At 48.8% G+C, this 112,357-nt stretch overlaps 1 long non-coding RNA gene across 1 annotated transcript; it reads left to right on the forward strand.

Moving 5' to 3' along the window:
- The first annotated feature begins 10,971 nt into the window (after positions 1–10,971).
- Positions 10,972–62,823, forward strand: LOC123856240 (uncharacterized). The gene is made up of 3 exons (XR_006793658.1): positions 10,972–11,200; positions 49,441–49,596; positions 62,759–62,823. It is a non-coding gene; the product is annotated as an uncharacterized LOC123856240 (long non-coding RNA).
- Positions 62,824–112,357: the final 49,534 nt, after the last annotated feature.

The following is a 112,357-nucleotide window of genomic DNA, read 5'->3' on the forward strand; positions in this document are numbered from 1 at the left end:
GGGAGAACGGAAGCAGGGAGGGCGGTCGTGAAGCTCTGGTGGTGGCCTGGGTGAGACACGGGGGACCTTGAGCTAGGATGGCGTCTCCTCCTTGGAGGAGGTCAGCACGGGTTGGAGCCTTGATATATTTAAAAGGAAAAGTCAACAGGATGGGCTATTGATTGCACTTGGGAGTGAGAAGGAAAGAAGTCAAGGATGACTTCTGGGCAGGAGACCCAACAACTGGATGCGTGAGGTTGCTATTTACGAAGGTGGGAATACTGAGGGGGGCGGGGGAAGCAGGGCATATTGTCACCTGGAGCTGCTAAAACAAAATACCACGGACTGGGTCCCTCAAACAACAGACGTTTATTTCCCACGGTTCTGGAGGCTGGAAGTCCTAGATCAGGGTGCCAGCAGATTTGGCTCCTGTGAGAGCTCTCCTCCTGGCTTTCAGAAGGCCCCCTTCTTGCTGGGTCCACACGTGGCGGACAGAGGGAGCAAGGCCTGGTCTCTCTTCCTCTTCTTACAAGGGCACTAACCCCATCGCGGGGGCCCTACTCTCATAACCTCATCTCAACCCAATCACCTCCCACAGGCCCCAGCTCCCAGCCCCAACACACTGGGGATTAGGGCTTCAACATCCGAATTTTGTGGGGACACAAACATTCAGTCCACAACACAGGGCTAGGAGGACGTCAGGAGTCCTGTGTTAGTAATATCCATTTTGAGGTGTCTGTGTGATACCCAGGTGCACATGGTAAGTTGCTTACATGAGTCTGGAGCTCAGCAGAGAATTGGGATAAAGATGGCAGTTTGTTAGTATATGAGTTTTCTAAGGCTGCTGTAACAAATCACCAGAACTTGATGTCTTAAAACAGCAGAAATTCATCTTCTCACAGTCCTAGAGTCCAGAAGTCCAAAATCAAGGTGCTGGCAGGTGTGGGTCCTTCTGGAGGCTGTGCCTCATGCTTCTCTCCCATCTTCCACTGTTGTCCATCAATCCGTGCTGTTCCTTGGCTCTCGGCTGCTCTGCTCCAGCCCCTGCCTCAGTCATCACAAGGCATTCTTCCTGGGGTGTCTCTGGGTGTCCTCTCTGCCTCCTGTAAGGCCATCGGCCTTACTGCTCTAATTCAGCATGATCTCCTCTTAGTGAATTACACCTGCAGGAACCTCTTAGTGAATTACACCTGCAGGAACCATAGTTCCAGCTAAGGTCCCATTCTGAGGTTCTGAGGGGACATGAATTTGGGATTCTGTTCGACCTAGAACCGTGGGTCATAGGCACAGGCATCATGCTGAAAATGGTGAGGTTGGATGTCACCCAGGGATGCAGGCAGGTAGGGAAGTGGCTGAGGGTGGAGGATGAGCTCTCCGGCTGCTCAGCAGGTCAGGTGGTGACAGGAAGGAGGTGCTCACTGCCATGGGAGGAAAACCCAGATCGTGCAAGTGAAGAAAGGGCTGCCGAGGGCAGGGTTCCACATGTCCATGCCGTCGAGAGATTGGATCAGGTGGACACAGAACCAGCGCTGGTTTGGGCAGAGTGGGGGATCCTAGGGAACCGGACAGGAGTGGGTCAGTGTGGGTCAGGGGCAGGAGCCCGATACCAGTGGGTTCAGGAGAGAATATACATGGGAGGAACCGGGGCAGGAGTGAAAAGGTGCTCTGGGTATGTGCTTCCTGTAAAGAGGCAGAGAGACGGGGCAGTTTGCCGAATTACCGATTCACTGTAAACTAATTTCTGTTAAACATTTGCAAGTGTGACACCAGATCCTGCCATGTGGCGGGGTGTTATCGGACTTCAAGTGTAATTTTTTTCTTAAGATTTTATTTATGTATTTGTCAGAAAGAGAGAGGGAACACAAGCAGGGAGAGTGGGGGAGGGAGAAGCAGGCTTCCCCCTGAGCAGGGAACCCAATGTGGAGCTCGATCCCAGGACCCCGGGATCATGACCTGAGCTGAAGGCAGACGCTTAACCGACTGAGCCACCCAGGCGCCCCAAGGGTAATCTTTTTTTTTTTGATGTTTTGGTTTCGTTTCAGTTGAAACTGATTTTGGTTTTGCTTTAGCTTTTGTTTCCCATGGGGCAAGTTTATCTCAGCTTTGTAGCCTGGTTTGCAAATCCAGCTTGATGGAACGTCAGATTGTGTGTAATTCTCATTTTAGGCACGTACATCTCTTTCTTACACATTTAAAACATGTCAAAATAGTTATGTGGTCGTGGTGGGTAACATAATCTGTCAGTTAAGAGAATTTCAAAAGGCAAAACACAGTCACGAAAAGGGGTTATTGATAGAAATCTGTTCTATCGTTTGTAACATCCCTGACTTTCCAGACCGACAGAATACTCTTCGTTGAAACACCCAGAAATTCTCATTTTAATATATAAAAATCCGCAGAACACACCAAACTTCAGTTTGGCCCCAGCGAAACAGCTGCAGCCAAATGTGAGTCTAAACAAAAGTAAACCGCCCTAAACCGAAACTAAAACCTCAAGCACAATCCTTCGAATGTCCCAGATGTCTCCAGAAGCTCTCTTCCAAGTGGGATTGCTCTAACTGTCAGAAAAAGTTAAAACAAACACATTTTTTTGTTGTGGTGGTGATTAACTAGATGAATCGGGTAAATTTGGCCATTTAGGGGATTAACCAGGCAGCAAAAAATGGCCATTTGGAGAATTTAATTTCAGTGAATCAACTTGGAGCTGGTAATGTCTAAAAATCACAGGTCCCGTGACTGGGTGTGGGTTTTCAAATTATCTTTAAAATGTTCAGATGCATTCTTCTCCATGGGTGACTTATTTCACTGTACGATAAGGAAAGAAATTCCAAGGAGCAGAGACCAGATTTGAATTCATTTGTTTGGAAAAAGACATTGATAAGCACCGAAACAAGGTCCAGGCACCAGATGCTGTCTCAGCACATCTCTCCGCCGAGGCATGTTGCCGTAGGATGAAAGCAAGCTGCCACCCCAACAACCCGCACTCAGGCAAAGGAGTGATGTTTTTGAATACACAGCCTAGTGCCAGTGTTCCGGGGTCCCCCTTTTGTCTCGCAAAAAACAGACTTAAATCCACTATTCGTTTGCACACCCTATCCATGCAACCTTTTTTTTTCTTCCAATTTTTTGCTTGCAATTTTCACATTCTGACAAACTTATCCCTCCTTTCTTTCTTTCTTTTCTTTCTTTCAAAAAAAAAAAAAAACCCCCACAAAACACAGAAACCTGTATTTGTTTTTATTTCTTCAGGGGATATCTTCAGTGGTTCTCAAATACACATTCGTGTGTTCCATTAAAATAAAAAGCATCATCTATTGTTTCTTCTGGTTACAGTCACAGAGGTTAAGAACTTTCTAGATAGAATTTGACTTTATTCTTTGATAGGGAGACGTCTCGTCTTGTTCCCCAGTGTTTCCGATAGATGGACCCAGAAAAGACAGTACACTGAAGTCAGTAGAATTTAATTATTTATCCTTAAAATCTGACAAACAGAAAACCATCTGATAACTGCAGTTGTTTCCCTGTTTAGGACTTCTGATAGTATGCATTCCCTTGAGTTTTTATTTTATTTTATTTTATTTTTTCTCTTAATTTTTTTCAAGATTTTATTTATTTATTTGAGAGAAAGAGAGAGCACGAGCCAGGGGGAGAGTCAGGCAGAGAAGCAGGCTCCCTGCCAAGCAAGGAGCCTTACCTGGGACTCGATCCCGGGACCCTGGGATCATGACCTGAGCCAAAGGCAGATGCTTAACTGACTCAGCCACCCAGGCGGCCCTGCCCTTGAGTTTCTAGCTTTCATGACCATTCAAATATGTTGGGACCCAAGTATTAGGAATAGAGACAGGACTTTCAAGGGTCTTCACCCCTGTGCCGTGGGGCTCCCTGCAAACTGCACAAACAAATTCCAAATGAAGCATGCGGGAAAACACCAGAAGAAATCAGCTCCGTGTTTTTATTCACAACCATTTGGCTCTGTGCGTCAATACGTTTATTCAAAACTTTTTTTTTTTTCCCGGTTTTAGTTCAGAATCAGTGTGTGCTTGTTGTAACAGAACGACCAGACAGAGATCTCTGCAGCCCAGCCTCCTCCATACCGGGCCTGCTGTGAAATTATGGAAAATGCTGTGGGTGCACTTCCCCTTCCCGGAGAATCTCACAGCAGCCTCATTTCTGATCAGCTTTTTTTCCCCATAATTCCTTGTTTTTATCACTTACACCTAATTTTGTAGCGACTAAAACTCCTAAGAATTTTGGGGGGTGTATAAGTAATCACTATCAGCCCAGCATACACGTTTTCCATTTTAAATGTTTCCTTCCAGTTTTAACTTGTCTGTGTACCCAGTTGCAGTCAGTGCTCACTTCACTGAATGATTTTTGTGAACCAGGCGCTGTGCTGAGTGCTAACAGACCTTCTATTTATCAATCCGAGGAGAGGGAGGGCTACAGGTAGATCTCCTTCTCCTTTCCTAGGTGAGGACGGTGAAGTTCGGGGCCATGACTTGACGTACCTTGCACCCCGCAGTGTGGGGACTCAAACCCTGGTTTGCATATACAAACATAAAATTCGGATGTTTTGCCAGGTTGTTGCAGTTTGTTTCAATTTTTGTTTTGCTTAATGATACCTTGTATTCTGGGCCCCTGGCTGGCTCAGCCTGTGGAGCATGAGGCAATCAATCTCAAGGTCAGGTCGTAATTCGAGCCCCGCGTTGGGCATAGTAGAGATGACTTAAAAAAACTAACGAACAAAAGCCCTCATAAGCATGTTTCCAGTTTTTACTAATTAATTTCTTCATTGAAAAATGTTGATGACAGGACTACCGTGTGCAAGGTATGGGGGGTGGCCATAAGGGGGACCAGAACATGTCCCCCCAAAATATATGTCTCAGGCACATGGATTCTTTTGAGCTAAAGGCCATTGAGAACTGGCAGATTCAGGAAAAGCTCTAAAATCAGGGCACGAGTTTACTGTCTCCCTCTTACTAGCTCTTCTCAAGAGAGAAGGCATTGACCAAAACCAGCACAACAGACCTCACTAAGCCACCCCTATTTGCCATACCTCTGCTGGTCGCCTTTCCATAACTTGCTTCCCCAGCCCAGAAGCTATAAGCCCTTGTCCTTTGTTAATTTATTATTAAAGATTTTACTTTTCTATTTGAGAGAGAGAAGCAGCAGAGGGGAGAGGCAGAGGGAGGGGGAGAAGCAGGCTTCCCTCTGAGCAGGGAGCCTTACTCAGGGCTCGATCCCAGGATGCTAGATCATGACCTGACCTGAAGACAGACGCTTAGCCGACTGAGCCACCCAGGTGCCTGTCCTTTAATATTTATTTATTTTTATTTTTTTTTTTTTTAAAGATTTTATTTATTTATTTGAGACAGAATGAGAGAGAGAGAGAGAGCCCATGAGAGGGGGGAGGGTCAGAAGGAGAAGCAGGCTCCCCACCGAGCAGGGAGCCCGATGTGGGACTCGATCCCGGGACTCCAGGATCATGACCTGAGCCGAAGGCAGTCGCTTAACCGACTGAGCCACCCAGGCGCCCCTGTCCTTTAATATTTAAACCCAAGTTCTAATCAGCCTTCTGGGCTCCTCATCCATCACTGGATGCTTCCATGTGAACGTACGTGCGAGGCGCATGGTTCATAAACTTTCTTTTTCTCTTGTGAATCTGTCTTTGGTCCATGTCATTCGCAAGGCCCCAGGTGGACAACCTAAGATGGGTAGAGAAAGAGATTTCTTTCCTTGCCTTTACTACAGGTGCCCCTGAGCCCTTGAAATGTGGTTTATCAGACTCAAAATGGGCTCAACTATAAGTAGGAAGTGCACCCTAGATTTCAGACTGAGAATGACAAAAATAATGTAAAATATATCAGCGATACCTTTTATATGGAGGACGTACTGAAATGAGACTACTTTGGAGACATTGGGTTCTATAAAATACAGTATTAAAATTAATCTGACCTGTTTCTTTGAATTTTTTAAACTTTATTTATTTGAGAGAGAGCAAGGGAGGGAAAGAGAGAGAGCGCACAGAGTGAGAGGGAGAAGCAGACTCCGCACTGAGCAGAGAGCCTGATGCAGGGCTCAATTCCAGGCTCCTGGGATCAGGACCTGAGCCAAAAGCAGATGCTTAACCGACTGAGCCACCCAGACACCCCTCTTTGAATTCTTTTAAATATAGCTGCTGGGAAACTGAAAATCAGATATGCAGTTGGCATTGTGTTTCCTTTGGACGGCACTGCTCTGGCCTCTGACTCCTGCCGTATTTTTCTCCTCTGCCCTGGGCGGGTTTGCTGTGCTGACGTGCGGAGTGTTGGGCCCATCACTGCACACCGGGGACAGGTCACCACGCACTCGCTGGGAGAAATCGTTTGCCAGGCTGTACCACTGAGCACCATGTGTGAGAACACCAGCTTCACAGCCTTCCTGCTTTCATAAGGCTTCTTACCTTTTTCTGGTTTGCGCTGGCTCAATGTAATTCCAGCGAGAGAGAGAGGTGAGTTCGTGGAAAACGGTGCGGTGGTGGTTAGTGTATCTGCAGGGCTGTGTGACCATCTCCACCGGTGGTGTGAGAACATGTTTATCACCCCAGGGAGAAACTCCATATCCAGCTATGACCTCCCATCGTTCCTTCTCTCCAACCCTGAGCAATCACCCGTCTACTTTCTGTGTCTGTAGACTTGTCAATTCTGGACCTTTCCTACACACGGAAGCATACCACCTCCCATCGTTCCTTCTCTCCAGCCCTGAGCAATCACCCGTCTACTTTCTGTGTCTATAGATCTGCCGATTCTGGACCTTTCCTACAAACGGAAGCATACCACCTCCCATCGTTCCTTCTCTCCAACCCTGAGCAATCACCCGTCTACTTTCTGTGTCTATAGATTTGCCGATTCTGGACCTTTCCTACAAACGGAAGCATACCACCTCCCATCGTTCCTTTTCTCCAACCCTGAGCAATCACCCGTCTACTTTCTGTGTCTATAGACTTGTCGATTCTGGACCTTTCCTACACACGGAAGCATACCACCTCCCATCGTTCCTTCTCTCCAACCCTGAGCAATCACCCATCTACTTTCTGTGTCTATAGACTTGTCGATTCTGGACCTTTCCTACACACGGAAGCATACCACCTCCCATTGTTCCTTCTCTCCAACCCTGAGCAATCACCCGTCTACTTTCTGTGTCTATAGACTTGTCGATTCTGGACCTTTCCTACAAACGGAAGCATACCACGTGTGGTCTGTGTTGACTGGCTTCCCTCACTTAGCATGATGGTGTTGAGGGCTACCCATGTCGTGGTTTATATCAGTCATGCACTCCTCTGTATGGCTGAGTGGTATTCTGCTGTGTGGATAGACCCCATTTGTTCATCCGCTCCTCCTTGATGGGCGTTGGGTGGTTTCCACCTTTTGGTTACTGTGAACAGTGCTGCCGTGAGCACACATGTACAGATTTTTGTTTGAACACCTGTTTTCAATTATTTTAGATTTTAACATTTAGAGAAAGAGAAGTGAAGGGCGCACGTGCACATGGGGCTTGTCTGTGAGAGCTAGGATCCGAAAATCAAGCCCATGGGGTTCGGGCGGGCGATATCGTGCACACACCCACTGATTCACGTAGCGCTTGCCAGCTGAGCACCCACTGTACCGTGCACGGAGGTGACAGGGAACCAGACAGAAAAGGGCCGCAGCCCCAGGAGCATACCCTCCAGGGGGGAAGGCTAAAGAGAACCCTGCAGTGAGGCATGAGCAGTGTGACTTCAGATGATGGTGGGGTCTGTGCAGGGCCTGACACAGCGGACGAGGGAGGCCCAGGGGTTCGGTTGTCCTCTGGGCGGGAGCTGGCCTCTGGGGGGAGGCTCGGATGCTTAGAAGGAGACTGGAGTGTGTGTGTGCCCATGAGCGTGTGTCTCTGTGTGTCCACGTGTGTGTCTGTGCCAGGGGAGAGCACTTCACCTGGCGTGTCCTGCAGGGCCTTGTCCACCTCAGGAAAGAGGATGTTCTTGGCCCTACAGCAATGGGCCCCTCAGAAGCCTGGTGCTGCCTGTGGGTGGGGTGCCAGGCGGGGCAGCAGGGGGGCTCAGAGGCCCTGGGGCTGCTGTCATCTTCAGGAGGAAAGAGGTGGGTCTGGGCGGTTGAACCAGGTGAACAGGGTGTAGAGGTGTGGAGGTGTGGCGGGGGCAGTGGGGTCCCGGTAATCAGCTGGGGCCTGGGTGGCTGAAGAGGCCAAGCTGGGAGGAGAGAGAGTTCTGGAAACAAGCCCCACGAGGCACGGCCTTCCGGCTCCACGACCCACCTCCACCCTCCCCAGGGCCTCTCCTCACCCATGCATACATCCTGCCTCAGTGAGGCAGGAGACCCTTTCCTGACTGCCTCTCGCTACACATGTTTATGTTTACGTCTGTTTCTTCTACTAAGATGGAAGTTTCCAGAATATGGGAAACGTGCCCTTTTTGGCTCCCGCCGTATTCCTATGTCTCACAGGGTTCTTGGTGCACAGAGTTTCTCAATAATGAGCCATATGTGGCCAGCGAGCCCTCAAAATGTGGCCAATGCAGCATGTCGAAATAGTATTAGTTTGGATATGCTGGTTTAAATGAAATACATCGTTACAATTATTCTTACCTGTTTCTTTTTACGTCTTTTATTTTTTTATCTTTTTAAAGATTTTATTTATTTATTTGAGAGAGAGAGAGAGCGAGCGAGCATGGGGAGGGGCAGAGGGAGAGGGAGAGGCAGACTCCCCGCTGAGCAGTGAGCCTGACATGGGGCTCAGGGCTCAATCCCAGGACCCCAGGTATTGTGACCTGAGCCGAAGGCAGAGCCACCCAGGCGCCCTCACAACATTCATTTTTAAGGGAAGACTGTGCCTTTTTCTGGCAGTGAATGCCACCTCATCTTCACCCTCAGTGTTTGCATCAAATACTCCCCCCAACCCCCACCCGCAACTGCAACCCAGTTTTCTTGAGTGCCTGTTGCAGTGGTGGACCTGTGTTCTTGCAGACCAGAAGTGGACTTGCATGTGTTCAGTTCTGCTTTAGCTCCGATAGCTCTTGCTGTGTGTTCTCCGGAAAAGCTGCGCTGACCATCCCTGCCACCTGCTCTATACCGTGAGCCTGGGGCAGTGCCCTGTCCTCCACGTCTTTAACAACCCTGGATATTATTGCTCTCCTCACCGTTCTGTCTGACAGGAGTAACAACCTCTCATTCTGGTTTTGATGTCCAGTTTTTTGGATCCCAAATGAGGTGCTTTTCAACATTCAAGTTTTCTCCTCTCCTCTGCTCTCTCTCTCTCTCTCTCTCTGAGTGCATATCCTTTGCCTGCATTTTTATTTTGAGGATTTTTTTCCCTTTTTTTCACCTCTTGGCACTCTGTGGGCTTAGTGTCTAAGTATATATGTTTTGAATGTATGTTTTGTGATATTTTGACTCATTCTTACTCATGATGAGCTTTTCCCTGCATCTAGTTTTTCAGTGTTTGTGGAGACAGATTTATTAATGTTTTCTTTCATATCCATTGGCTTCTTTGTTAAGTTGAATGGGACACTTCCCATCCCACGATTATAAAAGTATTCACTATGCTGTCTTTTGGTGAAATGAGCAAAGGAGCTCTCTACCTGCTCCGGACGCTTCCTCCCATCCTCAGCTCAGACATATACTCGGTGTCCTTCAGCAAACAGCCCCTAAACACAAGATCTGGACCAAAAACTGAACACAAAGGAGGATTTTGTTGGAGCTGATTATTTCTGAGGGAAAAACTAAACCATCTCTGAAAACTGTTAGGATGTCAGCTTGGCCCCAGTTGCCAAATAAAACCCTAGGGCAGTCACCTACCATGGACTTCCCCCCTGATTAATGACCTCCGAATGCCAGGCTTGAGTCCAAGTTCTGTAGACATTGACATCCAACTCAGGAAGGGAACGGTTTTCCCAAAAACGGCACAACATGGCCAGTATTCTGGGGACATCCATTTCTAAACCATAGCAAGATTGAATACTAGCCATCTGTGTATAGATAATATCCCTGGGTCACATTCGTAGCTCTGGTGTTCTGGGGGGGAAATCTTGTGTCCCCGTTTTGAGATGAGTTGAGTGCTTGTTCCAAATGCCCATTATGGCCTATGGTCCAGTTTTCCCTATGAATGAAGGGTTTAAGTGTTGGCATATCATGGCAGTCTACTTCCAGGCGTGTTTGTTGAACTAAGTACACAAACACTGGAATAATAACTCAAACAGTGAGTACATTTTCACTCTTACTCCTCTGCACCTAACTCTGTAAGTCCCTAAATACGTGTATTCAAGGGAGTGTGTGCTTCTTTCCAATACCTGCCTTGTGTGATGGGGTATGATTGCACAATCATGGCTTCGAGGCAAGTCCCATAAGCCTTCCAACCTCCAGCCAGACTGTCCCTGTCAAGGCCCTTCTGTGTGGAAATTCTGGAGTCCATCTGCTTGTAGATCCCCATAAAGAACTCGGTATATATCTAAAAAGCAATGTCATCTGCTGACCAAATTTCCCTTTGCTAAATCTACCCTGATGCTTGTCAGGAAAATTAACTGAAGACCAGAGATGGTACAGAGGAGACCAGCGAAGAAATGTCTGCAGCACACGGGAGAGAGAGGATGGAGAGGTGGCTGAGACGCAGCAGTCAGGGAGATGGAGAAATGTGTCCATAAATAAAGTTTTATTGGAACACGGCCATGCTCATTCGTTACTATCGCCTGCATTTGCTTGCACGATCCAGTGGCAGAGTTGAAAAGTTGAGTCAGAGTCTACATGGCCCTGCAAAGCCCAAAACATTTACTATCTGGTTCTTTACAGAAAAAAGCCCACTCCAGGTATAGAGCCTAATGGTTCAGGACTTTGTGTGGACCCAGCTTCAAGGAAAATTCCACAGAGCCCCTTCCAACGTAGCTGGTGCCCCCAAATTTCTCTAGAAAGAAAATCTGGGGTCACTGTGGTGGTTTGTAGGCTGTCATGAGGAGGGTGGAATTTTTTCTAAGACCAACAGGGATTTCGTGAAAAGGCATCAGCAGGAGGTGGCTTGACCATGTTTTTGCGGTGATCTGAAGAAGAGATCAGTAGGGCAGGCGGATGGAACACCTGTTTCTGAGGCAGAATCAACAAGACTTGGGAATCGATGGACTGGCGGGCTCTGGAGACGGAGAGTTCGCATTGACGTTCATGTTTTATCCAGGACAGACAAAGGACAGTTTTCAGGCATGGTGAGTGAGATAAAACATTTTGTGTTATTCAGACTAATTGTAACTGTTTCTTTGTGTCCTGGAAAATTTCCTGTTTACTAGAAAGTTTTCGATTATATACATGAGTTGGACTATATTTTCTATTGGGTAGCACTGGTTTAAAGAGAATCATGACCCAACTTTCTGATTGACTAGGTTTTTTGTAAATGATGTGACCGTATTTGAAATGTGATGAATTCGAAGTGGGTTTTTTTTTTTTAATAAATATATGGAGGTGAAATTCAGATATTGTAAAATTAACTATTTTAAAGAATGATTCAGTGGCATTTAGTGTTACCAGGTTGGGCGACCATCACCTCCACGTAGTTGCAAAGTCTTTTTTCATCACCCCAAAAGGACCCCCCCCCCGGAACCAACTAAGCAGTCCCTCCCTCCCCAGTACCCCTTCCTGGCATTTGAGTGTGTGAGGAGCTTAGAAGCTGGTTGGAGATGGGGAGAAAAAGGAGAGACGTCAGGAGGCAGATATGAGTGTGGCAGGGAGTGTGGGGAGAGGGGCTATCTCAGGATTTAACGGGGAGAGAATATCCAGAGACCCGAGGGCTACATGGGAAGGTCTTTCTTATCCGATGGGAAATAATGGGGTGAACATGGTCAACCCTGATAAGGCGTTAATCAGGTTGATCAGCCGTGCAGACCAGTGGTTCTAAAGCTGGACAAGTGCCAGATGCACCTGGAGGGTTCATTAAAGTCACAATTCCCTGGGTGCTGCCCCTACTGCTGCATGGAGGGGCCACATTATGCACCACTGTATGCAGGTGCTGGCCGGCCAGGGCCGCTCAGCCTCCCCACATACTCCTTCCTCTCCATCCCCACGGGAATTAGATTCTCCAAATCATACTTTTGTCACGGGCTGTGTGTGTGTATGTGTGTGTGTGTAAGATTTTCAATCACAAGAAGCTGCTCTGAAATTAAGAGCCACAGTTTGGGGGTGGGGGAGGCGTCAGTCCTGCCAAAATCCTCCCCATCCCCCCCCACCAGGCAATTTTATTATCAGCAACACCGCTTTGTTCATGCTGGTACCTGCTGGCTTACCCGTTGCCATGGAAACTGCAGCCCCGCATAGGAGGGGAGGGAACAGTGGAACTGACTGGAATTTTCCAGGCTGTAGAGGTAAATAGGTACGGATTAGGGAAAAAAAAAAAACTCCCAGCATGTAGTTGTCATGTCTCTGTATGCTTCTTGAAAGAGAGATCAGCAAGTCTAATGATACTCGCAGAGCAGTCTTCACTGAGGGGCAGGAATCCAGGCAGTGGGCATTTGATTCCAGCGGACCCCCCACTCATTTAGCTGCTCTCACTAATTGAATTATGGAAGGTGGAAGCCAAAACAGCACCTAAGAGCTGTAAACAAGCAAAGAAAAAAGATCGTTTCAGACAACTGCCGAGCAGAGCGCATCTCTCGTCTCTCGGGGAGATGTGATTGGCAGCTTGGAGGTGTTGAATGCCTGGCATCCTTTTGTGTCTTCCTTCCATTATGCAGCGGTCGTGTTCTTGAGACGTGTTCGTGTTGAAACTCGGGGCTCTGATTAGTCTCTTACATGGCTACAGTGTGCTATGATGTGCATACTCTCTCTTTCATGTGTTCATTCTCTCTCTTTGGGGAAGAGTTGGATTCCGCACTCCCACCGCAGGTGTTTGCTCTTACAAAGCAACATTCGGGAAGTTGGCCCACAACAAGTATTTGTCAGATAATCACCGTTGCTCTGTCCACTCTGGCATTTGTCTCCTTGCTCACAGATGGAGAGTTTCTCCAGGGTATTTGTCCGGGAATGAAATTAGCAGCTGCTACGAAATGCATCGTTTCAAACTATCTATATTCCTCTGTCGCTTTCTGGATGGGTAGTTTGTTTTCTGCGTCTCCCGCTAAGAGGAAGCCCCACGAGGGCAGAGACGTGTTCTGTCCTTGGTCTCCAAAGCCTTCGGAGTGTCTAGCAGATAGAAAATGCTCAGTACAGTTTGTAGGTGATCATATATAAATACTGAGTGAGTGGATTATTTTTGCAGAAAAGTGGGTTTGTGGCCCATATGTGAGTTTTTATCCTTTTTCTTGTAACATGCTCTCAGGACATTAAAGATTCTTTTAAAAATAGCCTTTGTTTTTAAAGAATTGGCTCCGGACATCCTTGGGGATATGTTTCATGAACTTGTTTTTCATTTCTTGCGTTCGTAGACAATGTTATCCTATCCTAACCCCCATGTAGGTGAGTGGCTGGTGTGTGGGTTCAAATGGGCAGGAGTAGATTCCCAGATGTGAAATTATTGGATCAAAGGACACGTGCGTTTTAAACTTCTGCAATCATTGCCAGAATGTTTGCCAGAAAGGATGAACCACTGTGTTCTCCCACAGCCGGCTGTGAAGATGTCCAGTTTTTCACCCTCTTGTCAACCTTGGGTGGTATCAGGTCTTCCATCTTCGTCTGCCTGCTGGGGGTAATGACATTTCATTTCGGTTTCAAAGTCTGGGTTTTGGAACACAAGGCAGGTGTTATTTAACATTGGACTGGGAGTAGATCCAGGTTCTGTGGGGCCTGAAGCCTTACAATTTGGGGGACCCTCTTTGAGGAAAAGAATACAAAATGATAAATATGAAAACTTGGTACAGATGTGAAAATTTATTTAGAATCTGTACAGAAATCACAACAAATCCCTCACATCACCACCGCAAGTTGCTCAAATACTATAATGTATCACAAAATAAAACACATGACATAAAATGTTTTATTAATTAGCTGATTGATACATCTCTGTGATACTTCTTCTCCTATGTGGGTTTTATTTTATTTTATTTTAACTGCACACTCATCTGTTACTTCCTCTTATTTTGTTAACAGAATTCTTCTTAGAAAAATGTAGCCTTTGGTCTAGGATGGTCATACAAAAAGACTTTTATGAGGTACCTAAAGTAGTCAGATTCAGAGACAGAGTAGCATGGTCATGACCCTGGGGTGGAGGCCGAGGGGAAATGGGGAGTTAGTGTTTAAAGGGGACAGAGTTTTAGTTTTGCAAGATGAGAAAGTTCTGGAGGGGGGTTGCAACAATGTGCATGTAATTACGACTGACATGTACACTAACAAATGGTTAGGATGGTAAATTTTATATTATGTATATCGTACCAGTTAATTTTTTTTTTAAATGAGATGAACCTAAAGAGAGAACGTGTCACTGTTGCAAAACGCAGAGATGGGGGTCAATGACCTCAGGACCCGAGAGGTGGCTCTTTCACTGCCGAGATTAAGGGAATGAGTGGCATATGGTACATTCCTGCAGATTTATCAGTGTTTGTGAAGAGAGTTGTTCAAATTTCACAACAGCTGCATTGTCATATGCTGACCAAGAATGTTGTTCATGGTGCATTACAGTCATTTAGAATTTGTTTCACTTTGTTGAATAACATCTCAGATAGATGGTTTTCAAGACCCAGAAAAGTACCCCCCTCCGGCCCCCCAAAATCTCTCATGGATTTTTATATTATGACAAACCAAGTAAATCCCCATCTCATCAGTCCCTGTCACATTCCTGCAGAATCCTAAAGCTGGAGTTACATTTGGCGTCTGGCTTAGAGTGCTTGATTTGCCACTTCCTTTTGTGAGCGGTTCCCCCATTATTTTAATGTGTTCTTTATATACGGTTTTGTTTAAATAAGGCACATTAGTTTTCTCACTTTGACTTTTTTCCCCCTAAGTGCGCATGATGAGTATAGTAATAACACCCATGAAATTTTTGTTAGCTGGAGAATAAATATTCCTTCTTGTCGGGTCTAGTGCATCTTTATTTGAATAATGAATCATCTGAGTAAACACAGCCTGCTGCACTCGATGCAAAATCTCCATCATCTGTATATATTTACCCAGTTTGAAAACCTATTTGATGCAAGTGATGCTATCCCAGTTGAAAACCGTTTACAAACAAAACAGTGATAGGAAAACTTCAGTGCTCAAAAGGACGAGGCTGGATCTTGTGACGGACTGTGTATTGTCATTGTTCAGTGGACTCTGCAAATACCACCGAGCTCACACTTTGGGGGAGAAACACACAAACACCAGTTTTTCAACAGTGTTGAATATTGCTCATCACCACAGAGCACAGGGAAAGCTCGTGGTCCTTACTAAACACAGCAGATGAAACAAAGCTAGTGCGCACCTCCTTACAGGTTTCTTTTTTTTTTTTTTGGTGACCTGAAAGTTGTGTTTTTTTATTTGCTATTGTTTCCATGTTTCTTTCTGCTTTTAATTTCCTCTTTGGAAGAGGTCTGGTTCTTATAACAAGAAAAAAATGCCTTGTGCAGTTGTTTTCATGATCTGCATCTCTTTGGCTGTCATGATTCTTTTCCTTATCATTTGATTCTGTCTAACAGCGTTTCTAGTTACTTTCATATTTTGAGGCCTCTGCCAGCCTTCTTTCTTTCGGACTGAAATTTGGCGTCCACCAGCATACTTCCTTTTTTGGCACCTTTGAAATCCGATGTGACTGAGAAAGAAACCTAGACAAGTTTGATCTGGAATTCAGTCATACACAAGATCAGGCGCCACACTTTTTAAAATTGCCGTTTCGTTGCATTGGGACGTGCGGGACGACTGTGCAGATAACTGTTTCGCTGTCGCAACCAATGAGTTGACAGGTTGATGAATGTGGGCGGGAATCGTGTCCTTGAGGCGTCTGCTTCCTTGGGTAACTTCTCTGTACCGCAGGGAATGTTATGTGACGCTTTGGCCGGAGCCACGGCCTCCCTGAGGATCAGACGCCTCAGACATACATCTACGCGGCTTCACGACCAGCCTTACGCGCTGTTTGTCTATTCCAAGTACGACGGGGATCCTGCTAAAACTTTTCCAGGATGTCCTAATGTAAACACTGCCCTGATGAGTTAATTGCTTATGGCGAAGAATGTGTCTTGACCAGGCATTAATGATAAGAGGTCCTCCACTTACAGATTTTATACTTCTCGTGGTTAGAAAAATTTCCCAGACCTTTGTGCATCAGTGTATGGTTAGCGTGGTATGGAATTTCTGGAGTGATTCTTATCCCAGCATAGCTTCTAAAAACTTCATAGTTATTGATAGATGTGTATATATTATTATACATGACACTGTGTAACTATATTATAGTTACATAGATATAACCTTATCTATATCCGTATATATACATATATCCATACATATATAACCTTATAATAACTAATAACACAGAAATAGAGTTGCCAGATAAAATTTGAATTTCAAATAAACAGTGAACACCTTCTCATTATAGATACATACTGTACTATATGTCTTAAATATTCCATGGGACATATTTGTACTAAAAGTTATTTATTGTTTATCTGAAATCCAAATTTAACTGGGTATCCTGTATTTCTACTTGCTAAATCTTGCAACCCTATACATGCATATATTCCACAAAATCTACCCCCCCACTCAACTCGCCTTTAGCTAGGTCCTGAAAATGCTCATCACCACTTCAGTATGGTCAAATGTAAGGTTTTGTTGTTGTTGTAAGGAAGGAGATACCAAAGTAGAAACAGATGGTGATTTCAACCAATTGCATTTAAAATATCTCACTTTTGGGGCGCCTGGGTGGCTCAGATGGTTAAGCATCTGCCTTCGGCTCAGGCCATGATCTCCAGGTCCAGGGATCAAGCCCCACATTGGGCTCCCTGCTCAGCGGGGAGCCTGCTTCTCCCTCTCCCTCTGCCTCTCCCCCTGCTTGTGTTCTGTCTCTCTCTCTCTCTCAAATGGATAAATCTTAAAATAAAATATCTCACTTTTGCAAACTTTACAGAAACACCTTGCTAGACTGTTGAAAGAGGCAAGCAGGGAAGCTTGAAGTTTAGCCTTCCCTGGAAATCTACAACTGTGAACATTTTGAGTCCCCCCCACTTTTTTTTCTATTTTGGTTTTTGTGGTGAGTTGAATAATGACCCCCCCAAATTCACATCCACCCAGAGCCTCAGAATGTGACCTTATCTGGAAGCAGGGTCTTTGCAGGTATCATTAACTAAGTATCTTGAGATGAAATGATCCTGGATTTAGGGAAGACTGGTGCCCTCAGAAGAGAAAGATTTAGACACACGGAGACACAGAGGAGATGATGTGAAGATGGGGCAGAGATTGGAGTGGTGCATCTGTCAGAAAGGCAGCCAGGAGCCCCCCGAAGCCAGAGTGACTGGAAGCCTCTCCCTGAGGGCCTTCAGAGGGAGCCCCGTCCTGCTGACACCTTGGTCTTGGACTCCTGACCTCCAGACAATGAGAGAATCAACCTCTGTTATTGTAAGCAACCCAGTCTTGTTAACTTGCTACAGCAACCCTAGAAAGCTAAGTCTGTGAGAGGAAGTGACATCACTAGTGATTAGTGATGGGGATTGGACTGTCATATGTGTTGGAAGAAGTTTGACCCAGTCACTTAAGTCGTTCCCGTGGTGGGTGTGTCAGGGTGCTGGGACCGTGTAACAAAGCACCGCATGCTGGGGGCTGAAACAACGGGAATTTATTTCCCTTGGTTCTGGGGGCTGGAAGTCTGAGGTCAGGATGTCTGCAGGGTTGGTGCCTCCTACGGACGGCGAGGGAAGGGTCTGTTCAGGCCTCTCCCCTCGACTTGTAGATGACCACCCTCCCCCTGCACGGTTCATGGTCTTCGTTCTATACCTGTGTGTGTGCAGACTTTCCTCTTCTTGCAAGGACACCAGACATGATGGATTAGGATCCACCCTAAGGACCTCAGTTTAACTTAATTACCTCTGTAAAGGCCCTGTCTCCACATACGGTCACAGTTTGAGGTACTGGTGGTTTGCATTTTGACATGAATTTGTTGGGGGGGTGGAATTGTAGGGAGGACACAATATAACCCATAACAGTAGGATTTTCAATTTTATGTTGTCAGATTGAATACAGGTTTTTCTTATGTCTGTTGGCTTTTCCACTGGGTTTGGTGAGGTCTCCTCCATCCCATGATTTTTTTTTTAAGATTTTATTTATTTATTTGACAGAGAGCGAGAGAGCACAAGCAGCAGCCAGAGAGGGAGAAGCAAGCTCCCCGCCAAGCAGGGAGAACAGGGAGAGCAGGGAGCTTGATGCGGGCTCGATCCCAAGACCCTGGGATCATGACCTGAGCCAAAGGCAGACGCTTAACTGACTGAGCCACCCAGGCGCCCCCTCCTCCATCCCATGATCATAAAACCATTTACCCATGTTTTCTTGTGCTGTGTTCCCCAAACATTGCCTTGTTCCACCCTGCAGAGCTCCGAGCGCCAGGAGCTAAAGGAGGGGATTGGGGGGAGGGCATGCAGCCCTGAAGGGAAACGAGGCTCAGATGGGAAAGGAAGCCACCATCCTGAGAAGAAGCCATTCGAAATTCCACCCTTGGCCCAGGTACCAATCAAACCACCCACCCTGGAATCTCCCCCCGATTCATGAGCCATCCAAGTCAGGACGGGACTGGTGTTGTCTGATACAACTCAACCTCTATTCTGAAGATGTCCGTTTCTAAACCTCATCAGATTTAACACCAGGCATCCCAGAGCAGGTTGGATGTCTGGACCCTCTTGGCAATGAGTTCCCTGTGATGGTGGTTTGAGCTGGTCGTGGGGCCTGGCCTGCCACAACTCTTTGGGTGTGCACATTTTAAATCCTCACGTCTCATGGTAACCTCCTCACGATATGCCTGTTGGGCCAAGCCTAGTAATACTTTAAGATCAACGGTGAGAATTCTACTTTCATTATGCTTCTTAAATGTGTAAGTATACACACACATATATTCCGATTTCTCTGGTTCGGGTTTTGCCCTTGGCCAGGTAAGGATTTCCTCGCCACTCTGCGGTGGATCTGCAGGTGGGAGATGGAGAATCCTGGAGGGCAGGTGGCCAGGGCTGGATCATTTCATTCCCAGAGGCAGCAGTGGCTGGTCGAGGCTCAGTGGTGGTGACGGCTGTACCCTCACCAGAATAACTTTGTGGTTGCTTGTGATTTTCATCGGGCTACAGGACCTCCCTACTGCCCCATTTTAAAATGTAGGTCTTACTATTCCTGTATGGGAAAGCAAATGCATCCTTCCCATTTCCCCAGGTGCAAAAGGCCAGTGAGAGAGAATAACATTTATTGAGCACTTACTGTGCGCTAGTCATTTTGCAAGCCCTAAGTGGCTCACCCAAGCCTCAAAATCATCCTGATGAGTGGGCGGCTCTAATAAGCAAGGTGTGATGTGAGTGTCACCAACCCAGAGCCAGTAGTTGTGCAATTAATGTGAATCATATTGGCAATCTTAATAATTTTACCTCTTGAGAGACTCCAGAGTCGGGACTGTGACCTGCAGGGCCCTGCAGCCCCTGCCTTGCATCCTCTCCATCCTCAGCTCTGGCCTTTCTCTCTAGCTGACTTCCTGCTGACTTTCCTTTCTTCCCTTGACACATGCTCCTGCCTCAGGGCCTTTGCACCTGCTGTGTGCTCTCATGGCTTCCTCCTTTTGTCCATATCTCCCCTTGGTTCTGACACCCTGCGGATATTCCCTGATTTCCTCATGTCACTTTCTCTCCCTTGACCCCCAGTTTAGTTTTCATCTTAGGGACTCATCATCCCAACATCGTTTTATATGTTTGTTTACAGCCCACCTTCTCTGCCAGAATGTCCGTTCCAAGAGATCAAAGACTTCTCTTGGTGGCTTTAGCAGAGAGACTCTGTGGAAACTCATGTAGCAAATAAGGAAGAAAATGGAACAGTGTCTCTGCAGGGCAGAGGCTCTGCCTGTTTGGGATGTTTTTGTAATTCCTGCCCCTAGCACTGAGTCTGGCAAATAAGAGGGGCTCAATCCCTTCTTATCACAAGAGTAAATGAATGAATGCATGAAATGTGGAATAGATTATCCATATCACTGGAGCTTCGGGGAGACTTAGGATTTCTTTTTGTTGTTGTTATTTTAAAGTTTTTATATAAACGCCGGTTAGTTAACACACAGTGTAATCTCAGTTTCTGGTGTACAATGTAGTGATTCAACACGTCCATACATCACCCGGTGCTCATCACGAGGGAGACTTGTGGTTTCTAACAGGGTATGCTGAGACCCCAGAGAAGCCAATTTTGTTTTCTTTTGTACAGACCCTGTCTGACGATGCAATTTTTCATGCACAAATGCTGTGCAAGAGGCATCGATGGGGGCTTGTCTGATGGGCCTTGTCCTAGTCCGCCCCATCCCCCAGCCAAGCTGTTTTGTTTTAGTTGCTTTGCTCTGTTCATCCTGGAGCATTGATGCCTCACTGCGGGGCCTGGCTCTGGCTGTTGCCATGGAAACCATAGCGTGGGCAGGGGGGCCAGGCTGTGGGGATGGAGAAAGAGCCGCAGAGTCTGGAATTTTCCAAGCTCTAAAGGTGAATCCGTGTGGCTTCACCTGACCTGTCCAACACGTTAGCCACTGGCTGGTCCCGATCGAGATGTGCTATCACCGCAAAATACACGCTGGATTCCCGGGAGTTAGTATTAAAAAAAATTTTTTTACATACCTCATTAAAATTTTCTGTATTGATTAATTTCGTCTATTTTATTCTTTCTGCTTTTTAAAAATGAAAGTAGTAAAAAATAAAATAAAAGTGCTTACTAGAAACTGTAGTTACGTATGTGGCCCGAATATTTCTATTTCTATTGGATAATGCTCTTCTGGGGTACATGTAAGTGAATAAATGAATGAATGAATGATCTCTGGTCAGAACTGGGATTATTACTCACATGCCATTTCATGTCCTACTTTCCTTCTCCACATATTTCTTAAATCGTTAATTAAATATCCTAGCTGAAGGGTGTGTAGACATCATCTCCAGTAGTGAATTAAATTGGGAATTAAGTACAAGTCATCAGCCCCGGCATTAAAATACCATTTCTCTTTTTTTTTTTTTTTTTTAAGATTTTATTTATTTATTTGACAGAGACACAGGGAGAGAGGGAACACAAGCAGGGGGAGTGGGAGAGGGAGAAGCAGACTTTCCATGGAGCAGGGAGCCCGATGTGGGGCTCAGTCCCAGGACCCTGGGATCATGACCTGAGCCTAAGGCAGACACTTTTTTTTTTTTTTTTAAGATTTTATTTATTTATTTGACAGAGAGAGACACAGAGAGAGAGGGAACACGAGCAGGGGGAGTGGGAGAGGGAGAAGCAGGCTTTCCGCTGAGCAGGGAGCCCAACGTGGGGCTTGATCCCAGGACCCTGGGATCATGACCTGAGCCGAAGGCAGACGCTTAGCAACTGAGCCACCCAGGCACCCCCCGTTTCTCTTTTTTAAAAGCCACCTTTTCCTGACCGTAAAATGCTGCATCACTGCTGCAGGTGAGGCCTTTGTGTGTCTCTTCTACGTACGGGTTTCTCATATCCTGCTCTCGTTCACAATGTCACGGTGGCCCCCATGGAGACAGGCCGCCCTTCCTGACTCCCACCCCGAGCAGATTCCCAGGAACCGCGTCGCCGTGGCGAAGGGCATCCATGCTCGCCTGCTACCCTGATGGCTCTTTCTGAAATAGTTCCAGGACACTGTGCCTCCCAGATTGCCTCTGCCCTCACCCGAGGGGCCCCTTCCCTCCCACTCTTGCCAACTCCTGGGGTCATCGGTCTGTTCGTCTTTGTCAAGGCGATGACACTTCATTTTGCCCTGGGTGTCCGGGTTTCGCTCTGCTTTTTTAAATTGCGGTAGAATACACATAAAAGGTACCATCTTAACCATTTAGAAGCACACGGTTCAGGGACATGAAGCACATTCACGCTGTGCGACCATCAGCACCATCCATCTCCAGAACTCTTTTCCTCTGGCCAAACTAAAATACCCATGAAACATTAAGTCCCCACGCCCCCTCCCCAGCCCCTGGCGACAACCTACTTTCTTCTGTCTCTGTGTGATTTGGGCTCCTCTAGGTACCTCGCGTAAATGGAGTCACGTGGTCTTTGTCTTTTCGCGACCAGTTCATTTCACATAGCGTAATGTCTCCAAGTGTGTATATGACACTTTTGGCTGATCCCCGCATCTGTCAACGGACAGACACTTGGTCTGCTTCTCCCTTCGGCTGCTGCTGTGAATGCAAACTGACTTCCACAACAAAGTTGGAGCCCTTTTCGTGTTTCTCAAAACCTTTGCATTTTCTCTGTCGTGACCTGCCTGTCGCAGCCCCTTCTCTACTTCTGTAATTTGACGTTCAGCTTTTCCATGTGGACCCATTGGCACTTTTGGGGTATTATCAGTAGAATTCCTTCGATTTTATGTGATGCAGTGATTCCACCCAGTTGATTACTGTGACAGGGGTTTTCATGTTCTTACATTTTTAGTGTTTATGTAATAAGGTTTAATTAATACTCTTTCGTTCTGTGTTTGGACCCTCTTAATAAGGCATCCCCCATCCCACGATTGCAAAAATGTTCTCCTGTATTGCACTGGGCTCAGAAAAGAACTCTCTCTCTGTGCAGACACTGGCCTCCTCCCCGTGCCCAGAAACTCTGGTCCTCATTAAGGCCCCAGACCTCAGTGTTACAGGAGGGATTGGGGCCAGATCTGAAATCAGTTAAGAGACACATGTCTAATTGGAAACTTGTGGTCCTGGAAAAGAAGTAGTTTGGATGTTGCTTCCTGGCCCAATCACCAGATTATATTTTAGTTCAAGGACTCACCGTGGTTCATTAGCTCAGTGCTCGGCTGGAAACCAAACAATACATACATTTCCTCCCTAGCAGGAAGCGGTTGGATTTCTTGGAAACAACTCAGTGTTGACCTCTGTTTCGAAGACATGAGTTTCCAAATCATGAAAATATTTAACACTAGCTATCCTTTTCCCAGACTCCATCCTTCTGTGTTCTTCTTTCTTAGCTTCTCTGTCACCCAGGCCTCATCATCTTCTGATGGACCGAGTGCCTGGCCCCAGACTGGTGCTCGTGTGTGCACATTGCAGATTTTTATACACAATAGCCATCTGGTTCCAGATATGCCTGGTTAAACCGCATTACACAGAGCACTGAAGTCATGGCCGCGTCAGTGAGACAGATTTCACTCCGATTCCTCTGTGTACTCACACACACACACACACACACACACACACATGCACATCTGTTCAAAGAAATCATTTGCATTTTCCTAAAGACAGCTTGTGAGAGTCAAAGCATCATGCAAATGGGTCTTAGCAGCAGGGCCTAGAGGCAGCCCCTCCCCAAGCGCTGCCTTAGTAGAAATCCTGGAGTACCTACAGCCTGCCCGCCACGCCACGGGAGGGAACTGGGCCTTTGCGCACAGAACAAAGGGAATCCACTGAAGTGATTTAAGCAGGGGAGAGATGCATACTTTCCTTTGGGGCCTGTTAGGACTTGGGGCAGGGAAGAGGCAGGAAATATTTATATTTATTATTAATAAATATTAATATTTATGTAGACATGGATATACATCCATATATATATAACCAATAGTTGGTTCTTAGGGCTCCAGACTTCAATGCTCGACTTTTCTTCCCTAACCAGACAGTCCAGTGAAAAGCACTCGTTATATTTTGCTGCATTTTCCAGTCTTTTTTTTTCCATATCCACCTCCATATAAAAGTTTTACATGAAATTGGCATGATTCTTTGCAGTCTAACATCTTTTTTATGTAATGCATGAGCATTTCCACATGTCATGAGATATGCTTTAAAATGTGACTTTATTTTGAGAGAGAAAAAGAGTTTGACTATTCGTCTCCTCCCTTTATATTGTATTATTTTATTTTATTGGTGTAAGGACACTTAACATGAGATCTACCCTCTTAATGCATTTGTAAGTGCACAGCACAGTATTACAGACTACAGGCTTTTTTCTTCTTGCTTGACTGAAATGGACTATTTGCTTCTGATTAGAAAAATGCTCTGTGCTCATCCTGGTGGGGATATTTTATCGACCCGACTGCAATTTGTTATTTTAGAAACAAGGCTGCCCTAATCTCCTAACTCATTTGGGCCAGTTTCCATTGAGGATAAATTCCTAGATATGGAATTGAGGGGTGGGTCAAGGAAATGAACTTTTGTACAAATTGACAAATGGCTCACCACCTCCCAACACGTGAGGACTAGGATTCAATCTTTTTGCTGGAGAAGGGTCTTGAAGGCGAAGAGTGGGAGCGTCGAAGCCAAGGTGGAGGCCGGTCCAGATGGCAGTGGCCTAGACCATGGTAGATGCTGACTGTGAGCAGTGACCTGTGGGAGGGGACAGAGCTTTAAGTGGGACTAGACCAAGGGACAGCTGGGAGGGCTCCTGTTCCTGAGTCCCTTGGAGGGCTCACTGGAGGGACCCCGGGTCCCGATGAGCCCTCAGGCCAGAATCCCACCCTAGGATGTCCCCTGATACATGAGCTAAACATCTGGCCAGTGTCCAAATGCGTCCAATTAAACAATTAGGTAAGAGAACCCCTGACTTTGAATCAGCCCAACACCGATGCAGGTCTGGGGGTTCCCATTTCTAAACCATACAAATAATCCTATTTTAAACTTTTTTATTAGAAAAATTTTGAGTCCTGACGGGGCACCTGGGTGGCTCAGTGGTTAAGCGTCTGCCTTCGGCTCAGGTCATGGTCCCAGGATCCTGGGATCGAGCCCCGCATCGGGCTCCCTGCTCAGCGGGAAGCCTGCTTCTCTCTCTCCCACTCCCCCTGCTTGTGTTTCCTCTCTTGCTGTCTCTCTCTCTGTCAAATAAATAAATAAAAAATCTTTAAAAAAAAAAAAAGAAAGAAAAATTTTGAGTCCTGGGGCACCTGGGTAGCTCAGTTGGTTCAATGTCTGCCTTCGGCTCAGGTCCTGATCTCAGGGTCCTGGGATCAAGTCCCGCATTGGGCTCCCTGCTCAGTGGGGAGTCTGCTTCTCCTTCGCCCTCTGTGATCTCTCTCGTTCTCATTCTCTCTCAAAGAAATAAAAATCTTAAAAAAAAAAGGAAAAACTTTTGAGTCCTATAGCAGCAGGAAGAGTACAATGAACACCTACCTATCTGCTCAACACCTTGCTTCAACATCTTCAGCCCTATGTAATGAGCATGTAATGAAGCCACAGATGTGTCTGTCTCGAAGCTCAGCATTTTACGCCCAGGCGTTGCCGCCTCTCCTCCTGATGACATCAGCTGCGTCTTCAGAGACTAAGAACATCCTCCCGTGTCACCCCAACACCATTTCCTCACCTATGAAACAGAGTCATGCCCTTTGTGAATGAATGAATGAATGAATTACTTTTAATGTTACTCTGCATCATTAAGAGATGACCTATCTGGTTGCTGGCTTTTACTTAAAGTTTTTATTTTGAGATAATTATCGATTCACATGCGGTTCTAAGATCCACCTACTCTTCACCCACATTCCCCCGGTGGTGACATCGTGCAAAACTGTATCACAACCAGGATATACTGACATGGACACCGCCCACCCATCTCGTTCAGATCTCCTCACTCTTACGTGTGTGTGCACACGGGCACACGTGCGTATGTCTTAGGCTCTTTGAAGTTTATCGCACGTGTAGGCTCGCACATCTCCTGCCTCCTGTGAGATCTAGGTCACAGTTACCTTTTTTTGGCCTGTGGACACCCAGCTGCTCCAGCACCATCTCTTGAAAAAGCGACGCTTCCGGGCGCCTGGGTAGCTCAGCTGGTTGAGCAACTGCCTTCGGCTCAGGTCATGATCCTGGAGTCCTGGGATCGAGTCCCATATCGGGCTCCTTGCTCAGCAGGGGGTCTGCTTCTCCCCTCTGACCCTCCCCCCTCTCATGTGCTCTCTCTCATTCTCTCTCTCTCAAATAAATAAATAAAATCTTTAAAAAAAAAAAAAAGAATTAAAAAAAAAAACAAAAAACACACGCTCTTAGAAGAATCAATTGGGCTTATTTATGTGGGGGATGTTTGTTGTGGTTTTTTTTTCTTTTTTTTTTTTTTCAAAGTAGGCTCTACGCCCAACATGAGGCTCTCTACCTCATGACCCTGAGATCAGGAGCCACATGCTCTTTAGACTCAGCCAGCCAGGTGCCCGGTCTTTTTTAAGGATGGTTTTTTATGCATATTTCTAGAGTATATACTTGAGTGGCTGTCCCAGGTCTGGCTTACAGTAAAAACTTAATACCTATTTTCCTTTCGATTTTTTTTCCTCTTATCTGTTACTTGAAAGTTGTGGTTGTCAAGAATGTTTCTTAGGCCAGCAACCTTGGTATCACTTGGGAACTTGTCAGAAATGCATGTTCTCTGGCCCCATCCCAGACCTACTGATTCAGAAATTCTGGGAGTGGGGCCCATCACTTTCAGCTCAAACAAGCCCCCTGTGGGTTCTGATATCCGTCAAGTTTGAGAACCTCTGGTCTGGATGAGAGCCTTTCTCTACTGGGATTCCTCATGTGAACCATATAACTAGGAAAGTGGTATTGCTCACACTCACTATTTCTCAATCTCAAGGATTCTACAACTTGGAAACCATTCTAGGTGCAGAGAACAAAGGCCCATTGATTATAATCCAGGGGACACCTTAGGACAGAGAGTCAGAGAGCAGAAGAAAGCAAAGGAGAATCATCCATGGTGTAGGCGGAGATGCGTTCTGGAGAGAAGACTCGCTTTGCTGTCGACAAAGAGATAAATTTTGAAATTTGTGGAGTCGGAGGTCCAAACACACATCTGGTATGGAACATGGATAGGATTCGGGAGGGAGATCTGGGCTGGGGATAGAGATGTGGGGTCTCCAGGGGGGAGCGGAGCCAAGGCGGGGATGGCATTGCTCAGCCAAAATGAAGGGAGGGCCAAGCAGTTGTCGAAGTTTTGAGGAACTCAACAAGAAGGGCTTTCCCACCCGCTAGGAAGGGGACTATTATTAACCCGAGGTCACTACCCAGCAGAACACAGCAGTGCTCCCCAAACTTTACTGTGTCCATGAAGCATCTGGAAATTGCGCCAAAATGCAGATTCTGACTCAGTAGGTGTATTCGCCTACTCCGACTGCCATGACGAAATACCACAGACTGGGGGCTTAAACAACGGTTCCAGTTGTTTTAAATTTCTCCCAGTTCCAGAGGCTGGAGGTCCAAGCTGGTCTGTGGAGCGCAACTCAGTGGTAAGCGTAAGACCAATCATTCCCGAAGTGTTATAAGTGGACCAGCTAAGCGTCACCTGGGAACCCGTTAGAAATGCAGATTCCTGGGTGCCACCCAGGTGTATGGCATCCGAAAGACCAGACGATCCTGATGCCCCCTCCAGCCTTGTGTCTCCCACTCTCCCCACTCATCCTGCCTTCGTCATGATTTTCTCCAGGCAGAGGGCGTTTGCCGTCAACGAGAAGCTGAAAATGAGGATGTAGAGACCCCGGTTTGGAGGACATTGATTCTGAAGAGGGGAGTTGGGCATGAACCCCTGTTGGGGGCACAGTGGGCTTCAGCCCACCCTGAAGTCCCCGCCTTCTCCCCACCAGAGCACTTGATGGTCAGGAGCTCTGCTCTGCTCTCCCCCTTCCCCTGCCGGTGAGCGGGAGCGGGAGAGGTGGCTCAGGCTGTTGTCATGGAAACCTCAGCTCAGGGGCCCAGTTTGGGGGGCTGGTGCTGAGGAAAGAGCTTTCGAGACTGGAATTTTCCATGCCCTGCGAAGGCTAATACGTGTGGGTTCAAAACCACATCCTGGCACACAGTGGTCTTTCTGAAGGAATGGATAGGTACACCCCCACCCCCACCACACATCTACGTGTCAGAGAAAGTTCTCATTGTAGGGCGCACACGGGTTAAGCATCACATTCTAGGAAATGTGCTCATTCGGTCTCCTTATTTTTCGGGGACATTAGCGGAGGAGGAAGGAATGTGAAGGAAGGGAGAGCACGTGCTTGCAGTGAAGGAGATTAAAACGCAGCAGGTATCGCCCCAGCAGAGTGGTGGGCGTGAGGTCAAGGCCTCACCGAGCCATTTGCTGCCGTTGTGAAGACCCCGTTCCTGAGGCGTATGTATCCCTGCTGACTCGGGAACATTTGTGTGTGTGCACGCACATCCGTATTCATGCTCCCCTTGATGGGCCTTAGAGCTGTTCCCCGTGCCGATCTTTAAATTCTCTGTGCTATCACTGTGAATGTCTCCCTCGGTGCCTGGCACGTTGTTGGGGATTAATAACCATTTATCGAATAGAAGAAGGTTGCAGGGACCATTCTTGTTCCGTCGTCTTGCCCACGTGGTGGAGAATTTCTCCTGGTCATCTTCCTGAGGGTGTTACCGGAGGAACGAGTTTATTTCATTTGATGGCTGCACGTGACATCACGAGTGGTTAGTACGTTTTGGGGCGCACATTGTATACACTCGTCGCCAACTGCTTGCTCTGGCGGACAAAGATGTGATAACCACTCTGTGGGTTCCTGGATATCTGTGAGTGTTCACGGACAGCAGGTTTCCCACAAACGGACTTGCTAGGCCCAAAGCACACACGCACTTTAAACTTTGGTGCCGATCACCAAACCCACACTCAGCCGCCTGCACTTGAGAATGTCCATTCCCGACAACCTTCCGAACTTCATGTACAGTTTTTTTTAAGTGGGCCCCATGCCCAACGTGGCGCTTAAACCCATGACCCTGAGGTCAAGAGTCACACACTCCACCGACTAAGCCAGCCAAATGCCCCAACCTGCCTCACTTTAGAATGATTTTTTTTTTCGACTTCGCCTCACTCTAAAGTGACAGCTACTTTTTGGTTTGGATGTCTGTTTTGATATTAAAGGTGTGGTGGAATAAGTCTTTTTTATGTTTATCGCACACACAGACATCTTCTTGTCAATAGTCAATTCGCATCCTCTGCCCGCTTTTCTATTTCGATATGCAGCATTTCCCCTGACTTGACTCTTTGTACATTGACTTGACTGTCATTTCTGTTTCTGCAGATTTGACCTGGGGCAGCCACTCTAGTCTTGCTTACCGCGAGGTTTCTCCTGCACAGATGTTTTCAAGGGTTGTGAAGTCAGATTGATACATTTGTTATTTTATGTTCGTTGACTTTTGTGTCATGTTTAGGAAATCCTTCTTCATCTCATAGCTTCAGAAATATTCTCGGGGCACCTGGCTGGCTCAGCCCATAGAGTGTGAGACTCTGATCTTGGGGTTGTGAGTTCGAGCCCCACGTTGGGTGTAGAGATTACTTAATAAAAAAAAAAACAACAAAATTTTTTTTAAATTCTCTTCAGTTTCCTTGTCCTGCCTGTGAAATGGAGGCCCTGCCCCGAACACTGTTTTTCCTGCTCAGACAAAACTCTAGGACCGAACTATCCAGTGGAATAGCCAGCAGTCCCACGTGGCTAGTAAGCCTTTCAAACGTGGTCAGTCTGAATTGAGATGTGCCACACAGTGAGTTTCAAAAACTAGATATAAACAAAAGATGCAAAATATCTCACCCACAATCTTTATATTGATTACACATTGAAAAGGTAATGTTGTCGACATACTAAGTTAAATGGAAAGTATCATTAAAGTTCATCCCATCTATTTCTTTTTATGGCTAACAGAAAATTAAGATCAGGAAGAACAGTGACTAATAGAAACTTAAAATTAGACACGTGGCTCACAGTATAACCCTACAGTGTTGCTGTAGGGTCTTTGAAGACAGCAGGAAGGACGTGGACCCAACCTAAATAAATAGAAAAGAGGTTTAGATGACAAACCTTTCTGACTGGAGACTCTTAGTCCTTGAGAAGGAGTTTGAATGTCAACATTGGGCCCAGTTGCCAGATAAAACCTCAGTTCAACAACCCACCATGGAATTTTTCCCTGATTAATGAGCTAAATGCTGGACTGGAATCCAAGCAATATATATGTTGCCATCCAACTCAGGAAGGGACTGGCTTTCTCGGAAGGAGTACAACCCAGCCAGTGTTCTGAAGACCTCTATTTCCAAACCATAAAAATATTAAATACTAGCCATCTGTTTTGCAGATTGTGTTCCTGATTTCCATCATTCATCAGTTCCCCCCACCCACCCACTCACCCACCACACACTTTCTGGGGTGAATGTCCTGCCCCCTCATTTTCTGGATTCCCATCAGAAGGCTTTATCTGGGGTCCTGGTGTGCAAATAGCGGTGATGTGTGGATATTCCACATTGTGATATATAATGCCAGCCTACTCTCATGGAATAAAATTCCGTAATGCCTTGGGGCGCCTGGGTGGCTCAGTCGTTAAGCGTCTGCCTTCGGCTCAGGTCATGATCCCAGGGTCCTGGGATCGAGCCCTGGGTCGGGCTCCCTGCTCCGCGGGGAGCCTGCTTCTCCCTCTCCCACTCCCCCTGCTTGTGTTCCCTCTCTAGCTGTCTCTCTCTCTCTGTCAAATAAATAAAATCTTAAAAAAAAAAAAAATTCGGTAATGCCTTCAGAGCAAAACTAAATAAGAATTTGCTTTTCAGTTTTTTAATAATAGCTTTATTGAGCTATCATGCACATAATCTACAATTCACCCATTTAAAGTGTATAATTCAATGGTTTTTATTTGCAGGGTTACATGACCATCACCACAGTTCAATTTTAGGACATTTTTATCTCCCCGTGTTCATTAGCAATCACCCTGCATTTAGCTTTAGTGCCCCCTGCCCTAGACAACACACTAAAATCTACTTTCTGTCTCTAGAGATTTTCCTATTCTGAATCCTACAATACATGACTTTTGTGTATAGCTTTTCCCATTTGGCTTAATGTTCTCAAGTTCATCCATGTTGGAACATGAATCAGTACTTCCTTCCTTTTTCTGGCTGGATAATAGTCCATTGTATGGATAAACCACATTTGATTGATCTGTTCATAAGTTGATGAACATTTGGGTTGTTTTCCCTTTGGGGCTATTATGAATAATGCTACTATAAACATTTATGTACAAGTTTGTGTTTGTGGATTTATGTTTTCATTTTTCTTTTTTAATTTTTTTAAAGATTTTATTTATTTATTTGACAGAGAGAGACACAGCGAGAGAGGGAACACAAGCAGGGGGAGTGGGAGAGGGAGAAGCAGGCTTCCAGTCGAGCAGGGAGCCCGATGCAGGGCTCGATCCCAGGACCCTGGGATCACGACCTGAGCTGAAGGCAGATGCTTAACGACTGAGCCACTCAGGCTCCCGTTTTCATTTTTCTTAAGCGTATACTGAGGAATGGAATTGCTGGGTCATATTGTAAGTCCATATTTAAACCTTTTGAGGACTTTCCAGACTGTTTTCCAATGGAGCTGAATTATTTCATATCCCCACCAGCATTTATGAGTGTCCCAACTTCTCTACATTCTTACCAATGACTGTCTGTCTTTTTTATTGTAGCCATCCCAGTGGGTGCAAAGTAGTATATCATTGTAGTTACGAGTTGAATTTTCTCAATGGCTAATGACGTTGACTGTCTTTTCATGTGCTTCTTGGCTATTTGTATATCTTCTCTGCAAAAATACCCATTGAGAACCTCTCACAGGCCCATCCAGTTTTTGGAACAACTGATCTACCCGTGATGGGTTGAATTTTCAGTTTCTGTAGGTGCAATGGAATCAAAGAAAACAGAAAGGATACAAGAGTGATTTGGGTTGGTAACTGGAGAAATTGTGCCCAAACTAATGCAGCTCTGAAAGGCTCTGCTTAAGGATGCGATATGGAAGACTCACTCTCGCCTCAGGGAAGGAGGCAGGAGGAGGGAAAGGGGAGGCAGGGAGATGCCAGGGGACTGGCCATGGCATGCCTAGAAAGAAAGATTTTGTTAATTCTTTTAATGTACTTTTAATAATTTATGTTTAGTGTTATGTGCAAGATAAAACTTGGAAAATTTCCAGAGGATAAGATTTAAAAAAAAAAAAAAGGAAGTTCCAGTAGTTTATTTATGTATATGACCACTTTTGAGACCACCGATCTAAGTTTTAGGAGAGGATGGGAGGATTTGGGAGGCATTTGGGAGTGAGTAGAATGGCTGAGGTCTATCTTCAAGAGCGATTTGATCTGATGTGCTGATGGGCCTCACTTTTCATTGCGAATGAGGCCCGTGCTGAAAGTGGTTGAGATGGAAGTGCCAAACCTTGTGGGATTTGGGATGTACGCACCGCTCCAGAGGGAGGTCTGGGCCTGGGCCTGGGGAGCCAGGGTGGGGATCCTGGAGAAGCAAATTGTTAGCATATCCAGGGGACTGGACGAGATGGCAGTGAGCAGAGAGGACAGCCAGGAGCCAACACAAATTTCCAAAAACTCACCCTGAAGACAGGGGTCTGGCTACAGAGCCTCCCCGTCTGGGTGTGTGGGCTTCCTCGGGAGTCCGGGACCCACCCCGTGTTCTTGCCACAGCTTCTGTTCTTGTCGACGCCCGCCAGCCAGTTTCTTACTCAAGCAAAAGCAGGGGCTCACATACCCTACTGCAGCCCCCTTCTTAAGAACCTCACCTAAGAGCATATTTTAAGGTGTTTAAAAACCAATGGCAAGCAAGCACTGATGGAGAAAACTTGAGCCTCCCCGAGCCTCCCTCTGCCTCTCTGTCCACCTCAAGAGCACTAACCTGCCATCAGCAGAGGCAAGCTCCAGCCGTTGCCATGGCATCCGAGGCTGCAGAGAATGGCACTTTCTAGGCTCTCAGGTCAGCTCTATGTGGGTTCAAGATCCCAGCCAAGCATACAAAAGGCCGTTAATCAATGTCTGTAGAAGGAGGGAACATTTGTCTCCCCTGCTCCCACCACACCCCAGGGTTCTGTGCTGTAAGAATGATCTTCTCAACGTGGAACAAAGGTTGGCAAAGTTGAAATTTTAAAAAAAAACCCTTCAGGTTTATTGAGGTATAATTTATATATACTATGATTTGCCCATTTTTTGTGTACAGTTTGGTACATTTTAGTAATGGTATACAGTCCTGTAACAACCATCACAATCAAGATACAGAACATTTAATTTCTCCAGAAAGGTCCCCGTGCCCTTTGCCTGAGTCCCCTCCGTAGGCCCACCACCAAGCAACCTTTGATTTGCTCTCAGTCACTGTACTTTTGCCTTTCTAAAATTTCATGTAAAGGAAATCATTCGGTATTTTGCCTTGACCTTTTTTTTCACCCAACATAATGTTTTTGAGTTCATCCGTGTTGCTCTGTGTATTGGTGTTTTGTTTAGTAATATTAATTATCCAGTAATTAATATTTCGTTCCTTCTTATTGCTCAGTAGTATTCCTTGATATGCATATGCCTCTTTTCGTGGTGATGGATTGCCCAAATAGGTTGCTTCCAATTTTTGACCATTATGAATAATGATGCTATTAACATCCACCTTTTCTACCAACATTTCGAGATTTTTCTCCACTATTTGCAAACCTAAAATATTGTACTTTTTTTTCATTCTTGTCATTTGGATAGAGAGGAAATAAACTCTTCCTTTTGATTTTGCTATCCAGTTTTTTTTTTAAGTTTACTTATTTTTTTTTTTTAGTAATCTCTACACCCAAGGTGGGGCTCAAACTCACAACCCAGAGATCAAGAGTCGAAGCTCTTCAGGCTGAGCCAGTCAGGCACCCCATTATGTGTAAGTTTTCAGTTGTTAGGGAATCACACATATCAACATTTTCTGTGTTTTGGTTTTAGCATTATGGTTGCTGCTGCCTCTTCTACCCCAAGATTATAAAAATATTCACCCATGCTCTCTTGTCATGAGTGAGAAAAGGAGTCCTTCGACCTGGGGAGGAATTTGGGTCGAACCTGAATAGAAAAGCAGGTCAGAAGGGAATGACATTTCTGACTGGATACCCCTGAGAAGAAGCAGTTAGAGAAAACTTAAGTTCAATGACCTACTGTGGAATTTCTCCCTTGATTCAAACCCTAAATGCCTGGCTGGGATCCAAGCAGTAGAGACGTTGCCATCTGAACTCAGGAAGAGAGCCATTTTCTCAGAAACAGCACAGATCTGGCCAGTGTTTTAGTGATCTCTACTTCCAAACCACAAAAATACTTCATTCTGGTTGTCATTTTGCAGATTTTCTCCCCTGGTCCTGTCAGTAATCATTCTGGGGTGGGTTTTTTGGGGGGAGGTAGGGGAGTGGAAATCCTTTCTCTTAGTTATTTTCTGGTTCGACTGATGTTCAGCTGTGATTCCAGCCTGATTCTAAATATGCTTATGTAACTAAAATCTCTATAATTGGTTCAATTTGAAACCAAATCAATAAGAAGAACTAACTTTTATTGCTTCACCTGTGTATGTCTAAATTAAGTTCACATACATACCTGTCTCTTCATAGGGTTTGTCTTTTGGCATAAAACTGTTGTGCATCCTTTACAGTATAACCATATGCCTGTTTTGCATAATAGTTCATCACTTTATGCAAACACAGCCTCAGAGCAAGTAACTTCTTGCTTCCTTTTATGTCTGCCCTGGGAGTTTGTCTGTTGAAGTCCTAACTCCCAGGACCCCAGGATGTGACCACATTTGGAGACAGGGTCTTTCCAGAGGTAATCAACTTAGAATGAGATCACTAGGGTGGACCCTAATCCAGTATGACTGATGTCCTTACAAGAAGACGAAATGTGGGCACAGATACACACAGAATGAAGACCAGGTGAGGACCAGGGAGAAGACAGCCATCTACAAGCCAAGGAGAGAAGTCGCAGGAGAAACCACTCCTGCCCACACCTGGATCTCAGCCTTCTCCCCTCCAGAACCGTGAGACAATACATTTCTGTTGTGTGAGCCCTCACTGCGGAGCTTTGTTACAATAGTCCTCACAAATCAATATACTTCCCCAACCAGGGCGCCTCCAAACCTCCTTCCCCTATAGAAATTCTGGAGTTTGAACAGCTTTCGCATTGTGGTAAGGAATGGAGTCTTTGGGATGCCTGGGTGGCTCAGTTGGTTAAGCGTCTGCCTTCTGCTCAGGTCATGCTCCTGGGGTCCTGGGATTGAGTCCCGCATTGGGCTCCCTGTTCAGCGGGGAGTCTGCTTCTCCCTCTGCCCCTCCCCCCTGCTTGCTTGCGCTCTCTCCCTCACAATTAAATAAATAAAATCTTTAAAAAAAAAAAAGGAATGGAATCTTTATCTAAAGAGCAATGTGAGGATCCACAGATGTGTTTTAACCCAAGATGTATACACAGGTGCCTTTTCTTTTAAGAAAGTCCATGTTGGGGGCACTCAGGGGGCTCAGTCAGTTAAGCATCTGCCTTCAGCTCGGGTAATGATCCCGGGGCCCTGGGATCGAGCCCGTTGGGCTCCCTGCTCAGCGGGGAGTTTGCTTCTCCCTCTCCCTCTGCCCCTACCCCCTGCTTGCGTGCATTCTCTCTCTCATAAATTAATTAATTTGCTAATTAATTTTAAAAATCTTAAAAAAGAAAGTCCATGTTGGCACCATTGTGGATGAAAAGCCAGGACTGGTGGATGGAGGGGACCATTGAAGGGACAATGCTGGTTTTGTGTCTGCTTGGCCAGGCTCTCATCCCCAGTTACTCAGTCAAACTTGAATCTGGGTGTTGCTGTGAGGTATTTGGTAGATGTGGTCAGCATCTACAATCAGTTGACTTGCAGTAAGGAGACTTTCCTAGAGAATGTGGGTGGGCCTCCTCCGATCAGTTGAAAGGCCTGAAGAGCAAACACTGAGGTTTCCCGAGGAAGAATTCTGCCTCAAGACTGCAGCCTCAGCTCCTGCCTGAGTCTCCAGCCTGCCAGCCAGTCCCACGCATCTCAGACTTGCCAGACCCACAGCCATGTGAGCCAATTCCTTGAAATGAGTCCCTCAAAAAAAAACCAAACATGGTTATAGGTAAGTCTGTCTGTATCTGTATGTACTAAGAAATGTATCTATACATGCAAACATACAGCTGTACCCCCATATACATACACACGTACATACACATATATACATGCAAATACACGTACACACATACGTACACATACGTACATGCAAATTCACGTGTACACACTCACATACGTACATGCAAATACACGTGTACACACTCATACGTACATGCAAATTCGTGTACGCACTCACGTACATGCAAATTCGTGTACGCACTCACGTACATGCAAATACACGTGTACGCACTCATACATACATGCAAATACACGTATACATGCAAATACATGTGTACACACTCATGTACATGCAAATACACGCGTACGCATTCACATACGTACATGCAAATACACGTGTGCACACTCATACGTACATGCAAATACGTGTACACTCACATACATACATGCAAATACATGTCCACACATGCGTACATGCAAATACACGTGTGCACACATACAAATACACGTGTACACACTCACGTACATGCAAATACACATGTACACACATATGTACATGCAAATACGTGTACAATCACATACGTGCGTGCAAATACATGTGTACACACATACGTACATGCAAATACGTGTACTCACTCACGTACATGCAAATACACGTGTATGCACTCATACGTACATGCAAATACATGCGTACACACTCACATATGTACATGCAAATACACGTGTACACACTCATACGTACATGCAAATACATGTGTACACACGTACATGCAAATACGTGTACACTCACGTACATGCAAATACACGTGTACACACATGCAAATACACGTGTACACACATATGTACATGCAAATACGTGTACACACTCGTACATGCAAATACGTGTACACTCACGTGCATGTAAATACATGTGTACACACATACGTACATGCAAATACGTGTACGCACTCACGTACGTGCAAATACACGTGTACGCACATATGTACATGCAAATACATGCGTACACACTCATATGTACATGCAAATACGTGTACACATGTGCATGCACATATACACACGTACATGCAAATACACGTGTGCGCACTCACATACGTACATGCAAATACGTGTACACACATACATGCAAATACACATGTACACACATACGTACATGCAAATACGTGTACACACTCATGTACATGCAAATACGTATACACTCACATACGTGCGTGCAAATACACATGTACACACTCAATACGTACATGCAAATACGTATACACTCACATACGTGCATGCAAATACACGTGTACACACTCAATACGTACATGCAAATACGTGTACACACTCACGTACATGCAAATACGTATACACACATACGTGCATGCAAATACACGTGTACACACTCACATACGTGCATGCAAATACACGTGTACACACATACGTGCATGCAAATCCGTGTACACACATGTACATGCAAATACACATGTACACACTCAATGTGTGCATGCAAATACGTGTGCACACGTGCGTGCAAATACATATACACACACGTACATGCAAATACACGTGTGCGCACTCACATGCATACATGCAAATACGTGTGTGCACACACATACACACACACATACGAATGTACGTATATGTTCTACCTCTACCAGTTTGCTTGGGCTGCATGATAAAGCCCCATAGGCTGAGCCGTCTAAACGACAGAAACGTGTTCTCTCCCAGTCCTGGAGGCTGGAAGTCTGAGATCCAGGTGTGCGCAGGGCTGGGTTTCCTGAGGCCTCTCTCCCTAGCCTGCAGACGGCCGCCTTCTCCCCGTTTCCCCCCATGGTTTTCCCGTGTGCGTGTCCGTGTCCTGATCTCTTCTTACGAGGACACCAGTCACATTGGATTAGGGCCCACCCTGACGACCTTAGTTTACCTTAATTACTTCTTTAAAGGCCTGTGTGCAAGTACACTCACACTCGGAGGTGCTGGGGGCTGGGACGTCAGCTTATGAGTTTGGGGGGACACAATTCGGCTTGTAACACCACTGGTTATTTCTCTGGTAGAACTCTGACGATTCTTGAACCTATACTGTTTCTGCATTAGGGAGCTGGTGGCCTCCCTCCCTGGGAAAGGGGAGGATTTGGAAGTGTGAGGGGCTCCACACAGCTGGGTAGAGACCTCCGGGACTGGGGGGGACCCTCGACTGCCTCTGGGAAGGGAGAACGTTGTCCTAACATTTCTCTCTCCCAGACAACAGCGGCATGGCCAACCTGCGCTCAGATCGGCCTCCATGTGCCGCATTCGCTCCCCGGGGGAGATTTCCACAGGTCGAGCTACAGGTCAGAGAGCAGGAAGGGTCTTCGAGATTCGCTGTGTCTCTGAATTTTATCCCAAATCAGGCGGTGGCTCCGCCGTGTTGCCTGTTTTTTGGAGGCTGTGTTTCTGTTTCTCTGTGCTCACTGCGCAGATAAGCCTGTCAGTGTTTACTCGAGATCGGGGCTGTGTTTCTGCAGCTTGTCATCCGATTTTCTTCCCTCGTGACGATGTCCCATGATATGAAATATTTCTCCATAATTTTGATTGTGTTTTCAAAGGGAGAGAAATTTGTTTTTATCTTTTAATTAAAACAGTGCGAAGTTCTCATTTTTGTGCGCCATTCCTGTGTTCTATAGTCTTGTTTCCAATCATTTTGTCTCACAGACACTCTGTGAGAGTCCCCCTCGGTCTGTGTCTCTGGGCACTTCGGCTGCATTCATTAAGAATCTACCGGTTGGGGCGCCTGGGTGGCTCAGTTGGTTAAGCAACTGCCTTCGGCTCAGGTCATGATCCTGGAGTCCCGGGATCGAGTCCCACGTCGGGCTCCCTGCTCAGCGAGGAGCCTGCTTCTCCCTCTGACCCTCCCCCCTCTCATGTACTCTCTCTCATTCTCGCTCTCTCAAATAAATAAATAAATCTTTAAAAAAAAAAAAAGAAAAGATTACTACTAAAGATTTAAAAAAAAAAAAAAAAAAAGAATCTACCGGTTGTGTTGGATTCATGAAGACCAAAGCGGATACAGTATGAACTTCATACAGTACTGACCCCCTGCCTGTCAGAAACCGCACCCTGGCTGAGGCGCGGAGTCCGTGGTGGAGGGAGCGGAGGAGGAGGCTGGGCTAGCCATCTGGGACTCCGGCAGGGGACGCTTGGGCCAGCATGGTAGCCGGGAGGGGATAACGGGACAGGCCAACATTTTAAGGGGGAGCCGAATAGTGATGGAGGTTCCTCCTCCCTGGGTGAAGCTGTTAGAAGTTATCCCGGGGGCCGATGAAGCCTCGTGAAGACCCCACCCTGGAACGGTCCCTGATCTAGAGAATTTCCTTCCGAAAGATGCGCCTTGTGGACACCGTGCTGGAGGGATCCATTTCTAAAGCGCAAACATAGTTTCTTTTGCAACCATGTCTCGTAACTGTTCCAAAGTTTTAATCACAGAGAAAAGGAAAGAATGGCAGTGTAGCTCGACCTGTGGTTCCCACATTTGTGGGAAGGGTCACAGGCCAGTGAACACTTGCCATCTGAGCTCTGCGATGCTCACCGCACACACTCAGGCCACGTGAAGAGTGTCCGTGTGTTAATTTGTGCTCTGACACGTCACACGTGGTAACGTACGTGCACCCACCTCTCCACACTCACACACCAGCTTGCAGGCAGTGCAGAGCCTGGCGCGTTAGGGTTCAGAACTTCGCAAACCAACCCGCCGGAGAAGTCCTGGGCCCCCTTCTCCCCAGCAGCCTGCCTCCCACCAGGCCTCCTCTGGGAAAGCTCTGATGCGTCCAGCTGTGGGGCTCAGTATGGAGAGGGGCTTTCATCCCCAGAGCAACTGGAGCGTGAATCAGGGAGGGACAGGGCCATTTTACTGGGGGAAGGAAGCAGAACAATGAGGAGGTTACTGCAGGAAATGAGAAAGATGGTCAGTAACGAAACAGAGCATTTTGAGGCAGAACTGGTAGATCTCTGTGTCTGGAAAGGGTGCCTCCAAGGCCCCGTGCCCAGGGTTCCTGCCCAGCCCCGCCGTGACCGAGTATTTTAAAATACAGGCTTCAGTATGACTTAGGCGTGGCCAGGTCAACACAGATCAGGAGATGAGTGCCTCTGAAAACGTCAGTGGCTACTCACCATTCTCGAGAGGAGAGGGCACACCCAGTCAGGCAGGGGCCACGCAGGGAAGCAGCGCGTCGGCCAGGAGGCAGAGGGCGCGAGGGGGACCCGCAGCAAGAGCCTGGGCCGTGGCTTCCGTGGGAAGGAGCAGGCAAGGCCGAGGAAGCAGGCTTAGGGTCGGCTCGCCTGGATCGTTTCCGCGAGCGGTGGGGCGCGGGGGCTGCCCCTGGTTGTCGGGCGCCTGGCCCTGGGCGGCTGAGGGCGGGTGGACAGTGGCCCAGAGGGTGCGCGCCCCCCGGAGCAGGTGGGGGGTGGGCTCTGGATTGGCTGGCGTGCATACAAGAGGCACGCTCCGCTGGTTGCCTGTCTCTCGGAATTAGCTGTCCCTCGAGGGGCAGTCCCTGCAGGGTCAGCAAGGCCCCGAGAGGTCACAGCGTCAGAGACACAGACAGTGAGAGGCCTGGTTAATACGGCCAGGAGAGGGGTGGGGCAGCTCCAGGTTCCTCTGTCCTGCTACTGGTGGTGAGGGTGGGGGACCCAGGCTGCAGAGAGCTGCATGGTGAGGTTGGATGCCGCCAGGCCAGCCTTGTTCCCACGTCTCCTCTGTCCGCGGCTCTGCCTCCTAAAGCAGCGCTTCTCAAATTTTTCTGTGCTTTTGAATCACCTGGCAGCTGACTGAGTAGGTCTGGTGGAGCCTGTTATTCCTGCATTTCTAACAACGGTCTAGCAGCCCCAGGCACACCGGGAGTGCCGGTCACCCCACTGGCCAGGCCCAGGCTCTGCGCAGAGAAGTCCGGGCTGAGCCCACCCCTTCCCAAGACGGCTTCTCAGTGAGGCAGGCCTTCTACACGCTGCCCTTGGCACCCTCTGGCCAGGTTGACCTTCCACTGTTGGCGTCCTCTCCTTCCGGAGTGTGAATGCGCTTGGATTTGGTTCTGCTGCCCATCCAGGCAATCTCACATCACCTGTCTCCGGGGAGGACTCGCCGCCTGTGCGCATGCGAACTCATCTGCCTTCTCCCCGCTGCTCGAGGCCTGGTCTTTGGCGGCCTGCTGTCCACACCCCGAGCGACGGCGAGACATTAGCCACTGGAGCCCTCTTTTCTGTAACGCTGAGCCCCGAACTCCGTCTGTGGCCACCGGAGCTGGGCACTGTCCGCTCAGGCAGAAAGGGGGTGACTGTTTAGTGGCCACGCAGTGTGAAGCCTCTGGGTGAAGAAGCAACAACCAACACACAGAATAGAGAAGATGGGCGAACGTGGCTTCATGCAGATGGAACCCACAGGTGCCAAGGGAAGGGGAGCAAGAAGCTGGCAAAAACAGAGGCGGCACAGTCCAACCCTCGTGGTTCGTATACAAAGGGCGCAGACGTGTCCAAAAGACCGAAGCTGAAGACCAGAAAGGAAGGGCGAGCAAAGGGCTGGCAAGAAGCTGCGTGTGGAAGAGAACATTCGAATTATCAGTAAGTACGGAGAGATACTCCACCTCTCCCGTCTGGCAGAGTGGACATGGAAGTCAAAGTGAGGCGCCACTTTCCACGCTAGATGGAAATACGGGGAGCGTGCGAGGGTGTGGCTGGAGACACGGGTTCATCTGTGGCCCATGTGAGGCGTGGTCTGGTGCTGCCTTTCTGGTCCACGTTTTAGCCATCGGTCCGAACACCCTTCGACCCAGCAATCCCTGCATTTGGGAACTGGGTCCTCAGTCGACAGGGAGGCTGCACCCAGCAACAGGGGCTATGTAACCTGGGGGACAATCTTTGCTTCTCCCGCCGAGGGGATATTTGGCAGCGAATACAACCACGTTTGGTTGTCACAACGGGCGGGGGGCAGGGCAGGTGCTCCCAGCATCTAGTGAATTGACCGGGGATGATGTTGCACATCCTCAAATGCACAGGACAGCCTCCCCCCCCAAAAAAGAATAACTGGCCCCAAATGTCAGCCACGCTGGGTTGAGGAAGCCGCCCTGAGCCCAGCAGTTCTGCTCCCGGTGTGTGCCCCGGACAGGGGGGCTCCCTCCAATCCCCACAAGGACTCAGGTACAAGAATGCCCACTGCAATGCGTAGGCAACACCGTGTGTGTGCCAGGCACCGTGCCAGGGATGGGGGCCGTTCTCGTATTCTTTGTGGTGGGAAAAAAAAAGGGAAAGGGAAACAAGCGTCCGTTGACAGAGAACAGGCAAGCAGGTTGCCTTAGTATCTCAAGTTCCTGTAACAATCCAATCCACCAGGAGCACTGCGCGTGGACTGGGGCGGCAGGGGGGACATTCCTTCTGTCAGTGAACTTGTATGACGCGCTAAGGTGCGCTCACCAGCACTGGGAACACCCCCCTGCAACACACACACACACACACACACACACACACTGATGGGGGGGACGACTTCCAGTGTCTCTCCTCCCCCCTCCCCCAGCTGCAGTTTCCATGGCAACAGCTGAGCCCACCTCCTTCTGGAGACCAGGTAATTGCTCTAGGAGGGGAGGGCAGCTGGGGGTTCAGGCCCACAGTCTTGCAGCAGTGGTCTGAGCCGGACTCTCGTGCCCCTTGAAATACATCCTTGAATGGGAGCTCGGCAAAAGATCACAAAACCCGCTGTGAGGGCCTCCCAGGACCCGGTCAGAAATCACACGTGTCTTTAAAGCACCAGTAACATCAGCATTATGGTTTCTTCTCCTTGTTCATTCGTTCATTCATTTATTCGACAAATATGGGTCGACTGTCCTGGGAGCGGGGATACAAGGAAAGGCAGGCTCTTGGCTCGGAGAGCTGAGCTGTGAGGGGCTTCTGTTCCTTCCAAGGAGGTTCTCTTAGAGTCATTCAGCAGAAGCTGATGGAGGGACCACTGCGGGCGAGGGTCACGCGAGGCAGAGGGGGTGCATGAGGAAGAAAGCACACCAAACTCCCTGCCCTCAGCGAGCATGTAGTCCAGTGGCGGGGGGAGATGTTAAACCAACATATGTATTTGGGTTCCCTACTGTCTGCCTGGCCTGTGGGAGGGTCTCCAAACGTTTTCAGAATGTGAACAAATGAGTGGATTCTGTTCAGCTCACAGTCGGGATTCTGGTGCCTTTATTCTTTTAACGTGTTGTCATAGCATTAAGCTTCCTTCCTTGGATGGATGGGCAGTTGGTCGGATATTAGAGACCCTAGAATTGTCTGAGTAGGAGGAAGGAGGACCACACGGGACAGGGAGAGAGCCGATGGCCTTCAGCTTTCTGCTCAGCACAGAAAGCTTGGGTGAATGTTTTCATATTTGGATGGAGAAGAGCTCAGGAAAGACAACTCTAGAACTTTTACTGCCTTAAGAAGAAAAGACAAGAGCTGGAAAAGTAGGTACAGAAGGAAAAAAAAAAAGTAAAGCAAAGAGACAAAATGGGTGAAACTACTTTGCAACCTAATGAAGATCAAAGAAATTGTATCTTTTATCTGCCAGTTGTGTTTGTGACAAATGAATTTAAAATATGAGGGGGGCAGAAATGAGCCTCAAATTATATATATGGACAGGAAGGCTTTAAAGAAGAAAATTGAGGGAAGCCTGGGTGGCTCGGTTGGTTAATCGTCTGCCTTTGGCTCAGGTGGTGATCTCAGGGTCCTGGGATCGAGTCCCTCATCGGGGAGGCTGCCACTCCCCCTGCTTGTGCTCTCTTTCTGACAAATAAATAAATAAAATATTTTTTAAAAATTAAGAAAATTGAAATGATCAAAAAATACAAAATGATATTCCAACCTCTTTGTACTCAAAAACAACAACAACAACAGAACCCTGGATGTGAAAAGCAAACTGGCAAGCCGTTTTTCCCATTGTCAGAGGGACAGAGATGAAAACATCGTCCAGCGGAGTTGGCAGTTGCGTGGAAAACGGATACCTTCCGGGGCTGGTGTTGAGAAGGCAGCTTGCTCTAACCTTTCTGGCAAGTTCTTTTAGTGGTGGGCCTTAGCTTGTAAAACGCGTATGCCCCTTGACCCGGCAAACCCACCTCCAGGAGCCTGGGCCCCGCAGACGTTCACAAAAAAACCCACAGCCACACTGAGGTCGAGGCGGTCCCAGGGACAAATGCATAGAATGTGCGCACCGGGATGTGAAGTGCCCTTTGCTGCAGGACTTTACAGCCCAAAGACACGAATTCTTCGCTTGATCAAGAAACTGTGTTTTGAAGGATATTTAATGTTAGGATTTTATGTTAAATCAACAAGAGCTGGACTAAAAACTTGTATAGGCATCAATTATCCAAATTTGAGCAAATATAACCCATTTACTTGTCCATTCATTAACCCGGCATGTGCCAGACACTCACTCCACCCCAGACCGAGGTGAGGACACAACAGAGATGAAAAACACAATGTGTCTATTCCCAGAGGGCGTCCATTTCTGCAGGTGACGAAGACAGAAGTCCAAGACCATTTCGGGGAGCAGTGTGACAATATCTAAAAAAGCTGGTGAGGTGCATTTCCCTACCACTCAGAAAACCCAGTTTGAGATTCGTGCCCTGCAGGAAACTCTCACACGGATTTGTTTGTTCAAACTCTGTGCCGGGTACTGCTCTGTGCCCTGGAGAGAAGCGTAGCAAAGAAGAGAAATGGATGCCATCCTAAATGTCCACCAACAAGCAGTGTGCACATCCACTGAGGTCTGTCCAGACAACGGAATATGACGGACATTTTTCGAGCAAGAGAGAATGGACACGAGCTGCAGAATGACTCGTCGATGTAAGACCTCCACCCCGTCTCTCTCAGCTCCCTGCTTCATGTTCTCTGTTGCCCTCGGAATTCCCCGAGATTATTTCTCTCCTGTCTCTCTGCTCGCCACTTTTAGCTGGCATTATTTTGGATTCGGGGAACGCAATTCATGTTGGTGAGGTGGGCTGCCTGTGTGTGTGTGATTCTCCTGGGAACACACAGCAGTGAGGAGAAAACACTCTTGGTTCAGAGACGCGGAGAGGGGGTGCCGAGCCCTTTACTTTTGCAGCAGACTTTTAGTAAGCACCTGCTTTGGGATAGCCAGACATTTTGATCCCAGCACAGTCTGACTGCAGAGCTGGAAATTTCCAGTACTCCTGAGGCTCTCGCTCTCTGGCCCCCTCCCCTCTCCTTCCAGGAGCCCACTGCGGTTTCCATGGCAACGGCCTGAGCCCGCCTCTGCGGCTCAGTCAGGTGACAGCTCTTGAGAGAAAACAGATGACGAGGTGCCCCCTGACAGAGACCCAGCCTGGGTGGGGGCGGGGGGGGTGGTCTCACACCTGCAGCCCCTCCCCACTGCTGGTCGGGCCCATCCTTTGTGCACATTCATGCACATCATTAGATGGGGGTCAGTGAGTAGGAACACAAAGCAGGCTCTTTGGGTCCCAGCAGGCCTTATAAGAACTCACAAACCCCCCACAAGAAGCGGGGATGTTGGTCTTAGCCTTTCAACACTCACTGACTCATTCTACATATTGATTAAGCCCCACTCTTTTCATGAAGCCAGGGATGCGATGGGGAGAAAAACAAGCAGTCTCCACCCTGAGACCCTAATATCCGAGACATCTGTTCCTCTGAAACAGGCATTTAATCATCAGACAAATAGGTACCGAGGCCCCCCGGCCACGTACCAGGTGACAGAGCAGGGGGTCAGACGCGGCAGAAACCAGACAGTGGAAAGCCCCTGCTTCTGGGGCTTCTCTTCTAGTGGGGTCGCGGACAGTGGACAGGAGAACCCAGAACACAGCACCGTGATTAGAGCAGTGAAGAAAAAAAGCTTGGGCAGAGGCTGGGGAGAGGGCCCAGGAGAGGATGGGCATTGAGCAGATGTGTAAGGGAAGGGAGTGAACAGGGATGAAGGAAGAGGGGCCCAGGCTGTCTGGGGGCTTGTTGGGACATCCTAGGAAGGAAGCAGCCCCCCAGCAGCGTGAGATAACAGAACGTAAGAGGTGAAGTCAGCGATGGAGGAAGGTCAGGTCACGATGGAAGGCACTTTGGATTGTATTAATTAGCCCCTGTAAGTATTAATCTAGAGAGTGTTATTTGTATTAAGTGTGTCCATCATTCAGTGACACAAGGATGGAGGCGTCCACGTGGCTCAGAGTCCGTGGGAGGGAGAGGAATCATGCTGACAAACACACGGAGGTGACATCAGAAGGACGAGTGGTTTACTTGGTGACCACCCTGGTGCCAGGTCCCGCCTCCGGGAAAGGGACGCGGAGAGAGGCATTTCGGCATTGGTTTGGGGTTTGGCGTCTGGGGGGGTGCCTCGTGGGCAGGGCTGTGAATACCAGGGTTGGGAAGGGGTCAAAGGCGGCAATGGTGATGGTGATGTTAGTCACAAGGACACATTTCGCCCGAGCGACTGATTCCCCTGGGCTGTGTGAGCTCCAGGTGCTGTGTGCCTTCCATTCACCCTCACGGCACTAAAAGGCAGTTGCTACCGTTCCCCGTTTTACAGATGAGGTCCCTGAGGCAGAGAGGATGAGGAAGGCCTCTCCGCGTTGCGGTTAAATGTGGCGGCACAGGTTCCAATCCATCATGCCATCTCTGTCATCTCTTCGAGCCTCAGTTTCCCTGTCTGGTTAAGAGAACCCTGTTAGGCCCTGGACAGCACTTTGGGTTTTATTAATTAGCCATTGTAAGTATAAATATACATAATATTGTTTATCAGCTCTGACAGGGCTTATAAGAAAAATGGGGCCAAAAGAACACCTTGACTCACAGATGTATCTGAGATTAAATTTCACATGCAAGTTTAGGTTTGCATACAGTAGGTGCTCAATAAACACGAGTGACACATTTTCAATAGGAGTAGGAGGACTTTCCTTTCCTACCTAAAGATTGGAAAATGAGTAGGCAGGCCATGGGGCTTCGGTGTAGAGTTGTGCAGACTGTTCACTGCACAAGGGTGATAATCAAGGCTGGTAAAAGGGTTGAAATCCAGACCATCCTGTCCCACCAAGCTGGGCATGGAGCTGTGAGGCTGCACCCCCCCAGGGAAGGGGCATCCTTTGCTACTTCAGGTAAGGTCTGGGCAAGCCGTGGTCCTGTCGCCTCCCTGCACCGGGCCTTTTGGACACCAGATCAAGGAGACGCTGGTGTTAACAGCCAGCATTCTTGGCAGCGACAGAAGCCAGCATGACACCAGCCGTTGAGAGAGGCACAGGGGGATGGCAGGTAGATCTTTGGAGAGGCAGGACAGCTTTAGATCCCTGTGGAGGTTCTGGAGGCAGACTCGTAGAGGCCGGCCGCAGACTGGTCTGGGGAGGACACAGTCACTGCTGCCCCCAGACTCGAGGGTCCCCTGCGGCCCCTGGGAATGAACGTTCACTGTCCAGGAGGCGTTCTCTGCCATCCCACTAACCTGCGCGCCTCGATGACAAATAAGGGGAGTCCTTACTCGGAGGAGGTGGAGGAAGAGATTAAACAGGGATTCTTTTTTGATCTGTTTCTGTATGTGAATTTACAAACACATCCACAAATCATACAGGCTTCTCACTTAGTACATCCCGAGCATTTTACACATACAACTCTGTTATTGTAATCACTCCCATCGATTTTTACTTTAATTCAATGTAACACAGGATTTTAGAAGTGGGCTCGAAATGCTTGATGCCTACGAAGTCCCAGGGAAGTCACCCGGCACTGGAACTAAAGCCAGGAGAAAATCAGAGTCAAGATTTTCACACCAGAAAAGTGGAGAGAAACTCATCTGCAGCTGGCTCCAGGGAAGGCATCTACAGAACAGACGACTAGTCTTAAATATGTTTGGGAATGAATGTCTCCAGAACACTGGCTATGTTTTACTGTTTCCGAGAAAGCCTTTCCCTTCCTGAGTTAGAAGGCAATACATAGAGAGCTTGGACTCCAGTCTGGCACTCAGTTCATTAATCAGGGAAAATTCTGAGGTCGGTTGATTTATCTGGCACGCAGACTGAATGTTGACATTCTTCGAGCCTCGTCCAGAGGGCCATGAAACTCCGGACGAACTCCTCTCCCATGTGAACCATCTTTTCAGTTTAATTCTGGCTCAGACTCCGCAGTGAGCGGCTGGTGCCAGCACCTCGTTGAGGGACACAGTTTCTCTTGGGCCTTTCCTCTGCTCAGTATGAGATTCGACGTGTCAGCGTTCTTACCATCACAGAGAGGGAAGGATGCACGAACGAGTCCCAAAAGCACACAAACACGAGCACAAAGACACATAAAGCTGACCACATAAAACCAGTGAGATGTCACCTCGCCCACCAGGATGGTTACTATTAAAAACAAACAAACAAAACCCAGCAGGTATCAAGTATCGGGGAGGATGTGGAGAAGCAGGAACCCTCGTGCACCATTGGTGGGCGTGCAAGCTGGTGCAGCCACTCTGGAAAACAGTATGGCAGTTCCTCAAAAAATTACAGATGGAGCTACCCTACTACCCAGCAATTGCTCTTCTGGGTACACACCCAAAAGAACTGAAAGCAGGGTCTTAAAGAGGTATTTGTACACCCGTGTTCAGAGAGGCATTATTCACAGGAGCTGAAACGTGGAAGCAACCCAAGTGTCCATCAGTGAATGAATAGATGGACAAAATGCGGTCTGTCCGCACAAGAGAATACTATTCAGCTTAAAAAGAAAGGAGGAGGGCGCCTGGGTGGCTCAGATGGTTAAGCATCTGCCTTCGGCTCAGGTCGTGGTCCCGGGGTCCTGGGATCGAGCCCTGCATTGGGCTCCCTGCTCCTTGGGAGCCTGCTTCTGCCTCTGCCTCTCTCTCTCTTTCTCTGTGTCTCTCATGAATAAATAAACAAAATCTTAAAAAAAAAAAAAAAAAAGAAAAGAAAGGAGGGATGCCTGGGTGGCTCAGTCAGTTAGGCGTCCGAGTCTTGATTTCGGCTCAGGTCATGATCTCAGGGTCCTGGGATCAAGCCCCGCATTGGGCTCTGTGCTCAGCATGGAGTCTGCTTGAGATTCTCTCTCTCTCTCCCTCTGCCCCTCCCCACTCAAAATAAATAAATCTTAAAAAAAAAAAAAAAGGAAGGAAATCCTAACGTGCATGGACCTTGAGGACGTTTTGCCAAGCGGCTTAAGCTAGTCACAAAAAGACAGTGTTATGGTTCCATTTATATGAGGTACTTAGAATAGAAAGTAGACGGTGGCGCCACGGGTTGGGGGAGGGGGAAGGGGAGTTGTCATTTCGTGAGGACGGAGTCTCAGTTTCACAAGATGGAAAGTCCTGGAGACGGATGGTGGGGACGGTTGTGGAACAATGTGAATGAACCTAAACTGGACCATATCCTTAAAAATGGTTAAGATGGTACGTTTTATGTTGTTATATGTATTTTAGCACAATTTTTAAAAAGAGTGTATATGTATATGTATCAGGGAAAGCCACAAGTTAAGAGAGATTGAAAACGCAACTGGCTGACGTCATTGCAGCCGACGTGGTAGTCAAAGGAATGTATGTCACTTACGTGTATGAATTGTGTTTCAGGCCAGTAAGAGACTGTAAAACAGGACGAAGGATCTGAAAAGGTGTTCACAGAGCAGAACTCCCAGCGTGCAAGCAAAAGTCACAGAGGTCTCGTCCCACCTCTGACCCACAACCCGGATGCCGAGCCAAACCGAGACGCGGTTTCCACCACATCAGGTAGGCAAGGATGACAACACGCCGTCAACGGGGGGCTGGGGAAGCAGGCCCCTTCCTAGTGCGGGCGGTGGGCACACGTGGGCTACGGCCTCTCTGTCCGGTATTTTTGGCAAAGTTTAAAATACGTTTGCCCAACGACCCAGCCGTTCTGCTTCCAGAACTCACAAGCACGTGAATGCCCACCTTGTGGTCATGGTAGCGGCCGTGATTAATTAAAACCAGTGAGGTAGGGGCTTGTAGTGAAAACGAGAAAGTGCTTTCCTACAAAGCAACTTGCGTTTTTGAAGAGTACTTAACGCCATGGGAGTTGGGGTCCCCGAGACGACCCGCGGTTTCCATGATTCACTGGAAGGACCTTGGGACGTGGCACGAACTTGTCCTCACACCTGGGTCCGCAGCACCCACACGTTTTCGTCATGCGCGCGTGCCTGGCATCATTTCCTTCCTGCGTTTAGTGAAAGCACTTGGTTATTTATTTGGGTTTCGCTCACCAAAATTCACTTAGCAGGGAGGAATAGGCAAGTGCAGTTCTCCCTAGAATCAAATACAGACCACTTCTATTTTTCCCTCGCAAGGAGGACGCGTTCCTCACGTCACAGATAGAACAGACAGTGTGTGTGTTGGCGGGGGGGGGGGGGGGGGCGGCAAACGAATTTTGTTCTTTCCGCAAACTCCTGTCGTGTGGCATGTATGCGAGGACGTCCTCAAACTCACGTTTGCCTCTGGAGCCTGGATGTTTCGGCGCCCTGAGCCTCTCTCTCTGTGTGTCTCCACGATTCTGCATCCCCCTCCCCTCCCCTCTCCCCTCACCCTCAGCTGCGGTTCCCATGGCAACAGGCAAGAGTGGCCTTTGTCCTGCAAAGGTCTTCAGGGAGAACAGCAAACAGCAGTGGACAACAAAATTAACCGGGGTGGGGAGGGCGTCTACCAGAGGCCCCGGCATGTTCTTTCCTGGAATTAAAATGCACCGCAGGGCGTTTGTAGAATGTCACCTAATCAGTGCCTTGGACATGGCAAGTCTCCCAGGAGCACCGCGATGCAAGCGTTATCAACTATAATTCTTCGTTCATAGACTGTGGATTTCACACCAACAGTATCTGTAATGGCAGATACTGTTCTAGGGTATGGGATTAGAACAGTGCTTTTCAACTGGGGGCGATTTTGCCTCCGCGAGGAGGCATTTGGAAACATTCTGGCTGCCACACGCAAAGGGGCAGGCGCTGTTACCATCTAGTACACAGAGGCGGGGATGCTGCTAAACACCCTACAGTAAACAGGACGCCAGCCCCTGACAAGGACCGACCCAGCCCCTAGCATCAATAGTGCCAAGGTTGAGAAACCCTGGGTACAACGATGTGGAAGAACCTGCCCTGAAAAGTCTCGTGGTGCTTACTTTCTGAGGGGGGAGACAGACCACAAACTAAATTTGCTTTGTGTGCTCTGATAAAGAGTGAAGGGGTTAGTGGACGAGAGGGTGACTGGGTCAAAGTGATGGGGCAGTCAAAGGCGGCCTTTCTCGGGTTGTGATAAATGAGGAGAGAGCAGAATAAAGCCAGGGAGCAAGTCATGGGAAAAGAACATTCCAGGGGGAGGGTACAGTACGTGCAAAGGCCCTGGGGTAGAAACACATTGAGCACATTCAAGGAAGAGCAATGAGACCACAGTGGTTGAAGTGCTATTAGGCAGGGTAAGGAAGGGGGGGGTGGGGGTGGATCAAGAAGGGCCTTGTCGATGGTAAGAACTGTGGGATTTGCAATTTAGCTATTAGAAATTTTAATATTGTTAGCGTCACCGATAATTAATTGAACATTTACTGTATGTCGGGCTTTCTCCAGGACACTGGAGATCACCAGGGCATGGAGCAGGCTTCTCACTACCTTCTTGCAGCAACAAGGACACTGAGAGAAAGAGATCAAACAGTCACATGAAAGTAAACTGCCAGAAGAACAAATATGGACTTAGTGACTTCTCTGGGCTGTGTGGCCACTGGGCCGCGGGCTGGGCCCACAAATGATGGGGGGGGCCCTATTAGGTAGCCGAGAGAGAGGAAGAAATGCACTTAGATGTCTTAGATGGTGGAGCTAGTCACTGAGAAGAAGCCTGGTGTTTTTAGAATCAAGCAGTTTCAAATCTGGCTGGGGCCCTGATTGCCAACACATCACCATCATCATCATCACAATTAGTGTCATTATTATACAATAACTAACATGTGCCAGGCACGCTGTGATGCGCTGTTCCCAGGACATAGCTGCAAGGTGAGTGACATGACCTTCCCACTTTACCGACGAGCTCCCGAGCACACAGAAGAGAAAGGTGGTCCTATCCGGTTCTAATTGCAGAGTTAGGCCGCCCTAGATGGAGCCCATCACACCACAGCCCCCTACACCCTCTGAGCCACTTGCTTCATTTGAAAAAAAGAGGACCTGCCTCTCAGAGCTCATGTGAGCATTACATGAACAAAGGCACGACCCCCACTCAGCAACGCAATCAGTAACAGCACACAACACTCAGTCCTCAAGATAAACAGCATTTTAATGCAATATTAAAAAAAAAAAAACCATTAACGAAAACCCCCTCATGATGAACCAGCTATTAACATTTTGTGTATGTGTTTATTAAAGGGGGGTTAGTTATTTATTTAATTTTTTAAAAATAGTCCCTACATCCAACATGGGGCTTGAACTCACGACCCCAAGATTAAGTTACACGCTCTACCAACTTAGCCAGCCAGGTGCCCCGCTTTTATGTATTTTTAAATGTATTTTTTAAATTTCCTCACGGTATCCATCGCTTCTATTTTTTTCCCCAAAGATTTTATTGATTGATTGATTGATTTGAGAGAGAGAACACGAGCAGAGGGGAGAGGCAGAGGGAGAGGGGGAGGGAGAAGCAGGCTCCCAGCTCAGGGATGTGGGGCTCCATCCCAGGACCCCGGGATCATGACCTGAGCCAAAGGCAGGCACACTGACTCAGCCACCCAGGCGCCTCTTAAATTTATTTTTGAGACAATTTTTTTTCAGAAATAGATTTTGAAAATATTATTGATGAATTTGCTTCCATTAAATCCAGGAAAGTAAAATTATAATAAAATATGGTTTTTTTCTTTTGTATAAATAAGCTATTTAGACATACGATAATGTTGTAAGTTTTAATATATTTACTTTTGAGTTTTACAATATTTTTTCAATGAGTTTAATGTTCTAGAGGAAAAAAATCAACCATTAAAATTTTACATAAAAACACATATATAGGGATGCCTGGGTGGCTCAGTCAGTTAAGCATCTGCCTTTGGCTCAAGTTATGATCCCAGGTCCTGGGATCGAGTCCCTCATTGGGCTCCCTGCTCAGCAGGAGCCTGCTTCTCCCTCTACGTGCTACTCCCCCAGCTTGTGCTCTCTCTCTGGCAAATAAATAAATAAAATCTTAAAAAATATATAAATCTTGGGGCGCCTGGGTGGCTCAGTCGTTAAAGCGTCTGCCTTCGGCTCAGGTCATGATTCCAGGGTCCTGGGATCGAGCCCCACATCGGGCTCCCTGCTCAGCGGGAAGCCTGCTTCTCCCTCTCCCACTCCCCCTGCTTGTGTTCCCTCTCTCGCTGTGTCTCTCTCTGTCAAATAAATAAATAAAATCTTAAAAAAATATATATATATAGATATAAATCTTAAAAAAAAACCACACACAGGGGCGCCTGGGTGGCTCAGTTCGTTGGGCGACTGCCTTCAGCTCGGGTCATGATCCTGGAGTCCCGGAATCGAGTCCCGCATCGGGCTCCCTGCTCGGCGGGGAGGCTGCTTCTCCCTCTGACCCTCCTCCCTCTCATGCTCTCTGTCTCTCATTCTCTCGGTCTCAAATAAATAAATAAAATCTTTAAAAAAAAAAAAAAAACCACACACATATATAGGACCTCACATTTTTTCCTTAGCCCCACACTTCAATATGGCTCAACACACACTGGACTTTATTTAAATTTTTGACATTCCATCCTTCCATCATGGCTTTTTATTTTTGGCATTCATTTTGATTTTTAGCTTACAATGCCAGTTTAACGTTCATGGAGAGATGTCACAGAGGCAAGAATTCAAACCGAAAATCAGGGCTGGAGATGGTTGTTGTGAACGTGGTTCTGGATAAGGGCAGCTCAGAAGGAGCAGAAAGGATGTGGAAGCTGGCCGCCAAGGGCCCTAGTGATTCAGAGTCCTGGTCCTCGAGCCTCTGTGCGGTCCCCTCCCACAGAGGAGACAGCTAGCTGACCTGTGTGACCAGCAGGATATTACAGAACTGTCCATGTGTGGTTTCCAAGGCGGGGTTATGAAAGGCATGGCTGCTTCCTGCATGCTCTCCCCTGTCTCACTTGCTCTGGGGGAAACCACGTCGTGTGGGCACTCAGGTGCTCCCCTAGAGAGCTACTCTAGGCCAGGAACTGAGGCTTCCTGCCACCAGGCAGCATAACTTGCCAGGACTGTGAGGAAGCACCTTGAACATGCACCATCCGGCCCCAGTCAAGCCTTCGTGTGACTGCAGCCCTGGTCAGCATCTTACTAGCAACCTCAGGAGAGACTCTGAGCCAGAACCGCTCAGCTGAGCTGCTCCTGCTTCCCAGGATCATAGGCATTGTTGCTTTCGGTCCTAAATGTTGGGGTAACTTGTTAGCAACCGTAGGTGACCAGTGCTGATGAGAAAGGTGGACCTGGACCGAGTCCTGGAGCCTTGGCTACTTAGGGGAGCGCCTGGGGAAGGAAGACAAAGACCATAGGGAGGTTAGCGTCCCTGTGAGTCGGTCAAGCTCTGTGAGCTGAGGGACCCAGACGGACGTAGCCATCAGATTTAGGATGGGCAAGAGCAGCTTCTTGGAGTAGAGTGCTGGGCACCTGGCTGGTGATTGGTGGAGAGGGAGCGGGGAAGAAGGGGTGCAGAGGTGCCCACCATGAGTGTAGATGTTTCCACAGGGAGCGTGCACGCTCAGCACACATGCACGCATGCCGCCCCAGGCCACAGGCACAGAGTCAAATTCTCCTAAATACGTTCCAGTCACAGAGGGGACCTGTTTGGGGAATTCTGTCTGACAGGAATTTGCTGAGCACGTACTGTAGCTGTTCTGTGACAGCGTATGGAGGAGGCCACAGACTCCAGCCTCAAGTACAAGACTTGGCTGTTTATAGGTTCCGTGCAGGAAGGAAGGAGAGGGCTGAGAGGCTGGATGCCCCATACCCCACCCTTCAACACAGCAGAAAGAGAGGCTTTCTTCTGGGGCTCTGCTCACAGATGCCCCTTCACACACACACACACAGCCGGTTCCAGGAACTGCCGTGCTATCCGCGGGCCAGAGAGGGCCTTGAACTCCCAAATCAACAAACTTTGAAAGTATGAACTGAAAACAGACGCTCGCAAAGAGGCCGTGTGTACATCTGGAAACAAGAGAACTCACAGTGATTCTTTTTTCGTGAGACGGAGCATGGCATCAAAGAGCTGAAAGAGGGGAAGGAGGTTCAAGGTCGTGTTTGTTCTCTGAGACTCGTTCAAACATGGGACGTGAGGTTTTGTGGGTCGAGAAGGGTTGATTTCCTTGTTGGTGGATGTGTTGGAGACAGTCTGTCCATGCAGCAGAGCTTCCTGGGCTCGTGGCGTAGGACCACAAAGTGCCGCAGCGCACATGCATACGTTAGTACTTCTTAGTGTTGTTGTTATCACTTACAACAGGCGGCTCTGCGCAAGGGTTGAGGTGCGGGGTCAAGACACACCCCTAGCCTGCAATGAGGTCACCTCCCAGGTAGAAGTTCAGAATGTGGTATTCACCCTGTTAGTGGTAGGAATTCCTCAAGGGACAGTCCTAGCAAAAGCACGGGCCATTCTGGGGCCACCTAAAATGCGGTGGCAGCGTTTTGAGCCCAGCGATGAGGAGGGAGCCAGGTCGGCTTCTGGGGATGTTCTGGAGCCCATCTAGTCAGGACTCTGCGATGGCTGCGTGGGGAGCATGGGAGGGACAGCTGAGGTGGATGCCGTGGTCCTGCCTTGCACGAGTGGGTCCTGAGACAGGTGTCCTGCTCGCTCATGCACACCCCAGCTGTACTCCAGAGGGGAGGGTCCACTCCTTCCACCGTGGCCAGCACAGGGCCAGGCCAGATGATGGTTCACGCGCACCAGGCTGTGCCCTATCGCTTTACAAATATGAGTCATCTAGTCTTCGCTGACCCCTATGGGGGCAGAATCTGTGTCGTGCCCATTTCACAGATGAGGAAACTCAAGTACAGACAGGTAGAGCTCCACGAAAGCAGAGACTGGGTCTGTTCTTGTGCACTGTTTACCTTCCAGTGCCTAGCAGACTGTAGACGCTCGAAAAACAGTGTTGCGGGAGTAAGCATACAAACAAATAATTGAACTAATGAACACTGGGGGCGCCTGGCTGGCTCAGTTGGTGTAGCATGCAACGCTCGATCTCGAGTCGTGAGTTCGAGCCCCACGTTGGGTGTGGAGGTGACGTAAAAATAAATAAATAAATAAACTTAAAAAAAAAAACAAACCCTAATGAAGACCGGATGGTAGGAGATGGTGTTTGGGCTACCAGCACCCACGACCACCACTCAGCTAAACACTTGCAATGGTGTAGAGTCAGCAGAAGCTCCAGAGCCATGTCGTTGCCCGTCTGCAAAGACTCCATCAGAAGGAGCAGTTGTGGCAAGTGAGGAAGACACGCACGGTCGCTGGTGGGAAAGCAGAGTCGAGCAGCCGCTTGGAAAACAGTATGGCGGCCCCTCACAGCGTTAAGCCAGGAATTACCATGTGGTCCAGCAATTCCACCTCTGGGTCCACATCCAAAAGAACTGCACGTAGGGTCTCAAAGAGATGTCTGCACATCCATGTTCATAGCAGCATTATTCACAGTAGCCAAAACATGGAAGCAACCCAGTGTCCTTTGAGGAATGAATGGATGAGCAAAATGTGGCACATCCATACGCGGGAATATTATTCAACCTTGAAAGGGAAGAAACTCCTGTCACTCGCCACAGCCTAGAGCTGTCGAATTCAGAGAGACCGAGGTAGGATGGTGGCTATCAGGGCTGGGGGAGGACGGGGTCGGGGGTTGTGGTTTAATGGGGACAGTTTCAGTTTGGGAAGAAGCTCAGAGACCGATGGTGGGGATGGTGCACAGCAGTGTGAATGCACTCAGTCCCACAGAACTACGTGCCTAAAAAATGGTGAAAAGGGTAAATTTTATCACATGTATGCTTTACTACCATAAAACCTTTTTTAAATGCGCATGGAGTGTTGGCGAGATGTCTGTGCCTTTAAGGGTCTCCTCCCCTCCAAGGCGCCCTGGCTGGTGGGGTGTCAGCGGCTCCTTTCCCCAGGAGCCTTCACCAGCCTCTGCATCAGGAGCGGGCTCCGGCTGTTGCCATGGAAACCACAGCACAGGGAGGGAGGGGCTGCAAAGGAGGGGAGAAAGCCTTGGAGCCTGGAATTTTCCAGGCTCTGAAATGGCAACAAATGAATCAATAAAAATATGGGTCTTTGTCCCCAGTAAGACCGCTGCCCCTACCTCCTCACTAGGGAGTGGACACCGTGCCCGCCCGGGCCAGATCCGGTCCAGGCAGGTGTCCCCCGTGGGTGGTCCTCAGCTGGTCATTTGCGTATGGAGCTTGTGAAACAGATTCTCATTTTAAGGCAGACTCTCTCCAGTTACTTTTCCTGAAGTAAAAATCTTTGGAAAAGATAAGGATCACGACGGCTTTCCTCTTTAGCATGTTGACTTCTGAAGACAGGTTTTGCGCTACTGGAATTCTAATCAGGCACAGGTCTTGGCTCACTGATTCAGTTAGTTTACTTAACCGGGAGCCTAACTGTGGGCCGAGAGAGCGCCTCTTTTTAAAGATACCGTCCACCCATTCAGTCAGCTGACGGATCCGGTGTCTGCCGCTGCATAACAAAGCATCAGGAACTGAGCCACTTGAAACTCTGCGTATTATCTGGGCTTGCTGGGGCGGGAGTGGGGGGCAGGGGTCTCGCAGGCTGGACCATTTTCCCTTCTGGGTCTCGAGGTCCTTTTCCAACACCATGCAGTTGTTGGTAGAATTCAGTTCCCTGAGGCCGAAGGCTGAGGTCCCTGCTCGTCCGCGGGCGCCCTGTTGTTTTCTGCTGCGTGGCCCTGTCACATATATAGTGGATTCCTTCTTCACGTGCAGGTCACTTCCTTTGTGGAGATCCTTTGAGGCTCAGGATGAAGCTGCCTTTTCATTTGTGTTCCGCTTCATATTTGCGTTGGCGGGTGAGGACGACTCCCAAACCAAATTCAGGACTGAGTTTTCCTGGTCCTCCCAAGGTACCCATATGGGCTGAATTGCATCCCCCCAAAACTTATGTTGAAGCCCTAACCCCCCAAGTGTGCTGGTACTGGGATGTGGGCTTTGAGGGGGTGATTAGGTTTAGATGAGGTCATGAGGGTGGGATCAGTGGTGTTTGGAAGAAGAGGAGGAGACCCCAGAGCACTCTCTCCCCATGGAGTGAGGACACAGCCCAAAGGCGATCATGGGCAAGCCGGGAAGAGGGTCCTCACTTGGACTTCCAGCCTCCCCTGCTCTCTTATTTCAAGTCCGCTCAGACACCACTTCAGCAGGGTCCTCCCTCCTCCGCTCCCCTCCCCCCACGCCCTTCCCTGTTCCCACCCTCCACCCTTGCTCTGTTCCTGATGTTTCTCACCCCTGGCTCTCTTCCTGTGTCTCCTGCTAGATGAAGCTCTGGGAGGGTATGGCTTCTGTGCCATCCCACACACTCGACTCCCTTTGCGTTGCGATGGGCAGCCTCCCGAGTTTATGCTACTTCTCCCATCCCTGGGGACCCTGGCTGGAAGTCGGCAAGCCAGCTTCTTCTCCTTCAGCGGTGATTGGCCGAGGCTGTTGCCATGAAAACGGCTGCAGTGGGGAGGAGGGGACGGAAGGGATCCAGAGAACCTGGAATGTTCCAGAAGGTGGCTAAAGACTGTGTGTGATCTAGTAATCGTGGCCCAGCAGGAATTTAATAAATGTTTTGAATGAAGGAGTACCTGGGCTGCAAGGAGTCACCCTGTGCTGGGGGAGGGATGTCACGCACCTCATTTCTACTTGTACTTGCAATTTTCTTCCCATTTTGGGGGTGGAAATCTATACAGTTGGCACTTGAACTCATCCGTCCATCCACTGACCCACCCACCTGCTTGCCCACTGACCCGTCGATCCACCTACATTAATTATGGTTTTTACCTTTCGGTGTCTTAGGATGTTTTGGTATCTGGGGGGTGGGGGGGCTGGGACTTAGAGGAGAGACAGCCTTCCCCAGCGACCCAATTCTGAAGGAGAATAACAGCCTGCCATATGCAAACCGACTGATTCCACTCATCTCCTTCATCTGACTCACCGAGCCCCCGTCTCCCCTGAAGTCATCCTGGGGCAGGTACGATGCATAGGAGTCCGTCCCTAGAGCCATAGGGCTCCTCCCAGTCCGCGGATGAGTGGTCAGAAGATGCTGCTTCTATCAGTGGCTTTTTTTTTTTTTTTTTGACACTTGGGATTTCTTAGGAGTCCACAGAGACCCAAATAGTAAAATTCTGACCCTGCCCCAAAATGCATTTTTTTAAAAAATCAACTTATCGGTGTGTAATGTACATACAGCAAAAGGCACCTGTTGTAAGCATGCAACTAACGGGTTTTGATGAATGTAGGCACCTGGGTACAACACCACAATCAAGCTGTAGAACATTCCAAGGATGCATTTGAATAAGGGCGCCTGGGTGGCTCAGTTGGTTAAGCAACTGCCTTCAGCTCAGGTCATGATCCTGGAGTCCTGGGATCGAGTCCCGCATTGGGCTCCCTGCTCGGCAGGGAGTCTGCTTCTCCCTCTGACCCTCCCTGCTCTTGTGCTCTCTCTCTTTCATTCTCTCTCTCAAATAAATAAATAAAATCTTTAAAAAAAATAAAAAAAATAAAAAAATAAGGTCTGTGAGGGACTGCTCAGGCACTGGCTACTTGACTAAGGATGACCCCACCCCATAACTGCCATCTCCCAGGAGGGTTGTGTTTCTTTCTCTTCTTGCTAACATAGCCTAGCACAGGGTGGACCTACAGTGAACATCTGTAGGATAAATTATCGAATGGAAGCATCTCCAAGCAGGCTCTTGTAGAGAAAAACAAAACAAAACGAACAAACGAAAACATTGCAGGGAGGAAAGATAATTTTCTCTCCACCCTTCTGAGTTCTTGGCTGAGATCCCTGTAACGAAGGACAGATTAACAAGCATAAAACAGAAGTTGTTAAGGTGTACATCTCACGTATACATGGGAGACGCCCAGGCAGAAAGCAGCTCCCAGAGCGGCCTAGGATGCAGGCTTGCGTACCATCCCCATAGGGAGAGGGACAGGGGATGTGGGCCTTTTTGGGGAGAATAAATGATTTTGGGGAAAGGAGGTGTGATGGTTTGTGACGGTCTTTCTGGGTGTGGTGTCTGCTTCTGATCACCCCTCCTGTGACAAGAGCCAGTCTTTCCGGGGGGATGAAACTCCCCGGAGGGACTGATGACGTTGAGCTCCTGTCATGACATTGAGGATCTGTACTGAGGTGGCTGAGGGGCCCAGACAAAGCCCCTCCCTGCATTTGCTCTTTTCCAAGGGCCTGCAGCAAAAAATAACCCACGTCCCAAAGTGACGTATTTGGGGGCAGCACATTCTGCTGTCCATCAACATCGTATCTGTGTCTTTCTCATCATGGTGGTCCCAGGGTCTGGCACACTGACTTACCAGAGCAGGCTCTCAATACATGTTTGTTGAGTGAATAAGTAAAAGGGAGGAGGATATGGTGAGGACACTGAATGTTTAGGTCCCCGGCCACTTCTGGTGTGAAGATGTGGGGTTTTCTAGATCCTGTGAGGCTCAGAGCCAACTTTGTGCCCTTGCGCAAAGATGTGTTGCAGGACAAGCACAGAGGATGTGCGTGAGCCACTGATGAGGGCCCCCCAGCCTCCCCATCCCTCACCTAGGCTGGCTGCACACTGGAGCTCCAGCCTGTCCCTCCTCAGGGCTCTTTGGTTCCTTAGCAACCCAGACAAACTCAGTCTGTTACCATGGAAACTGCTGCTGGGCTGAGGAGGTGTCAGTAGCTGAAAATCAGCAGAGAGAACCTCAGAGGATGGAATATTCTGGAATCTGGTACTAAACCGAGTGTATGTTCAAAATCCCAGCCTGGAATTGGCTAGTTTCTCACTCATTATTTGTAAATAACTAAAAATATGGGTCCTTCCCCTGTGCGCTGCTGATGGGAACACAAAATGGTGCAACTGGTGTGGAGAGCGGTCTTGCGGTTCCTCAAAAAAACCAAGCGTGGAATTAGGATCCATCAACTTTGCTTCTAGGTACATTGCCCAAAGAGTCGAAAGCAGGGCCTCGAAGACATATGTGTACATCGATGTTCATGCAGCCTTATTTACAGTAGCCCAAGGTGGGAGCAGCCCAATGTCCATTGACAGGTGATGGATAAGTAAAACGGGGTGTATGCACACAGTGGGATATCGTTCAGCCTCCAAAAGGAGGAAGGAGGTTCTGGCACATGCCACGGTGTGGATGAACCTGAGGACATGATGATGTGTGAAAGAAGCCAGTCACAAAAAGCCAAGTACTCTAGGAGTCCCCTTATAGGAGGAACTTGGAGTGGTCAGAGTTGGAGAGACAGCCCGCAGGATGGTGGGGGCCCCGGGCTGGGGGGAGCGGCAACAGGGACACAATTTCAGTTTTGCAAGATGAAGAGAGTCCTACGGACGGATGGTGGTGATGGTACTTAACTCCACTGAACTGCACGCTTGAAGTGGTCAAGATGGCAACTTTTATGTTACGTGCGTTTCACCCCAATTTAAGAAATAAATATGAAAAAATGTAGGTTTGGGGGCAGGTGTTTCCATCTCTCTCTCTGAGACGTGGCTAGTCGAACTTATGGGTAAAATCGGAATATTAATTGGTCCTACCTCGTAAGACAATAGTAACGATACTGAACACACGGTCCAGCGTCTTATAAGCCATAATTTGACAAAAGGTGGTTGGTGGACTAGCTACGACGGGCTTCCTTTGGAGAATTTTCCCTAAAGATGACGTGTCCACCCATCACAGACTCTTTCTCTTTCGACACCGGGTATCCCTCCCCCCAGTCACTTTCTTCAGCAATGGCGTCCCCCCGCCGAGTTAGCGCATCGTCTTCCAACCCTGGGGTCGAGCCAGCCGTCTGTGTACCTGCCCTGTATACTTGGGACTAGAACATGGTTGCAAGGAGCACCCCTACCAGGTGACATCATGGGTCCGGAAGCCACATGGCTTCCGTTCAAACCCCAGCCCTGCCGCCGGCTAGCGGCAGAATGTTCCAGAGATTGTCCAACCTCTCTGCGCCTCCATCCCCTGATGGCTAAATTTGGGATAATATCATCCACCTTACAGGGTTGATACTTGTCTGTGGATGCCCAGCACAAGCAGACACCACAAGCCGAGCGAAGGCACTAAATGCGAGCTCGATATTCTTGAAAGGCGTCTGCTTTTTGATGATCTGATTAATATCAGGATCCCCTAATAACTTCGCGCGTCAGTTTTGATGCATCCACGTAAACCCAGCTCCTGGCCCTGGGTCTGACTCATAGGAGAAACTCCATCAACAGCACTAGGATCAATATTAACAATTTGTTAACAAAGCCCCATGTTTTATGAGGCCTTGCATGATGTGGCTACGTTGGACTCCCTTGCACACGCACAGTACGTTTTTGCCTCCGGACCTGCTATTCCCTCTGCCTAGATTTCTCTCCCCCAGAGAGTCTCATGTTTACCATTTGGCCTTCTGCTCAGATAGCCCCACGGCCTTAGCACGCATCGAAGACCGTCCTTGCCTTCCGTATTAACACCTTCCAGTTCTCCGCTTTGTTTTTCTTCACAGGCCTGGTGAACTTCTGAGGTTGTGTTAACCCTGTTGTTCATTGTCTGTCTCCCTTGCACCAGGGGAGGGAGGCTCATTGTATTCCCTGCCGTTACCCCGAGGTCTAGCACGATCCCGCCTCCCAGAAGACACTGGACATCTTTCTTAAGGCAAGGGCCAAACTTTGGGAACAGATGAACGTGTCTCCCATGAGAACAAAGCACAGGGTTGCCTGACATTTATTCTCTGCCCCCAGATGAGGGCCTGGCACCCGGAAAAGCTCCATCAGTATTTACCAGACAGACGACCTGATGGACCCTGAGGACAGATAATGCTGTTGGAACCAGAGGCTGCAGGAGACGCATGATTTCTACCTGACTCTCAGAGCCCCTCACCTGTGTGTTTTCGTTCTTGTGCATACCCCATTCAAAGGCACCCAAAGATGTGCCTGGACCAGTGCGGGGGTGGTTGCAGAGCTGAGCCCCTTCTGCATCCCTGTCCCCCCCATCCCTCCTGTGCCCACCACCGAGTCTCAGTGAGATGAGTCAATGGCCTGCTCCCTCTCTCCAGATTGCTTATCGCCCTTAGCAACAAAGGGAGGCTCAGACCGTCGCCATGGAAACTGCAGCGGAGTGGAGAAGGGTGGGTGGGGAAGGGGCCCAGAGCACCCCGGAAACTGGAACGCTGAGCTGACACACAGTAGGCCTTCCTTTACAGGATGAAAGAGGCTCGAGGCAGCCCCACCCCCACTGCTCATTTTTGTCTCCAGTGAAAGAATAAACCCCGTTGCTGGGCACATACTCTCAGTTAGTTCACTTTTCATCTTCAGTGAAATCCAGAACCTGTTAGGTGTTCACATTTCCCCGAGCACCGACCCTGAGCTTGGAGCTTTCTAGGGACTGCACGTTTGTGACGGTATTCGGGGTGAGACCTTTGGGGAGGTGATTAGGTCACGAGCGCGGAGCCCTTCCGGTGGGATCAGTGCCCTCATAAGAAGAGACAGGAGAGATGCCCTTCTCTCCCCGCCACGTGAGGACACAGGCAGAGGGTAACAAAATAGAGTCCTCACCAGGACCAGTCTGTCCCCGTCCCTGATCTGGGACTTTCCAGGGCCCAGAATTGCGGGGAATGCACTCCTGCTGCAGAAGCGCCCCGACCCCAGCCTGGGGTACTTGGGAGGACAGCCCATGCTCTGCTGGGCAGAACATCAGCTGGGGCCGCTTCCCGCAATCCGCCCCCCCACCCGCACAGCCCAGCCACTCCGCGCGTCGCTGAGGAAGAGAATGGTTGCCATGGACACAGCACAGCATGGTCAGGGTCCCAGAGACCCATCCATTTGCAAACCGTAGACTATTTAAATGCTAGCCATCTGTTTTGCAAATTATTTCCTGGGATGGCATCTTTCCCTAGTGTCCCTAGCTTTCTTCCCAAGCGTCGCGTCCTGTGTGGGGCTCCCCCCATCAGCTGTTCAAAGCAGGCCTTTTGGCGAGACTCTTTATTTCTGCCCCTTTTACCACAAAGAAGTCTAAAGTGCCCTGGCTTTTCTCCCCCTAAGAGATCTGTTTGAATGAACTGAATGCATATGTTAACTATCTCACTAATGTGTTGTTTTTATGTTGGTGAGGCTGTGGATTTTAAGGGGCAGATTTTTTCAGGCACCGTTATAAGACAAAAATGCTGCCTCCTAAATTATGGCAAAAATGCTAAAATCTGAAAAAATGTCTCAAATTAATGAGATTCATTCCTTTTTTTTGCACACTTTTTACTCTGCTCTTGTCTAGGATCTCACTATGATTTCCGCTGTCACTGCGTGATTTTGGGTTTTGCCTGCCTGCCAGCCTCTCAAAGCTCACCGCAGTGCCTGACGCATAGTAGGAAGTCAACAGCTTAAATGAATGAAGGAATGACTTTTGCTTTTGAAAAACTAGAGTCATGATGTTTTATATTGTTTGGCTTTCTGTCTCTGTCTCTCTTTTTCAAAACCTGAATTATAACATAAACATGTCGCAGATCATTAGCTGGCCTGGTACTCACATCACTTACACATTGCTAAGATGAACACATAGATGATGCAGAACTTTAAAAAAATCAAAATTTACACAACGATTTTGGCAAAATACCAGTGCCTAAAATCACAGTGATGTCCTTTTGTTTATTCTAAAACGTCTTTTTTTTTTTTATTTTAACATCTTTGCCATAATTTAGTAGATGGTCGCTTTCTTCCACAACGGTGCCTAAAATAATTTATAACTTAAAAATCAGTGGTCTCAAACAAACAAAACAACAAAGGAATTAGCATTTGCGGTCCCTGCCGTAGGCACAGAAACTTGCTTTCTGTGTATAGGAATACATTTTAAGGATGAAAACTCTACTACCAGATGTAAATATATCGAGCAATTTTCTTTTATAGAGTAATGGCATTTAAAAAGCATACATCATTTCTTAAAGAAAGATTGGCCCAAATGGTACTTCAATTATGATAATTAGATAATTCTGTAACAAATTAATGCATAAATATTTTCTGAAGATGGAGGGCTGGTTTTTTCAGTCACAGCAACTTTATTTAAGTATAAAAGAATTTCTTTACATCTGCCCACCAAGGACAATTAATACGCTTTGTAACGAGCTCACTAAAACAAACAAGCAAAAAAAATCCCACGATATATCGGTTGTGAATCAAGTCTGAGTAAGTGAGAAAAAAATCTGAAAACTTGTATTCTGTTTTTACTCTTACAATTTTATTACAGAAAACCTCACAGCATTCTGTTTTTACTCTTATAATTTTATTACAGAAAACCTCACAGCATTCTGTCACAGACATATTGCACATTCATATTAGAAACTAACATTACATTTGAATAAACACAAAATGTGAATCACAGCATTTCCAGAACATGGAGAGTAATGTTATATATTACCAAAAAATGGGAAATGGAATGAGCAAAGCCCACACACCTTTTTCAGACCCCAACAATCTGAGCAAGAGCTTTTAGCTTCAGAATAACGAAGGATGCGCGTCACTCTCCTAAAATGTCAGATAGCTGCAGAAGGCTTTTTTTTTTTTTTTTAAATAAACGCACTGCAATATTTCAAAGTTTACATTTTAAGGTTTGGAGTTTATTAAATATAAGCACATCTGGTCACCAAATTGTAGAAATTGACATCTCACAGCTGGAAACACTTAGGAAAAATTATGTTTGCTTGTTTTTAGTTGAAAGTGTTAGGATTAACAGGGATACATTAAATGAGTCTGGAGGTTGGTATCCCCCAAGATGTGTCTTTTTAAGCAATTCTTGACGATTCAAAAAAGATGTTCCTTTAGAAAATGAGGTCCATTATTTTTCTTCTGAATAAAAATGCTACACCCTCTATTTATAAACGTCCGTACGTGCTTCTTCTATAGAGAAGAAGCCTCTGCCCAAACCCCAGTGCGGCGTGTCCCCATCATCTCCACCTCCCACTTTGCGAAATTCCTCTGCATCCTAATGAGGATCTCAGGCCCTCCTGGACGGGGAGACATTCAGGCTAGACATGTCCCCCTCTCCCCCCCAAAACTTAGACCTATGTGCAGAAACCACCTTGTTCCCTTCCCCTGAAGAGGTTTCCTGCTGCCCGAGGAAGGGCAGAAAGGAAGCCTCAGGACACCCAGAGTTGATGCAGTGCACCCTAAGCAGCAGGAAGGAGACCCTCTGCCCACACCTGCCCCTCCCAGGTGAGAGTACCGTGTAGGGAAGGAGCGAGAAGGGGCTGGTCTGAGTCTCGCCTGAGTCATGAGCTACCCCTGAGTTGCCCCTCCAGTGAGCCTAGAGGACCCTGCCTTTGTCAGCCAGGGCCTCACAGGGTTCTCTGGGAAGCTCTCACTTCATTCATTCATTCATTCATTCATTCATTCATTCATTCATGCAACTGCTATTCACTGTGCTAAGCACCGGTGGACAAGACACTTCCACGGGCTTTAGACTCCAGTAGATGAGAAGTCAGTCGGCAGAGAAACAAGTAAGAGTAACTTCTAACAGTGGTCCCCGCCATGGAGAATGGAAGCAAGTGGATGTGATATTGTCTAGAGGGGCTACTTTTGCTAAGACGGTGGGAGGGGGGTAGGAATTTCTCCTGCGAACACTGGGCCATGGAGAAGAATCCAGGTAGAGCGAGAGACTGGAGGAAGCACTGAGTACAGAGTCTCCGAGGAAGGGAAGGGGTCTGCATGTCTAAAGGGCAGTGAGAAAGGTCAGCGTACATGGGGAGCAAAGTTCACCTGGAACAGAGCTGGTACTCCGTACATTTATTAGATACGTGAGTTAAAAAAAAAAAAAAATTTTTTTTTTTAAATAAAGATCTTTCCCGTAAGACAGATACAAGGGCTGTAATAATTTTCTAGGGTTGCTGTAACAAATCACCCAGATGGGAGGCTTAAACAGTTAGGAAATTTATTCTCTCCCCGTCCTGGAGGCTGAAAGTCCCAGATCTAGTGTCGTTAGGCTGGCTGCTCCCAAGGCCTCTGTCCTTGACATCTAGATGCCGTCCTCCCCCTGTGTCCTCACACGGCCTTCCCTCTGCGTGGATCTACATCTGCATCTCCTCTACTTGGAAGGACACACACCAACTCGATTAGGTCCCACCAGGTGGCCTTGTTTTAACCTGATCACCTCTTTGAAAGTCCTGTCTCCTAACGCAGCCTCATCCTGGGGTGCTGGGCGTTAGGGCTACAACAAAGAATTCCAAGGGGACACCATTCAGCCATAACAAGGGCAGAGCTGACTCGCCTGGGACGGTCGTGGGGTGGCTCAGACCTCGAGTGGGTCCTGGCACCGCAGGCAGGGCCCCCAGCCCCATGTGGGTGAGTGAGGAGAGCGTGGGTGAGTGGGGAGAGCGTCCCTGCCATGGGCCCTGGGACAAGGCGTGATTTCCGACCACTGGCAGAGAGAAGCATTGTGGCAGGCCTCACCCTTCTGCAGCGCCCCGGTCCAGGGGGTGCTCCCCGGGGTCCCCACGGCGAGCGTGCACCCGGCGGAGGCCTGGCCCTCCCCTGCCCTGCCTCCACCCTGGCTGGACCGCGGCTCAGGCTGTGGCCACGGACAACCACAGCTGCACGAGGAAGGAGGGCACTGCCGAGTGACCAGAGGGAGCCCCGAAGACTGGGCCTTTCCAGAATCGGGGCTCAAATCCTCAGCCGGGCACATAGGTGACATTTAGTAGATGCTGCTGAACAAGGACACCTGCACCTCTCTAGGCGTTTCCCACCCCAAGTGCGTCGGAGCCCAGATGCAGGCCCCGCCCGCTGGAGCGCAGACGTGGGCAGGAGGGTTTGCTCGTGTCTTCCCGGGTCGTTGACATTTATTGGCCAAACTAGGACTTGAGATCTCAGGATGAAGCAGTTTCGACATTGACTGGGCACCGGGCAGTGGCTTAGGACCACATGGATGGTTCTCCCAGCAGCCATGGGTGTGTCCGGGAGAATGGAGGGGAAGCTTCTGGAAGCTGAGCGGGGATTGGTGGGATAGGCGGGCCAACTCGGGACGGCTGCCACACACAGCAGATAACACTGGGCGACCTCCCTACTGCACACACAACAGCAGCAACAACAACAATAATAACCGGGGCAAGGGGTGCCTGGGTGGCTCAGTCGGTTAAGCGTGTGCCTTCGGCTCAGGTCATGATCCCGGGCTCCTGGGATCGAGCCCCGCCTCGGGCTCCCTGCTCCACAGGAAGCCTGCTTCCCCCTCTCCCACTCTCCCCCTGCTTGTGTTCCCTCTCTCGCTGTCTCTCTCTGTCAAATAAATAAATAAAATCTAAAAATAAAAAATAATAACCGGGGCAGGAGGAGGAACCACGGGGAGGTGATGGAGATGGTTATGGCTGGGACGGTGGCGAGGGTTTCACACATGCACACTTACCCCCAAACTCATCAAGTTGTGTATACGTGAAATATGTGTGGATTTTTATGTGTCAAGAAGGGCAGGGAGAAGGTTTCCGCAGCAGCATCCCTCACCGGCCACCTGCTCCCACATGGCCGTGCCCCTCAGAGCCGCCTGCCGCCTCCCACGCCCACCACAATGCCAAGGGCCCCCTCTCACAGAAGAGGAAGAAGCCCCGAGTGTGGGATGCTCAGATCATCCTGTGACGACACACTTTTATTATTACGTCGTGTCAGAAAGCTCTCGGAACATGGAGCGTGCCGGTTCACGCCTGCTTCCCGAGGGGCCGCCCAAGCCCCCAAACCCCTCCTTTCCCTCCTGCTCCTGCAGCTCCTGCCCCCTGCGCAGCCAGAAGGATCGGGAACAGGTGTCTCTGAGGCATTCAGACCCTGGCCCTTCCCAGGGGCCCAGATCAGACTGTGTCTCGGTGCACAGCTCCACGTGGACGGACGTCCCCTGTGAACAAAGACCCAAGACTCGGCGTGTTGGGGACAGCGTCCAGGACCTTCCCACGCCCCGCCCCCCCCACAAGACCCCGAGGAAACTGCAGAATGCAGCCCACCACAAGCTGGAGCCGGGTCCTACTGCAGCACTTGTGCTGGCTGGGAAACATTCATGGGTTTTTCCAGCTGGTTAAGCACATTCTTCAGGAAGCATTAAATCACACACACTTTAAATGAAATAAATCACATGAAAAACAAATGCGTCCTTTCCTAATTAGGTTACCGGGGTCTGTGTTCTTGAGGCTGCTTCCGTGGATGGATTCTTGTGTGCTGGGGCCTCCACGTGCCGACGGGGGGCCCCTCTCGCTCCTCCTCGCCTGGTCTGAGCACAGAAGCGGGGGTTCCTGGCTTACAGTGAGCACCCCGTTTTTCAAAGACAGGTGGCAGGCAGTCGGCCCGCCCCTGCACTAGATGGTGGGCCACCTTGACCACATTGCTCAGGCTCCCAGTCTTCACCTGCCTTCTCCCTGACGCCTGCACTCCAGCCACACTGGTCTCCTCACTGGTCCCAAAGCAGGACAAGCATCCAGCCTCAGGGCTTTTCAAGGTGTAGATTCCTCTGTCTGGACTGTTCTCCTTGATTTTCCCATGACTCCCTCCCTCCCTCCCTCCAGCCAGGTTCAAATATCACCACCTCCAAGAAGCCCTCCTTGACCACTCTAAAATATTGCTCTCTACCTTTTGTCCATCCTAGCACTCACCATCACCTGCAATCTTGACTTTATGTTCTAAGTAAGACCCCTTGACTAGAATACAGCTCTGTGGGTTGGTTCTTTGCTGTACCCACCACCCTTTGGGGCCTACCACAAAGTTCGCTCTTGGCAAATATTGTTTGAGGAAATGGGTGGGCGAATGAATCATGAGGGTATGGAGAGCTGCCTCTCCTAGTCACCTCTCTGCTCCAGGAGGGCAGACATGGGCTTTCTTTCTGCTCATCATTTTATTCTCCATTGTTGTGCAGGAGGGGGATGAGGAGAGGGAGGGGGGAGCTCTATCAATATTTCTGATCAGTCAGTATTATGGCAACATGAATCACTGGTGTTTAGAAGACACTTAGGATTTCTACCACGACCCCAGAGGCTCCTGATGCCAATGTTCCCCTTCTTCAGGGATGCTGCGGATGGTGACGCATTTCAACACACACGAAATGCGCACACAGAGCCTCTGATGGGACTCTGGCACACAGCAGGCCCTCCCCACCCTCCTCCTCCTGAAGGATGCGGAGCTCGGCCTGTTGCCATGGGAACTCCAGCCTGAGTGGGAGGCCAGGGCCTGGGGAAGATGCAGGGAGGGCTGCAGAGGGCGGAACCTTCCAGGCTCTGCAGTGAGATGGTGGGTTCAGGCCTCCGACCTCATCCAGGGCTCTCTCCTGCCAGGCACCCCTTCAGACCTCTTCTCACATTGGCCGTCCTCACTCTTTACCCCGTGCCCCCCACCCTCTCTTGTTCATATTCCTTGAGCATAATTGTACCCACCCTGCATGAGCCACTGTCCGCTCCACCAGCCCCCTCAAGTTTTTTTATTGTGGGAAAACACACACAAAATTTACCCTAGTCGTCATTTTTTTTTAAGCGTACAGCTCAGTGGTAATAAATACATTCATGCTGTCGTGCAACCATCAGCACCATCCATCCACAGAACTCTTCATGGTGCAGAACTGAAACTCTGTCCTGGTCCCCAGCCCCTCCCCCAGGCCCCTGGCACCTGCTTTCTGTCTCTGTGAATCCGACCCCTCTGGGGACCTCACAGAAGTGGGATCATAGCGTTTGTCTTTCCGTGACTGGCTTAGTTCACATCGCACACTGTCCTCAGGGTTCGTTCACTCTGTAGCAGGTGTCAGAATGTCTTTCCCTTTAAGGCTGAGTAATACTCCATGATGTACGCACACCCCCTCAAACACACGTTTTGTTTATTCATTCATCAGTGGTCACTTGGGTTGCTTCCACTTTTTTTGCTATTGTGAATAATGCTGCTCTGAACATGGCTGAGAAAATACCATTTTGAGACCGTGCTTTCAGTGCTTTGGGGTGTATACCCAGAAATTGGTGGAATTCCTGGATCGTAGGATAATTCTATCTTTAAGTTTTTGAGGAACAGCCATCCTGTTTTCCACAATGGCTGTGCCCCATAGCCCCCCAGTTTCAACCACAATAAACAACTTGACTGAGATGGCTTTCCAGGTCTGACATTCACTGTGGGAGTATCCATGGTACCTTTTAGGGAAACTTCACCGTGTGCACTGTTCCCGTGGTTCCCAGTGTTGAACGCATCCGAGAATCGTAAAATTACTGTATTGTGGTTAGTTTAATAAACAATACTATAGCACTTACTCTGTACCATTCAGCCCTCTAAAGTCTTACTTCGTTAAAGCTCACTTGAAATGTGTTTAATATTACCCCAAGTTTACCTATGAGGACATGGGGGGACACAGGAGTCAGTGAGTTGTGGAGAGTCACACAGCTAGTCAGTGACAAATCTCAGATTCGGACGACAGAGTCTGGACCCTGAACCTCGGGCTACGCTCCTGCTGAGCAGGGTCCAAGGGCTGCCTGCACTCTGCACACTCTGTGTATCGGAGGATTTGTCTCGGGGAATCTTGACCTGCAGCTGGAAGGCTGGGCTTGTTGGTGGCCAGACCAGTTCTGAACTTGCACTGCTCATACTGAGCATCGTCTGAGGGGAACGTCCAGTTGACAGGCGGAGATGCATGTCTCTGGTGCTCGAGAGGGAGATCTGGACTGGAGATGGGATTTGGGGGGTGCTGGAGACCGCAGAGTTGTGCAACTCCAAGGATGCCATCCACGCAGATAACACTATGAGTGGGGGTCTTACTGAGAGAGAGTGGGGTGCGAGAGAATGGGGTGCGAGAGAGGAGCACTCAGACCTTTACCAACTACTCAGAGTGACGGGGAGTGATAACACAAATATCACCCAACTCCACAGGTGTTTGCATACAAAGAGGAGGCTGTTGGCAATCATCCTTATTCATTCACCACTGCCATATAGATGTATCTGTCTCCCAAAGTCATGATCTGCACAGATGAGTGGTGTAGACAGAAGAGAAGAGGCGAATTCTTGAATTCAGAACTGACCCTGGGAGAAGCATCCATCCAGCCAACCATCATTCAACTAAATATCCATCCATCCTTTACTCCTCAATCCTTATCTTCACCCATCCATTTACCATCCATCAATCTACCCAACCACCCATTTATGGACCCATCTAACCACCCTCCATCCATCCACCCAACAAAGAACTGGAAATACATCTAAGGAAAACAGTTGTGAATACCTCAGTGATAAATTTAGTTATGTGTTTATTCACCAAATGTAAGCTAAAAAGTATGGCATGCCTCTTGCCAGCCCCGACGGCAACATCAGCTCTGTGGCCTGTCTTTCTTGCTCGCTCTTCATCAGACACCCTGGCCTCCTTGTTCTTCAGCATGACAAACATGCTCCATCTTCAGGCATTTCCAGATGCTGTTCTCTCTGCATGCCCATCACGTAGAGAGAAGATGCACGAGGAGGGCGTCCGTCTTGGTTTCTACTCCATTCATCACATTCAACTCCATGCTGACCCACACGGGATCTCAATAAATACTTGCAGAATGAACAGAATTGTGCAGCTGAAGGAAGCATGGTCAGAAACTGGGCCTTATTTCTCATAACTCTGTTTTCCAGATTCTAGAACCGAGCAGGTAAAGCAGAAAGGGGCTCGGTGACTACCCGCAGATGCATAGATCCAAGCAATTATCTATAATCGCGCACACACACATACAAACACCGAGTAAATGTGCAGTGAGAACACAAACTCTGGTATCACTGCTGCTTAGCATGGACTCGCAGTTCCTGTCCAAGTGGGTGAGGCTCTGATAGCCACTTTTCCTCTCTGTCTCTGCATAGAAGGTGCCAGGGACACATCCCCATGTGCACGAGCTTTGCGGACGCACCGGTGATCTGAAGCGAGCCCAAAGGGAGCTCGCCCACCGCCCGGCCCCCCACGCACCCCTCTGCTCCACCGAGCTCAGCCAGCTGGACTCAGGCTGTTGCCATGGAAGCTGGGAGGCAAGGGGCTGGAGAAGGGGCACAGAGAGTCCAGCGAGGCCCAGAACTGGGTCCCAGCCTGGCGCACAGCAGGCCCTCAGCACATGCTGAAAGCCAATGTCTTACGTCCCTAAAGTGCAGGGAGTCCATCCATCCGAGGGGAACCTGTTCTTCCTAGGCGTTTCTGGCAGGCATTTATATCCCCAAGTCCTGGATCTTGGGATGGCTGATGTCTTCTCTGCAGCAAATTCTGTACGAGGATCGAAAGTAGGTCTGAGAGTAAGCCTGGCCTCAGGGCTGCCCACTGCAGCATGACAGTGACCAGAGGGCTCTTCCCCCGGGGTGACAGAGGAGGGACCGCAGGCCCAGGGGGTCGGTCACTTGCAGCTGAGCTCTGCAGGGCAGGAGGCAGTCGGTGAAGGCCCCAGTGAGCCTGTTCCCGGCAGAGGGGACAGCAGGTGCAAAGCAGAACAAGTCAGCCAAGGCCAGAGGCCTCTGGAGCAGAGGGTGGGAGGAAGGGGACGGCGAGTGGCTGAAAAGCAGGGGCCGGGCCTCCCAGGGGGTCCCTGTGCTGGGGGTTTAATGCTCTGAGGTCACCGTCATTAAAGTCTTCATTTTATCTGTGAATGTTTGTTCTGCACGTGGAGTCCAATGGGGCGGGGGCGTTGCTTGGAGAATCGCCTCCCTGGGACGGGTTCTGGGCCAGTGGCTCCCACCCCCGACCCCCGACTCCCTGCTGCCCTGAGAGTGCAGGTCCTGCGGCTGCAGGAGTCAGCCCAGGCCAGGCGGCATCAGACCCCGTGCGGGCCCTGCCAGGGCAGAGTGCGGACTGGGGCAGTGATGGAGGAAACAGGAGATGGGTGCAATTGAGAACCTTGTATTCGCTCTGCAGGGGACAGGAGGCTCTGGGGGGAGGAAGGGACAGGAGGCAGGCAGAGCCCTCCGAGGCTGTGGCCCGAAGCCAGGCAGGAGGTGCTGGGGCCAGGGGGGTGGCAGGGGCAGGCTCCTTAGCAGAGGAAGAGGGAGGAAGCTAGCGGCGGCAAGGACCGTTCAAGAAGAGGCAGAAGCCAGAGGCCTTTCTTGCTGCCATCTCCTGCTGCCTGAAGAGAAGCAGATGTGCAGTTTGACCTTGGCCCCTGACCCCTGAGCCCTCGAGGCAGAGAGCCCCAGACACAGCCTCTGACCGGGGAAGAGATGGTTGTCTTGGAAACCACAAACCGCGGTCAGAGGCCTGGAGGTGCCCGGCTCTAAAGCATGTTTGAGTTTGAAACACCGCTGGTCCGTGTGGCCTGTCCACCCTGGTGTCCTGCTGGATAAGCACGTCTTCCGAAGAGCAGTCCGAGGCAGGCAGATACAAAATGAGGATCCGACGACGGTCTCCAAGTTGCACACGGCAGATACCCCGAGTGCTTCTTGGATCCGTGGGGAGAATCCCCGCGTGACTGCTCGGCACTCCTGCTCTGTATACGTTTAATGCACACCTCCTGACACACCACAGGTTCCAGAGCTGGGAGCCTGGTCAGCTCTGAGTCAGTCAGTGGGGGGTCTTGGTGAAAGACAGCTGTGGGCAGAGAGAGCAGGGAGTGCAAAGGCCCTGGGGCAGAGCAAGCCTGGGGATTCAAGAATCAAAGGAAGGGGGCCATACAGCAGGAGGTGAAGCTGGCGAAGGCTGTGGCCAGCAGGTTATCCAAAGCCGACATCTGTGGGGAGCCGTCGTTCGTGTCAAGAGCAGAAGGGAACTCCTGGATCTCATGTGTGTTTCTTGTTTTATTTTTGCCTGGCATCTGAAGGGAGGGCCGTCTTCAGCCTGTGAAGTCCGGGCCAACCCCTGCTGATTTGCACCAGAACTGCCTTGTGGGCCCATCCTCTCAGGCGGTGGAAGGACGGAGGGTCACCTGACCGTTTCTGAGTGTGTCGTTCTGAGTTTTAACCCAGCCATGGACTCCTGTAGCTGGCGGTACAGTCTCCTCAAAACTCCCTAGCAGTGCCCCTCGTGGTCAGACCTCCCCGACCCAACCCCTAACGGCCGCCAGTCTGTTCTCTTTCACTGCAGTTTTGTCTTTTTGAGAATTCATGTAAATGGGGGCACCTGGGTGGCTCAGTCAGTTAAGTGCCCGACTCTAGATTTCGGCTTGGGTTGTGTTCTCGGGGTCCTGGGATCGAGCCCCGCATCGGGCTCCCTGCTCAGGGGAAGCCTGCTTCTCCCTCTCCTGCTCCCCCTGCTTGTGTTCCCTCTCTCGCTGTGCCTCTCTCTCTCAAATAAATAAATAAATCTTAAAAAAAAAAATTTTCTCTTGTGGTAAAATATACATCACAAAACTTACCATCTTCGCCGTTTTTAGGTGCACAGTACAGCAGCCTCAGTACATTCAGGACCTTGTGCACACATCACAACTCTCCACATTCAGATTTTGCATCATCCCAAACAGGAGCAAGGACTCCCTGTCTCGCCCTCCCCAACTCCTGGAAACCACCGCTCTTTTCTGTCTCCATGGACTGGCCTGTTCTAGCCCGGTTGTCACTTTGTGCCTGGCTCGTTCGCATCATGTAATGTTTTCGAGATCCGGCGTACCGCGTGGCCGAGCGATCGGATAATAGTCCGTTCATTGTCTGGATAGGTCACAATTTGTTTGCTTCTCTGCTGATGGACCCTTGGGGTGTCTCCCCCTCCGGCTACTGTGAGTAACGCTGCTCTGGACGCAAGTACAAGCTCCAGTGCGAGTCCCTGCTTTCCGTTCTTCGGGTACGGCCCTGGAGGTGGGGTCCCCAGATCATATGGTAACTGTTCCACATTTTGAGGACCCACCACCTGCTTCCCAGAGCAGCCGCCCCGTTTCACGTTTCCACCCGCAGCGCACGAGCATGTCAGTCCCTCTACATCTCTCTCCCAACACCCCCCGGGCCCCAGGAGGCAGAGACTGTCCCCTTGAGCCCCTGCAGCGCCCAGCACTGTGCCTGACACACAGCCGGTGCTCAATCAGATACCTCTGATGGGGACTAGGGTGTGTCACCCCAACATCTGCCGCTTTGGACACGTTATCTCCAGCTGAAGGCATCTGAGTTCCTGAAATCCCTTATCGGCCCCGAAGCAGAGCCTCAGGGATGGAGACAGTGTCATGACTCCTCCCAGGATCAATTCAATCTCTTGTGGGAGGTGCACCCCACCCACACAGGCGCCTGGACAGTCCTCCAGCTGTCCTACTCCCGTCTCTTCTCCGAAGGGCCCGTTTATCTTCCCAAACACCCACGCTGTTCTGACAGTGCCTTTCCTACCCCCCTTGCCCCTACTATGTGAGGTGTAGAGACCCCGAATCTGACAGCTTGGGTCAGGCCCCTGCTTTCTCCCATGTGTCACACAGGCTGTGCACGCGTGAATAGACTGGGACACGGGAGCAGGGGAGGGATGAGCTCTCGGCTCTTCGGGGCAGGGGACCAGCAAGGACAAGGGGCTGGAGGAGAGGGGACCGTAGGGGACATGACGTCTGAGAAGTCGTAGCTTGCAGATTGCAGAGCCCTCCGGCTTTGCCGAGAGCTTTGGGTTTTGTTATTTCATCAAAATAAATGGCTAATGCTGGTAACGCTGGGAGCAGAGGGGAGGAAAGAATCTCTTCCTCCCACATCTCAGGTTCTCGGGGATGCAGGGAGGGAAATCAGGGCCCAGCACGCGGGAGGCCCCTCGTGAATGCTGACTTCAGGCCTGGGCCTCCAAGAATGTCCCTGAGAAGCATCTGCCACGCAATGTTATCAGAACATAACGGAGAGAATTTGCCCCAGCTTGAGGGCTGAAAACTCAGGTCTTTTATCTCCATGCCAGAATACAAATATCTTCATTTCTGTTTCTCAGAAGAATCCTGTAGGTACAAGTCAGATAGCAGCCAAATGTTGTTTGGGCAGGACTGTAAACCAGGATTATAAACTCGTATGAGTTTTCCAGGCATATCTCAGTGAATCCCCAAAGTACCATTATTCTCATTTGCTAATGAGTAAACTTGTGGCTCAGAGAGCTTAGGACACATCTGGACTGGATATAGCCGGCCGTGGGAAGATGTTCGCAGGAGACCCTTCCAGGAAGGGGGAGCAGCAGTACAAAGGCCCTGGGGCAGACCAATTTTGTTCTCTGCACGGAGCAGGATAGGGGCAGTAATATAGGAAAGGAGTGAGAGCGGGATCAGGACAGGATGGGGGGAGGTTGTCAGCAGGAGCACAAGGAGGCTTTTTATCCTGCTCTAGCACTTATGAGGGGCCTACTGTGTGCTGAGCCCTGGTTTCAAATCCTCCTGCCCCCCCTTTCCTTTCCTGTACTCCAGCTGCAGACTCCAAGTCACACCTGAGCCTGCTGGGCCCCCACAGCCAACGATCACCTCTGTGGGAGGAAGGGGCGGCCGGACAGACCTCAGACCAGCCTGGCTGGGGAGAGCGACTCTCCCCCGTGCCATCTCTGCATCAGAGGCCCATCCGGTGTGTTAAAATGCGTCATGAGCTGCGTCACCATGCTGCAGGGACTCTAGCTGCGGCAGCCTTTGCTGACACAGACAAAAATCGGAGTCTCCTCTGAGCACGTTTCTCATCCCCATTTCGTCAGAAATATCCAGGGAGGCCCTCCCGAGTGCCGGACGCTATTCTAGACACGCAGAGTACAATGAGACGCCAAACGGGTCCCATCTGCTCCCGTCCTGGGGTCAGGGACTGACAGGGGAGATACCTGCGCCCTCGTTCACTCATTCACAAATCCATTCACATGCACACAATGGGACATTATTCAGCACCAAAAAGAAGCGAGCTTCCAAGCCCTGAAAAGACAAGGAGGAAACTGCCATGCACATTACCAAGTGAAAGAAGCCAATCTGAAAAGGCTGCATGGGTAGGATTCCAACCCGACGCATTCTGGACACGGCAAAGCTAAGGGGGCAGTGAAAAGGGGAGTGGTTGCCAGGGTCGGGGAGGAGGGACCAACAGGGGGCGCACAGAGGACTTCGAGGGAGACCATAATGATGGGTTCGGGAGAATTACTCTGCATTAGTCCGAACCCAGAGAACGTATAACACCAAGGGTGAACCCACAGCCGCACGGACCAGCGGTGTTTCAAACTCAAACATGCTTTAGAGCCGGGCACCTCCAGGCCTCTGACTGCGGTTTGTGGTTTCCAAGACAACCATCTCTTCCCCGGTCAGAGGCTGTGTCTGGGGCTCTCTGCCTCGAGGGCTCAGGGGTCAGGGGCCAAGGTCAAACTGCACATCTGCTTCTCTTCAGGCAGCAGGAGATGGCAGCAAGAAAGGCCTCTGGCTTCTGCCTCTTCTTGAACGGTCCTTGCCGCCGCTAGCTTCCTCCCTCTTCCTCTGCTAAGGAGCCTGCCCCTGCCACCCCCCTGGCCCCAGCACCTCCTGCCTGGCTTCGGGCCACAGCCTCGGAGGGCTCTGCCTGCCTCCTGTCCCTTCCTCCCCCCAGAGCCTCCTGTCCCCTGCAGAGCGAATACAAGGTTCTCAATTGCACCCATCTCCTGTTTCCTCCATCACTGCCCCAGTCCGCACTCTGCCCTGGCAGGGCCCGCACGGGGTCTGATGCCGCCTGGCCTGGGCTGACTCCTGCAGCCGCAGGACCTGCACTCTCAGGGCAGCAGGGAGTCGGGGGTCAGGGGTGGGAGCCACTGGCCCAGAACCCGTCCCAGGGAGGCGATTCTCCAAGCAACGCCCCCGCCCCGTTGGACTCCACGTGCAGAACAAACATTCACAGATAAAATGAAGACTTTCATGATGGTGACCTCAGAGCATTAAACCCCCAGCACAGGGACCCCTGGGAAGCCTTGGGCCCCCGGTTTTCAGCCACCCGCCATCCCCCTCCTCCCACCCTCTGCTCCAGAGGCCTCTGGCCTTGGCTGACTTGTTCTGCTTTGCACCTGCTGTCCCCTCTGCTGGGAACAGGCTCACTGGGGTCTTCACCGACTGCTTCCTGCCCTGCAGAGCTCAGCTGCACATGCCCGACCCCCTGGGCCTGGGGTCCCCGCGAGGCACCTGGGTGAGATTAGAAAGTAATAGAAGTGAAATTCGTAACATTGCCTATTTAATGCACTGTGGCCATGCTTCCCAACTTAGGGTGACGTCCCCCCACCAGGGGATACTTGGCAATGTCTGGGAATGTTTTCCATGGTCACAACTGGGGAGGGAGGATGGGCTCCTGATTTCTGGTGCAGGGGATCCCAGGGATGCTGCTCAGCATCCTGCAGAGCACAGGCCTGCCTCCCCAACAGAGAACCATCCGGTTTGACAAATCTGCAGTGCCGAGGTTGAGAAAACCCATGCTATGTGTGGGATTCCCTGCAACAAGCGTATCTGAAAGTGGGTCTGCATCATGGCAGGGAACTGGGAAACGTGCTCACACAGGGGCCAGCTGTGTGCTGAACCCCCTCACAGGCACGTAGGACAGGAATCTGTTATGTCAGGCCATGAGGAGAAAAGACAGCCGGCCCCAGGAAATTAGGGGAAAACTGGCTATCGACAGCCTCTGGGGACCTAATCTTCGAGCGGACAGCTGCAATTTGCCGTTTGGCGGGTTTGAGAGCAGACAGCCCTGCGTTGCCGGTCATGCCACGTTGTTCCCAAGAAGATCCTCTCTGCCTGAGGTCTGCAGATATGCATTCATTTCCTGGGCCTCTTTGGGGGCCCTAGCTCGCAACCCTGGGAAAATTCCAGAGGGTTTGTCGAGCTGAGCCTTTGTCTGGCAACTGGGCTGAGTCTGGGTATTCTAAGCGCATCTTCTGGGGCGCCCATCAGAATGTTTCCTCCATCTGCATCTCCCCCTCCACCCAGGACTGGACTAAGCCCTCCCGTGCGGTGTGTGGAAGGACAGGGTCGGGGTGCAAAAGGGCTCTGTCTTCTTACACGGAACAGACTCTGAGGACCCCCAGACTCCCACCTGCTGGTGTTTGCCTCCCTCCCTACAACCCAAATACGGTAAAGGCAATGAGCCCTCACTCCCACGATCACATAACGTTACAGAAGACTCTATCTTGTCAGCGCACTCACTAGAGATTCCCCCTGCAGGTTTATAAAGTGTCCACGTGGGGCGAGCACAAGCGGCAAGCAAAGGCAGGTGGCCCCCGGGAGAGGAGAGAGGCCTCCAGTGGAGGCCGGGCCCCAGGCTCTGCAGCCTCAGGCAACAGACTCTGCCAACAGCCCCAGTGGGCTTGGCGTCGGATCCTTCCCGGTCTTCCCAAGCCTCCAGGAGGCTCCGTGGCCACCGCACAGCTCTGCGGCCACCTTGACTGCAGCCTCATAAGACCCTGAGCAGGGGACCCAGTCCAGCCACGCCTGCATCCCTGACCCAGAGAGATGGTGGTTGTTCGAAGCCAAGTTTGTGGGGAGTGTGACACAGCATTTGAAAATTCAAGTACCGCAGAAAAACATGGATGGGTGGTTTTCTAATCTTGCAAAGGATGCAAGAGGCCTTATGAAACGTGACCCCAAAACCATCAGTGTAAAAAAAAATAAATTAATGAATCTGACCACATATACTTTGAAAATGTATGTACCTGGGGGGTGGGGGGAGTGAGGGCAGGGACCAACCCACCATAATGAAGGTTGACGAGGAGCTGTTCTCAAGGGCTGTCTGACCATGTGATCATCCAGCACAAACCCCCCGTGGATTCCCAGTGTTTGAGTAGCAAAGAGGAAGAGCAGGTCCGATGGGCAGTGGGGACTAAGGAGTTTCCTCTGTGGGGGAGCATGGGAGAAGCAGCATTTTGCAAGAAGTGGGGAGTCAGGAATGTATCGGGAAGCTTCATTTGCTTTACCTTCTTGGCTCATGCCGCATTGCTGTGAAAAAAGGAAACAAATGGATGATGTTATTACTGTTTGTGCATGTAGGTGTGCGTATGTATGAAATATGCACAATGCTTCTCATTCAAGTAGGGGCTACTTTTCAGGAAATCGCAGCAAAGAACATTCATGGATCACTAATTATGTGCGGGACATTGTCCTAAGCATTCAGGATACCAGCCATTGCATTCAAAATGAACGGACAGATTTTCGGCTTCTGAAAAATCCGGGAATAATTACAGCTAGCAGTACCCATGGAAACAATCAGCGAAACAACCTTAATGGATTTGGACACCTTTTGTTTTCGTTTTTCTTTTTTACCATATGGAAAAAGACATCTCTTGCATACAGAGATTATTGTGCTGTATCTAAGAAACCCACCTTGTTTTCCGGTGCATTAAGTAACAGTGCATGTACGTGTACAGACTGGACCCCCGTCAGGCGTTAGTTAATCGTGAATATGGAGAGCGTTTTGTGTCAACTCTTGGGCCAAGGTGCCCCGTGCACACGCTTGGCCTGGGGCAGTGTTATACTCGGGAAGGAATTTCAGCCCGAAAAGTCCGGCCTTATTTGGAACCTTTGCCACCTCCATCCTCTGCTTCTCACTGAAATCCATCAGCACAGGCCGTCTCCATGGCAACCCTGTTTGGTCTCAGGTGCATGGTCCATCTCCAGGAGACCTGCGTGGCCCCGTATCATCTCCCCGCGTGGAAACCCAATGGGCCCCCTCCTCCCCCTCCTCAGATTCTGCCCTCAGCCGCATGTCTAGCTAACTTACATCGATGGGGTCACTAGATCACACAGAAATGGACCGTTTTCTCTTGCCTCTGGTGGGGTCGCTCCTCTTAGGAGATGAACACACTTGCAGGACGTGTCTCGAATACAAATCTCACTGCAGCTACCTCTTAACAAAAGCAAGAGGTTTTTCTGTTCAGCTCGCCCACTCTGACCCAGCGTCCTGAACTTCCCGCTGTCTTCACTGGCGCGGGGCTGGGCTCTAAGGCGGCGTCTGTTGGGCCTGGGTTCACGGAGCCCCACGTCTCCTCCAGGGGGCCGCATCCATCTTCCTTCCTGGCCCCCTTGTCTCATAGGTCCAGACCTTCTGTGCACTGACGTCGAGGCATTCACTTCCCCCCTCACCCCAATGGGACGTGCCCGGAGACAGTCAGCTCCGTCCCTTCTGCTCTTTCCCCCGAAATTTTCGTCACAAAACTACCTTAAGGGAGTACGTTATTCATTTTTTAAAAAAATCAAACAACACTGGGGCACCTGGGTGGCTCAGTCGTTAAGCGTCTGCCTTCAGCTCAGGTCATGATCCCAGGGTCCTGGGATCGAGCCCCACATCGGGCTCCCTGCTCAGTGGGAAGCCTGCTTCTCCCTCTCCCACTCCCCCTGCTTGTGTTCCCTCTCTCACTGTCTCTCTCTGTCAAATAAATGAATAAAATCTTAAAAAAAAAAAAAAAATCAAACAACACTGATTTGTGCATGTGTGAAGTAAAGAAGGAAAAAAGGGAAAATCCTTTACTGTGGCAGAATGGAAGCAGTATGTTGAGGCCTATTTTCAGCATTGCTCCCAGGGACCACTCCTTCAGAATCCCTGCAGCAGCGGGTGGGTGGGGGCAGTCTGACACCGGACGAGGCCTCCTCCCCCTCCAGCCATGCCTCTCTTTCCCTTGGCTTCATTTCCTGACTTGCACTGCAACCATCAGTGTCTGAACATGTATGGAGTATTTGCTTGCATTTGTGCACTGGTTTGGCCCGGTGAGAGCGTCAGCCCCTGAGCACCGAGATCCTCGCCTGTCCAGTCCGCCTCTGCGTTTCCAGGACCCGAACAATGCTGATCATTCCTGGTGCTTCTTGACATACATGCTCTGAATGAGAATAGGGTGCGTGTCCTAGAACAATATCGCTTCTAGAATATATCCCGAATACATGCCAGATACCATAACAGATGAGGCGATTTTCTGTGGCTTTTCTGGAACCAGAAAACAGTAGAAATAATGCCACCGTCCAGGAAGCTGCTTAAGGCAATGTTGGTGTCTTCACACTATGGAAGGTTCTGCTAAAGTCCAAAGAGGGTGAAGATGCTCTTAACATACTGATACGGAGCGATGCCCAGGGGGTATTGTCACAGGAAGAGGACACGTGCCAAATTATATATACTATCATTTTGTATAATGTGCAAATATGAGAATATAATTACATATAACAACATACGCATGATAATTTTGCATAAATATATGTAAAACTGAGCTAGAGTGAGACATAAGAAATTGGTGTTACTGGAATTGCACTGGAGAGGCAGAGGTGAGACGTGGAAGATAGATTTCTTTTCTTCCTATCGGTTTAGAGCTTTCGTCCTTCCTTCAAAATGAATTATCGATAGCAAGCGTAACTACAGACAGTTAATGATTTCTACTTTATAAGCTGGGCCAGAGGTTAACATTTGTATGATGTGTACAGTAAGGCTTTCCAAGTAAGGGTCAGGAAAAAAAAAAAGATTAACAAATATGGTAAAATTATTTACAGTTTTATGTCATGGAAAAAATGTAAAAAACATCTAGACAGGGATCATTAAAAAACAATTGGAAAGTGAAATTTTAAAAATACCACTTACGTTAATATCCAAAAAATATGCAATTCCTAGTGCAAATCTAACAAAAGATAAGAATGACCTCTACTCTAAAAAAAACCCCACAAAATGCTGCTGAGAGAAATTATATGAGACCTAAATAAATGAGACCTAAGGCATTCTTAGATGTGATAATGTTAGGACAGTCATTCTCCTAAAGTTGTTTTTATAGTCCTGGTGCCATTTTTTGTGGGAATGGACACATTGATTCTAAAGTTTGTATGGAATGACGAGGGACTGAAAATTACTCCCAAAAAATATCTTAAAAAAAAAAAAGACCAAAGGTGGGTGGTTTACCATCAGCTTTCAAGACATAACATAAACCTACAGTAACAGTAATAAAATTCTGTGCATCCCGAGAAACATATAGATCAATGGAACAGAATAGAGAGTCCAGAAATACATCCACACGTATATGGCCAATCGATTTTTGACCAAAGACTAAGACAATTCGATAGGAATGGACTGTCTTCCCAACAAATGGTGCTAGAACACACACATAACTTAATTCAGGATGGATATCAGACCTCAGCATGAAAGCACCTCTGGAAGAAATGTTAGAAGAATATCTTCATAACATTGGAAGAGACAAAAATTTCTTAGATAGGAGACAAAAGAGCTAACCATAAAAAAATTTAATGAATTGGACCACAGGAAAGTAAACATCTCTGCATCGAAATGCACTGTTAAGAAAATCAATATGCAAGCTGTATAAGTATGTAATATGAAAGTCTGCAAAGGACTTATAACCAGAATATGGAAAGAACACCTACAACTCAATAAAAATACAAGGAACATGAATTTTATTATTTTTTTTATTTTTTTTTTAAAGATGATGGTTTTTTTTTTTTAAGATTTTTTTTTTTTTTTTTTTTTTTTTTTGACAGAGAAAGACACAGTGAGAGAGGGAACACAAACGGGGAGTGGGAGAGGGAGAAGCAGACTCCCCGCCGAGCAGGGAGCCCGATGCGGGACTCGATCCCGGGACTCCAGGATCATGACCTGAGCCGAAGGCAGACCTTAACGGCTTAGCCACCCAGGCGCCCCTTTCCTCCCGGTTCTTCTTCTTTTTTTTTTTTTTTTAAGATTTTATTTATTTATTTGCGAGAGACACAATGAGAGACAGAGAGCATGAGAGGGAGGAGGGTCAGAGGGAGAAGCAGACTCCCCGCCGAGCAGGGAGCCCGACGCGGGACTCGATCCCGGGACTCCAGGATCATGACCTGAGCCGAAGGCAGTGGCTTAACCAACCGAGCCACCCAGGCGCCCAAGGAACATGAATTTTAAAAAGAAGATGTGAGGGGCGTCTGGTTGGCTCGGTCAGTGGAGCATGCAACTCTTGATCTCGGGGTGGTGGTTTCCAGCCCCACATTGGGTGTAGAGATCACTTTAAAATAAAATCTTTAAAAAATAATTAAAAAGATGCGTGAATGGACAATATGTGAGTGCATCAAAAAAATGCACAACTTAATTAGTTGGCATGAAATGCAAATTAAACCCAAAATGAGGTATTTGAAATTGAAATTGAAAACCCTGAAGACACCAAATGTTGACAAGGACTTTGAGCAATGGGAACTCTCACACATCACAGAGAAGAGTGTAAAACAGGGCAAGCATTTTGGAAAAAAAGTCTGACAATTTCTCAGAATACCAGCTATGCACCTTACATTTGACCACTTTACTTGTATGTATTTCCCTCAATGGTTTGGAAACCCACATCGCAGGAAGAGTTACACAAAATCGTTTATAACAGCCTTATTCACAATAGCCCCAAACTGGAAACAACCCGAATGTCCATCAGCAAGAGGAGTGATGAGCAAATTTTGAAACATCCATACAATAGAATACTACTCATAAAAAAAAAAAAAGGGGGTAGGCGCCTGGGTGGCTCAGTCGTTAAGCGTCTGCCTTCGGCTCAGGTCATGATCCCAGGGTCCTGGGATCGAGCCCCGCATCAGGCTCCCTGCTCTGCAGGAAGCCTGCTTCTCCCTCTCCCACTCCCCCTGCTTGTGTTCCCTCTCTTGCTGTGTCTCTCTCCGTCAAATAAATAAATAAAATCTTAAAAAAAAACAACAAATTACTGATAAACGTCATAAAGTTCTCCCCTTCAATGTCACTGCCTCAGAAGGTCATTCCGAATCCACCCTGGCTAACATAGTCCTTCCACTCTGGTCTTTGTCATCGTATTACTTTGTTTTACTTCCTTCATCATTTATTATTTTTGGAAAGTGTCATTTTTATTTTCATGCTCAAACACACACACAAGAATTTAATCTGAATCAGGTTAGGTAACTTGTCGATCTTGCAATCTAGTGATCAAGTCGGCGTTCAGTTAAAAAACAAACAAACAGAAAAGGCATGTTCTTGAAATGTAGGAGTATGTGGTTTCCTGATTAATAAATCACAAGAAATGCAGGGGGCGCCTGGCTGGCTCAGCTGGTGGAGCATGAGACTCTTGATCTCTGGGGGTTGTAAATTTGAGCCCCACATTGGGTGTAGAGATTATGTAAAAAAAAAAAAAAAAATCTTTAAAAGAAATCACAAGAAATGCTCAGTGTTTTAATCCCAGTGTCTCCAACAGTACCTGGTCCATATTAGGTGTTCTCTAACTATTTTTTTGCAGGAATAAATGAACATGTGAAGAGACAGAATATTATTATTACACTAAAAGAAGCTGCTCAACCAAAAGCTGGCTTCTTTGGGAGGCTGAAAAGGTCTACACGGCCATTTCTTTGCTGTCTTGTAAATACTGTGTTCAAGTCTTGTCTTAACAAGTAATAACTCTATGTTCTACTGGGGACACCTCAGGCCCCCGAGTTGGCTGGTAAGGAGTTTCTCTTCCTTGTCCAGCTTCCAGTGGGGACAAGGGGTAATCAGGCTGTCCCCACAGAGAGGACAGCTGGAATGGGGAGGGAAGGGCTGGGAACCGGGCAGAGAGAACACTATCATTAGAATTCTCTAGGCCCTGCTAGCTGGAGTTCCTTTTAAAATAAGGATATGAAATTACCCCCTTTTATTTATTTTTAATGTGTGGGGTTTTTTTTAAAGATTTTAAAGTAATCTCTATCCCCAAGGTGGGGCTTGAACTCATGACCCCAAGAGTCACATGCTCCATTGACCGAGCCAGCCAGGGGCCCTTAAAGTCACCTTTTATTTATTTCTTTTTTTAATTTATTTTTTAAGTCACTTTTTAAAAATAACATTGTTCACTGGAATAAAATAGGCACAAGGGTTAGTATCCCAAATGTACAGACTTCTTAAAGATTATGAGACAGAAGACCAGCAACCCAAAAAGAATAAAGGGGAAAAGACATGAACAGATAATTCCCCAAGAAATTTATGAAAATAATATAAAAATAAATAAAACTAAAGTTGAAAATAAAAATAACGAATAAAATAAAAACATACAAAAGTGAATGTAGAATGGTCATACCCACAATGAGAGAAACACAAATTGAAGGGATATTGAGATACCAGTTCTCACCTATCAGACTAAGAAACCTTTAGAACATGTAACTATATGGACAAAACATAAATATATGGACAACAAAACACATAATGTGTTGGTGAGGTGATGAGGAAACAGGTTCTCTTTATCTGGTGGGAATGCAAAGTAGGACAGTCCTTCAGGACAAAACTACACACGCGCTTTCCTTTCAGCTCCACCACTTCTGGGAATCTACCCCGAAGAGACAGCTCCAACAGCAGGAAAATGCGTCGGCACAGAGTAATTCATTGCAGGATTGTTTGCAATTGCAAACGATCAGAAACCCCTTAAATACCCGTCTGTGGTGGGGAAAAGTAACCCCCAAACTCAAAGAGGTTCCAATGATAAAGTCAGAATTATCCATTCTGGCCCATGGTGATTTATTGCACAGCTCCTGGCTCTGGGGGTGACCTGTAATCGCCCTCCTTGGGGGAGAAAGAACCACCATTCATGCGATCGTTTGTGAGCTATTGATCGGTCTCCAGCTATATACCAGGCCCCACTTAGTGCCCACATCCCCTGGACAAGAAGAGCCGATGGATTTTGCATTGTTTCACTCTTAAAAAAAAACAAAACAAAACTTAATTTTTGAATAGTGAATACATTCATGTAATAGGAAACTCGAGTGATATAAAAGGATGATTATTGCAGTTTCTTCCGTCCTCCATCCCCCAACTACTGAGTCCCCTCTTTTGAGGCCACCAGGGTTACCAGATTCTTGGTGTAGCCTTACAGAGATCCTGTGTATGCAAAACAAACGTTTTCTCTTTGTTCCCTTATTTTTTTAAATTTTTATTTATTTATTTATGTGACAGATACATAGCGAGAGAGGGAACACAAGCAGGGGGAGTGGGAGAGGGAGAAGCAGGCTTCCCGCGGAGCAGGGAGCCCCATGCGGGGCTCGATCCCAGGACCCCGGGATCGTGACCTGAGCCGAAGGCAGACGCTTAACGACTGAGCCACCCAGGCGACCCTGTTTGTTCCCTCCTTAACACAAAACATGATGTTATATGTGTCAAGCTGTGGGTTTTACTTTTTTTCTTCACGCAGTGGTGCATCTTAGTGATGGGTCTACAGCAGTGTATAGGAATTTGCTTCATTCCATTTCATGGCCGTATAGTATTCCACTCCTTGCTGCACCACAATTTATTTGGTTTTTCCCCTCTGCCTAGACATTTAGGGTGTGTCTCATCTCTCGTCACTACAAATTCTGCTGATGTGAATAAGCTTGTTGGTGAAAGCTTAGGTCTGGACATAGCTGTGCAGAGAGATGCTTGTCTGTGGCATCCGGTCTTACCCCTGGGCAGCGCGGGCACCCTACACTCTGTGCACTAAAAACACCCACCAGGGTCATCTCAGGAACCCCTGGATGTGTCTGGATCTCTACTTTCTGTTTTCAGTCAATCTCTTAACTCTCCCTGAAGCTCTTTGACTCCCTTTCAAGGTAATCTGATCTGCTCAGGGTTACAGCATTTTAGAGCCAGGATCATTACCCTGACTCTGGACTAGTATGTATGTATATATGTATGTATTTAAAAAGATTTTATTTATTTATTTGAAAGAGAGAGCGTGTGAACACAAGAGGCAGAGGGACAGAGGGAGAGGGAGAAACAGACTCACTGCTGAGCAGGGAGCCCGACTCGGGGCTCGATCCCAGGACCCTGGGATCGTGACCTGAGCCAAAGGCAGACGCTTAACTGACTGAGCCACCCAGGCGTCCCTGTACTGTTTCTTAAAATAAGTGAAAGCCAGGGCGCCTGGGTGGCTCTGTTGGTTAAGCAGATGACTCTTGATTTCAGCTCAGGTCATGATCTCAGGGTCCTGGGATGGAGCCCCGTGTAGGGCTCCGCGCTCAGTGAGGAGGGCCTCTGGTCCAGGACTCTCTCTCTCTCCCTCTGCCCCTCCCCCTGCTCATGCTCTCTCTTTCCCTCTCTTCTCTCAAATAAATATCTTTAAAAATAAAATGGAAAATAAATGAAAGCCTATTCAGTATATTGAGAAGAATCTATAATGTTTGATGAAGGAGATGTTTTCAACCTCGTGTGCTGTTCCCATCGACCTCCGGGTGCTGTTCCCATCGACCTCTTTCCTGGGTTTCCAAGGTGCCACGCATTCCCCTTGCCAGTAATTGTCCTGCTGTGCCTTCCTGTCTAAGGGGCTGACATTTAAGTGATAAATGTCATGCCTCAAAATCCAGCACGGAAAGACATCTCTGTGGAACTGCTAAGAGCTGTTTTTACTTGCAAATTTCCAACCTGAGCTGATCTCCCCGTGTTCGCATTACTCACACAATTTGGGAAGTGACTCATCGTTAGGGAGTCGTGATTCTCTACAGGGCCCGATCTCTAAAGTTGTTGCAAAACAGAAGCTCTATACATCTTTCCAACAAGGCAAATATTCACCTTTTTTTTTCTTTTGGGTATTACGGAATTGCATTACCTTACAGCAAGGGATCACTCACTAATTTTTAAAAATTTCCACAACATTTTTCCTGGTAAGATACATAATAAAGAAAAAGTGCATCTAGCTCATTTGTTAAGGTCAACACGTGATTGGAGCTATTTCCCAGGCTGATGAAGGAGAGCTGGCTTCCCAGAAACCCACCCCCCTCCAGAGATAACCACCATCTTGCTTTTCATAATAATAATTTCTTTGCTGTTGTTGATAGTTTCACTGCCTGGGTAAGCCATTGGTTTTTTTGTTTGTTTGTTTTTAAAATAGTAATCTTCTTAATTGTTAAAATTTTGGTAATCTTTGTTTCCTTCTCTTTTTTTTTTTTTTCCTGCTTCTCCACATCTCCCCCTTCCCTCCCCTTTATGGCAAGTGAAATCGGTTTTCCAATCTATTGTGGGGATTTAAGTTTCTCTTTCTATCTTTTTAAAATTTGAATTGTGGGAAAACACACATAACATAAAATTTACCCTCTTATCCATTTCAAGTGTACATTTGGGGGGCATTAAGGACTTCCATATTATTGTGCAGCCAACCCCACCATCCATCCATAGCTCTCTTCATCTTCTCCAACTGATGCTCTGTCCCCATTAAACACCATCTCCCCATCCCCCTCCCCGAGCCCCTGGCACCACCATCAACTTCCTGTCTCTATGCACTTGAGAACTCGAGGGACCTCACAGAAGTAGAATCATGTAATATCTTTCCTTTCATGAGTGGCTTACTTCACTCAGCATAAAGTCCCCAAGGTTCACCCACGTTGTAACTTGTGTCCAGATTCCCTTCCTTTAAGGTTGATAATATTCCCTTCCTTTAAGGTTGATAATATCCCACTGCATGGATATACACAGCTTGTTTATCTGGTCCTCTGCTGATGGACACTGGGTCGCTTCAACCGTTTGGCTATTGGAAATAGGGGCCACTCACAATTGGTTCCTGGCACACACAAGAGTGCAGAGCCCACAGGAAGACGTCAATCAATATTTGTATAATGACTGAAGGGATGAAGGAGTAAATCAGTGAAGAGGAGGAGACGATTGTCGTGCCTTCCACACTTACACAGCTGCTGGGCGGCTGTGACCCCCCAAGCCTACCGAGGCCAGACTCACTCCAGGTTTGCCCTCTGTAAAGCTCTTGTCCAAAGACAGGATTCAACACTCATGAAACACGGGCCTGAGCCAGCAATTGACGTCCCAAGTCTGTGCCCCTTCTCTGGACCCCTATCAGGCCACTTTGAGGGTCCCCTTTTCCAGCACCCACATCACCCCCCAAAAGCTCTCACAGCTGTGGGTGATAGAGGCAGGCTCAGGTGGTTGCCATGGAAACTAGCACCATAGCGAGCTGAAGAATGATCTCCAACGTTAAATGTAAAAACCAGGTCTTAAATAATAGATATGATGATGCTGTTATTTGCTGTAGAAAATACAAAGAAGTGTGGTTAGAAACACACACACACACACACTCAACAAATAGCTCTGGAATGACAGACACAAAAAGTTGTTAGTGGGGGGGAGTGGGAAGGAAGGGAGCAGAAGGAAAAGTGAGCAGGTATGTGTGGGAGGTAGATTCATTTCCACCCATTCTCTCCTGTTAGCATGCAAATCGCCACCTTCCTCAACACTAAAAATGACACAAGCAAGAGTATCCAGAAAATTTTAGCTACTGATGTAAAGTCCAGTTAGAGCCCAGTTTTCAGCTTACACCAAAAGTACTTCCAAATGATTTAAAGGCAGACACTACGGTTAAAATAACCAACCAAACAAAAAGAACAACAAAGTTTTAATTCTTGGAAAAAATAAACCAAGGAGCAACTTAATCAACATACTTAAAATATCCACTATATGCCATATAAGAAACAATTGCCTTAATATATAAAGAATTCTAAAAAATCAATAAAGTAAATATCTCAAGAGAAAAAAAAACCTACGCAATCAACAAGTGAAACATAAGAGAAATGCAAACACACTGGAACCCCAATGAGCAATGGTCATAATAAGAATGTTTGTGCCCCCCCTCAATTCATATGTTGAAACTCTAAACCCCAATGTGATGGTTTTTGGAGGTGGGATCTGTGGGAGGAAATGAGGTTTAGATGATGTCATTAGGATGAGGTCTCCGTGATGGGATTAGTGTCCTTATAAGTAGAGACGACAGAGAGCAAGCTTTGTTCTCTCTCTCCACTTTGTTCTCTCTCTCCACCTTGTGAGGACACAGCAGAGAAGCAGCCATCGGCAAACCAGGAAGACAAGTCCTCCATCTTGGATTTCCAGCCTCCAAACCATGACAAACAAATGTCTGTTGTTTGAGCTGCCCAGTCTGCGCTATTCGGTTACATCAGCCCAAACTGAGTAAGACCTGGAGGGTCAGGGAAAATGAGGTGCTCACATATTTCCATGGAGAGTCCACTGGGGCAGCCATTTTGTGCAATGTGACTCGCACTTTTTCCTCAGGAAACAACCGGTGCACATCTACATGCGCACGAAGGTGTTCACTGTGTCACCAGCGAAATAGGAATTGGGAAGAACTCTGGGTGGCAGAACAAGCACCCCCACCCACATCCACATCCTAATCTCTGGAACCTGTGGTGCCTGACATGGTAGAAGGGATTCCGCAGGTATCCTTCAATGAAGGATTTTGAGGTAGGGGCAGGATCCTGGAGTGATCATAAGGGTCCTCAGAAGTGAAGGAGGGAGGCAAGAGGAAATGTGACTTGGGAGGCAGAGGTTGGAGGGACAAGGGGCCACAGCCAAGGCATGCGGGCACCTCTGGAAGCTGGATACAGCAAGGGACAGAAGGAGCGCAGCCCTGGCGCGTGTGGATTTTAGTCACAAGACCCGCTCTGGACTTCTGACTTCCGGGGCTGTAAGATAATAGATGTGTGTTGAAAGCCACCGAGTTTGTGGTACTTCGTGACAGCAGCCGTAGACACTCGTAGACACTCGTGCAAGCCCAAATAGCCATGAATAGAGAAAAGGGTCACTACCTTCAGGGATGTTTTCTATTGTATTTATTGACGTGGAAACAGACCTGTATTTACCATACAACTATGGGAACTGTTGTTGAAATAAGTAGATAATATACGCAGGTCTACTGGTTGTCACAGTTTGTTTTTAAGCCTTGTTAAGTGGTGGGGGTGGGGTGGCCAGGCCAACTCAGCAGTTGCCATGGAAACAGCAACCTGGGGAAGGGAGGGGCTGAGGAGGGGACAGAGAGAGCCGCTGCAGCTGGAAGGTTCCAGGTTCCAAGGTCAGACAGGGCATGGAAGGGTTCAGGATGGGGACCAAGGCTGCCGGGCAGACGCAGATGCATTTGTGCTTCTGACGTCCTTTACTGCGGCATCTCAAATTAGGGGAACGATCTTTCCTAGCTCATTGGGTTGTTGCAAGAATCCGATGATGTTTGCAAAGCATGTGGCCCCTTTTCTGGGATTTTCTGTGGTGACAGGTAGAAACACACAGTAGGAGGATCACCAGATGAGGGGAGAGCTGGGTAAGAGTGCTAATCCCTGGGACTTAGCTCAGTCCAGTAAGGAAGCTCTCTTAGTTCAAAACCCACACGTTCTCTCCAGACAGAACAGGGATCTCTTAGCCTTTCTTTCTTTCTTTCTTTCTTTCTTTCTTTCTTTCTTTCTTTCTTTCTTTCTTTCTTCCTTTCTTTTTTCCTTTTATCTATTTATCTATCTATCTTTTGGTATGTCCACCGTCCATCCATCCATCCATATCTATCTATCCATCCAGCCAGCCAGCTATCTATCTATCTGAATATATAGAGGAATTTTTTCACTATTACTAGCTGAATTACCTTTCTTACTCTCCTGTTAACTGCCATTCTCCATCTACTCCAGCGTGTTCCCTGAAAGCAGAGATCTTTCCATCTTCTACATTCCTTTAATTCACAGAAAATTATTGTTATAGGTTGAATTGTCTCTCACCCAAATTCACATATTGAAGCCCTAGCCCCCAGCACTTCAGAATGTGAGTGTACTTACAGACAGAGCCTTTAAAGACATGATGAAGGGGGAAGTGGGGTCGTCAGCCCTAATCCAATGTGCCTGGTGTCCTCAGAAGAGGAAATCAGGACAAAGACACACAGGGAGGACCGTGTAAGGACATGGGGAGGAGACGGCTGTCTATAAGCCAAGGAGAGAGGCCTCGGGAGAAAGCCACCCTGCCCACACCTGATCTTGGATTTCCAGGCTCCAGAACTGGGAGAGAATAGATGTCTGTTGTTCAAGCTGCCCGGGTTGTGGTGCTTTGTTATGGCACCTTGACAACACCCAGGAGAAGGAATTTGCAAACATCTAGAAAATTCACATGCACATTTCCCCTCTGGCCCAGAAGCGATTGATCAATACTTAACTCAAATTGCAAACACACACAACCTTGAATCTGCAATGACATCCCACGAGTTCATCCAGAAGTCACGACAAGATTTAGATGAAATTACATCTGTGCAAGTAGACTGTTCACTGCACTGGGGTGTTATTGCTCTTATTTTGCAACAGAAACACAATAGAAACTCATGAGGAAACTGGCCCATGAAACTTTGGGGACCCACAAATGGAACGTCCTATGGCCATCAGTAAGAATACACGATGTCTTTGTGTGCTAATGGGGGATCATCACCGGGACACGCTGTTTAGTAATAAAAGCCAAGCAGCAAACAATGCAGTGTGGGCTACTCTTTGTCAAAGGGAAGGGAGTGAAGGAAGAACAGGTATTGATGCCGATCAATAGCTCCGCAAGGACAGAAAGGGGTTGGCAACAGGGTTTGCCTCTAGAGCAGGGGTGGGCAAATACGTCTCTACCCAGGCCTGCCGCCGGGAGGGCGAAAGCAGCCGCAGACAGTTCGTAAGGAATGGGCATGGCTGTCCCAACAGAGCTTTATCTGAAAATGTAGACAAGCCATATGTGGCGTGGCCTGTAGGGAGGACAGTTTTACGAGTCTCGAACTCACGACCCCAAGATCAAGAGTTGCATGTTCCGCCAGCTGAGCCAGCCAGGCGCCCCAGGAGGACGGTTTTCTGATTCCTGGTCTAGAGCATGGATCTGGGGGGATGAGGGTTAAGACTGAGAAGAAACTTATCATCCCTGTTCCCTTTCACAGAGTTCACTGAATCCTCAAACAACTCCTATGTGAGAGCAACACACAGATTTGGAAACCACGCTTAAGAAAATTGCACAAGAGGCTAGCTGGGAAGCAGGAGGGCCAAAATGCACAGTCCATGTCTAATCACTGCCACGGGTTATCACGCCACCTTCAGAGAGGGACTGTTCCTTCTCTCTTTTACCCAAGAGGGAACCAAAGCACAGAGAGGTTGAGTAAGCTTCTCTAGGACGCACAGCCGGTAGGGAGTCACTCCTGGGTCTCAATTCAAACCACGATGCCAGTCGCCAGCACTCTGGCTCCCCCCCTATTTCTGTCAACAGTGCCTATTTATGTCCTCAGGTGCCCCCCCCACCAGCTCGACTGACCCTTCCCCACCTCATTCCTTTTACCTCTACGTTCCCCCCGCCAGGGGTCAGACAAACACAGGCTCATTCTGCCCCCATCAGCACCATCCTGAAGTATAAAGAAGCCCCTGAGCCTGCAAGGGCCTCACACCGTGACTTCCTCCTCTCTGTCCCTTCCTCCATCTGGCCTGACCCCACGGCCTCTTGGCTCTGCTTCCAGAACACCCCAGATACATCCCTCCCCTTGGCCAGGCCTTGATGAGCACAGCAACCTCTGCACCCGCCCCCCCACCAGCCTCTTTGCTATTTTTCTTTCTTTTAAAAATTTACCTAAGGTTTTTTATTTAACTCAAGAAATCCAAGTATTACCATTTCAAAACATCATCCACATCACAATGATGAATAACAGAAGTTATGTCCTCTGCTTCCTTCTGTGTTTCGAGGCCTAGTGCTCATGTCTCTGCTACAGCATATCTCCGTGTGAAGGTTAAGTTTGACCAGATACGCTTGGTGTGCGCTAAGAGCCCGTGTGATGTGCAGTCACGCACCTTGGAATGTCCCTACAACCCAGACAAGTCTCCCCGTTCAGAGCTGAATTTGCACGGGCATCCACTGCTCTGCCCTCTGCTTGTCCGGGCGTGGCTTCTGCAGATCCCACAGACAGCTGGGACGGTGCGCTGAGGGGTCTCTCTGCGCCTGGCGTGTTCACCAAGCAGCATGTCCTCCAGGCCCAGCGGAGCTACTTCAAATACAAGGGTCTCCTTTTCGGAGGCTGAATCGTATTCCATGGTATCTGCATCCCACAACTGCTTTATCTAGTCATCTGTCTATGGACAGTTAGGTTGTTCGAGTCTCTTGCCTGTTTTCTGACTGCGTCGTTTGTCTTTACCCACGGGTGTTTTCATTCCTATCCCATCGCTGATTTTATAGGTAAGGAAGCTGAAGCACAGAGAAGCTGAGTGACTTCCCCAAGAATGCACAGCTGATAACTGGAAGAGCCAGAACACAGGAACCCAGACCCTCTCACTGCAGAGAGGCCCTCGCCCCTGTAGACGGGTCTTTAAGAGCATGCAGTCATTCTGTGTTCTGAGAAACAGCTCTGGACCATGTTCTGGAATCTGATCATTCTAGGAGCTCCAGATGGCCTGGCTTGTACCCACTTCAGGGCCTCTGCACCTGCTGTTCCCTCAGCCAGGAAAGTCCTTCCCCAAGACATTCTCCCTGTCAGCATTCAGGCCCCAGCTCCAACAACATTACCTCAGAGCCCATTTCCTTTAGTTTGGCCTTTGATTTGTTGACTTGCTTGTTGTCTCATCCTGCCAGGAGGATTTAAGCTCCATGGGGTCAGGTGGCTTGTCTGTGCAGGGACAGACCTCCAACCCTAGCCCCATCCCTCACCAGCCCTCTCTCTGGCCCCTCCACGTTTCTCATGTCTGCAAATATACCATAGTCTCTGTCGCTATACTGCCCAACACAAGAGATGAGCAACACACGCTCATCAAGTGACATAATGAAAATAGCAAAAGTGGAAGTCTGGAAATGGACTGTTTTCTTAAAAATTGGCAACCTGCAGATTAGAATCATGGAAATTGTCTTCTCCTGAGAAAACAAATGCTCTTTTTGTTCAAGTTCTTATTCTTCTCTGGTTCCAGGAGAAATTCCCTGTACAATATCAGATTAGTGAGAAGTTCTCCTGCACCCTGACAATGGGATGGAGTACAGGAGCCAGCCCCCGGGATGGTCCCATAAGGCCCTGGCCAACTGATGTTCATGCCCTCGTAGTTCCCCACATCAAAGAGGGCTGTGTGATCAGTAAAATGGCAGAAATGACCACATGTGACTTTTTTCTGCCCTGCTCTCTCTTGGCCACCTGTTTAGAGGGAATCCAGCTGCCATGTTGGAGAAGCCTCCTGCCCACAGCCAGCGGCCATTCACCAGCCATATGCATGTGCCATCTTGGAAGTGGGTCTTCCATTGCCAGTCAAGCTTTCAGATGACCAGGGTCCCAACCAACATCTTGACTGAAACCTTATGAGAGACTTATGTTCCCCAGCCCCTCCGTCCCTCACCTTACTCTGTTCTTCTTCCTTGTTCCTCATCAGTACCTGACCAGCACCCATTGGTTTCTGTTTGTGACCTCCCCTTGTTATGACAAGCTACCACAAGGCCTGAATATTGCCTGTTTGCTTTACTGCTAATGTCAACAGCCTCCACAGTACGTGGCATGCTGAAAAATTATTGGCTGAATGCTGTGGATTAAGAAGGGCCAACATTTCTGATTGCTCAAGAAGTGGTATCTGTTTAGGTGGACTCAGGACACCTTGCAGTTTCCTTTCCACTCTTTCCAGGATGCTGAGGCCGCCATGCTGTGAGGAGAACCAAGCCCCCAGGGGAGAGCCAGCACAGCTGCTAAACACAAGGGGAAGACATCTGAGACCCCCTAGCCCAATGGATCCTCCAGCCAAATGAGGTCACACAATGGGCCCAGGAAAAACCCATCCACAGAACCACTAGCCAATCCGTGGAATTGTGAGAAACAATGAGCTGTTGTTTCTATACAAGTTTGGGAGCAACTGGTTACACGGCAGTAGGTAACTTATACACTCAATAAATAACCAGCTCCCTAACAGCCCTTCTTCCTTCTACCCTTGGCCCCTGCAGTCCCTCTGTACACTGCAGCCAGAACCAGGTCTTGGAAAACACAGCTGCTAATGTCAACCTCTCATGTCACTTAAAGCAATGCAAAGGCTTCCTGTTGCCTTGAGGATAAAGGGAAAAGGCTGGAGATGATGAGGCTTTGCAGGCTGTAGCCTCTCCCTTTGTGTCCAGCCTCATCACCTTCCACCCCACACTCCAGGCCCTCTGGAGTGTAACTGGTTTACTAAAGGCTCCACATTCCATCCTGCCATGGTGCATATGCACATGCTGCTCCCCTGCGTAGAATGTTCTTCCCCATGCCCACGCCTGGTCACATCAGATATCAGCTCCAGCGTCATTTCTCCAGGAAAGCCCTCCTTGATTTCTCCAAGACAGACCTTCCTGCCATAAGCTCTCACAGCCCTGGGCACCTTTCCTCTATGAACACTTACCATGGGTTGTCATTTTTTCTGATACATGTCTGTATTAGTCAGGGTTCCCCAGAGAAACAAAGTAATCACATGATTACAGAGTCTGGCAGGTCCAAACTCTGGGGGGTTTGGGGGGGGGCCAGCGGGCTGAAGACCAAAGGTAAAGCTCATGCTGCAGTTCAAGTCTAAGATCATCTGCTCGCAGAATCCTCTCTTGCTTGGGGGAGGTTAGTCTTCGTTCTGTTCATGCCTTTATTGATTGGATAAGGCCCACCCACATTAGGGAGAGCAATGTGTTTGACTCAAAGTCCACAAATTTAAACATTAATCTCATACAAAGAAACGCTCAGAATAACGTTTGAGCAGGTGTTCAGGCACCATGGCCCAGACAAGTTGGCCGTCACAACATCCATCTCCCTTGCTAAGAGGTAACTCCTATGAAGGCAGGGCCATATCTGTACTTTCTCTCTGTGTCCCTGCATGGTAGCCAGCATGGTGGCTGATGAGTAGCTGGTGCTCACACAACGCTTGTCATGGGAAACATGACGCTGCAGCCACTGCTGAGTCTCATCATCCTCTTCCCACACCCAGGATTCCCGTAGCAGCTCCCTTTGGCGTCTCATGGCCGCCATATTCCTCTTTTCTAGTCTAGTCTTCAACGTGGTTTTCCAAAACATAAATGTCAGCAACAGTTGATCTGACTCTGAGCATCCTTTACTTAAACACTCAGGGCAGATCCCCACCATCTACAGAGTAAAGCTTAGCTTGGCCCATAAATCACTCTCATTCTGTGGATTCTGGGATGTCCCCAAGACTCACACTCACTGTGTCCACACCCTGTGTAATCCTCCTGGGTGTGGCTTTGAGATCTTGCTCCTGTGATTGTGTTACGTCCCATGGCAGAAGGGAGATCCCCTGAGTGGGCCTGACCTAATCAGGTGGGCCTTTAAACGAAAGCAGAGGACACCAGAAAGACACATGCCTACTAACCCATACCTGAATTCCTGATCAGAAAAACCATGAGGTAACAAATTTGTGCTGCTCTAAGCTGTGGGGCAATGGTGATTTGTTACAGAGCAGAATGTGAACACACCTTCCATTGGCGACTCCACCAATGTGTATCGAATGCTGACCCCGGCGGGGCCCCAGGACCACAGCCGCAGGGAAGTGGAGCCGAGAGGTCCCGTGGTCGTGGCCACAGACCTTGCAATGGCTGCAGGTCTTGAGCTAGAACACACATTTGGGGGCCATTGAGCAATGCAGTTCATTATAGGGACCAGCTTGGTGTCACTAGGACCTGGTCCACAGCCTGGCTCTGCTCCTTCTGGCTGGTGTCAGAACCTCTCTGATCCCAAGCTATTCAACTATAAAGTAGGGGTGAGGATAGTGCCTTCCCTATGAGGTCCTCAGAATGAATGATTGGACTCCTTCCTAAAGCATGTGGCCCGGGGCCTGGAATACTTCTGCACATGGAATAGACATGCTACCTGAACTCATCCCAACCAAGCCTTTCATCCATGTGTCCATAACCGTGTGCCTAAAGGCACACACGTGCACACACACATGAACATGCACACAGCGAGGCTCCCACACGAATGGAAGCTCTCCTTGCTCCCATACCTGCATCGGTGGAAATCGTTCAGTAAGCATTTAATTGACACCAACTGGCTTCAAGACACCGTGAAGGGTCCCCGGGACAGAAAGCTACTTCCTTTGAAAATAACATTGCGAAATGAGCAGTTCTCAGATTGCAGAGGGAAAAACTGGTTAGAAAGAGAATGTGGTGATAACAGTTTGCCAAACAGATGGTTAGTATTACTCTTTCTCTCGTGTTTTGGAAAGGGGTGTTTCCACTATGCTGTCTGTACCGAGCTGGGTCCAAGAGAGCCATTCCTGTCCTTGGTCACATGGACATGTGTGCTGCTGGTATCCGGCCTGGCCGTTAGCTCAGTGGAAATTCCGTGGGATTCTGGAGCGCTGAGGGTCCGTCTGGGCCACTTAGCCTCATGTGAAACTTCTAACAGCTTCTCACTGGAGGTTTCTCGCATCTGTCCCATTCACCAGGGTCAGGACTGGGGTGAAGCAGGGTGGGCTCTCAGCCCCGTTGCAAAATCGAAGAGTGGGTTTGAGCGGGGCACAAACATTTCAGCAACCAAGAAAAACAATATTTTAATGCAACATTTCTTTTTTTTTTTTTTTTTTTTTTTTGCCCTGTAGGCAAATCGTTTATTTCCATTGAAAACACACTGCTCACTAAGTTGAGTAGTAGTTTAGTTATGTTTGATACAGTGATTCAATTATGTGGTGCTTTCCTCTGTCAAAGCTATCTAAGTAGCAAAGAAGACACATAAGGTGACTCCACAGTTTGGAGGCTGGAAAATCCAAGATCAAGGTGCTGACAGACTCGAAGTCTGGTGAGAGCAGGCTTCCCAGTTTGCAACCTCGCTGTATTCTCAGTGTGTAATTTAATGCAACATTTCTTAACAGTTTCAAAAATAATGCAAAAAAGTCAACCGTGAACAAAATAACATTTTAACTAAAGAGGATCTGATGGGATCGGGATCAGGGTGAGGTGAGGGAGGTGAGTCACACAAAAGTGTAGCATCAGAGCCCATCTTGAGCAAGAATTTAGGTGTTGGGTTCATCGTGGGTTATTTCTGCATAATTTTTTATCTAAAAAAATACCACATTCAAATGTTATCTTGACTCTTGCACCGCAGATGGACATCTCCCTCGTGCCCCCGGTCACTCCACATCCTTCCCCGTTGACTAAATGGCTCTCAGATCTTTCCTCCTTCCCCACCACCCTCGTCTTCTCTGCCATCACATCTGGCCTGAACAGCCGCAGCAACCTCCCAACCATCCTGTCCATGCCCCGGCCTCGTCCATCTCGTGAGATTCAGGATTAAATCTTCCTTCCAGGCTTTCCTCGAAGGCCGCGTTCATCCGTCCACGACTCCTGCTGATTCCACCGTCGTCCCCTAGTGTCTAGAAACGTCTAACCACTGGCCACTGCCCCCGGTGCCCGGGCCGTCACCTTTGGCGAGGGTGGTCGCACCTGACTCCGTACTACGTTCTCAGCTGTCTCCCGTTCCCCGCCCAGGGTTTCCCGGAATGTGGGGCAGAGGGCACTGTTGTGGTGTCATTTCACGGTTGGGCTCTAAACGTAATCGACTTTCCCCGAAAAAACGCTATTCCCTCGTGGCCTCTTTCCATTTCGTTCCAGAGGAGGTTTCTGTGAGGTGCTGGTGTGTCCTCAGCACCCTCCACGGCACGTGCTGATTGCTTTCTAAACGAAGGCGAGCTCTGTGCAGATCCTGGGTAAGCAGGAGCATCTGGCCCAGGGGTTCCCTGCACAGCACCGAGGCCTCGGGCCGGGAGAACCGTTTGTGGCGGGGGCGTCCTGTGCAATGTGCCGGTCTCGACGCCCCCGGATGTCAGCAGTGTGCCCCTCCCCTGTGTCGTGACAACCAACACTGTCTCCGGGCACTGCCGGTCGTCCCGTTGTGGGCGAAGTCATCCCTGGTGGAGAACCACTGGCTTAGCCACAATTATTCACACTGTTTTGTTTCTACTGTGTTTCCTTTAAAGAAACAGGGGCGCCTGGGTGGCTCGGTCGTTAAGCGTCTGCCTTCGGCTCGGGTCGTGATCCCGAGGTCCTGGGATCGAGCCCCGCATTGGGCTCCCTGCTCGGCGGGAAGTCTGCTTCTCCCTCCAACTCTGCTGCTCCCCCTGCTTGTGCTCTCTCTCTCTCTCTCTCTGCCAAGTAAATAAAATCTTAAAAATACGTATACAGATATATTTTTAAAAAAACAAAAAACTTCATTTTTTGAGAGCAGTTTCGGGTTCAGAGTAAAATTAAGGGTAAGGTGCAGAGATTTCCCGTGCACCCCTGCCCCCACTCCTGCACGGCCTCCCCACTATCAACATCCCCCACCGAGGGTACGTTTGCCACCGCTGCTGAGCTGGTGTCGACACGCCATGGTCGCCCGGAGTCCGTCGCGTTCACTCGGGGTGCTCCGTGCACACTGTGGGTTTGGGCGGATGTGTAGTGACATGTATCCAACCTCACAGTATCATACAGAGTATTTTCACTGCCCTAAAAGTCCTCTGTGCTCCTCCTGTTCATCCCCCCTCCAGTCCCCGCTCACCACCCCACAAACGGGACACACAACACAATCCCTCGTGTGCTCACACGCAGCCAGTCACACTCTCTCGCACACTTGGAGACCCACCACGATCGGCTGTATGCGGAGCACCACCCCTCCTGTTCCTCACGTGGCTCTGGAGGTGGGGACCCTGCGAAGACCTGGAGGCCCCGAAAATCAGCGGGAGTGAGTCTCTGCTGTTGAATTCCTCACGAGTGTTTCCAACATGGCCCACGGACGTTCGGACGTGGATGGGACACTAAGGTGACCGGTGACTGGGGCGTGGGGGCTGGAAGAACATGCAGAGGGAGAAAATCTGCTCTTAAAGGCCCCACGAGGCACTCTCGGTGCCGGAGTCCTGGGAACTCGGCCTGGATCTTGTCTCTTTTGTTATGTTTTGCGCCAACACCTTCTGTTCTTCTGCTCTGCGCTTTCTGCCCCACAGCGGCTTCAGTCCTCGGGTTCGCTATTAAGGAAAAGCCACCCGAACCCATCCCCAGTTGTAGGAAGACCCAGGCGTGTGTTGTAAAACCACCGAGGGGGGCGGGATGGTTCGGTACGGGGCGGGGTGGGGGGCACTCGGTGATGCCCCAGACTCCTGCCTTTCCGCGGGACGGCCTCTCCGAACCAGGCGACAGGGTTTTTTGGAGGCCGCAACCATCTGTGGAAATTTCACGGGCTCGAGGTTAGAAACAGCAGCTCGGCGGCAGCTGCCGGGGGGTGCGGGCGATCAGGTGCTGCCCTCGGCCGCCTTCAGTGGAGACCGCGTGCTGGTCAGAGGCAGCTTGCCGTGCCCCGGGGGCCAGCGCAGCTGTCGGGGGGATTAGCCTAAGGAAAGCCGATCCCATGACAAACGTGCCAGGTATGTCCGCCCCTGGGACGCAGGAGCGCCAAGGTTTGCATCATAGAACTGGTTGGTGTCAAAAGATAGAGAACGTGTTTGTTTTCTGAGGCCCCCAGAGAGTCGGGATGTGGACATCGTTGAACGTACCCAGAGAAACAGAACACAAGGTGCAAATCACACGTAGGCTGCAGGTGCTGCCCAGAGCTGCGGGCTTGGGAGTTTCTGCATCGAGACTCCCTTCGGTGGTCTGCTCGCGTGCATCCCGGTGGTTTCTGGGATGTTCTGTTTCTCGCTCAGAATGCTGACGCGGGGTGCTTTGCGGTGAAAGGAGTGCGGGAGGCAAAGTGGGAACTGTGCTGCTCGGGGAGGGAAACCCGAGGCCAGAGGCGCCGAAGGTGTCATCAGAGGCCTTAGCGGAATGTCACCGTCGCCCCGTGAAACGGACAAGCGTCCAAAGCCCCGGGTGTGGAGGGACTTCAGCAAGATTGAGATTACAGATTATGAATCTGTACAATTAAAGAGCTCCTCTTTCTGACTCTTTTCAGGGAGAGAGTGGGGTTTGAAGCAGGGGAGGGGAGTGGTCAGATGCGCGGTTCAGGAAGGTTATTCCAGCTTTGAGTTCGAAAGGTGGCGGGTGGGGGGCAGTGTGTTGGAAAGCCTGAAAACATTCAAAAGCCGACAAGAGCATAATGAATCCTCTTAGACTCATGGTTTCGACGACGATCTGCTCACACCCCCGCCCCCAGCCTCCTGTATCCGCCACCCCACCCGCGATTCTTTTAAAGCAAATCCCGGACACGATACCATTTCATCCATAAATATTTCAGTACCTGTGTCCTCAAGAGAAAGACTCTTTCTTGCATGAAGCTGACTTTTGAACCCATGCAGGGTGATTTTCACTACATAGGAAGAGTGGCAAATGCGTTTCAGGGTTTGCATTTTTGTCAGGATTCTCCTGTTGGTCTCCACAGTTCATATTTCACTTGAGGTATCTGGGTTTTTTGGCCTTTTTTTTTTTTAGAGTTTCTAATATGTTAAATAATCAGTTGATTTCATACCAATTATACGGGAGTGCTCCCAGAATGGAGTTTTACTTTTAAAAAATTGTTTTTAATTTTTTGCTTTTTAGGGGCACCTGGGTGGTTCAGTCAGTTAAGTGTCTGCCTTTGGCTCAGGTCATGATCTCAGGGTCCTGGGATCGAGCCCCACATCGGGCTCCCTGCTCTGCGGGAAGCCTGCTTCTCCCTCTCCCTCTCCCTCTGCCCCTCCCCCTGCTTGTGCTCCATCTCTCTCTGTCAAATAAATGCATAAAATCTTTAAAAAAATAAACTTGCTTTTTAAATGTAACTTTTTTCCCCAAATGAGTGACTGTATGGGTTTTCTAGGGCTGTCAGAACAAAGCACACAACCTGGGAGGCTCACAGAACAGAAATTATCTCCTAACGATTCCCCTGAAGCCTGTCTCCTTGGCTGGGACACGGCCACCTTCTCGCTATGTCCTTACATGGTCTTCCTTCTGTGTCTTGAGCTCTTCTTTTTTTTTTTAAGATTTTATTTTTAAGTCATCTCTACACCCAACATGGGGTTCAAACTCACTACCCTGAGAGCAAGAGTCACATGCTCTTCCAACTGAGCCAGCCAGGCACCCCCTGATCTCCTTTTCTTATAAGGACACCAGTCACACTGGATTAGGGCCCACCCCAACCACCTCATTTTTAACTTAACCACCTCTTAAAAGACCCTGTCTCCAAATACAGTGACATCCTGAGGTCCTAGAGTTAGGATTCCAACACATCAGTTTTGGGGAGATACAAGTTGGCCTATAACAGCCAAAGCCCAGGTGGTGGGGCTCCCCAGATGGGGCTGCAGGGCTTGGCAAGGGCCAGATCCGGAGATTTATTTTAGATCCCCATCAGTGGCTTGGACTTCACACTGATTTCAGGAGGGAGCCCCCCCAGACATTTGGCAAAACGGGGCCATGGTCAGGCTTGCGTCCAAGCAAGATGGCCTTCGCTGCCAGTAGGGCACTGGGGCTGGGTTGGAGGCCAGAGGTGACCCAGGCAGAGACACTGGACACCTCTGGGGTCGGTAGGACAGACTGGCTTGGGCAGAGGGGAGAGATGTGGATCCAAGTCATCGGGCGTGAAATCTTTGTTCTCAACTGCTTCTGCCTCCCTGCAAGAGGAGACCCAGCCCTGCCTCTCCTCCTCTCTGCACCCTTTTCCCTCCACGGAGCCCGGATGGGGTCCATGGCCATAAGCCTTTTTCTCTCTCAGGCTCTGCCTTTCCTTCCACTTGCATCGGTTAAAAGCACGTCGACGATATTCTCGGACGCCCTCTGCTGCCCGCTTTTCGCAGCACGTGATAACGGCCTGTCCCTGGGCAGACACTGGGCCAAGACTGCAGAGCCCTGGAGATGTGGCCAGAGCAGAGCGACGTGGGCCATGATGTGTGAAACACGCCCTGGACCTCAAAGATTACGTGTGAGGGAAAGAGGGTGAAATGTCTCGTTAACAACGTCTTATATTGATCACACGTGATTATGTAGTATTTTGGATTTTTGGATTAAATAGCTATGGTTTGAGGGCGCCTGGGTGGCTCAGTCGGTGAAGTGTCTGCCTTCGGCTCAGGTCATGATCCCGGGGTCCTGGGATGGAGTCCCGCATCGGGGCTCCCTGCTCAGCCGGGAGTCTTCTTTTCCCTCTCCCTCCGCTCTTCCCCCTGCTTGTGCTCTCTCTGTCTCTCTCTGTCTCTGTCTCTCTCTCTGTGTGTCAAATGAATAAATAAAATCTTAAAAAAAAGGAGGTGAGAGCCAGGATTATAACTTATACCTCCCTGGGAGGCCAGAAGAATCCAGAAAATATGCTCTAGTCCAATCACCCCCATGAGAGTGTGGTGTGACACGGAGTCACAAATTCATGCATCTATCCACCACCTGGGTCTTACCCATACTGTAGGCCTACTATGTGCCAAGTGCTCCCAAAGATGGGGAGTCCGGAGGTAACTCAGACGGGGCTTCACTCGCAGGGAGCCCTGAACAGTAGAGAGGGACACTTATGAACAGTAGAGAGGGACAACACACAGTAGGAGCAAACAAAAAAATAAGACGGCAACTGAAGGTTATTTGGAGACGTGAGAGAGAAAAATGATTGGGGTGAGGTCAGAGGGAGATTCTAGGAAGTGTTTTTCTAAGGTGGAGCCCTCGGGTCCGCACGTGGGGCAAACCTCCCTTGGTGGTGAACCTGCAGAGGGAGGCGCGGGGTCCCCCTGAGAAACACCTGCCAGGACCTGCCAGGCTGGGGCCACCTGAACTAGTCTCCACCGGCCTCAAACACAAGGCTCCTCTGCAGAGTACAAGGGGGTGCAGGCTGGGGGGGAAGCCACCTGCCCACAGCCCCTCTCAGTGACCCCTCCACAAGCCCTCAGGGCCCCTCCTAGATTACAGACTGGGATTTGAACGTGCTCGTGCCCACAGGCTAACTCCTGAGCCTAACCTCGTGCAGCCCCCTCCTCCTGCCAGCCTAGCTGAGGTTTCCATGGCAGTTTTGGTGTCAGATCCTGAGGCTGGGAAGGTGGGGGCAGGGGCGTCAGCCTTCGGGGGCCGGGGTCCCCATTAGCAGTCTGCTCGTGACTTCTATGCAATTAAAATGCATCATCAGACACGGTCTTTGCAGAAGGGGAAAAGCAGGCCAGCACAGGTCTCTGCAGCCTGTGTTGGAAATCCCGAAGCCCCTGGAAGAGCCGGTGGTATAAACCTTATCTGTCCTCCAACTCATTCACTCATTCATTCATTCATTCATTCATTACACCACTAATTTATTTCACAAAGAGTTATTCGGTTAAATAGATGATGAGCCTGGATGGTTCTATTAATGTACTAATTCTACACCTATTTTAAGCCCCAGGCTTTGTTCTAGGGATGAAGGAAAAAACCTACAGTGCCTCCTTCCTTGATGCTTATTCCGTCTTAGATGTGGGGGTGCCCACACGGAAGTAAGTCTATAACATGACGTCAGGCACCAGAGAGTCTCAGGAAGACAAAGCCATCAATATTGTTTTCAGTTTCATTTTCTTCCTCTTTTTTATTTATTTATGTGACAGAGAGAGAGCGAGAGAGGGAACACAAGCAGGGGGAGTGGGAGAGGGAGAAGCAGGCTTCCCGCCGAGCAGGGAGCCCAATGCGGGACTCGATCCCAGGACGCTGAGATCATGACCTGAGCCGAAGGCAGTCGCTTCACGACTGAGCCACCCAGGTGCCCCAACGGTAGGACATTTTAAGTGGTGGTTACATCGTAACTCAGTGAATGTAATAATTTCGTGGGGAATGTACGGTGGAAATCCCATCTTCCTTCCCCGTCCCAGACCACCCGTACCCTCCCTGGAAGCCACATCTCTTACACGTTCTTGAATGCATCATTCCAAGCACATGGCACCGTCAGCCCCCCATTTTTTTAACAGAATAGTAATTTGTGCACCCATTTTTTCTTTGACTTGCTATTTTCCACTTAATGTGAAGACAGCATAGCATGGTGGTTAAAAGTGTGGATGGAACCCACTTACCCGCTGGCGGCAGTGAGACTCTGGGCCAGCTACTTAGCTGCCTGCTACCTCAGCTCCGAAACAGGGATTGTCTTAAGGATCGCGTGAGTAGACTGGTGCCTGCTGAGCTACATGGACCCATTACATGAAACATAAATCTCGGAGATCATCCCATACCAGTGCTTAAGCAATTTACTGCTTTTTCATATAGATTTGGAGTATCTGACTTCAGATATCAGGCTTCATGACTTACTTAACCCGTCCCCTCCTCATGGAGACTGAGGTTGCGCCTGACCCTTTGTTACAAGAAACAATCTGCCGTCAAATCCCAGATACACGAGCTATTTCACACACGCGTGAGCGCATCTGGGCAGTACATTCCTTGAGGTGGAGTTTCTGGATCACAGGGTTCAGGCACTCAGATTTGGCGTGGAGAATGCCAAGTGGCCCACCATACAGTTGTGTCAGTCTACCCGCCCGCCCATGATGGATGAGCACTGAAGGGATTTCAACCTAAAAACACGGTCTTCCGATTTCTCTTGAACATTCAGAAGACGTGAGCAGCACCGGGTTCAATCTCATGCATGGAAGCCATTAAAGTGTCTGGTAGCCCCTGCGCTCTTCAGAAAAACGCACTCTCTCCCCTTTACCACACTCCCCACCCCTCCCTGATGTCCTCAGGGTCCAGACTCCATCGGTGCCCGGTTTGTATCGTGCTTGAGGTGCAAGCTCCCTTTCCACAGGAGATGTTACTCTGCATGCTTGAGAACACTGAGGCCAGACGGACAGGATCACTTATTTTAAGAAAATGTCAGCCCTTTTCCACAGTGGGTGTGCCATTTTATGCTCCCACCAACGGCATACGAATGTTTCCGTTGCTCCGCATCCTCACCAACACTTAATGTTGTCAATCTCCTTATTTTTCCCCATTCTGGTGAGCAGAGTGGTCACTTTTTTTTTTTTTTTTTTTTTAGTGAGTGGGGGACGGGAGGATGCATCTTTGCGGAAAAGGGGAGTATTCCCAATTGGTTACTGTGCACCAGCCCACATCTGTTTTCCTCCCTTCTGTGGCCTGGGCAACCCTCATGAGCATTTAAGGTGGGGGGGGTGAACTTCAAAAGTGACTGCAAGCTTGGGAGGGAGCTACTTCTCCTGATACTGATGCCCCAGGGGTTGCTCTCCCCACTCCACCACTCCCTTCTCTTGATTCTAGGGTCAGAGATGCTCTCCTGCTACTCAAATCCTGCATGCCTACCTTGCCCACCTCGCCCGCCTGCCTTCCTTGATGGTGTCCCCTCCATAAAAGCATCTTCTGTACCGCCCCCATTTTGTAGGTCATTCTGCCTTTCAGAAAACTTCTGTCCCTCCAAACAAGTCACTGATGCTCCCATAGATTCATAAACATTTACACATGAAGCACCTACTGCGCGCCGAGCCCCGGGATGGGCAGAGGGTACAGGAGGAGACCAAAAGAGGCAGAGTCGCCGTTCCCACGGAAGGGAACTTAGTCGGTAGTGAGGGAAAGACAACAAAAAAGAAACAAGGGTGCGGGAAATGGGGAGATGCTGGTCAAAGAGTGCAGTTTCAGTTGTGGGGGATGAATCAGTCGTGGGGATCTAACGTAGAGCGTGGTGACTCTGGTGAACCGTAACTGTACTGTAGCCTTAACATTTGCTACACAGACACACACACACAGACACATAGTCACTCACACACATAGACACACACACACACACTATCACGCAGAAATCACCACCATGTGACCATGTGAGGTGATGGATGTGTGAATTAGCTTGCTTGTAGTTATTGTTTCACTATGTAGATGTGTGTCCAAACATGTATCAAAATGACATAAATGCATATACAGTTCTTATTTGTCAATTATACCTCACTTAGCTGGGGGAAATAAGAAGTGAAGAAGCCAGTTTCAGGCTCTGAGATGACATGCCTAAAACAAAGCCGATAGTGAGTAGAACAGAGGGCAGTGAGCAGGGAGGGTTCTTCTGCTTTTGCTGGTCGGGAGGGCGGCCCAGGACTCTGCATTTTTCATCATCCCTCCGTCCCCTCCACACACACACATATTCTGAGGCAGGCAAAGTCTGCAACTCGCTTTTCAAAAATCCTGGCTGCCCCGTGACAGGCATGGTGCTGCATAATTTACAAACAGCACCGATTATAACCCTCACCACGATCCGGGGCTCCAGGGGAAACATTCCCCACTTTTAGAAGAGAAAACTGAGTCCCAGAAAGGTGGAGTCACTTTCCCACGACCTTATATTTTCATCCAATCCCCCCCACAAATATTTGCTGAGAACCATTAGTATGGCGGGCTGGGATTCTAACCCTCACACAGTCCAGAAAGTTCCATTCTCGGAGTGTCTCCCAGCCTCCTCCCCATCGCCACTCTGGCTGCAGTTTCCATGGCGACGGGCAGAGCCTGCCTACATCTTTGAAGCCTCTGCAAATTCTCTTAAGGACCAGGGCAGAGTAACAGAGTAACTTTCTAGAAAAGTTGAGCTGGCGCTGGGGGAGGTCTTGGGGGGGGCGGGGTCCAGGCCGGAGGTACCCCCACCTGGGATTTTGGGCACGTCTTTGGGGCACATCACAATTTAAAATGGGCACATTTAAAATGGTTTCTTAGCAGAAGGGGAAGAAAAAGAAAAAAAAAAGCCTACCTGCCGGTGCCTTTGCAGACACGAGTAGAAATCACGGGTTTCAGTTCTGTGGCAGCCACCGGCCCCGATGATGCAAACAGCCTTTGTTCTTACCAATACTAAGTAGTTACTTGGCTGATTCATTCATTCAACAGGTATTTATCCCTAGTGTTTCCAGGGGAAAAAAGTTAACAGATTGGAGGAGATCCAGGGTTAGCCGAAAGAATGACATCTGTGAATGACAGAAGAAAAGAGGCTCCTTATGTAGGAGGCTACCACTCCCCAGCTGATCAGTGACCAAGAGTTTTCCTCCATGTCTTTCTGACTTTCAAGTATCGGCCCTCTTGCCAAATATCTACTTGATATCTCAAGCAGCCATTAAGCAAATATATGTTGGGGGCTAGCTATGTGCATTTAATTGTCCTAAGTTCTGGGAATACAGGATAAACAAGATAGATAAGGTCTTTACTTTCCTGGAATGTTCACCATCATGCAGGGATGCAGAAAGCAAATGAGTAAGAAATAAATTAGCAAGATTATTTCACACGCTAAAGCAGGTTCTAAAACTGTGCAATGGAAATACAATACAAGCCTCAAATGCACACCACGCCTGTAATTTTAATTTTTCCAGGAGCCATATTTAAAAAGGTAAAAAGACAACAATGGAATTAATCTTTTTTTTTAAGATTTTATTTATTTGACACAGAGAGAGAGAGAGAGAGCACACAAGCAGGGGGATCAGCAGGCAGAGGGAGAGGGAGAAGCAGGCTCCCTGCCGAGCAGGGACCCCCGATGTAGGGTTCAATCCCAGGACCCTGGGGTTGTGACCTGAGCCGAAGGCAGATGCTTAACTGACTGAGCCACCCAGGCGTCCCAGTGGAATTAATCTTAAGAGGTTTTACTAATCTTAAGAGGTTTTATTTAACCCAATATATGCAAAATATTACCATTTAGACCAAGAACACCAATGCAATAAAGCGATCAATGAGATATCAATTTTTTTTTACTAGATTCTCAAAATCTGGAGTTTATTTCACAAGTACAACATATCTCCATTGGGACTAGCCACATTTCAAGCACTCAGTAGCCACAAGCTTGTAGCTACCATATTGGAAGGCATAGATCTAAAGACTGCTGTAAGGAAAACTATAGGGTAAAGAGAGAAAGAGTGATGAATTTGAAGGTGGATGGATACTTTGGACAAGATCTTTTGCTTCAGGAAGTCTGGAAAGGAGCCCAGGAATTTGCATTTCTACAAACCTTTACTTGCCAGGTGATTCTGAGCCAGGTGATCCCCAAGGCAACATGGGTAGTAAGGCTTAGGCAGGCAGGCAGTGACTTAACACCCGCCCCCGACAATCCTAGTAGCTAAGAATGATAATTATGCCCATTTGCAAAGGGCAAACTGAGCCTTCAGAGAGGTCACATCCATTACCAAAGACCCTGTATTTTCATTCGTTCACAAATAATAAATACAGGTATTTATTGACCACCCGCTCTGTGCTGAGACTGGGATTTTGCATCCACACATTGTGTATCTTGTGGGCCTGGAAAATTCCAGTCTCCAAGTCCTGCACTGCATCTCACTCACCCCTGCCTGCCTCCCCTCCAGCTGCGGTTTCCATGGCAACAGTCTCTGCCTAACATTAGCTAAGCACCCTTGAGCAGAGTGAGAAGTGGTTGATGTCAGAATAGCCTGGACTGGGGATGGTACAGCTCCGGGCGGGTTAAGTCCTGCAATCCCTACCCCACCCCACATTACTGGTCACTTAAGCCTTTAGTACTCATTAAAAGGTCTCTTTGGAGAGGGAAAAAAAAAAGTCTCTTTGGATGGGTTTTTTTGCAGAAGAGAAAAAAAAAGTGGCCAAGTGAGTTGCTGCTGATTCTTAAAGAAACCGCAGGTTTACCGTGAAGCAGCCGTTGCAGGTGCCAAGGACATACCGGGGACCTATTCCCACCACTCGGCAGCACCTCATTCTTCCTTCCACACAAGTTGATTGAGTGCCTGGGGCACTGTGGGCACTTGAACATAATTGCAAAAAAAAAAACAAAAACAAAAACCCTATTATAAGGAGTGAAAAATAGGGCTGAAAAAGCTTCAAGGATCTTTCTCCCCGAGAAACACAAGTGTGAGGGTTCCATTTATCCTCATTTCAAAAGATGTCAGGCCCCTGTTTTCTGGCACCCGTTCGCACCCAACTGCTCCAAGAAACTAACAGTAACTTGAACAAAACCGAAGAATCAGCTATGGCTCATAACACAAATTACGTTACTTTCGAGATCGGGGCGGGGAGGGGGGACGGGCG

This window comes from Mirounga angustirostris, unplaced genomic scaffold (genome assembly GCF_029215605.1).
Source record: "Mirounga angustirostris isolate CCGP_5_RB_7025 unplaced genomic scaffold, mMirAng1.0.hap1 SCAF_16, whole genome shotgun sequence".
In the NCBI taxonomy this organism is placed as follows: domain Eukaryota; kingdom Metazoa; phylum Chordata; class Mammalia; order Carnivora; family Phocidae; genus Mirounga; species Mirounga angustirostris.